Genomic DNA, 137923 nt, shown 5'->3' with positions numbered 1-137923 from the left:
GTAAAGATAAACGTCGATTAGAGGGGGGGAGTGTCAGTTACTCAAACAAGGGACGCCAAATTCTAACTGACGCTATGGTCTTCTCGAATCTAATCGTACCAGCAGACCCATGGTCCGTCTCTTTGTGGGACTACAGGGACGACCCTTTCCACGTAGCCGGAGGGGGGAGGGATGGGGGCTACATCTTGGTGGTAGTGGAAGGGTTTCCCTGTGTTAACTAGTTAATTCTCAGCCACGGGTTACTGGTGGCCAATCAGTAGAGTATCTTACCAAAATCTTTGCCATCTTCACACCAGCGGGCAGCCTAGTATGTGAAAATGCTGCGACATTTAGATCTAGGAAATTCCAGAGATTTTGTTTCGATCGTGGTGTTAGGTATGTTATCACTACTCCTTGCTACCCTCAATTGGCCTTTGCTGAGGACATGAATAGGAATCTGAAGGCCAAGTTGATAATCTTTTATGCTAGGTCCCAAAACCGATGCTCATAATTACGCCATCACTCTGACCTCATTAATCCTGGCCTATCCGATTAAATCATCCTTGAGTAATCTTTGGACCATTGACGAGATGCTCCCTGAGCATCCAAAACCGTCCAACATAACTGGGAGAGAGCCAAACGCAATACAGAGCTCGCACGTAGGAGTCAGACGCGTAGATAGAGACACTTTCCATGTAGCCGGAGGGGTGGTGGCTACATCTTGGTGGTAGTGGAAGGGTTTCCCTGTGTTAACTAGGCGCGAGTTAAAGAGGAGGGGTGGAGACCGCGTATTTGTGAGTAGGTTTAACGTAGGAGCCAAGACTGGAGCAACCCATTCTAATAAACTAGAATAAACTAGTTCACCTTTTTTAGGCCCCTGTAAAATTTTAAGATTTCTGAGTCCAGTTAGTGTCTTGGTCCATAATGAATTGAACGGGAAGATCTCTAGAGTACATATTAGTCATGTTAAGGAGGGTAACTAGCCCTACATTTACCTTCTGCCCTTTGTGTCGAACCCCAGCGGAGCGTATGTGAGTTTCATTGGGGGGGGGGGGGGGAGGGTGTCGAGCCGTGAGGACTGAGCCTTCTACCGAATTCGCCTCTTGTTGAGGACCTTCGCCTGGATAACTTTGGCGGTTCGCCGGTAGCGCCATCGGTGGGGACAAAAGCCACGAAGCAGGAAGGTTTTGGACGGTGAGTGTGCGGTGTGCGGAGCGAGGCGCCCGGGAGTGAGAGAGGTTTGGAGTGCAGGGTATTACACGACAGAACGAATCAGCTCCTGTTAAGGTGCAAGGTGCCGAGCCTGGATTTGACCGTCGGTAATCGCCTGCTCTGCGAAGCGGTTTTCGTGAGTGGGCATGACATTTTAGAAAACACGTCTGTGAACTAGAGGTACTTTGGGCGATTCGACGCTAGTGAAAGCGGCCCGGTCTCTTAACACGCTTTAGGAGTGGAAGGACGGCGGGTTTTAAGTAAATTTCCGTGTATGAACGTATCTCTTGCTCCTCCCCCCCCCCCTCTTGGTGGGGTTTATGCAATCACCACTCATAATTAATAGCAGATGGTTAAAAAGTGATCAGTGATTTTTAACTAACTGCAGCTGCCTCTCCAGGGACTGCTAATTGTTTTATAATTCAGCACCTTGAGAGTGTCCAGAGTGATAGTGGGTTCATAATTAATAGCAGATGTTTAAAAATGAATTGCTTAGTGTCTGATCAGTGAACTCTGGTTAACTGTAGCTGGTTATTCAGTGACTGTTAATTGCTTTTTTCTTAATTCTATATTTTGCTGCGTACTGAATAACATGTTAAAAATCTAATGAGGTAATTTTGGTTGACTGTACCTAATTATTCAGTGACCATTAATTGTTTTTAAAATTCAGTACCTTTGTTGTCTACTTAGTGACAGTGGGTTCATAATCAATGGCTGCTGTTTAAAGGTCATTTAGTTAAAAAAAAACCTGCTCAGTGAATTTTGCTCACTGCACTTAATTGTTTTTGAAATTCTGTACTTTTGGTGTATAATTAATGGCTAATGACTCATGGTTACTGACAGCTGTTTAAAAATCATTTTTCTAATGTCTGCTCAGTCAGTTTTATTATTCATTGTTTTTAAAACTTGTTTAACTTTAATAAAGGCACGTTATGTATTAAACATGATGTACGCTGAAGTAGTTATGTGAGGAGCCCAGTCCTTTTATTAGGGTGAGTCGATTCCAAATCTTCCAGTCCGAATTAGTAATTATCACTTAGGTTTTAAGGCATGCATTTTAGAGTCCATGTTTACTGGACTTTGCAATAGAAAAGGTATTGTGTCAGAGGCATCAGAAATTTTTCGGTTATAGCTTTCGACTCGGTCGTTTCCAGACTGGAGTCTCAAGCCTCAAATTAATACATGCAGCCTTCTCCATCATCGCTAAAAGTTTGTAACTTCATCGCGAAATTAGCCTGTATACTGTAAAAAGTAACCACCTTGTCACAGTTCCTTTGTGGTACTCACGGAACCTTTTCTCAGACACAGGTCTTCATCTGTTAGTCAGATAGGTACCAAATATTATGTACCGACAGAGTATCAACCAAAACGCCGATTACTTTTAGCCATGTGCTGTCGTCTAGGAGAATGTGCGTAAAAGGTATATAAGAAGTAACACATGCCTACAGAATATAAAAAAAGCGTAACTATAACTCTGTCGAGCAGAGCTTCTGTAGGGAAGTCGCTACAATGTTAGTCGCTGTACCAAGGGTTCCACGTTCGAGCCCTCTTCATGCCTGTTTTTTACTGTAGTACATGTGAAAGTGTTATATGAGACAACATGTTCCTGACGTGTAAAAGAGCTGTTCAGAGTTTATAGCAATTTTCTATTGGCAGTCAGTTTTCGGTTGTTTATTTGAAAAGACTAAACCTATATCGTACATTTGTAGTAGCACAGAATAAACATAAATTATTGAAACAGAAGAATAAAAAAACAATTGCATCACACGTGCGGAAATATCAATGACAATAATAATAATAATAATACTTACAATAAAAGTAATAAGCACAATAATAATAGCGTACTAATAATAAATAACATAATAATAGTAATAATAAATGCATAATAATAATTACATAACTTTCAGGAATCAATAGACACACCACCACACACTCAGTGTCGTTTATTCGGAAATAAAAGTGTGACAATAGTGTTTCAGTACAAAGAAGTGTGTGTGAAACATTTGATGAACCTTGTAATTGCGCATGGAAGCTGTAGATTACAATTATTACTTCCAGGTGCGCGTTGCAATTGGTTCTTCATTCTTTTACTCCGATTGTTTATGTTTTTTCCGTTAAACTACGAATGTACTCTACAGGATTCCTACTTTCAACTAAACGAAGCTAAAGCGGAATGCCAATAGGACGTTGCAATAAATTCCGATTAGCTTTTTTTCATGTCACCAACATATTGTCTCATGTATCAGTTTCACGCGTACTATAATACAAAAACTGGCATGACCAGGGCTAGTTCGTACCTACTGGGATACTGCTTCCCGCGCAACGTCGGCATGCTTTCGTGAAACACTACGTATAACCTGTGAGATTGTATTACGGCCATAATTAGCGATGAAAGATCATGCTATATCACAATTATGGTAGTCATGAGATTTGATTCGCATTGATCCTTTTTCTGTAGGTATGACTGTAATAGTATCCCAAAGGTTTATCAGATGTTATTATTGACAGCGTAGATAATACTATCTTAAGTGTGCTCAATTGACATTTCATGATATCCCCTATTCATCTGTGCAATCTAAACTGGTCTTCAATTTAAAAATTTTTCTTTAGTCATCATTTTATCTTGGTGAATGTGAAGTTATTTAAGTAGAGGGTATCAAAGGAGGACTGGTCAGTACGCAGAGATATGATAGGAAAGCTCATGTAACGCTAGAAACACATATGGATATATGCCCTTTGCGAATGGTTTTCGAGCTAGAACACATTTAATATACATTTATATCTTACACAGCCAGCCTCTCTGACGTTTTAGTCTAGCCCAACCTACTTCATTGCCATCCACTGTTTTCTCAGAATGTGTTTCTGCCACCAAATTAGTCCGACGAAAGCGCAGAGGCCTGTGGTGTGTCGTAATAGAAGTAGAGCGAGGGGTCGAAAGTTTACCAGAGAGAAGCATTGGTTATTTGTTTGCACACGCGCTGGCTACAAAGCCACACATCTACACTAATGAAGAATATGGAAATACGGTTTATGTTTACGGTTTCTGCAACAACGGTAGTGCTCCTGCTGCTGTCGAACAATACCGTCGAAGTATTGCGACACTTTAATTCCTGATCGTAGAGTATTTACCAGAGTTTTCAGCATACTGTGCGTAAGTAGTAGTCTTCCAAATTCCCATTTCTCTTCTGAACATTTAGTTCGACAACCCGATCGGGAGTAGCAATATATTGTTCGAACATTCCATGGGTGTACTGCCGGTCCCTAGTGTCCATTGGGCACAATATTACGGCGATCAACATTGTCGCCATCGTCAAAGGCACTGAAAAACTGAGCTCCTGCGGGCGGGCGGCCATCTTAAATCTCCTCCCCCTGTGAGGCGTTCTTTCCGCGGTCCGCACCCGCGCCCGCGCGTCGGCCGTCGTTGAGACGCTGGCGTCGGCGTCTGTGGTGGCGTTGGTATAATTACCTCGTCCGCCCTGGTCGTCCGTTGGTTTTCTTTGCCGAGCGTCTTTTTAATTAGACTCAGTGCTGGTTCCCATGCATTGCTGATATAGCCACAATGTCGGCTGATGAATCCGTCCCTCTTACGAATTTCGATATCCTCTCTAACAATGCTGTCCCAGTATTTAGGTGTCTGTGCCAAGACCCTCGTATGTTGGTAGTCAATTTCGTTATTTTCGGACATACGGCACTCTGTGACCGCCGACTTGTTGGCGCACCTAAGTCGAGTGTGCGTCTGATGTTCTCAGCAATGATCTTCGATGGTGCAAACTGTCTGTCCAATATAAGTCTTCCCACACTGACATGAAATCTGGTATATGCCAGTCTTCCACAAACCGCGATCGTCTTTGACACTTCCCAATAATACTCGTGTTTTATTGGGTGGGCAAAAGACAGTTTCTACTCAGTGTTTCCCCAATATTCGTCCTATTCTCCCCGATAGTGCGCCAGTATACAGTATATAGGCAGCGGCTGTCTCTTCTTCTCTGACTTGTTCAGTCTCCACGCGCTGTACTATGGAGGTGGGCGTAGAGAGCATCTGGTCTGCCATTCCAAGTACACAGTTTTAAGGTGTTCCAGCTCATAGGGCAGACTCCCTGCATCAGAGATGGTGCGTGCCCTGTACACCAGTGGTTTTAGCACCTCATTCCTCTGCGAAGGGTGGTGGCAGCTATCCGCATTCAAATACAAGTCGGTGTGCGTTTTCTTACTTTATACCCCGTGGCCCAGGGTGCCATCCGCTCTTCTTTTGACCAAGACATCCAGGAATGATAATCTTCCTTCTGCTTCAGTCTCCCTAGTGAATTTGATGTGCGGATGTATGGAGTTCAGGTATGTAAAGAAGTCTAGGAGCTTGTCACTTCCATGGGGCCAGATCACGAACGTGTCATCCGCATAACGGAGAAAACAAGTAGGTTTCCATTTGTATGACGCCAAAGCAGAAGGAAGATAACCATTCCTGGACGTCATGGCACTCTGGCCACGGGGTATACAGGGAAAAAAAACCACACAGAGCTGTATTTGCATGCGAATAGCTATCACCACCCTTCGCAGAGGATTGGGGTGCTAAAAACAATGGGACACAGATCGCGCACCATCTCTGATGCAGAGAGTCTGCACTATGAGCTAGAACACTTCAAAACTTTAGAAGGAATGTAATTAACAATACAAGTACTAATCATCGATGCTCGCAAGAAAATCCGCACGCAACATTAGAAATAAATTTCCTAGTTCGTTTTCCGATGAATATTTGGTGCAGTATGGTTGGTAAACTGTTGATAGGTCCAGGCCTTTTAGACGAGCGAATGACAGGACTGAATTATTTGCATTTATTTAGAAAATTCAGTTATTGAATTTTTGAGGAATTTACTTCGGCCACACGGACTGAAATTTACTTCCAACATGACGAAGCCCCTCCACATTTTACCAGATGTCTGAGGTAACATACCAACTGCATCTATCCTAATCACTGGACTGGCCACCAAGATTGCTACACCTTAAGCCATTCAATACTTGCTTACGAGGTTGGACGAAGTCTGAGGGGTAGAACTGAAAGGTGAACACTGAAGATGAACTGTTTGTATGTATGTATGTATGTACGTCTGTGTTATACCGGGGACCTAGAAACGACAGAGAAGCTTCATCCCGCAGTAGCACTCAGTGGTTCACAACCCCACAACAGGCACAGCAGTCCACTCACCCCACCGCTGCTACACACCAAACACAGGGCTACTGGCTGTTCTAAAGTTTTGAAGTGTTCTAGCTCATAGTGCAGACTCTCTGCATCAGAGATGGTGCGCGATCTGTGTCCCATTGTTTTTAGCACTTTTTAATTAGACTCAGTGCTGGTTCCCATGCATTGCTGATATAGCCACAATGTCGGCTGATGAATCCGTCCCTCTTACGAATTTCGATATCCTCTCTAACAATGCTGTCCCAGTATTTAGGTTAGTTCTAGGGGACTGATGACCATAGATGTTAAGTCCCATAGTACTCAGAACCATTTTGAACATAGCTAAACGTCATTTCATAAAGGTATCGTGATACCCCCCCTCACCCCCCTCACCCCCTCCCCATCTGAGGTCATAAGTCCCCTAGAACTTAGAACTACTTAAATCTAACTAACCTAAGGACATCACACACATCCATGCCCGAGGCAGGACTCGAACCTGCGACAGTAGCGGTCACGCGGTTCCAGACTAAAGCGCCTAGAACTGCTCGGCCATACTGGCCGGCCATGATTCTTGACCCAAGTGTTAGCTATGATCAAGTTATGCTCCCTCTTTCATTCCTTACCCCCGCCCCCAATTCCATATTCACCTACTACGTTTCCTTCTCTTCCTTTTCCTACTATCGAATTCCAGTCACCCATGACTGTTAAATTTTCGTCTTCCTTCAGTGTCTGAATAATTTTCTTTATCTCATAATACATTTCATCAATCTCTTCGTCTTCCTTTATCCATAATTAGTAGTATATCATGTGAAAAAATAGCAAGCTGAGTTTTGCGCGAGCGTTGCTTTCTAAAACCATTTTGATTCGTGAACATAAGCTTCTCAGTCTCAAGATGGTTTACTGCATTCCAACGGGGATTTTGTTGAAGGATTCTGCAGCAAAGCGAAGTTATGGGTAATAGGTCTGTAATTTTGTGGCTTCTTTCTTCTACCCTTCTTATATACTGGAGTCAACTGCAGTTTTTTGAGTCACTTCGGATTTTGTGATGTGATGTTATTTAATAAGAACAAATTGCGTACTGTATTGGTGCGGAGTAACTGGCATTAGCAGCAAACATAGGCTGTGGAGTGGAAGTGGCTGATGGTTGTGATGGCATGATGATGAATGTAACAACGGTACTTTTTATTGTATTAATTGAAGACAACCGCTAAACAGTCATTTTAAAAGGGCGCAATTATATAAGCAAAATATTTTCATTTCAAAATCAATAAAATTAATTCTCATAACAGTAAAACAAAAATTTCAGTCAGGGGAATAGCATTATCAATAGTTCATAACTGAAGCTCTTACTTGCATACAAACAGATCATCCGACAATATGAATAATATCAGATCGTAAGAGTATGACAAGCCCGCAACATAGCTAAACAGCCCGCATCTCGTGGTCGTGCGGTAGCGTTCTCGCTTCCCACGCCCGGGTTCCCGGGTTCGATTCCCGGCGGGGTCAGTGATTTTCTCTGCCTCGTGATGGCTGGGTGTTGTGTGATGTCCTTAGGTTAGTTAGGTTTAAGTACTTCTAAGTTCTAGGGGACTGATGACCATAGATGTTAAGTCCCATAGTACTCAGAACCATTTTGAACATAGCTAAACGTCATTTCATAAAGGTATCGTGATACCAAACTCAAAACTTCAGAATTTAAGGACAGTGTTTGTCAGTACAAACACGAACTTAACTTAAGGCCTTCCGACAACTGTAACAATGAGACTGGACACCGTAAGGAAGGCTACTGTGCTAACGATACTGAGTCTGTAATCGCCTTTAGTAGATAGTGAGCAATCAGCTGCACAGTTTGAAAATACAAGAAGAACACAACCGAATCAATCCAACGTGGCAAACCACGAAATCCATCTCACTTATCAAAGACTGCTAATTGTACACTGCAATACTTAGATGCATCCTTGATGAGTGCTCGGGGCCCACAGCACTGTATACAGTCATTTCTGTACCCTCGAGGTGCAGCGAGACTGCATTCAGTCCGTTATTTTTATGTCTGGCGCTACTGTCTCAGTGTGTACAGCTGCCAGCTGCTACTCAGCTCCGAGCGGTCTAAGGCGCCGGCGGAGGTTCGAGTCCTCCCTCGGGCATGGGTGTATGTTCGTCCTTAGGATAATTTAGGTTAAGTAGTGTGTAAGCTTAGGGACTGATGACCTTAGCAGTTAAGTCCCATACGATTTCACACACATTTGAACATTCGCTACTCAGCTCTGAAGGCGCACATCTCTAGACTAGTTTTTGTATGTCCATCCTTTTGGCAGGAGGTCTCTGGGACGACGGCCGTTTAGTATTATGACAAAATAAAACTCCTACAGCCGTCCTTATAATTTTATTTGATTTTGTATCAGCCAGCTTCAATGCGCCATCTTCAGGCTGTTGTTGATGCGGTTCGGGTTGATATGATCCCTATACGTATCACATAAGTTGCCAGCATAACTGGATACGCAGATAATGTGTCAGCATTACAACCAACAACTGCCAACTGAGTTGTTTGTTGGAGTGCTGAGACATTATCTGCGTATCCAGTTATGCAGGCAACTGATGTGATACATATGGCGATCATATCAACCAGTACCGCATCAACAACAGCCTGAAGATGGCGCACTGATGCGTTGAAACTGTTTGCAACAAAATAAAATAAAATCTTAAGGACGGCTGTAGGTGTTTTATTTTGTCACAATTTCTGTACTAGTCTGCACAACTGCTCCCCATCTGACTCCGGATATCAAGGTAACACCGGCCGCTCCATCCTCCAAGAACAGTGGGCGCGCTACGGCCAGTTTACAAGAGCCAGCTGCCAATCATCTCCGAGGGTGCCGCTACTCATCGGCGTACCAACCAACAGTAGAGCACCACCATGATCCTTGCAGTACGGTGCATCTCATTTGCATTGTCACCTGGCAAAAGCAAATCTTCTCCTCAGACGCACGCTCCAAGGCCCGGCGCCTTTGCCGCTAGCCGACAGGCATCCCAGGCACCATACCGTCCATGCATCTGGCGCTTAACATGACGTGTTACGTTGCAAGTCCGGTGCGGCACAAGGAGCCGGCATACCTTCAAGTCCCGGCTAATCCGCTGTCACACACAACACTCCACAATGCTGTCGGGCTCGATTACTCGCCCATTCCCGGTGACTCTCCACTCGGCCACTTTGATGCCCCGCACGCCCTCTGTAGTGCACGCTGACTGCCGAGTGGGGGCAGGGCTTTATCAGTATGAACACCCATCAACATCAAAAACACTAGAGTTCACTATAAAAGAAAGAGTTGCCATACAAGTTGGCACCGTCTTCGTCTTGAATGACTTATGCACATATCTTAGTTGCCTTCACCAAATAGATGTGCTTAAGACACAGAATCCACGCATGCAAAGGAAAGGTGACGGAGTGCAAGAAGGGAGAAATCGTCTCACACATTCCTTCACGACCTCCTTTCTTACAAGTGTTTTGCTAAGAAACGACTGTTTTGCGACTTTTATCTCTCTTCTCCAACAACTTTGAGTTTCCATTCGGTTTACAGTAAATTATATTTACGTCAAACTGTACTACAGTGCCTCTTGTTTGTTGTGTTTCGTATTTTACGCTTCCAATGTCCACTTTGAAAATCACATCACCTGCTAGTAGAAGTGCACTGTTGATTCCAGTCCAAATCGTTGACTCGGCATCCATCAGAAGTTTTTGACCAATGTCATATTACAGCTTCACTGAAGGCCATTATCTGCATGTTGCAAGGTCTGCCAAGGGATGAGAGAGGAGGCAGAGGGGAGAGGGATAGGTCGTTCAGCGCCAGTCTAACTCCATTCCGCCCCCTCCCCCGCCCCACTTTGCTCTCGTCCAGTATCAGTCATTCGAATTCTGGGCTCTACACGGAAAAGACAATTTTTGTTTTGTTTTGCTGTGAGCGCGTGCTGCGTGACTACATCTACATTTATACTCCGCAAGCCACCCGATGGTGTGTTGCGAAGGGCACTTTATGTGCCACTGTCATTATCTCCCTTTCCTGTTCAAGTCGCGTATGGTTCGCGGGAAGAACGACTGCCTGAAAGCCTCCGTGTGCGCTTGAATCTCTCTAATTTTACATTCATGATCTCCTCGGGAGATATAAGTAGGGGGAAGCAATATATTCGATACCTCATTCAGAAACGCACCCTCTCGAAACCTGGACAGCAAGCTACACAGCGATGCACAGCGCCTCTCTTGCAGAGTCTGCAACTTGAGTTTGCTAAACATCTCCGTAACGCTATCACGCTCACGAAATAACGCTGTGACGAAACGCGCCGCTCTTCTTTGGATCTTCTCTATCTCCTCTGTCAACCCGACCAGGTACGGATCCCACACTGATGAGCAATACTCAAGTATAGGTCGAACGAGTGTTTTGTAAGCCCCCTCCTTTGTTGATGGACAACATTTTCTAAGGACTCTCTCAATGAATCTCAACCTGGCACCCGCCTTACCAACAATTAATTTTATATGATCATTCCACTTCAAATCGTTCCGCACGCATACTCCCAGATATTTTACAGAAGTAACTGCTACCAGTGTTTGTTCCGCTAACATATAATCATACAATAAAGGATCCTTCTTTCTATGTATTCGCAATACATTACATTTGTCTATGTTAAGAGTCAGTTGCCACTCCCTGCACCAAGTGCCTATCCGGTGCAGATCTTCCCGCATTCCGCTGCAATTTCTCTGTATATTATAGCATCATCCACGACAATCCGTATGGAACTTCCGACACTATCTACTAGGTCATTATATATATATATATATATATATATATATATATATATATATATATATATATATATATATATATATATATATAGTGAAAAGCAATGGTCCCATAACACTCCCCTGTGGCAGGCCAGAGGTTACTTTAACGTCTGTAGCAGTCTCTCCATTGAAAACAACACGCTGTGTTCTGTTTGCTAAAAACTCGTCACTCCAGCCACACAGCTGGTCTGATATTCCGTAGGCTCGTACTTTGTTTATCAGGTGAAAGTGCGGAACTGTATCGAACGCCTTCCGGGATTCAAGGAAAATAGCATCTACCTGGGAGCCTGTATCTAATATTTTCTGGGTCTCATGAACAAATAAAGCGAGTTGGGTCTCACACGATCGCTGTTTCCGGAATCCATTTTGATTCCTACACAGTAGATTCTGGGTTTCCAGAAATGACATGATATGCGAGCAAAAAACATGTTCTAAAATTCTACAACAGATCGATGTCAGGGATATAGGTCTATAGTTTTGCGCATCTGCTCGACGATCCTTCTTGAAAACTGGGACTACCTGCGCTCTTTTCCAATCATTTGGAACCTTCCGTTCCTCTAGAGACTTGCGGTACACGGCTGTTAGAAGGAGGCAAGTTCTTTTGCGTACTCTGTGTAGAATCGAATTGGTATCCCGTCAGGTCCAGTGTACTTTCCTCTGTTGAGTGATTTCAGTTGCTTTTGTATTCCTTGGACACTTATTTCGATGTCAGTCATATTTTCGTTTGTGCGAGGATTTAGAGAAGGACATGATCTCTTCCACAAATGTGGTGTCGCTCAGCAGTTCTTTGAGGCACCGTTGGCCCATGGTTTTGTGAACACTAAGAGAGGATTGCTTGGCATCGCGATACGGGCATGTGCTGTCTGACTGCTGACCTTCGCGGAGAGAGAAACATTAAAAAAAAAAAACCTATCGCGACAATCGAGATGTATAAATACAAATGAAACTTGTGGGCATTTTAATTACACTGCTTGGAATCACTGTATTTGAATTTTCGGTGCTACAATAAGCTGGTCCGGCCATTACCTGAGAAGAATAAGCGTTGTTATTAGTTAGAACCTACTCCTATTTTCCAATATCCAGATAACCGATATTTATTGCGAATGACGAACACCTCCGGCCCTTCCACAAGCTGGAGGAGGAACAAAGTTATTCTACATTAATAACTGTTGTTGTTGTTGTTGTTGTTGTCATTGTGGTCTTCAGTCCTGAAACTGGTTTGATGCAGCTCTCCAATCTACTCTATTCTGTGCAAGCTTCATCATCTCCCAGTACCTACAGAAGCCTACATCCTTCTGAATCTGCTTAGTGTATTCATCTCTTGGTCTCCCTCTATGATTTTTACCCTCCACGCTGCCCTCCAATACTAAATTGGTGATCCCTCGATGTCTCAGAACACGTCCTACCAACAGATCCCTTCTTCTAGCCAAGTTGTGCCACAAACTTCTCTTCTCCCCAATCCTATTCAATACCTCCTCATTAGTTATGTGATCCACCCATCTAATCTTCAGTATTCTTCTGTAGCACCACATTTCGAAAACTTCTATTCTCTTCTTGTCTAAACTATTTATCGTCCGCGTTTCACTTCCATACATGGCTACACTCCATACAAATACTTTCAGAAACGACTTCCTGACATTTACATCTATACTCGATGTTAACAAATTTTTCTTCTTCAGAAACGCTTTCCTTGCCATTGCCAGTCTACATTTTATATCCTCTCTACTTCTACCATCATCAGTTATTTTGCTCCCCAAATAGCAAAACTCCCTTACTACTTTAAGTGTGTCATTTCCTAATCTAATTCCCTCAGCAACACCCAAATTAATTCGACCACATTCCATTATCCTCGTTTTGCTTTTGTTGATGTTCATCTTATACCCTCCTTTCAAGACACTCCTTTAATAATACTAATGAAGCCATAATTTTTCACCAAATTACGTGTTATAAACGGATATCGACAAATCGCTCCCTCCAGTCGCATGAGAACTTTCAAAGGCTAACCATGTCATCGCAAAAAACGTTCTTTACAGTCAGTTACAAACTTAAACAAGAGTGAATGCAAATGCGTCAGTTTGGGTATGTTACTGGAGAGTGAGTTTCATCCAGTGATTGTATTAAAAAATGCACGATATAGTGACGAAGTAATAATATCCCTAGAGGAGTGATATCGTCTGTGTGCTGTCTCAATACAAACCGCTGTTTAATTCCATGGAACTCCCTCCCCTCAGTGATACGAGGTGACCAGACTGTCACAGTTGATGACTTCCCACAACTGCTTAACTGTTTAACTAAGAGTACACTTGCTTACAGGAGAAAACTTTTAAGAATTTAATGTATTCCAGTCCTGGAATCAAGGTGTTCTAGACTATCGAAAAAGCTGGCAGCCTTACATCTAACGATTTCACAAGAGAATGTGAAGCAAACTGCTAGAGATGGCACACAAAACTCCTTACCTATCACAATAAACCACCGCTCAGCCTTACGAATTCATGTTGCACATTGATGAAATGAGAAGATAAATTAGGTATAGATACACAATTACAATTTTACCTAAGTACCTTCATACATCCTGCTGCATGTAGGAGTTTATAAACAAAGAAACAGAAATATAGCTATAAACGACCCCTGTATGCTAACGTAATAACACAGTCCTCCCCATGACTGAATGAATGAATTAAACCCATCACAAAAGCCTTGTAGTAGCCAGGTGGTCCTGCAATAATATTAGGAACCAGAAGAAGAGAAATGGTTCACTACAACCCAATAATGTGTATTCTTTGATTTGTGGCATAGTGACTGCAGGAAGACTAATGTCGTTCGATCAGTGCTAACAAATCCTGAGGAGATTCGCTTTGAACATGCATATACTCGTATATTTCCAGGAACTCTATTCCAACCCAAATACTGGTTATTACACAAGATTTTGCATAGTATTGATGAAGTAACCTGTAAGACATTTAGCAAGGGTAGTTATATTTCACAATCTAAGAAAGCAATGCGAAACATTGTGTTCATATTCGATGAAGCCGTAATGGAACACAAGGATCGAATAAGCAAATATTTTTGTTTTGGTCGTCATATGTAAGCTGGGGTCGTTTAACTGAGCCATAATTCCAAAGCAGTTGGTGATTGTAATGTGAATCGGCCGGCCGGGGTGGCCGAGCGGTTCTAGGCGCTACAGTCTGGAACCGCGCGACCGCTACGGTCGCAGGTTCTAATCCTGCCTCGGGCATGGATGTGTGTGGTGTCCGTAGGTTAGTTAGGTTTAAGTAGTTCCAAGTTCTAGGGGACTGATGACCTTAGATGTTAAGTCCCATAGTTCTCAGAGCCACTTGAACCATTTTTTTGTAATGTGAATCACATCATCACATTGAAACAGGACAATATGAATTTAAAACTTATTTACCCAGCACTTTTAGGAACCGACACGGCGTTCAATGAATTTGTTAACGTATGTGGGGATTTCTCGAATCATTCAGCTAATGGCTTTCCGGTGATGGATAAAATGAGGAGACAGAGTAACTGTTGATACAGGCGACATTTTCAGGAGATTCTGCCTAAAAGGTAGTGTTCTAATACATAAATATATCAGTATAATGTAGACTGTGTATAAATTCGTACATGAATCATACAATTGTTCTAGAGTTGTCAAGCACATGCATCTGTACTTAGATAGAAAAATCGAGCTGAACATGAAGTTAATGGATTAGAAAGTCTTAACAAGCTAATAACTAGAATAGGTGAGACACAGAGCGATGGAATTAAAGACATCAAGAGAAGATTAAAGGGTGTGCTAAGCCTTATCCACGCAAAAGGAATAGAAGTTTCAACCCATACCGCAAGTAGTTTCAGAGTATATACAGAGTAAATCACTTTAAACTCGCACAGCAAATATTGTGGAAATGGAAAGTGCTGTTGATGTGTAGTTTTCACAGAATGGATTGGCAGTCAGGGCCACGTATTGTTAGCTATTAAAGAAAATGTAATATTACTTATAAAGTGCACTTCTTGCGCAAACAATCACTTTTTAAATGGAATAGTGTTTATTGACGTTAACAAAAGAAAAGTAGGGTAAATCAGAACATCAGTGGTGATCTTTTTTTGTTTTTTGTTTTTTTTTAAGTATTCTAGTGCAAGTCGTTTACGAGATACCGTTTTTTTGAGAAATTTCCACACCAACACTTGTTTGTACCATTCAGCTTGTGTAATTGCTAGATACGATGAAATGTTGCCTTAAAGTGTGCTTGTGTGCTCACTAAGTGCACTACGACTTGCTGGTCAGTGTGTGACAGTCCAGACAAGAGGTCGTGAGTGGACGATAGGATTTACCAACACAGAAAAAGCCGACGTGCTCATGGTGTGTGGAGAGTGTAGGAATAATGCAATTCGTTCTTGTACAGTGTATGTGGCAAGGTATCCCAATAGACGTCAACCATCTCGGCAATTATTTACAAACTTCTTCAACCAGTTACGTGAAAGTGGTAGCGTAGCACCTAAACAACATAACAAAAGGAAACAAGTGACGATAGAAGAGAGGGAAATTAATTTTCTTGCTGCTGCTGCAGTTTATTCGATTATCAACTCCCGCGCAATCGCACAAAGAAGTGGCAAGAGTCTGACAAGTGTTATACTTATTTTCCACCGACATAGGTTCCATCCGTATCACATCTCTGTCCATCAAGAGGTGTATGGAAATGGTTATATTATTATGACAACCGTTAACTTCTGTACATCAGCGTTAAGAAAGGATACTCCAGATGTACAGATGTATCATGTATCCTATATCTTGTTTAGTGATGAAGCCACATTTATCGGTCATGGACAGGTAAACCGCCGAAGCATGCACTATAGATCTGTTTAAATCCTCATTGGCTTCGTCGGGTGGAGCGTCAGTGTCAACAGAGTGTGAACGCCTGGTGTGGGATAGTGAACCATCATAGGCCCGTTTTTCACAGACGCAACACTGAATGCGCGCAAGTGTCGCAGCCTCCTAACAGAACATTTTCCACAGATGCTACAAGACGTTCCACTGAAGACATGGGGAACATATGGTACCAACATGATAGCTGCCCAGCCAATAGTGCACAGAGTACTATAGCATGTCTTCACAAATTTTTTCCAGGTCATTGGATTGGACGCAGAGGACGTCTCCCTTGGCCGTCCTGATCCCCGGGTTAGACGCCTGTAGACTATACCCAATGATGTATTGCCTTTTCAAGCTGCCCTGTGACAGGAATGGCCCCAATGTCTCCACGTATTGCATTAAAGCGCAAAACGACATACTGGGAAACGAGATCGCTGACACTCATGCTAAGGAAGCGGTAACCTCAGGCATACAAGACTTCACGCATATTCCAGAGGAGGTTCTGCTACCTACTTACAGGAAAAGGATTCAAGAATGGGCGGGGCAAAGAACAGCAAGCTTCTTAGATAGCAAAAAGAAAATACTATGCGCAAATGTCATCAGTGCTACCAACCTGATTTTGGAACGATGGCATCACTTGTAGATGGAATTTTGCTGTTACCATAGTGCGACTGAATTTCAACCACTGCATCTTTGAAGAGCTCCTACTCCGTAGAAACATAACATCACCTCCACTTTGTGGCTGCGACGAAGTGGAAGAAACGAATCACATTTTTGGATGCATCTACCAGCTGAACATCACGTCAAAGATGTAAAGGGCTGTTGTGAATAAGAAGTACCAGCTATTATTATTATTTTAATTTATTGGCATTGAACTTAGTCGTCTTCTTGCATCTGAATAAAATGATGTTAAGTCTGAATTACAATCAGTTTTGTACACTATTTTAAACATCCTTTGTTAATGACTAACCAATCTTGTGACACTTAAATTCAGGAAATGACATGGAGAGATTTGAAATAACTGTCGTAAACTAAGTAATTATGTGTAATTTTAGTACGTTGTTTCAATTTTTTTGTATATCATCAATGTTAGCGTTTGTTTTACCAATTTTATTTACTTATTTGTACCACTTGTATGTAATTCGGATTTATTTATGTGGATGGCTGTTTAAAGCGCACTCAAAGATCAAAAGACAAATAAAAAAACACTGCCGAGTGCGACTACCGTGTTTGAGATCGTGGCATACGTGCCTAGTTGATAAGTAGTTTACGCCAATACTTACATTAATAGACCGTTAATTTGCATATCTCGTCAAGAGAGAGCACAGTTCCACACTTCTGGAGATTCTATATACAATATTCTTGACAACTTCAGTATTTTTCACGAACTTCCCGAACGAGACTAATTCTCATTCATGGTGGTGGTGGTGGTGGTGGTGGTGGTGGTAGAAGAAGAAAACGGAGAACTAGAGCACAGAGTCGACGGTTAAGCAGCACAAGGCTCAAGAAATCGAGCAGACAGTTTCTAAGAATACGAGTAAATTAGACACAGGTTTTATAGCCAAACCTATCTGTACGTTACTACCGTCATTAGGAATTTACAGCCAACCATTACGGGAGTACTCAGAATCCTGTTATCTGAAATGTTATCGGAAGACAACAGAATTTAAATGCAATATTCGCTCAGCAATGGAATAGATAGGGTACAAATAATTAATATCTGTTCTCGAATTCGAATATTTTATGCCACTGGACAGAATGTTATTGGTCGAGCTATGGCTCAATGAGTCGTAACAGGATTCCTTGGATTTCACAGTGAAGAATCTTTTTCTAATCTTGGCACACGACAATCAGTTTTGTGACTGCAGCTCAAGGTAGTGCTTTACGTCCGACAGTGGCTCAAGAAAATACGTATCTCAAATTGGAATCACGTGTTACCCTTCCTGGAAATCCTTAAGTCCTGCTTTCAACAAACATCTTCGAAATGCAAACTTTCTCACCACTATGTAGAAGTTCCTACGTCCCTGCACAAAGAACGTCTTGTAAATAAACGGAGCGTTATGTTTGGCTCTTACGGAATTTACCCGCCGATACTGTGACACATGCACATACACAGACATACAGAAAATAGAGCAGACGCTCTGCAAATGTGGAATGTGCATGGCGGAGGCGATTGGATACAATTGAGTACAGTGCTACACTATGCCTCCCAGTCAGTGGATCTGCGCTATGTGCAGGCAGCTGTACTACATTTACAAGAAATTTTAGAACACAGAACGAGAAGTTATGTCGTGATCACATGGGTAGAACTGCCATAAAAAAATCGATAGAAATGTAGACAATATGTATCAATTGAGGGAATATACACGCGAAATGAGGGGAAATTGAGGAAGTACTTGCATGTCTTCTTGTTGGCGCAGAACAATTCTTGTACATGGGAACAAGTATGTGACAGCAAGAGAAATCAGAGAAAACGTTGTCATGGAAGTGAAGGTATCCAAGGAAACACTTCTTTTCTGTTGAGGCAGCATTCTACTGTATGTATTGAGGTAACAGTACTGCATGTGAGTTGACTTCTGTATTTGACGCTTTTCAGGAAGACAGAGAACCGCCTGCCTCTAAATTTACATGCACCTGCTTTAAAGGATGACAGTGGATCGAGTGGCCGGTTACGATGGAGTTGTAACAAGGTATGATTTAATGTCCTCAAGTACTGCGTGAAGAGTTTGACAGAGCACTGGAAGACCTGAGTCGAAACAAGGCCCCCGGAGTAGACAACATTCCATTAGAACTACTGACGGCCTTGGGAGAGCCAGTCATGACAAAACTCTACCAGCTGGTGAGCAAGATGTATGAGACAGGCGAAATACCCTCAGACTTCAAGAAGAATATAATAATTCCAATCCCAAAGAAAGCAGGTGCTGACAAATGTGAAAATTACCGAACTATCAGTTTAATAAGCCAAGGCTGCAAAATACTAACGCGAATTCTTTACAGACGAATGGAAAAACTGGTAGATGCAGACCTCGGGGAGGATCAGTTTGGATTCCGTCGAAATGTTGGAACACGTGAGGCAATACTGACCTTACGACTTATCTTAGAAGAAAGATTAAGAAAAGGCAAACCTACATTTCTAGCATTTGTAGACTTAGAGAAAGCTTTTGACAATGTTGACTGGAATACTCTTTTTCAAATTCTAAAGATGGCAGGGGTAAAATACAGGGAGCGAAAGGCTATTTATAATTTGTACAGAAACCAGATGGCAGTAATAAGAGTCGAGGGGCATGAAAGGGAAGCAGTGGTTGGGAAAGGAGTGAGACAGGGTTGTAGCCTCTCCCCGATGTTATTCAATCTGTATATTGAGCAAGCAGTAAAGGAAACAAAAGAAAAATTTGGAGTAGGTATTAAAATTCATGGAGACGAAGTAAAAACTTTGAGGTTCGCCGATGACATTGTAATTCTGTCAGAGACAGCAAAGGACCTGGAAGAGCAGTTGAACGGAATGGACAGTGTCTTGAAAGGAGGATATAAGATGAACATTAACAAAAGCAAAACGAGGATAATGGAATGTAGTCAAATTAAATCGGCTGATGCTGAGGGAATTAGATTAGGAAATGAGACACTTAAAGTAGTAAAGGAGTTTTGCTATTTAGGAAGTAAAATAACTGATGATGGTCGAAGTAGAGAGGATATAAAATGTAGACTGGCAATGGCAAGGAAAGCATTTCTGAAGAAGAGATATTTGTTAACATCGAATATAGATTTATGTATCAGGAAGTCGTTTCTGAAAGTATTTGTTTGGAGTGTAGCCATGTATGGAAGTGAAACATGGACGATAACTAGTTTGGACAAGAAGAGAATAGAAGCTTTCGAAATGTGGAGCTACAGAAAATAAGGTGGATAGATCACGTAACTAATGAGGAGGTATTGAATAGGATTGGGGAGAAGAGAAGTTTGTGGCACAACTTGACTAGAAGAAGGGATCGGTTGGTAGGACATGTTTTGAGGCATCAAGGGATCACAAATTTAGCATTGGAGGGCAGCGTGGAGGGTAAAAATCGTAGAGGGAGACCGAGAGATGAGTACACTAAGCAGATTCAGAAGGATGTAGGTTGCAGTAGGTACTGGGAGATGAAGCAGCTTGCACAGGATAGAGTAGCATGGAGAGCTGCATCAAACCAGTCTCAGGACTGAAGACAACAACAACAACAACAATGATTTAATGGTAGACTGATGATGCACTCTAGAGAGAGGGGGTGAAGTTTCTGCAGGTCAAAAAATGGTTCAAATTGCTCTGAGCACTATGGAACTTAACTTCTGAGGTCATCAGTCCCCTAGAACTTAGAACTACTTAAACCTAACTAACCTAAGGACATCACACACACCCATATCCGGGGCAGGATTCGAACCTGCGACTGTAGCGGTCACGCGGCTCCAGACTGTAGCGCCTAGAACCACTCAGTCACCACAGCCGGCTGCTGCAGACCTGTTTCTTGATGTTCTGTCAGGATGCATCGGTTGTTGGACATAGCTTGCATTCAACTCATATACAACTGCGTGTTCTATGTGGGTCTTAGAGCAGTGCCTACTATCGATCGTTAACAGTAAACCTCTCGGTCATCAGAGGTGTTTCTCTAAACAAACGAAGATTTATGCAATGTACTCCATCCCCCTGTCGTATATTCGGTGTAAAATTGATACTTCAGTTTCATAACGAAGTTGGCGATAGGTGCATCTGATACACTACAATCCCCATATATACATTTTCTTGACAGATGTACTTACAGAGTTAGTGGTGGCATAACTTGTAATTTCACATGTCGGATACTGCTGCTATGCGTTTTTCTGTTTCTTTGTAGGAGTTATTCTCCGTTACTAACGATCATTTTATATAGCACTGACGTGGGCATCGCATAATTTCTGAAACATGATTGGGTGCGAACAGTGGACGCTATACATCTCTGGAAAGCTATATTGTGCATGTATCACACAGAGCCGTTGTTTTACGGAAGTAGTTTCCTGCGTTTAATGGTTTGTTACCATAGTTTATTGTAGAGAAACCTGCAAGAAGGATGTATGTCTTGTGCTGAAAGTATATTTCTTACACTGGAATATTAACAGGGCTGCATTCCATACGACTGATTGGTCAGAAACTCAAGCAATCTAACATTATAGCCTGATTTAAGTCCAGAACCGTTGTAACTAACCTGTTTCTACGGGTTAAGAGTGGGAATGAAAATGCTCATTGATTGTGAAATTAACGTGAGAAGATTAAGGTCGCCACCGACTCTAACCACACAATTAAACAAAGGTATGGTCGAGTTGGAAAATAAATTAATTTGATCACAGACCAAAAACTCACAAAAATGCATACGTTGTGATATCGCTCATAAGAGATACGACGTAATTAACAGTATTGCCCGTGCACTGTTCACGACAATCAAACATTTAAAATAAAATAGAACATGCATGAACACCGCATAAGATCAGCTCCCAGCAACACACCTGAAAATAAGACTTAATCTAAAGCATTTGTTATAAAATACAAGGGGGAAACTAATCACTGGACCTCTGCGTAAGGAAACTCGTTGGATGTGCAACCGAAAGCTACGAGGTGACTGGCTTAGGTGCAAAAACATAACCTCGGAACACAAGAGAAAATTTTAGATAAAATCATTTATTCCTCAGATAAGGATGTGAGGCATGTACACAATTCATGATAACATTAATTCCTAAAACATTAAGAAAATCATCGATACATACACCGTTATAATCTACACCTAAAATCATTGGTGTGAATCATTCATACAACTGCTGTTGCCTGATAACTGATCGCAATAACTCGTGAACGGTACACGTTTTGCAGGTACACCCGTGTGCCCACATGGTTTGTGAAGACGCAATTTCTATTTGCAACAATATTAAATCACACAATCATGAACAGTTAACGTTCTTTAAAACAAACATGAGACCGGACAGTTAGCGATGACAGTAGCCCAACAAACTCTAATGTTGAACCACGTGGTCGGCTCCCCACGGACGATAGATACATAAAGCAAGGAAAATTTACGAGAAGACAAAGCTATTAATATTTAGAACAATGAAAGCTTATACAGGTACAACTGAAGGCAAACAGACCTTCATACAGAAGCAAGTGCTCACTTTTGTGTGGCGCTCTTCCGGTATCCAAGTCTGCTACAGAAATTTACTGAAAGAAAAATCTGCCAAAGTTTTGCGTTCCTTGCCGCGACAAGGCAAAGCAATCTTTCAGAGCTGAAAAGCGAGACCAAAAGCTAACAGCTCTCCCCTCGCCAAATAACACCACGCCACGCGGTCAGTCTAACTCACCCTTCATCGACTGGAGCACAGCTGTGGACGCTTCCCGTACCGGCGGCAGACTGCCTCCCTTTTTCCTCTCCAGCCTCCTCCCCGCTCCGCGTGGCCCGGAAAACCCAAGGATGCCATTTCCGCCACCAACCTAACGCATGTGGATTTCTCACCAGTAGCGCAAACCTTTTTGCCTACTTGACCACTACGAGAGTTGGCTATTCTGTACAATTGCTGCTGAATCTGTATATCGCAGACTTTCTGCAGCAGACTACGCCACCGTCTAGCAGCGTGACACACAACCACATTCATTCAATCACAGATATACAGCTATGCAAGCGATATTGATATGTGCTTGATATCGAGAAGTATCGCGGAAATCGTATGATGTTCCGGCAAACCAAGCAAAATTACATATGTTCTTGTAATCCCATAGTCTGGAGACGGGGTGTAGAATGCCAAGCAAGCAGGTCGGGAACATAAGCAGTAACGCTTTTGAGCCGATGGGGCCAACTCCGAATTTGTTGAGCAGTTCTGAGAGTGACTTCAGTATGTGTCGGGAGTGGATGACCGCCTGACCTCGCGGGAAATATGTAGTGCAGCGAGGAGTACACCAAGGGTGTATGTGCTTATGCTGTCTTCGCGGTATATGTACGAGTGTCTGGCGGCCGATAGCTATACAAATTATGTAACAGGGGGGCGATTTAGTATGCCGTAGGACACGAATTCTATGTTTACTAATTCGACATTGTATGCGGTGATGTATTGCTGGGTTGAAGAACTGTTTAACACACTAATATGAAGCCCCATGTCCTCAGCGGCAGATCAGTATAATTGAGTAAGAATCCTTCCGTATTTAACGCTCTCTAGGCCACTTTGCAGAGTTTAATTATCAGTGCAATATGGTGATCAGTTCAAAATAGTTTTTGCCGTTGAAAGTCTCGTTCCCACAAAGAAGAAAAGGCGGATAGTGCTTCCACAGCGGCGGCATCAGTAATTCGGCGGGTAAATTCAGTAAGAGCCAAACATAATGCTCCATTTATTCGCAAGATATCCTTTGTGCCAAGATGTAGGAGCCTCTACATAGCGGTGATAACGTTTGCGTTTCGGAGATGTTTGTTGAAAGCACGACTTAGGATTTCTAGGAAGGGTAACACGTGATGGATGGGACGGCACGTTAGGTCCATCAGGAGGAATGCATTCGACGTTATTCCGCGTTATTTTTGTAAACAGGCTCTTGAGCTGTGCTGCGGCTCACGTTGATGCTGTTTGCAGGTTTCCGTCCTCTGTTGCAGGCCAGACCATATCGTTTAGTTGACATGGTTGCGGTTGTTAGTCTTCTTCTCGTGTTGACTGGCACCACATGGTTTCGCAATTGTTGCCTATCCGCTAGTGGCAGCAGCGGCGGTTATCGATATATAGTAACTGTGGCCCTATCTTTGGGGTGACATCGTGGCTCTTCCGGGTGGTGTCAGTGGGCAGTTTGGTTGGGGACCGAGGTCTGCGCAGTGCGCGAACATGCTGCGCCTGTTAGCAGCGCGTACGTACTGCCCGATTTAAGGGCTGTGGTCACGAGGCTGCACGACCTTGCCACAAACCGGATCCTGCAACCTTTGAGCCGAGTGCTTTTGGATTCAAATGGAGAAACCTCCACCATAGTGAGATCTTGCGTTTCTCCAATGATTTGGGTTCGTGTTGCTGCTCGTAGTGTTGCCGGGGCGAAGAGCAGCGAGTGGAGTACTTGGGGAAGGCGGATCTGATTAGCTTTCCTGGACTTCTAATTACTATTTATTGCGTTCAGCTTGTTACTATTTGTTAAGTTCAACGAGCGGTATTTTTCCTGTCTTGTGGCCGCTAACGCCCCCGTTATCTGCCCTGTGGGTTCGTGTATGTAACGGCAGTGTACATTTCCTCGCCTTGCTGCCGCTGTCCACTGAGGCTTTCTTGATCGTAGGTTGGTTGGCGATTCTCCTACTCTGGTGGTAGTGATTCCTTTTTCGTTCTGGGCGCTCTGGGAACAGTATTCTGCAGACGGAGTCCAGACCGCCAGTTCCAGCTATGGCGTATTTTTACATCTTGCATTTGGTTTGTTGGATGTCAGCTATTTTCAGCAAGATTATCATTAGTCATTCGTTAGACTGCCACTAGTCTGAGTTACCATCTTGTGAAGTGAATGCTACTCTTTGTTGCCTATCTCATCGCGCGTGAAAAGATTCTTTGCAGGACCTACTCAGATGTCGATTCCTGGTGCACCATCTGTGACTGACCCTTTTGGTTTATTATTATATTTGCTGTTTTAATATACGTTTCTAAAATTTTATTTAATTGCCATTCTTGGCGTTACAGCAGGTTTAAATGGTTGCGCTACCGAGTTTACCATCATTTTGTCTCACCCATTTGGTGATCAGAATTGTTAATTTTTTTTATAGATGCCGTTCTTGGCGTTAAAGGCTTCAGCGGTGGCTAGTTACTTGCCTTAAAATTCTAACTGGGATCACATTGGCTTGTTTTTAAAACATTAATAGATGTGTCTGTATTTTACGCTCATTTGGTAAATTGTAATGCACTGAAAGACCTATTAATTACAGACTTGTGTATTCTTTCATTAATAACATGTTTTATCTTTATGCCAGTCGTGGTGGCCGAGCGGTTCTCACCGCTCCAGTCCAGAACCGCACGACTGCTACGGTCGCAGGTTCGAATCGTGCCTCGGGCATGTGTGTGATGTCCTTAGGTTACTTAGGTTTAAGTAGCTCTAAGTTCTTGGGGACTGATGACCTCTGATGTTAAGTCCCATAGAGCTCAGACCAATTTTTAATATCTTTATTTATTGCTGAGTCTGGAGTTACCATTTTCAAATAAATGTGTGTAATTGCAAAAGGGAACCAATAGTAAATTATTACAGCCCCATCCACAATCGTAACTGAACCTGCCTTCCTTGCCCACCAAGGTTTCAGTTCTGTTACGACAAGAATTTCCATGCAGACAAGCCAAGACATCACGGAAGCTCCAACAAAAGCGACAATTAACTATTTCGGGGACACTGTATAATTTCCGATAGGTCGACTTGGCTCTTATTTTACATAGCCATGTGATGTCATTATAACATTGAGAACCTTTTAGATGGTGAGTCGCCATGTGGAAATTTTGTGGCAATGTGTCAGCCACATTGTGGAGGTAAACACGCATGCATGGCTAGATGCAGCTCACGTGTCCCGTTAGGGACGCTAGGGAGAAAGCAGTGGATGTTATTCTGGAACATATTTCTATTGCGCAACCTGTGACATCAGTATCCATAGGTATCACACCAGCACACGTACCCATAGGTGTCTCGCCTATGGGACCGGCGTAGGCGCCTTAGAGTTTTGTAGGGGAGGAGTTTGCTGATACATCGCAGCTGACTATAATTCGTAAGCATTTTTTACATGTACTGAGTGTTTGTGCAATGCATTATTTTAGGCTGTTTAAGCGTTGTGAGTGTGTTGGCAGAGCTTTATACGTGCATTATTTCGGTGGTTTACGAGTTGGTTTCGCGTCTGGCGCTTTATTTTGTAAGCGGTCGTGCAATTCATTATTTCCGACGGTTTATGAATTTTTTTCGTGTCTGAACATCAGTGCACTGCATTATTTCAGTGATTCACGAGCAGTTTGCAGGTCTTTAGGCTGTGAATTGCGACCCCAAGCATGTCGTAGGGTGTGTTTTTTATCAGTGTAATAAATAAACTACATGAAATCCGTCCCTAAATAAATTTTTCCAAAATAAAGTACACTACTTCCTCTCTCCAGCAGACCAACACAGGCTGAGCCATTCCCCACCATTTTTCCTCCAGACCACCAAGGGATGAAAGTGAACTCTGGTGGCAGTACTGTGCACTAGGTCAGCTGGATTCTGGACGCCATGGTGAAGGCACTGGACTGAGCTAGTACCTCAAATTGTTTATTTAAACACTGCATGCAAAATAAAGACTTACATCCATCGTATCCAGCACAGGCTGAGTCCTTTTCCTGCCAATTCCTAGGAAGAGGTGGCAGTTGGATGACCTAGGTTAGTGGAGATAGCCCAAGTGACCTATTTCCCCGCCATTTTCTTAGGTTAGTGGAGGTAGCCTTGGTATGTTGCACTGTCCTACTGGAATTTGGACTTCCAGCCATTTTTGGGGGGAGGGGAGGGGGAAGAGGAGTGGATTCGTTAGTGGAGACAGGTCAATTGGGCTACCTTCCCGCCAAAATCTGAACTTCCCACCATGAGGTCATTGTGATGTTGCCATATCTATCGCCGCCATCTTGGATCGGCCATCTATAATAAATTTGGCAACAATGGAGAGTGGTGACGCTCTCTTTGCTCCACTACCACTATTTTTGTCTGGTGATAACTGTTCTTTGTTCTGAGAGAACAAATAACAGCTTGATCACATGAAATATGTAATGGGGCAACAGAAATGGCCCAGAGACCAGAGTTCCAAAGAAACACTTACTACAGCTGATATTAAAGTGACCACCATTCATCTCTCTATATTTTTGGGCCCTATTCAGCAAGTTTTTTCACTTGTTCAAAACAAAGCTATACTGACGCCATTTTCGGACTAAGCGTAGTATGACACTTTTTGCCAGCAGTTTGACACCATTAAACTTCTCTGTAATTAACTGACCACAGCGTTTCCACGTCTTTGTTGTCACGTAACTTTCGGCAACATTGAGAGTACCATCGTCACCTTTGCTCTGCTCCATTCAAACTGACAGCCCATACTGCACACTGAACCTGTGTGGATCATTTGGCGACCGTACAAGTGGTGTGCGTGCTAAGTGATGTATACATACGCGTCCAATCGTATCCACTCGTCTGGGCCACTTATGTTCCCCATCCTGTATTAGTTCACACAGTCCTTTTCCATAGGATTGCTGCATAATTTACAACTGTCATTGCCTATGGAGCCATCACTTGATGCACTAAGCAACGAACTGTTCTCTTGAGCTACAATGTTCATCATTTACATATTAGTTCATCTGAAACTAACTACTCGTTGGGCCTATACAGTAACATTAATTTCTGTAGCTGAGGTGTCTAACTGGGCCTAGCTCTTGCTTGCTCTCCACTATATTGACCTCAGTGTGAGGGTGCCGCCATGCTGTGAGATAGGACATGTCTTCTAGAGTGTCTGCCACTGGTCTTTGCGGATTTCAGCGAGTCTTCGATTATGTCTGTGCTATCGATGCGCATTGCCGACTTCGGTGTGGACGATTGCACACAGATCCTTTCATTCAACTTCACAGTGTATGCTCATTCCATACCAGAAACTAGAAAAATAATTTTCATCTGGAAGGTATTTTGCTTTGATAAAATCATGAAAGAAACAGACCACATTTACTGATGTGCGTTTCGTAAATAGCTTATATGTTATTGTTGGCTTACAAGTATCTTCTTACTTTTCCAAAAAAAAAAGAAATTAACTCAAACCGTAGTAGTACAGTTTAAATATTGCTACAATCTCAGAGTATGTTTCACTGATCTGTTGCCACTAGTGGTCAAGAGAAAATTAGTGTCCCCCTGGTTGTGGAGTCGTGTACTGGTGGTAACGGCAGTTTTAAGCAAGTTTCGGAATTCGGTTGATAAAATTCGTGCGAGTCGAGTCTTTTGGAATGAGACAAATCTGTTTCCTCGGAATACAACATTAGATGAGCAAGTAAAACGTAACCTTTGTTATAAAAAAACGTTTTATTACAAACAATATCCAGTGACATCAATCCTTAGCGAGGGTCAGAGCTCGTCCCTGATGGGCTCGTCTGCGGCGGCCTCGTGCCGGTGGCTCTCCTCCCACTCGTGCTCCTGCAGCGCCCTCTCCCGGCTGGCCCTCTCGCTCTCCTCCTCCCTCAGAGGGGCCAGGATGCTCTCCCAGAACGCCATGCGCTCCGGGTGCAGGCCCCCATCCACTGACCGCCACTTCTTGTCTATCAGCTGGTATGTGAAGTGTCTGCCCTCGGCTCTCGGCCATACTACGCTTTCCAGCGCCTCACTCTTGTCTTTCGTTGGATCCCTGCGAAACACCAAAGTTCATTGTAGCTACATTGTGCAGTTCCTGTCAACAGACTAAATTTTTGAACTCTAATTAATGTTAAGTTGAAGAATGGCATCGGTGGACCATCAAAAGTCGTTAAGAGTATTTCCAGTCAAGTAACTACACTTTAAAGAGAGAAAAAAGCGCACCACGAAGAAATGATCCGAACGGGATGGATGTTGGCAGATGTGATGCATATGTGCAGACAAACAAATTATTACATTTTCAGATGAATTGGATGATTCAGTCGAGAGAAAGAGCTCCACAAGCTGGACAAGTCACCTCTGGTCTTTATGCAAGCAGCTATTCTACTTGTCGATGACTGATAGAATTGTTTGGTGGTGGTATGAGGGCTGTCGTGTCGAATTCTGCCCAACTGGTACGTAATATGTCAAAATCCCGAGCTGGTCGAGGGACCCTGTCCATAACGCTCCAGACGTTCTCAAGCAGGGAGAGATCCGGTGACCTTGCTGACCAAGGTAGGGTGTGGCAAGCATGAAGACAAACAGTAGAAAGCCTCACCGTGTCACCGTGTATGGGCGGGCATTACTGTGCTGAAATTTACGCGCAGGATGGCTTGTCATGAACAACAAAACGTTCCGTAGAGTACCATCGTCGTAACGATGTGATGTAAAGGTGCCGCGAATTGCAACTAAAGGGGTCTTACTATGAAAAGACATGGCAGCACCGACCATCACTCCCGGTTGTAGGGGCCGTATGCCGGACGACAGGTTGGTTTCCCACCGCTGTCCAGGGCGTCTCCAGGCACGTCTTCACTGTTCATAGGGCTCAATTCGAAGCAGAACTCATCACCGAAAACAATTTTACTACAGTCAATGAGACTACAGGCCAATTGCGCCTGACACTGCTGCAAACAGGCTTCTTGGTGTGCAGAGGACAATGGTGGCCGGTGCAAAGGATGCCACCAGCTCAGCCCCATCACTGAGTCATGGTCGTGTTGCACGTAGGATGGGCAATGACTAATCCGGGGCTCTGAGTCTGACGATTGCTTCGTCCTCACGTTGTGTCATCTCTGTAGGTCGAACGTTTCTTTCTTGCGCTGTGTTCCGCCATGGTTGACCCATTTCTGCCAACATCGTCTGACAGTGTCATTCAAATGTCGAGCGATTGGCCGATTATTCTAACCAGCTTCTTTGAGCCCAACTACACGTCCTCTTTGAAATGCTGACATGTGCGTATATTGGTCACGCGCCCGTCTGCGAGGCATAGTTACTGCCAACTGAAACAACGAAATTCTCAAAAGAGGCTGTGCTCTGGTATCGATAATCTTTGCCAGCTGGGTGATGAAACTACGCCATAGTTTACTATTTTGCCTTTTTCGTCGATGCCCTATGAATGTAAGTATGTTACCAATTCGCCCCCGCAGTGAGTCTTTTTTCGTCTTTGAGTGCACTTTCAAATCACGGGTTAAGCCGCCAAGTTTTATGAAGATTCCTTGTGAAATACATAACTGTTTTTCAGTCGCAGCACATTTTTGTCTTATCTTTTACGTTTTACAGCAGTGTAACAGATGTACGTAAGCAACAAGTGAAAAAAAAGATGTATATGGTGTCTAAGAACCTTCCTTTACTTGTAGTTTCAATCAGCGACTACGTTCGCTTGACAAATTAGCTGTCTGAAAAATATTCAGTACAACACCTTTTCTTAATCACAAAGGCTGCAAAATGTTACGATGTAGTAAGCAGACGGTGTGCAAATTACGGAAGGAGGGACAATGCTGATGGCAGAATTAGACTCCCTCTACTGCTAAGCGTAAGGTGACTAACAAAACAAAGAAGAAGTGTTCGCAGGAAGTACGAGGGAAGTTCAAAACTTAAGTTGCACCTTACTAATCTTTTTGAGGGCTGTACAATTCCAATTGACAGATGCACGACACTGTTTCTCAACATAGTCACGAAGGCTCTTGAAACGACAGTCAGAACGTTTTAACAATCTTTCAGTTTCTCGATAATACAAACCCGCTCACTGGTCACGGAGCCAAAACAGAACCGTTGTCTGAACGTCCTCGCCTACTCTAGTGGTTGTGATCGCTCTGGCACATTCTCCCCTACATGTTCTTCCAGCTTGCCGAGAAGGTAGAAATCGCTTGGCGCAAGATGTGGACTACCAGATCGGCACCACATCTTCGCGGTCATGGTCAAATTTTTGGCACCGTTTCAGTACGGTTGGCCGCAACACGACATTCGATTCACATACCGCCAGAAAAACGCGGTGAATGTGTGTAGAATTTCTACGTTTTGTCCAAAAGAATCATACCGCTCAGTGTAGTTCAACTTTGCAGTAAATTTCCAGTTGCCGCGACAACTCATTCGCACGCTGTGATGCACCTGTTATCCGCACCGCATCAGACTCTTCTGGCAGTGCCCCGCTGTTTTTGAGCAATGGTCTCTGCATGGCACTATTTGTGTAGCTTAATTTCTACAGGCCCTGCGTATGGTTTTTGACATCTGTACGCAGCGACGTAAATACTATTTATATTTTACATTATAGCTTCATATGAGTTTACTTGAAGCATCATGTAGTAGTAGTAGTAGTAGTAGTAGTAGAGTGAGTGAGTGAGTGAGGTGTGTGTGTGTCACCATATATGTGCTTGCCTATCTGCTGATAAAGCAGTCTTTCTACCTGCAGCAGTATACACTTTTCATACCCAGCAAACAAACTGTTCGGAACATAACACGGTGAAAAACTGTTTATACAGTTTTTATGCCAACCTGGTAAGTGACTGTATAAGAACAGCTTCAACAACAGAAAAGCTGGCAGATGGGTAGGGTAAAAAAGCACTGCCACTTTATGATCTTCAAATAAACTTATGTGAAAGGTGTGCAGGATAAACTGCATTTAATCTGTTCTTCAACGGTATCACCTCAATAATAATACTATTTTACTATCAGCTGAGGATTGACAGATCGACGACAAGAAAGGTTGGAAGTATGTGCTGTTAGATAGGAATGTCTGCCATGTTGTGGAGATTGTAAGAACAATGAGTTAGGTTACACAGAAGCAGACTTCAAGCAAAGAAACACCAAATTCTTAATTTTTCAGATAAACACTATTAAAACAGCCACATTAAACAATATTTATTTATTGTTACACTTATATAATTTACATAGAAAACTCCTATGTTGGAATGTCATTTACCGATACTGTAGACCGAACATTTCTAAGCGTCTTTTTCTGGCGTTTGCCGAACTTTCTTGGCTCATCCAGAATACATTCCCTCCGATTCTCAGTAACTAAACTCATGGTCCCAAATAGTTCCCATCTTCCTTAAACTTCGTACGAAAAGGTACTTCTGATACTTAACACTCAATTACATGGGATTTATGAATGCAGGAACATAATGACAGTCATTAATTGAAGTAAATAAAGGATGGCATTCTTATGGTAATACTAGAACCAAATGACCACCGTCCTGCTGCTTTAAAGCAGAAATAAACGTATAGTCTTTACCAGCCTTTTGTCCCCGCCTACTCTAGTGGTTGCGATCGCTCTGGCACACGCAAAGTAGAACGCAGGAGACAGACAGACAGACAGACAGACAGACAGACAGACAACTATCTGAAGATGGGATAACGTTCATCCTGTTAAGTATACCACCTCATCAAACATACTCGGATGCCTCCACGTAATGCAGAACAGTCCTCTAGATGTCACGAGAGGCTGACTCGCCAGCGTAAAAGGGGGCAGGAATTCGAGTCTTGCGTTGTCAGCAGAGAAACAAACAACCGAATTGGGCGGTGACGAGAGCTCAGTGACTCTGGATGTCACCTGAGTAACAGATCAGTCAGCGACATTTCAACCCTTCTAAAGATGTCCGATCAGACTGTTGGTGATGTGATTTAAGTAGAAACTCCAAGAAACAACCAGAGCTAAACAGAGACGGCAGACCCCTTTTACTGACGAACAAGGATCGTCGATAATTGCGGAGGACGATTGTGAAAGTCGCATGAAATCAGTTGAAGGCATCACTCGCGAATTTCAGCGTGCTACGAGCAGGCCAGCTAGCGTAACGACTGTGCGGCTGGAGTTAAAAAGGGTGGTGTACAGCGGTCGACCAGCTGCTCATAAGCCACGCATTACCTTACACGATGCTAAGCGACGCTTCAAGTGGTGTAAAGACTACTCCAACGATGAGTGGAAACGAGTGATTTGGAGAGGTGTATCATGCTATACCCTGTGGCAATCCAATCGAAGGGCTAGGATTTGGCGAATACCTGGAGAACATTACTGCCATCATGTGTAGTGCTAACAGTGAAGTAGAAGGAGGCCTAGTGACAGTAAGGTGGTGGTTTCCGTGGTTGAGTTGTAGTCGTCTTATTGCGTTTGAGGAAAGGAATGAAGTCATTTTACAGAAATGTGTACTACTTACAGTAGAGGGAGACCTCAGACGTATCAGTATGACAACGCACCCTATCATGAAGCAGCGTCTGTGAGACAATGTATGAACAACAACATTACTGAACTAGACTGGCCTGCCCTGACCCAAATCCAATGGAACCCCTTTGGGATCAGTTAGAAGACTGACCTTTCTCCGGCCCCCGTGCCCAGTCACTACTTTCTGTGGTCTCGGCTCTTGAGGGTGGAACGCTCTGCCAGTCCTTCACAGACATTCAGACACCCCATTAAATGTGTCTCAGAGTTCCTGTAGTCAAAGACCAAGGGTGAACACACCCCATATTTATCTCATCTAACAGGTGTACAGATACTTTTGACCAGACTATGTATATGATTGATGTGGCCGGTGTCCAACGTTTCTTAATGCAGCACACCAGGACACGCCCATAGCTCACACCTACTGAAACCGCCCAGTATCCATGGTACACCAACTCCACAACATTGCATAAGTAGTCCTCGCTACAAAGATTTAGAAACACGTGAGAGCGGAAATACTCGTGCAGCGCACTCTTCGTGTTGGTAATGATTCCTGGATCAGTTCTAGAGCTGTTTCATTACATGCCACTACTGACTAATACATTCTAATTCAGGATCATCTAGACACTGAAATGTCTTCCTTCGTCTTTCGTTTACGGGTTCCACATAGCTCGGACATGGCTTATGCCCAGTCTTATAGCGAACAGCTGCTTGGATGAAGGGCTGCAGGCGCCTTCAGCTAAGCAGCCAAATTTTGGAGGAAAATACACTATTTTTCCTTTTGCTGCTGTACCCCAGAATTGCTGCCTTCTTTTGTTGACACAGGTTGTTCTCTTCCTAAACCAGTACGCTGCGTCGTCCTGCGAATGAACAACAAAATGTTAACAGGTCCACACGTAAGCCAGACTTTTACGGAAGAAAGAAGCACTGTATTTCACACGGCCAGCGGCTTATTTAGACGAGACGTTGACATACATTCTAAATATGTTCAAACGTAGTAACACTATGAGGAGAATTTTCCGATGTTCCTCCAGCATGAGTGACTAGCATTATCAAAGCTTCACATTTCATTGCTGACGGTGGACTGGAGCCAAGCCCGCGATCGCAGGCAACGGGTAGGTGTCGTGGCCTTATAATGGTAGAATCATGGCTTAACAGTAACATCGTTACTCACCTGACGAAGCAGAAGTGCGGATGTGCAAATTAAGAAACTAATTCATAATTGCAGGAAGAGAGTCCACGCCTGCATGTGCCGTTTTTCGAAATTTTTAAACAGAAATTTCGAGAACGTAGGCTTCCGCGGCCGGTGTCACAGTGATTAAAATTCTTCTGGGTAATATGCCGCGTCATTTCTAAAAAAAAACTAACAACAATAATAAATTAAAACCGACGTTTCGGCCGAATTGCAACGGCCTTCCTCAGGGCACGACTGGTTTTGCATGGGGTAGGTGCTACTATTTATTACAGACTATCGATGTCTGACGTCACGGTTGTAGAATTTTAATTGGCCCTCTAAAATGATTGGCTAGTCATGACGTAAGGGAAGATGGAAGGAAAGGGGCTATTCGTGGATATCCATGTCGTCAACGATTGGTAGCTGACCGCCAATCAGCGTTCCGCTTCTGAAGCGGAACGCTGATTGGCGGTCAGCTACCAATCGTTGACGACATGGATATCCACGAATAGCCCCTTTCCTTCCATCTTCCCTTACGTCATGACTAGCCAATCATTTTAGAGGGCCAATTAAAATTCTACAACCGTGACGTCAGACATCGATAGTCTGTAATAAATAGTAGCACCTACCCCATGCAAAACCAGTCGTGCCCTGAGGAAGGCCGTTGCAATTCGGCCGAAACGTCGGTTTTAATTTATTATTGTTGTTAGTTTTTTTTTTTTTAGAAATGACGCGGCATATTACCCAGAAGAATTTTAATCACGCAGAAATTTCGAGGTTTGAAAGATCAATGTTTAGATTTAGTCACACACATCGCCAAAATTGTGAGGGCTCAAAGACTGTTTTGTAATGCAAGAAGGAAAGCACATGGGACGACACAACCCTGCTGCTAGTTCGGAAATGCAACTGGGCGAAGACATTTCAAAGTTAACTGAAGGAATTTGTATTTTATAACCTGACAATGGGTCTGTTCCTGACGAAATAATCCTGGTGTTCTGTTGTGAAGAAATGGAGGAAATCCTGTGTGCAGTGGGACTGTTATGGACGAGAGATTTCAGTCTCTCGAAACATTTCAAACAAATGTGTACAGTACAGTGACATCGCAAACACGGAAGAAGAGATCAAAACTTTTCTGTTTTATTTGCTTTTCTCCCAGCCAAAAGTCTAATTATATTTGAAAGGTTTTCTGGATAGAAAAGTGAGATATGGCATGTAATAAATTCTTTGAGACGGCTCTGACACGGACAGATTTATTTCTTTTGATTTGCTTCGATGCATGATCTTCAGAAAATTATGGCAATGTCTGAATGATCACTTACCTTAAACAAGGATGAATTCACCAGTCAAAAGGAAATCTAAGGTACCTGTATAGTCACCGGAAACTATTGTGCCATACTTCGAAATGCCTACAATTAAAGCTATGAAAACAGTGTTCGCAGGAACATGCCTTTCCGTTTACAATTTTCATTTCAACCCACATCTGTTGAGGAAAATTAATCTAGAAATACAGGGATAGAGAAGAACAGGGATAGTAAGTCCGAATGTTTTGATGCTTGTTTGCAGCAATGTTACATCTTCCACCAAACAGTGTTGATGAAGCGTAGGTGGTGGTAATGGAAGAAATATCCAGAGGAAGAAAGGCCATGAAATTTGAAGATTGTATGGTCAAGCATTAGATGCAGGAACCTAGTACACTAATTTAAGCCTGAATATTTTAATCAATGATACAGAGCCACAAGTGTTGTCGAAGGGTGGCACAGAAAACTGAATTCTTCAATACACCAAAAACATTCGAACCTATACTCCCTGATAAGCTAAAGCAGCAAGCAGTGAAGATGCATTTAAAAAATCTTTCCATTGGCCTGTCTCTTCAAAGAAAGAAAAATATATGTATTTCTTGACAAAACGTTGAAATATATTGTAACGATATGCAGGGTGTCCATATATTATCTTCACTGATTAAAACTATAATAACTTTAAAACTATACTGGATATTAAGAAGTGGTTTTCAACGTGTGGAAAGGTAACGCAATTTTTTTGTATCTTGTAGGTGACGCAAAATTGTACTTAATTATAGTTAGTGGTGACTTTAATTTATCCTCCATATGTTGGCGAAAATACATGCTTAATTCCGGAAGTAGTGCATAAAACGTCATCCGAAACTGTGCTAAACGCATTCTTTGAAAATTATGTCGAGCAGTTAGTTCACGAGTTCACGCGAACAGTGAACGGTTGCGAAAACAAACTTTACCTCTCAGCAACAAATAATCCTCATCTAATAACGAGCATCAAAACGGATACAGATATTAGTGAACACAGGGTTGTCGTAGCGATATTGAATATTGTAACCCCCAAAGTCTCCAAAAATAAACGAAAAATAAAACCATTCAAAAAAAGCAGATAAAGGTTCACTTAACGCCTTCGTGAGAGACAATCTCCATTCCTTCAAAATTAACTATATAAGTGTACACAAGATATGGCATGAATTCAAAGAAATAGTATCGGCAGCAACTGAGAGATTTGTACCAAATAAATTAACAAACAACGGAGCTGATCCTCCCTGGTACACAAAACGGGCCAGAACACTTTCAGAAATAACGAAGAAACACGCCAGATTTAAAAAGACGCAATAGTTTATCTATATAAACGATTTGGAATACAATCTGTGTAGCCGTTATAGGCTGTTTGCAGATGACGCTGTCGTTTATCGACTAGTAAGGTCATCAGAAGATCATAACAAACTGCAAAACTGTTTAGAAAAGATATCCGATGATACGAAAATTGAAAATGAACACTAAGTAACTAAAAGTGTGGGGTCATCGACATGAGTGCTTAAAGGAATTCGTTGAACTTAGGTTGCACGATAAATCAGTCAAATTTAAAGGCCGTAAATTCAATTAAATATTTAGGAATTACATCTACGAACAAAGTAAATTGGAAGGAACACACACAAAATGTTGTGGATAAGGGCTAACCAAAGCCTGCGTTTCATCGGCAGGACACTTAGAAAAGTAACAGACCTACTAAGGAGACTACGTACACTACGATTGCCCGTCGTCCTACCAGATAGGACTGACGAAGTACATCGAAAAAGTTCAAAGAAGGGCAACACGTTTTGTATTATCGTGAAATAGGGGAAAGAGTCTCTGAATGGTACAGGATTTGGGATGGACATCATTAAAACAAAGGCATTTTTCGTTGCTGAGCAATCTTCTCACGAAATTGCTATCACCAACCAACTTTTTCCTCCGAATGCGGAAATATTTTGTTGACGCCGACCTACACAGGGAGAAACGATCACCATGATAACATAAGAGCTCGTGCGAAAAGATATAGGTGTTCGTTCTTTCCGCACGCTATACGAGATTAAAGTAATAGAGAATTGTAGGTGGTATGAACCCTCTGTCGGACGAATGTGATTTGCAGAGTATCCGTGTAGATGTAGAAACCTGATGAAACGTAGACGCCACAGGACAAAGCTCAGCGTGTGGCCTGGTTCATATGATCACCACACACCACTAGACTTCGTGTGCGTTTTGTTAATGATCTGGTGTACCATGCCAAGGTTACATACAGGACGAAGGCACGCATTCGCATTTGAACATGTGATCGTGGAGATCTTTAATCGTACCTGAGAGAAATCTAATTCCGACTGAACATTATCTGTGCCACTAAGCGGTCACAAATTGATTTTTATGAAACCGAAACAAGATTGAGTTATGGCATGTTGAAAACCATTTTTTATAATCTAGTACAGTTTTAACTTACAAAACATTAAGTGAGAAGTTAATGAATTGTTTTAGGAAGGAAAGTCTACAAAATTAAACATGCCTATGTGGTGGTCTCCAATTTCTTTGGAGACACGAGAGCACATCTGACCCTGCATAAAATGTGAAGGGGTCCTTTACAAAGCGATCGGCGAGGCTCCCTCACTATTACGGCTTCCTTTGACGGTCGGATATCCCATGGTCAAAATATTTTTGGCCGGAAACACCACGCTCTCATGGATCGCAAAGTCCGCCGTCGGAAAGCCCATGACTCCGTTCGCTACAGCACGAGAATCCCGAATCGCTTCACCTTGAGAACTTCCTCTTTTTTGTTGGAGCTACTGTCATGGTTGTGAATTGGTTCACACCACCAGCAACGGAGATGAAGTTTGACAGTACCACGCGTGCTGGTAGAGTAATATGTCAAGAAATGACCGCAAAAGCCTCAACAATATTGTACCATGAGAAGACAGACGCTCATGAAAATGTTCCACTTTACGATTACTGCAGCATGCGCTGTTTTATTTATTTCTGTCTCTCCTCAGTGTAAACACGAGGATGCTGTTACTTGGTCTGGATTTCAACAGGCTTTGTCAGGTGCTGGGATAGAACGTAACGTCCTGTTGACTTCGGCCCATTAGGGACGGTACATTGTCTCTGCTGGAAGCAATTGAGGTTATGAGTTGTTTATATACTAAACGGTACATATCTCGTATCTACAGTACCAACAATGTAATGCATTAGACTCCTGTTTACAAGAAAATCGAGTGTTTATCGTAACAGACTGAATTAATAAGAATGAATAATTTAATGAAATCACCCCCGGTCTCCAACTTTTTTAGACTACACGAGACCATTAAGGAGCCTTTCCCAGCCCTTCAAGGGGTGACTACTGTGTCACTGACAGGTTACTGGCCGTGACGTCACTGGTCCCTAGTTTAATATAATTATCATTGTTAGCCACAGTTTTCGAAAACTTTCCTACTGACAGTTCCATTTCGCGATGGCTGGATCCTCACGCACGCATTTACTATCCACCATATTTCAGTTTATGGGACTATAGCTTTATTATGCAGTACCACAAAACTTATTGGTATGACGATAATTTTAATGAAATATCGATATAATCTGACCATTTTGGAGATTGTGTTATTCTGTGTGTGACTTCTCGATATAGTTTATCATTTCTTGTTCCTAACGGTACTTGCTTGCATGATACGCCACTCGACATGTTTTACGCACATATATGACTATCTGCCAGACTTTCTTTTATAGATTTTCAACACCAGATTATTAAATCCTTTGTAGCTTGAGATTTATCTTCTATGGATCCTCTCACACAAAATAGCTTGAATGCAAATATCGCCTCACGTCTCGACATGTTCGTTTTGGAGACTTTTCATGGTCGTACGGAAAGTCTATTTTCAGGCGTTTGCTTTTAGTATATTTCATAGGCGCTTTAGTTCATAGGATATGTTCTTTGTGTTCCTGACCACCTCTCATTGATGTATCATGTTGCTCATATACAAGTGAAATTTAAATATCTGACATCCCCAAAAAAGACGTTTTGCAGATGAATACAGAGTGGGGCCCAATCATCATGATTAGATTAGATTTACTTTCATTCCAACTGATCCGTAGCGGGGAGGTCCTCCAGCATGTAGAACATGTCAGAACAACAACAATACATAACAAATATTTACAACTCAAACAAATAAGCTAATGTACCATTCCACAGGTGGCAAGTGGAATGATCGTCATTTTTTAATGAACACTATATGAAAGAATCATTTTACAAATACTAATGCACTGAATTTAATTTAAAGTCTTATTTATTTATAAGGCAATAAACGTGTCATACAACTACTACAATACTTATTTACAATGAACACATTACTGCACTGAAATTGTGCATAAGTTATATTGTACTTACACACACACACACACACACACACACACAACAGTTGGTTCTACTGAGAAATTCGTCAATGGAGTAGAAGGAGTTTGTCACAAATAAATCCTTAGGCTTCTCTTAAACTGAATTCCATTGGTTGTTAAGCTTTTTATGGCTTCTGGCAAGTTATTGAAAATGTGTGTTCCCGAATAATGCACACGATTAAGTGACTTTAAATCCTTGTGGAGATTATTCGTATTTCTGGTGCTGATTCCATGAATTAAACTGTTGGTTTGAAAAAGTTATATATTTTTAATGACAAATTTCATTAAAGAATAAATATATTGGGAAGCAGTAGTTAGTATCCCAAGTTCCATGAACAGGCTTCTGCAGGATGTTCTTGAGTTCACACCACACATCATTCCTACTGCACGTTTTTGTGCTCGGAAAACTTTAGCTTGGCTTGATCAATTACCCCAAAAAGTAATCCCATATTATGACATTATGGACTGAAAGTAAACATAGTATGCCAGCTTCTTCATTTTTATATCCCCTATGTCTGACAATTCGCATTGCAAATAGAGATTTGTTAAGGCGCTTCAGCAGCTCTGTGGTGTGATTTTCCCAGTTGAATTTGTTATCAAGCTGTAATCCCAAGAATTTACCACTGTCCACTTCTTTTATCTGCTTATTATATGTTAGGCATGAGATCGAAACGAACCAGAAACTAAAACTGGGACAACGGACAAGGCAAGAGCGACGTCACAGGCGGCATGGCTGTAACAGAACAGTTTCTTTAAATTCCACTGTTCTAGATTCCCGTAATTCCTTGTGTTGCCCACAAAAGTATCACCAATGTTTAAAGAACAGTAATACTGGTTTGAAGAACGTTATTTAAATGAAAAAAAATACCTTTTTGTTCCAAAATCAACAACTTTTTAAATGTCCAGTTCTCTTGTTTAGTGTAGAGTAACGAACTACAAACTTTTCATTGTCATGGCTACTTACAAACGTTCCCCCATATTGATGTACCTTACGTAACACAAGGCTCCTCAGTGTAAGGTAGAAGCCCTTGCTCCAGCACCTATGCGAACGCTAAGAAACATGCAGAATAAAGAATTATTTACGCAACAGACGCTTAATACTTACCCGCCTTTCGCAAAGTTTACTATAATTTCTACCATTTTATCAACGAATTTGTACTCTTCTCTTGTGTAGTTAAGTTTTTTCCCTGCGACAATATTGGGGAATAAGAGGTGGACATCAGCACCCTGTGGTACACCTGCAACAGGAAGGAGGAACCATTGTCAAGCCATTATTGTTTACAAAGGCTATTAACGTTTAATTTCTGTAGTAACTTCAGTGGTGACTTTTTCACTCTGGATATTACCCCCTTCTCCTCCGTATCACGTATTCAGCGTACCTATGCAAGTGGCTCTTATATGTTGTCTAATATCGTCTACTCACATTCCATAGGCTGTCGTCTTGGTCGTTGTTTCTAGGACTTCAGCGAAGAAAATCCGTAATCCACTTACCATCCATTCGTATGGCTACATTCTTTCAAACCCCCATTTCAAACCCCCATTTCAAACCCCCATTTCAAACCCCCATTTCAAACCCCCATTTCAAACCCCCATTTCAAACCCCCATTTCAAACCCCCATTTCAAACCCCCATTTCAAACCCCCATTTCAAACCCCCATTTCAAACCCCCATTTCAAACCCCCATTTCAAACCCCCATTTCAAACCCCCATTTCAAACCCCCATTTCAAACCCCCATTTCAAACCTCCATTTCAAACCTCCATTTCAAACCTCCATTTCAAACCTCCATTTCAAACCTCCATTTCAAACCTCCATTTCATTTTGTTAAGACATAATAATGTCTTCGCCTCTGTTCTGTTCACTGATCCAGTTGTTCATAATCCTTTACGTCTCTGCATTGTCTGCTGAGCAGTCAAACTGCCAAAACTGGCAACATACAGGTAGTAAACAGCCGGTTTCAAACAACTCAACAATATTTTTGGTAGCTGCTTGTTTTGCTAAGAGCACTCCACTTGCTCTTTTACGTCGCTCTATTTATCGTCGTGTACTTGCACTGGTGGTAAATAGTGTACTGCATCAGCACGCACCAGTGACAAGTGCTAGTAGTTCTTTTGGCAGTTAATGAATCTCTGAACTACTACTTGACCACCCAGATAGTAGTATATTTTATGAAATTTCCTTAATTCCTCCTCCAATTCTGACTTTTCCTCTATGATAATGGAGCCTACTGGCAGCTATTAAACTGATGTAAGTGTAGTTATTACATCTTTTATCGTAAACTTTCCGATTTCAGTCTTCTAGCAATCGACATGTTCAGCAACTTAGGAGTCTTGCCACTACTGCTGTAAAAATTATAAATTCCGTCGATTAAGAATCCGATGTCATATCAGATAATGAAGCTCAAATACAAGTAGTCAAAGCAGTTTCCAGGATGTGTTGTCGAATTACAATGGATATTTCTTCTCTTTCCTTGATATTTTGTCCAATCAAGCATTTCTCACACCTCATTTAAATGTGCCATAATATTTCACTTCTCTAACCAACGGAAAGAACTTTCTTAAAACGTCGCAGGTGCTCTGCATATTAACCCGACTGGAATCTGAATACATTTGTATCAGTAACCCTGATTTTATTTTTATGGAGCTCTTTTTTTAGAGTAATTAGCTTCGCTAATTTAACTATGGAGTAACATTATTAGTCCATAGTAAACAAGCTTATTGTTGAGACTATAAATCACTGTAGTTACAAGACGTAACTGCTCATTGAGGTGACAGAAGAGACATCAAAGTGGAAAACCTGCATCATAAAAAGTGAATAATTTTATGTGATACGCAGGTAAGTTACACAAGACAATTGTAATAAAGATTTATGGAGTAAGGTAGGAAAGCCATCACATGAGAACGAAATAAACCTGCGATAAACACTGATCAAAGTGTGAGGAAGAAATTTTCCGTTCTTCACACCTAAAACCATGAGTAGGAACTAGAGGAGGACAGAGAGAGAGAGAGAGAGAGAGAGAGAGAGAGAGAGAGAGAGAGAGAGAGAGAGAGAGAGAGAGAGAGAGAGAGAGAGAGAGAGCGAGAGCGAGCGCAAGAACAAACTTTTTGCAATAACTGTGTCTTGCTGCAGAGACTAAATTACAGTGGTGAAATCGTAAGAAGATCAACTTGGAGGTGCACATTCTAAGGTACGTAGAAGCTTTTAGTTTAGCAGTAGCGTGTAGAATATTGTTGGGAGCAGAAATTTTAAACAGAAGACAACGACATCACAGTTCACTCATTATGAAGGGTTAGGAGGGACGACTGTCGAGTAGAAAGAAATTGAAGTCAAATCAGAACATTTAGAAGATTTTAAATGAAATTCGAACATTTTAATGCACAATCACATATTCATTTATTTCATTGTTTAACTAAGCAGTACTGTTTTACCTCAGTCCAAACTTACCTAACACGATGGGACTTTTGTGGCGTTGCCATGCGTAGTTGTAGACAAACATTGGCATAGAAGTCTGGTTCGTGTGCAATTCCACACTCCTAGTCACGCCATAGTACGTGTAGAAATCGCTCGTCATCTGCAAACGACAATTGTCTCCGTGTGAGTACTGTTCTTGTCAGCACACGCTGCACAGCTCCCCAGCGGCCACAGCAGCAGCTACTCACGTTTATGAGTCTGCCGATGGTCGCCCTGGTGAGGGGCTGGTCCTCCATGTAGTAGTCCCAGATCTGCCGGCCGATGGCGGCAGCCCTCTCCTCGTCGCCCTCGATGGTCAGGCCTAGGTACTTGGGCACGTATTTCCCAGGGTCCTCGTTCAGTTCGTTCATCATATAACGGAACACCAGCATCACTGTAACCAACACACCCTCACTCGCTCTACGGAGACATACCTCATTGAGCACACACTTAATGAACTGCCTACTCTATGATCCACTCTACCTTATGTAAAACTAGTTTTCGATTGCAAGTGTAACACTTTGGGAAGAAAGATCTTAAATGACACGCCACCAATCAGGCATGGAGAATGGGTGGAGAAACAACAAGGTCGTGATAACTTTCAACCAGCCATTCGGGGATTCGCCAGAAACTAGATGAATTATGAAAAACCAACATCTTGCGAGTCCAAACAAGCTTTCAACTCCCCTTCATGCATTAACCTAATGCTATACGGGATGGACACGAATTGTGTATGTTCTCCACGGGTATATTTGATTAACTTACCTTTGCAAGAATGTTCATGTCATTCATTGCAGTGTATTTGACAGTCATCAGGGAACGCAGTCATGCACAGTATGCTAAAAAATGAGTTTTACGAGGGGAGTTCAATAAATAACTCAATTTTTTTTTCAGAAAGCAGGTTTATTTCGGTCAAGATTGTAACGCACCACATTATTCCCTACTCTTGTGGCTACAAAACGCTATTTTTTCAACATAATCTCCGTTTCATGCGACGGCCTTCCGCCATCCTACTGGAAGGGCCAATATGCCGTCATGGTACCACTCTACTGGCCGACGACAGAGCCAACGTCCTGCTACATCAGTAACCTGCTTCCCGCGGAGTGCAACATTCATAGGGCCAAACAGATGGAAGTCGGAAGACAGGTCTGGAATGCAGGGTGGATCAAGAAGAATAGTCCAATGAAGTTCCGTGAGGTCCTCTTTGGTGCGCGTACTTGTGAGGCCTTGAACTATCGTGAAGGAGAAGTTCGTTTGCACTTCGTAAAGAACACGCTGAAGTCGTCTGTTCAATTTCCTGATGGAAGCACAAAGCACTTCAGAGTTGATCGTTCCACCATGAGGGCGGACATCAAATACAATAACCCCTTTCAGAGTCCCAAAAGACCATCACCATTACTTTACCGACTGAGGTCACGATTTTGAACTTTTCCTTTGGAGGACAGGTGGTGTGGCGCCACTCAGTGGATTACCGTTTTGCTTCCGATTCCAACAGATGAACCCATGTTTTATCGCCTGTAACGATGTTCTACAAAAAAATTGTCACGATCAGCCTTATATTCCGCACAGATGGTCCTCCTTTGCTCTTTACGGTCATCTGTTAGGTAACGAGGAACGCAGCGGGCACACAACTTTGAGTATCCCAAGACGATCAATTGTGTTTCTAGGCAGCCTGTAAAATTGAGGAATTCGTTGCGTTCAGTCAAAGACGACCTTGGAACAGGAAACGTGATTTATATCAGTCCCCATGCCAATATGGGAAATCTTCTGCTGGGCGAACGTGCCTAATCATGCAAGTACATTATGTTGAACGCCATCATCATACATGCTTGGAGCTACGTGATAAATTAGCAGTAGCTGAGCTCTACCTGGACACAGGGAAATTCAAGTTTTACGAAAGACTGAAGTTTTATCCATGGCATCATCTTTCTAGGATTGTCTTAAGGGGCCCATATGTATCCATACGGCAGACGATCCTACCAGTGACCCAAATTTTCAACTAACTGCCACCTGTAATCCAGAACTGACTGCCATTAAATTAAAATAGGAGAAAGAAGAACCTCTGATACATCACTCGACACAGCACTTTGAGGGGGGTGCGATGGGAAGTTTCCCTTGTCAGCAGATTTAGTGATAAGAAGGCCCAGTGATCAGCCTGTCAAAGACTGAACACAGATCAAGCTTGAAAACAGAAAAAAGGTACTGTGTACACACAAAAAAATAGGGACAGTACACGATCCAAGATGTGGAAATGCAATACAGAGCAGACGGGAAGTCCCACGGCGTCGTGGTTAAGTCCCACGGCGTCGTGGTTAAGTCCCACGGCGTCGTGGTTAAGTCCCACGGCGTCGTGGTTAAGTCCCACGGCGTCGTGGTTAAGTCCCACGGCGTCGTGGTTAAGTCCCACGGCGTCGTGGTTAAGTCCCACGGCGTCGTGGTTAAGTCCCACGGCGTCGTGGTTAAGTCCCACGGCGTCGTGGTTAAGTCCCACGGCGTCGTGGTTAAGTCCCACGGCGTCGTGGTTAAGTCCCACGGCGTCGTGGATAAGTCCCACGGCGTCGTGGATAAGTCCCACGGCGTCGTGGATAAGTCCCACGGCGTCGTGGATAAGTCCCACGGCGTCGTGGATAAGTCCCACGGCGTCGTGGATAAGTCCCACGGCGTCGTGGATAAGTCCCACGGCGTCGTGGATAAGTCCCACGGCGTCGTGGATAAGTCCCACGGCGTCGTGGATAAGTCCCACGGCGTCGTGGATAAGTCCCACGGCGTCGTGGATAAGTCCCACGGCGTCGTGGATAAGTCCCACGGCGTCGTGGATAAGTCCCACGGCGTCGTGGATAAGTCCCACGGCGTCGTGGATAAGTCCCACGGCGTCGTGGATAAATAGTCACGATGTTGGACTACTAAGCTTGCAAGCCGTGTTCAAAGCTCCCTCGTACTAACAATTTTGGCGGCACAGTAGCCCAACTTGTTCAGTCAGAGGGCTAGTTACCTTCTGTAATAAAAATCTGAGAAAAGGGATCAATGATGAGCTTTAACAAATGACATGTGACGTCCACCCAGACCAAACAACGAACAACACCGAACGAAATGAAAAAGTGGTTATGGCGTTGAACTGCCAAGCGGCCCAGCCCTGACCAAACCTGCATCGTGTCTTTTTTTTTTAGGCTGTTTAATTCCATTTTGTATTTGTATATGTGTCGTGGTGTAACGTCCATTTTCAACAGCGAGGGTTAAGGTAGGGACCTATAGTGAGAGCTGTGCTGCACAACTGCCTTATTAGCAGCCGAAAGCAAGTGGCTTTCCAATGGGAACTGCAAACGTTTGATGACAAGGCGACAAGTCAGCCCAATCTTCCACCGGAAAACACGGCTGGTGCGTCACACACGGCATCAGTGACAGTACGTGTGTGTCATATGGTGGAAATTCTTATCGACACACCTAATTTATACGACTGCTAAGTGAGGGAGATGTGCCTCTTTGCCCGATATAGGTGTTCGTATGGCTGAATGTGATCACACCCAAGGAAATGATAACATCATAGTTTGTCACATCAGCTGCAACAAATCAACGCAACAGCTTCACAATCGCACAGCTTCTCTGTGCTCTGTCAAAAAATAGGTTTTTAACGTTTTTGATTTTGCCTTCCGTTTCGGAAGTCTCGATTCTGGAATTCCTTTGTTGTAACATAGTTCACAGCCGTTTATTTGTTGTTTTAATTGCTGTGAGAGGTCGATTCGGAATCTCTACCACTGGTAGTCACATTAACTTGCGGCGGTAAAGTCTTCTTACCACGTAACTCAAATTCTATAACCAGTTAACAGTATAACAACTGCCAAGACTACGGAAAGAGAACAAACGTTTCAATGACTGGACGAACGTTTATAACATTGTATAGATAAATAGATGGCACGAGGGAATTTTAAACAAGGCCTTGCCCACTTGGTAGTCCAAGAACATGACCACTTACCCAGGACTTCGTTGCTATTGCATTCTACTCTATATTGCACTTTTCTGTTCTTGGACCGTTCACTGTTTCCATTTTGCTTCATTTTTTCGCAGTTCAGTACACGTTCCTGTTTTCATGCTTGAGATGTGTTCAGATTTAGAGGGGCTATCCACTGAGTCATCTTACTACTAAATCTTACGGTTGTTCGATGGGAAGTTTCCCTTGTGAGATTAAATTCAGCTTTTATTCACAGGAGCGTCTTGCAGCATAGTCACTGCTCGTAGGACACGCGTGGAAAGCCTTTCTGTGACTCTCCACCGGGGGCATTTTGAGCTCCCCTCAGCTATTAATAAGGAAATTAGCGACAGCCTTTTACGTATGGATTGCCGACAATCGAGCGCTGCCATTAGTCAGTTGAACGCCACGTAACAGAGCACCCATTTTGGACCCAAGTAGTACGTGAGGGAGTGAATGGAGTAATTGATCTAATTAGCAGTTATCTAAGTATATACGGATGCTCGAAACACTCATTTTATATTAAATTAAGTACTAACGAAACGTGTCAACTTTTCTGTTGAACGCCATGAAACTGCTATTTGAAGACAACGCTAAATAGTAGGTTTTTGCTAATTCCACAATGAATGGGGAAATATGCAAAATATGGATGCATCGAATTGGAAGGAAATATGTATTTCCACCAGAATCTGCCGGATTACGTGAAATAAACATTTATCTCGTTGATTACGTAACAGTGATGCATACAACATTATTTGTAACTTACAGCTTATCATTTCTTCTAATGCAACTTATAAGAGTAGTGTATTCATAATCCGAGCTCGTAAGATCAATCCATTCCATAGGTTTTTACAATTACTGTCTTTTTCCGTTTCCTTGATTCAAATGAAGTTGTGCAAGAGAGTTAATTTCAATTTAGCTTCATTTTAGACCTGATCAATTTGAGTTGAATTGAAATGATAAACCAAGTTTCATGTCTGACGTATCTCACATTCCGATTGAGCTCGAAAAACACTTAATTTCCAACCATATAACTCTTCCCAAACATGTCCTTGAACACAGTTTACCAATTCCAACTGTCCGTTGCGAAACGGTATGATTTTGACAAAAAGAAAATTTTAAACATTGCCTGGAAACTACGAGGAAAAGTAATAAGACCAGGACATTGTGAAAGAATGAATGTTGGTCATCCTTAAGCATTTTTAAATCTTAGTGCTGCGGCAGCGATTAAGGAAACAGTAGAACAAAAGATAATTTACAATTCTGCTGCAACTTAATATTTTATACCCTACGATAGTTTTCCGGTGATTTAAATTAATGACGTCGAACAGAAAATCTGTAAAGTGTAAAGCTGTCAACTACAAACAAGATGATTCTGTGCAGTTACTCACGAGTGTTATTACACTGTTAGAAAATCTGGAAGAGAGATACCTGGACATTTCACAACAATCAGAATTAACTTTCACAGTGGTTTTTCACGGAGGCTATCACGAGATACGCTGGAAAAACTTTACAGCGTGATTCGAGTGGGTAGTTAAGTTGCAGAGTCCCTGTGTATTACGACAGTTACCGGGCTTATTGCTGTGTTGCGGTATTCCCGTGCCACTCGCCATGGCAATTATCGGACAGAAAATGCTCGCACCTCGTCTACTACACAGAACCTTGTCACAAAGCAACAATGACGCAGTCATGCCTTTATGTGCAAATTTAGACACAAGCGACATAGATGAGATTTCACACGGAAAGGAACAGTCTCTGCACTATCTAGCCGAGAGAACTGTAAAACAAGCAGAAATGTGTCTTAAGCAATGCGTACCGTTTATCACTTTGAGCAAGTGTACAGCCCAGCTTTGAACGAGTTCGAACATTTACCCGACTCAAAAATATATTACACGACCCACGACAGCATAGAAGTGCGTCGGAAGCAGCATTTAACATAATTGGCAGAAAAAGTTCTCAGTTTCAGTGGAATTGGAGTAGAATTGTTACTTCAAGTTCTGGAAGTAGCATGTAAAGCAGTCAAAATCCCACCCAATATTCTGATTATTACAGAAATTTGTAGACCTATTTTTGTCAAAACATTGTATGTTTATTGAGAAAAAATAAGTGCTAGACAGAGATGCACGCCTCAGCAAAACGTGACAGTAAAAGTATCGTCAAGAGAAACGCAATAACTTTATTTTAGGCCTAAGTGGCATCGCCAGGCACCCGTGCTCTACTCTTTTTTGGTTAATTATGTTGCTAGTTACGTTAAAGATAAAAGATTTATGATCTGCAAAAGCAAGAAATGCTCAAGACGTTAACTTGTAAACAGAAGTAGGTATATGTTTTTCAGTATGGTATGCAAACATCTCCCTCAAACAAACGGAATGGGCATCATACATAACGCAATTATACCTAGAGCATACATTACTTACAACAAGCGCAACTTCAGTAAAGTTTTACCGTACTATGAATAAAACTAAATGACACGATTTCAGTGACGGAATTGCGAAAATAATCGTTTTATTCGCTCCATATATTCAGTAGAAACGAGGAAACAATTGAAAACTGTAGTCCATTGTTTACTCAGTAGGGTATTACACGCACGTGTAGTCCCGTTCGCCTCTTCAAAAATGAGAATTTAACATTTCTATCCATAGCGCTGCTGTAGCCGCTTAGGTCCAAAATTGCGACCGCCGCAGAGTTGACGGTGCTTGCTTTATTCAGGGCTATACGCTTTCCTCCAACTGCGGCCCTCTTCCTACGCACGTGCATTTCCTGCTCATGGCCCGATAAATTTCAACGCCTCAGCGCTGTTACATCAGTCGCTTCTTGTAGCAGCGACAAAGGCAACTACCACAAGCTAAAGATGAACAGTTGTATCGATAAACTATTGTGGGTTTGCACTGTCATCTGCCGACAAAACCTAAAATTGTGTTTAAACTGTGTCTTCGTTAAATTTCTAAGTCCCGTGACTGTTGTCGAGCTGTTGAAGAAGTGGGATAATGTAGCTGAATTTGGGCGCAGAAACGGATCGGAAAGTAATTTTTCTGTAAGAAAAGCTGATAAAGCGTGTAGCACTGCGAATGTGTTGAACGTCAAAACTCGAACGAAATAGAAACGAAATATCCGATATCCATCTAATGGGATGCTGTATGGAATAATAACATGGACAGACAGTCATCTGAAATATTTACAGCATGGTATAGAAGTGTAAATATAGTCAGCACAAATGAAAGGCTGAATGCAATCAGGATTAGTCAAACAACTGCGGGTCAGAAAGTGATCGTGTACATACAGTAGTAATAAATTTACATGTGCTGGCAATATACGAAACTGGAAAGGGCTCTCACATAAGCTAGCTCTGGTCAGAAGATTTTCTACAGACCATTTTGTACCGACAATGTTCGTTGGGACACAGGCTCGGTACTTTCCCATATTATTTTTTTTTAAAAAAAAGCAATTTATTAGTTAATGGGACAGTGCCTGAGCTACGTTATGTGAGCTGTGTCATTAATGAGCTGGGAGCTGACACTATAATTGAATGCCATATGTATATTAAGAGCGAATTACATAAAAATTATCAAGTGCTCAGACCATAAAAAGTATGGAAATACGCTTCATTGTTTGTTTTTTTTTTTTTTAAGAATGGACACAGGGTAAAAGCAACCATTTAAAAATGCAGATGCTATGTGACAAGTTCCGTGGCGTTTTATTTAAATTCTGTTCCTCAATTTACATCAAAAAGTAGTTCAAGGAACACAACATAGCACATTTCATATGTCCTGCAAATCATTTCATGCTGTGGATACTTTATTGTTTGTTAATTTCAATTAAAAAGATTAATTCCTTAATTAATGTAACAATATGAAAAATAGTTTGATAATGATTGAGTTCGTATCAACTTTTGTGTAACATTGAAGTTCATTGTGTTTTAGTACAATAAAAGACACTGAAGAAGAAAGCGGGTAGAGCACTAGACTCCGTTCTTCGGGGCCCCAGGTTCAATCTCAGGAAATTGTGAGGATTTTTTCCTTGTTCCGGGGCCTCCAGGACGGCCTTCTGCCCACTCAGTTACATCAGTAGCAGGGATCTTTCCCAGCGAGGGATCCACCTCCCTCCTCCTAGTGCCGACGCGGAAGAATGTTGTATTCTGCCCACAATCAGGCTTATAGATTGGTCGCGGGCTTCTTATAGACCTTTCTTTACTGTTAGAAAAATATACAGTTAGAAAAATGTGAACATCTTTCTCCACAGTTTCTGATGTTCGCATTGCAGTAGGCGAAATGCAAATTCTAAAACTTTGGACTAAAGCTGTAAACAGATGTTTCATTGTCGGCCTTGGATGTTTTATTTCTATAAAATGATCGCTTTTGGTTCAATGTAAATCATTCTCAGATCTGGCTGTATGTGTTACAAGAGTAACCCATCCAACCAATTGCAAAATTTACGTGCTACGCAATTTAAAACACTGTCATATTGTCAGGAAAACGAACAGTAGAGTAACAAAGCCTGGAATGCTATTGGTGAAGTAATAAAACTTTTCTAAATCCAGCTTCCGATGTGTATGACAAGGAAAGCTTACAATTAGCGGGCGTTGTTAGTTACGGTAATCACACGTGGACTTCCAACGCAAAAAGTGTTCACAGCGGAATTTCTCAGTCGACATTGGAGAGACGGAAGGTTGGAATTATAGGTGCAAAAGGAAAACGAGCAAATGGATCAGGGAATACATCAAAGAGAAAGACATGATTATGACTAAGTGCAGAGGCCTTGGGTGGAACATTGAACTAGACAAATGGATCGTAGATGGACCAACGAACTGCTATAATGGATTCCAAGAAATATAAAAAGAACGAGACAAACTAACGTACAGAGGGTAGTGACATTTGAGTCCATGCACGAAACACCATGGATGAGTACAAGAAAGTTCTTAACACATGAGAAATTCTATATATTGTCTTTACGCAACAGAGGATATTAAATGGCTGATAATTTATGTCGTTACTACCGTAGTAACAAACTTTTCTTGTTACATCATTTCCATTTCCGTAGCTCAAGCGTTAAAAACGTAACCCTTATATAGTACGATATTTTGTTGACTGTGTGTGTTTAGACCCCTTTTCTCAGGAACAGAAGACATATCCAGTTGAAATTTGTGCCACTAACGTCTACAGTCCCCTTACGGTGTGAAAAATTTGAACTTTTAAGTCTATAAAATCGAAAGATACAGAGAGATGTGTGATATTTTGATACTCGCAAACTCACTCATCAAAGCCTGTAGATGAGCTACCTACACACATGTTGAGACTGGTGGTCTAGCAAAGTGTGAGCCTGGAAACACAGATTGAGAGATCGAATCTCGGTCGGACCACAGATTTTTCAATATTTGTTTTAACCTAGCGTTCACCTCTCAACGATGTGAGGAGTAGCCGGATGAACCCGTGGTTCGGATTCCACGTTAAACTGTTAAGTCCCCTTTCCTAGACTGCGTAGCTAGGGATGAGTTAGGGATACAAATCGCTGAAATGACGTGCGACCGAAAGATTTCCATCCGGTCATTGAGCCACACGAAATCTCTATACATTACTAAGTTTGTACAGAGAGTGCTACTCTCACTTGTCTTTTTTGTATGTCGCATCTCTGCAGCACAAACTCTATCCCAAAACATCTCACCTAAAAATCAATTTGTCTCATATCCCTTCAATTGCAGTAGCAAATTTAACAGCAACAATATTAGTAGGAAACCTACCACTGTAACTTAAATGCAAAACAACTCATATATTACGTAAGACTGGAGAGGTACAAGTAAATGCGGAATAGAAAATATTCGTCCTAACATACGGTGGGAGCGCTGGCCACCGGCAAAGCTGAGCTGGGCTGCGGTATGCCGACCTTGGTCTCCACGTGTTCGGGATGACACAATCACCTCATGTCGTTTAGCTGCCCGTAGCATTAGCCAACGTGTTTGTGACAGAGTGTTAAACTGTAAGAACCACACAGCTCACTCGTTTCGTCTCTGCAGGCGGCTGGTCTTTTGCTATCTTGCACCTAGCAGTTATATTCACGTCTCTGTCTACCTTACGAAGCGTGCTTCACGTACCACTATCACTCCGCCCCCTTGTTTCCTGTTCTCTTCGCGAATAGTGCGCGAGAAGAACGACTACCGACAAACCTCTGCATGAGCTCTACCCAAAGGATATTCCTCAGCTTCTTTAACTTTGCTGTCCCTCGAAGACTAGTTTCTTATCTCTAAAAAGATAATTACGTCAACGACAATTTCCTTTATTTGCTTTCGTTGTCAGATTATGGCTATGCTTTTACGATTTTCAGATTTCCAAACACACTATCGACTCACCTAAATGTGCTTGACATACGTTCAGTTTAAATACTTCTCTCGGAAGGCTACGTCGAATGGCTTAACTCTCTTTTTCCAGTAATGGTTTTACAGCTTCATTGTCAGCGGCGTACGCATATACTGGTATCTGAAATGTCTGGGGAGAAACACATTTTCATCCATTTCTCCGCACTTAGAAATGTGATAGCGCTCCAACACACCGCTTCTCGACATTCTTTTTCTTCCTTCCCTTTTTAAGTTGCCTTCAGTTTTGTAAGTAGTTTGTCCATTCATTGTACGTGTCCGCACTTGAAGTTTCTGCTTTCAGTTACTCTGCTTTCAGTTACTCTGCTTTCAGTTACTCTGCTTTCAGTTACTCTGCTTTCAGTTACTCTGCTTTCAGTTACTCTGCTTTCAGTTACTCTGCTTTCAGTTACTCTGCTTTCAGTTACTCTGCTTTCAGTTACTCTGCTTTCAGTTACTCTGCTTTCAGTTACTCTGCTTTCAGTTACTCTGCTTTCAGTTACTCTGCTTTCAGTTACTCTGCTTTCAGTTACTCTGCTTTCAGTTACTCTGCTTTCAGTTACTCTGCTTTCAGTTACTCTGCTTTCAGTTACTCTGCTTTCAGTTACTCTGCTTTCAGTTACTCTGCTTTCAGTTACTCTGCTTTCAGTTACTCTGCTTTCAGTTACTCTGCTTTCAGTTACTCTGCTTTCAGTTACTCTGCTTTCAGTTACTCTGCTTTCAGTTACTCTGCTTTCAGTTACTCTGCTTTCAGTTACTCTGCTTTCAGTTACTCTGCTTTCAGTTACTCTGCTTTCAGTTACTCTGCTTTCAGTTACTCTGCTTTCAGTTACTCTGCTTTCAGTTACTCTGCTTTCAGTTACTCTGCTTTCAGTTACTCTGCTTTCAGTTACTCTGCTTTCAGTTACTCTGCTTTCAGTTACTCTGCTTTCAGTTACTCTGCTTTCAGTTACTCTGCTTTCAGTTACTCTGCTTTCAGTTACTCTGCTTTCAGTTACTCTGCTTTCAGTTACTCTGCTTTCAGTTACTCTGCTTTCAGTTACTCTGCTTTCAGTTACTCTGCTTTCAGTTACTCTGCTTTCAGTTACTCTGCTTTCAGTTACTCTGCTTTCAGTTACTCTGCTTTCAGTTACTCTGCTTTCAGTTACTCTGCTTTCAGTTACTCTGCTTTCAGTTACTCTGCTTTCAGTTACTCTGCTTTCAGTTACTCTGCTTTCAGTTACTCTGCTTTCAGTTACTCTGCTTTCAGTTACTCTGCTTTCAGTTACTCTGCTTTCAGTTACTCTGCTTTCAGTTACTCTGCTTTCAGTTACTCTGCTTTCAGTTACTCTGCTTTCAGTTACTCTGCTTTCAGTTACTCTGCTTTCAGTTACTCTGCTTTCAGTTACTCTGCTTTCAGTTACTCTGCTTTCAGTTACTCTGCTTTCAGTTACTCTGCTTTCAGTTACTCTGCTTTCAGTTACTCTGCTTTCAGTTACTCTGCTTTCAGTTACTCTGCTTTCAGTTACTCTGCTTTCAGTTACTCTGCTTTCAGTTACTCTGCTTTCAGTTACTCTGCTTTCAGTTACTCTGCTTTCAGTTACTCTGCTTTCAGTTACTCTGCTTTCAGTTACTCTGCTTTCAGTTACTCTGCTTTCAGTTACTCTGCTTTCAGTTACTCTGCTTTCAGTTACTCTGCTTTCAGTTACTCTGCTTTCAGTTACTCTGCTTTCAGTTACTCTGCTTTCAGTTACTCTGCTTTCAGTTACTCTGCTTTCAGTTACTCTGCTTTCAGTTACTCTGCTTTCAGTTACTCTGCTTTCAGTTACTCTGCTTTCAGTTACTCTGCTTTCAGTTACTCTGCTTTCAGTTACTCTGCTTTCAGTTACTCTGCTTTCAGTTACTCTGCTTTCAGTTACTCTGCTTTCAGTTACTCTGCTTTCAGTTACTCTGCTTTCAGTTGGCTCTACCTTTAGTCCTTGTCGCACTGTTTCGTTTTTTATGTCGTTTGTTCCTGAGTAGTCTTTATTCACAGAACTTTCATTTATGTACTTTGTGTTTTACCTAATACTGATATTGCAGATACCCCGCATTCATGCCCATGAAGTGCTACAAAAGCCATAGCTTTTATCAAATTTTACTCTTGTTTCTAGTCTGGTCTTATTTTTAAACACACACATTTACAGATGTAACCAGTTTCATGAGTGGATCATTGTTACTGTATAAGCCAATTTGACACTCCATGTAACTGAAAGATGACATTTCTTGTAAAATCAACTTATCCACAATGATTTCGGATTTGACCGAATTTTTGTGCCAGAAAATCATCTCTTTAATCTTTGTTTCAGAAATCTCAGCTTTGTTTTGTTTCCAAAGGTAATTCAGATGGTTCAGGGCACGTTGGGAGTCGCCTTTTCCTTGCAAAATCTAGACAATCTACATGAATTAAAACATAAACGTGGTGTCACAATATTTTAATATGTTATCGTATGTCATTTATATTAATTTTGCACCATCGTCAGATACTCCTGCATTTATTGCAATGTCTTTCCTCTCTTTCACCTATGTTTTTTCTTTATAATTTTTATTCTTTGTCTTATGCCCTTTACTAATTTTCTGAGATATTCAGAGATTCTCGTTATGGCCCAAATTTATTTTCTGTTCATCCAACTTATACTATTTTATTGTAAAATTTTTATCAAATGAAAAATATCTGGCACTACTTTAATGAATCAAGTTCATTAAATAATTTTTCACGGGACAAACTACCAAATATGGCAAGTAATCTTCATAAAGCCGTATTTGAAACGATTTGTTTTCTCTGTTAGAGACCCTCCCGGATAGCCGTGCGTGTTAAACAACTGCTTCCGGGTTGGTGAGGTGCGCCGCCCCTAGTTGGAATCCGCCTGACGGATTCACGACGAGAGCCGGTGTGCCGGTCAGGGGTTTTCTCACATCCTACTAGGTGAATACCGATTGGTACCTCACTCACCTGCAAGCACAAAGTTGGGGTACACTCATACCATCCCGGGGGAGGGAATAAGATGTTGAACACAGCAAGGTAATTTGGCTCCCCTTAAATTATCCATGTTGTTGTTGTTGTTGTTTTCAGTCCTGAGACTGGTTTGATGCACCTCTCCATGCTACTCTATGCTGTGCAAGCTGCTTCATCTCCCAGTACCTACTGCAACCTACATCCTTCTGAATCTGCTTAGTGTATTCATCTCTTGGTCTCCCTCTACGATTTTCACCCTCCACGCTGCCCTCCAATACTAAATTGGTGATCCCTTGATGCCTCAGAACATGTCCTACCAAACGATCCCTTCTTCTGGTCAAGTTGTGCCACAAACTTCTCTTCTCCCCAATCCTGTTCAGTACCTCCTCATTAGTTATGTGATCTATCCATCTAATCTTCAGCATTCTTCTGTAGCACCACATTTCGAAAGCTTCTATTCTCTTCTTGTCCAAACTAGTTATCGTCCATGTTTCACTTCCATACATGGCTACACTCCATACAAATACTTTTAGAAATGGCTTCCTGACACTTAAATCTATACTCGATGTTAACAAATTTCTCTTCAGAAACGCTTTCCTTGCCATTGCCAGTCTACATTTTATATCCTCTCTACTTTGACCATCGTCAGTTATTTTACTTCCTAAATAGCAAAACTCCTTTACTACTTTAAGTGTCTCACTTCCTAATCTAATTCCCTCAGCATCACCCGACTTCATTCGACTACATTCCATTATCCTCGTTTTGCTTTTGTTGATGGTCATCTTATATCCTCCCTTCAAGACACTGTCCATTCCATTCAGCTGCTCTTCCAAGTCCTTTGCTGTCTCTGACAGAATTACGATGTCATCGGCGAACCTCAAAGTTTTTATTTCTTCTCCATGAATTTTAATACCTACTCCGAATTTTTCTTTTGTTTCCTTCACTGCTTGCTCAATATACAGATTGAATAACATTGGGGATAGACTACAGCCCTGTCTCACTCCCTTGCCAACCACTGCTTCCCTTTCATGTCCCTCGACTCTTATAACTGTGATCTGGTTTCTGTACAAATTGTAAATAGCCTTTCGCTCCCTGTATTTTACCCCTGACACCTTCAGAATTTGAAAGAGAGTATTCCAGTCAAAATTGTCAAAAGCTTTCTCCAGGCCTACAAATGCTAGAAACGTAGGTTTGCCTTTTCTTAATCTTTCTTCTAAGATAAGTCGTAACGTCAGTATTGCCTCACGGGTTACAACATTTTTACGGAATCCAAACTGATCCTCCCCGAGGTCCGCATCTACCAGTTTTTCCATTCGTCTGTAAAGAATTCGCGTTAGCATTTTGCAGCTGTGACTTATTAAACTGATAGTTCGGTAATTTTCACATCTGTCAGCACCTGCTTTCTTTGGGGTTGGAATTATTATATTCTTCTTGAGGTCTGAGGGTATTTCCACTGTCTCATACATCTTGCTCACCAGCTGGTAGAGTTTTGTCATGACTGGCTCTCTCAAGGCCGTCAGTAGTTCTAATGAATGTTCTCTACTCCCGGGGCCTTGTTTCGACTCAGTGCGTGAAGAGTTTGACAGAGCACTGAAAGACCTATCATATCTCCCATTTCATCATCTACATCCTCTTCCATTTCCATAATATTGTCCTCAAGTACACCGCCCTTGTATAAACCCTCTATATACTCCTTCCACCTTTCTGCCTTCCCTTCCTTGCTTAGAACTGGGTTGCCATCTGAGCTCTTGATATTGATACAAGTGGTTCTCTTCTCTCCAAAGGTCTTATTTGCCTGTAGGCAGTATATATCTTACCCCTAGTGAGATAAGCTTCCACATCCTTACATTTGTCCTCTAGCCATCCCTGCTTAGCCATTTTGCACTTCCTGTCGATCTCATTTTTGAGACGTTTGTATTCCTTTTTGCCTGCTTCATTTACTGCATTTAACCATACGAAATCCGTTTATAACAATTCTGACTGCGATGATGTGGGAAAAAGGGACAAGAAAAAAAGTAGTGTGTTCTCGGTTCGCATTGGTTCATATTTCGTTACATAAATCCGTTGGATTTCATTTTGTTGTTCATGCGTGTAAATCTTCAGTGTTTCTACGTCACAAATTTCGTCCTGCTCAATGTTCTGGATCGCACTGCATATGAGGAGGATTAATGCGGGTGTGCGCCTTGGTATCTGCATTATCCAACCACATAGGAAAAGTATTCACAAGGAAACTGTGTGACCAACGGGCCATCGATTTTTCTCGTCTTTCGCGTGATGCGCTTCTCAAGCGAGAAACCGAGGCTACGAGCCTGTTTAAGAGTATGCGAGACCACAAGCTGTCAATATGCAGCCTTAACGCAGCTGGCCGAAGCGGCACACTAGAATTCTGTCCGTAATGCGTTTCCGTCTCGTCATAAAAGCATAAAAGAACTATGTTCCAGATTTTAGAAGAGAAGACACAGTGAACTGATTAAACGTCATGCAGTTTGAAGTTAAGAAGTTATTCAAGACCAAAACCTGTAACCACTTCCAAAGGAACTTGGCATCGAAATTCAGAAGAACACACGCACTGCAATATCGGATTTATCCGCCGACACCGGGCAAGCAACTTTCAAATGAAGTGTCTCACCAGTACCGGAATATACATAATGAATGTAGGAGTACAGGTTTTAGATGCATGGTCGACGACATGTGAAGTCTGCGTCTGGCCGTGGGTCGTGCGCAGATAGCCAAATGGTAATGAGACCGCTTGTGATTAGCGGGAAACCCGGGTTCGAGACCCGGTGGGCACAAATTTTCATTGTTGTTACTCCATTCTACAGCTGATGGTTGTCCATAGAGACCAGCACAGTTTCTAAATAGTGCTTGAGATCAACATTCAAATGAAGTTAGGTACTGGAAAAAATATTAAACTGTTCATAAAATAAATCCGCCATCACACTGAAGAATCAAACTTTTACACCTGCCTAACATCGAGTAGGGTCCCCGCGAGCATGTAGAACTGCTGAAACACGACGTGACACGGACTCTACCAATGTCTGACGTAGTGCTGAAGGGAACTGACACCATTAATCCTTCAGGCATGTCCATAAATCCGTAGAAGTACGAGGGGGTGGAGAGAGATCTGAGCAGCACGTTGGAAGGCATCCCTGATAAGTTCAATAATGTTCATGTCTCGGGAGCTTGATGGCCAGCGGAAGTGATTCAACTCAGAAGAATATCCCTAGAGCCACTCTGTGGCAGTTCTGGACATGTGGGGCGTCCATTGTCGTGCCGGAACTGCCTAAGTCCATCGGAATGCACAATGGACATGAAGGGATACAGCTAATCAGACAGGATGCTTACTTACAAGTCACCTGTCACAGTCGTATCTAGACTTATCAGGGGTCCCACATCACTCCAACTTCACACGCCCCACACCATTACAGAGCCTCCACAGGCTTTAACAGTCCTATGCTGACTTTCAGGGTCCATGGATTCGTGAGGTTGTATCCACAATCGCACACGTCCAACCACTCGATACAATTTTAAACGATACTCATCCGACCAGGTAACTTGTTTCTAGTCAACAGTCCAATGTCGGTGTTGACGCGCCCAGGCGATGCATAAAGTTTTGTGTCGTGCAATCAAGGGTACGCGAGTGGACCTTCGGATCGGAACAATCAGATCGATGATGTTTCGTTGAATGGTTCGCATGCTGACACTTGTTGATGGCCCACCACTGAAATCACCAATATGCGGAAGGGTTGCACTTGTGTCACATTGAACGGATCTCTTCAGTAGTCGTTGGTCCCGTTCTTGCAGGATCTTTTTCCGGCAGCAGCGATGTCTGAGATTAGATGTTTTACCGGATTCCTAATATTCACGGTACACTCGTGAAATAGTCATTAGGGAAAATCCCCTCTTCATCGCTACATCGAAGATGCTGAGGTTCATCGCTAGTGCGCCCATTAACACTATGTTCAAACTCACTTGACAACCTGCCGTTGTAGCAGCAGTAACCGAGTTAACAACTGCGCCGAACACTTTTCTACTTATATAGGCTTTGTCGAACGCACCGCCGAATTCTGACAGATGACATATATCTGTATTTGAATACCCATGCCTATACCAGTTTCTTTGGCGCTTCAGTGTGCATACCAAATTGACGTGTACAGGTCTTAGAATCATATTTGACGACATACGAAAGTTTTGGTCTGGTTTATGTAATCTTACACTGATAGCCAAATGATAACGTGACCCCTCGTGATAATCAGGAAATCCGGGTTCGACCCCCGGTCAGGCACAAATTTTCATTGTTGTCATTCCATTCTACAGCTGATGGTTATGCACGAGTACGACAAAAAAAAATGTAGTGGTGATGTGTCCATTTGCTACGTAAAAGTGGAGAATACGATGTTCTGGCAAACATTTGATTAATTTAAAATACATAAAAGACGCTGTACATCAATAAAGCAGATGCAGATACTTAGCTTTCAAGGACAATAGCTATTAGTGCAATTTTATCATATGAGATACGGCTTGTTGAAATCGCATAAAGCGATTCAGGGCATCACTGTGTAAATGTTTATTCGCTGTGAAATATTAACTTCTGTAGTTTTGAACATATTGAAATATTATTATGTCACTGGATGTTGTTGATTTATTTAAGGTCGCCGATACATTTAGATTTGTATTACTACTTGACATTGTCGAATCTCACAGATCTGTAACTTAGCCATCTTTAAGAAGGTCTGACACTCCATTTATTGGAGCATTGTCTGTCCTGAGCAACCGAACATCATCAAAATTCCCCGTACTGTTCTCTCCCTGCCATGTTCTGTCCTTTACTCGACTCTGCACCTGGGCTCACCAGCAACGATTGCTGCGCCTGGGCCCTCGAGCTGTCCGCCAGTGCTCAGCAGTACATAACCATCTTATCTCATACCAGTACTGGGCGGCCAATTCATTCGCCAAAATATGCTTAATGTTACACGTTGTTCCTGTAGGATTTTCAAGCCTTCGATTCATTAAAAAAAAAAAAAAAAGCCTTGAAGGGTCAATGATTCCTGTCGGACGAGGAGGTGCAGCAGACATTCACGTACTTCTTCATGCAGCAGGGCAAGTGCTTTATCCAACGGGCACCTTCAAACTGGAGCGTCGGTGGGATGATTAATTCTCACGGCGATTTTGCCTGATTGGTATACCTATTCTAGACTGTACAGCCTTCGAACGCCAAATTTTTGATACCCCCGATACTTGCAGCCAGCATGTCGCGGGTATTTCGACAATGTAGATTGCTTCAGTACACACACTGGTACGACGAGTACCTAGCATTCTGGACCGACGTTTTGACAGCGCTTTCTCTCTAGGAAATGTGCAGTCCTGGCGGTTTGACTGTGATTTGAGACAAACACTGCATAGAAGTTACGTGCACTTCGAATACAGATCGTCTGTATGAGACCAGTTCGGTTTGTCAGCAGAGAGCAGAGCGTTTACTCACTGAGTGATTGCCCCAGTCCCTCGTGGCTGGTGCTCCCGATGAGCCACGGCACCTGGTAGCCGTACTGGCCGATCATCCTTATCATCTGCTCCACAGGCAGCGTGACGAACGTGCGGTTGCGCGGCATGTACGGCTCCGTCACTGGCACGAACGGCATCGTGAGGTCCGTGCTCCAGTCCTGCGGAATACACACCGGGGTATCACCACAAAAGAGTACCTACCTTCAGCCACACGCGAGTAAAATATTTCTTCTGCTGGTAATCCATCTTACTGTAATAAATTTTGTGCTAAGTGTTCTACGTTTACATCTATATCGTCGTCTTGTTTAGCTGTACTTCAGAACTCACCGTGTTGTGTGCGCCTGAGGGGAAGTGGGGGACGTATGGTGTGCACCCACCCTCCCTCCCTATTCCATTTTCGAACCGTACGTGGTAAGAATGATCGACTTTTCTCGTTATAAACCTGATTTTTTTTTAATTATACACTTGCTGTTTGGACAAGAAGAGAATAGAAGCTTTCGAAATGTGGTGCTACAGAAGAATGTTGAAGATTAGGTGAGTAGATCACGCAACTAATGAGGAGGTATTGAATAGGATTGGGGAGAAGAGAAGTTTGTGGCACAACTTGACTAGAAGAAGGGATCTGTTGGTAGGACATGTCCTGAGGCATCAAGGGATCACAAATTTAGCAGTGGAGGGTAAAAATCTTAGAGGGAGACCAAGAGATGAATACACTAAGCAGATTCAGAAGGATGTAGGTTGCAGTAGGTACTGGGAGATGAAGAAGCTTGCACAGGATAGAGTAGCATGGAGAGCTGCATCAAACCAGTCTCAGGACTGAAGACAACAACAACATGGTTAATTTAAGGGGAGTCAAATTATCTTGCTGTGTTCAACATCTTATTCCCTCCCCAGGGATGGTATGAGTGTACCCCAACTTTGTGCTTGCAGGTGAGTGAGGTACCAATCGGTATTCACCTAGTAGGATGTGAGAAAACCCCAAAAAACCACATCCGCTCTGACCGGCACACCGGCTCTCGTCGTGAATCCGCCAGGCGGATTCCAACTAGGGGCCGGCGCACCTCACCAACCCGGAAGCAGTTGTTTAACACGCACGGCTATCCGGGAGGGTCTCTAATAGAGAAAACTAATCATTTCAAATATGGCTTTATGAAGATTACTTGCCATATTTGGTAGTTTGTCCCGTGAAAAAAATGTTTGAAGAACTTGATTCATTAAAGTAGTGCCAGATATTTTTCATTTGATAAAAATTTTACAATGAAGTAGTGTAAGTTGGATGAACAGAAAATAAATTTGGGCCATAACGAGAATCTCTGAATATCTCAGAAAATTAGTAAAGGGCATAAGACAAAGAATAATTATAAAAAACATAGGTGAAAGAGAGCACTGGACTGAAGACAACAACAACACTTGCGGTAATCAGGCGACATTCAAGTTTGCGATAGTAAAAACTTTCTCCACCCATACAGGCATGAGAGTTCGGTCATCGGATATCAGTGTCTTAATTTTCTCAGTTTGTCATTTTTCGTAAATTTCAAATACATCAGTATAGATTTAATTTTGAAGAAATATTTGTATAAGCAACGACTATTCAAGTGATCCTTTAACATCCAGATCAGCTCTTACTATTTTTCTAATCAATATAAATCTGGAATTCCTCAAGTACTTATTTCTTTATAAAATTACTTTATTTCTATCAATTCAGATTACTTTAACGAGTATTCTAAAGACTTGCAAAGCATCGTTTTATGTCAGCTCACGTAAATTTTTATATTTTACTATCTCTGTATGTTGCTTACATCTTTGAATTGCATTGAGTGGAGTGGTTCGGCAGTAACTATTGCAATACAAGGCGGTGCGAATGCAAAATGAAAATACGGAGTAGTGGAAGTACAGATGTTTTGTGACCAATATCATGAAGAAGTTAATAAATAAGAGCAATACTGAAAACAGATTATACTGATTCAATTTACCTTCCATATTACGGAGAAAAGGCGTGTTTAAATACGGGGATATGCATAACACATCATCCGAAATTTTGCTAATCGCATTCTTCGAAAATTACTTCGAACAATTACTTCAAGTGCCCTCTCGAATAGTGAACGGTTGTGATAACGCACTTTAACCCTTAGCAACAAGTAATCGTGAGCTAATAACGACCATCAAAACGGATACAGGAATTAGTGGACACAGGATTTCCGTAGTGAAATTTAAAATTGTAATCCCCAAATTCTCTGGAAAGAGACGAACTATATATCCATTCAAAAAATCATAAAAATCCACTTGACGCCGCCCTTCGACAATCTCCACTCCTTCCAAATAAACTATGTAAGGATGGACTAGATGTGGCTCAATTCAGAGTTGTAGAGACAGCAGTTGATTTACACCGAATAAATTAACAACCATCAGAGCTGATCCCCTTGACACTCAAAACAGGTAAGAATACTGTTGCAGTACCAACGAAAAAAGCATGCCGAATTTAAACGAACTCAAAATCCGCAGAAGTGAGGATCTTTTACAGAAGCTCGAAATTTAGCACGGACTTCAATGCGAGATGCTTATAACAGTTTCCGCAACGAAACTGTCGCGAAACGTGGCAGAAAATCCGAAGAGGTTCTGATCGTATGTAAAGTATGCTAGCGGCAGGACACAACCAGTGCCTTCTCTGTGCGATAGCAATGGGACACTGCTGCTAAAGCCAAGCTACTGAACGCAGCCTTCCGAAATTCTTTCACGAAACAAAAAGGAAATACTGCATAATTCGATCAGGAACAGCTGCCATCATGAGTAACTTAGAAGTAGACATCCTCGGAGTAGTGAAGCAACTTACATCAATAAAAGAAATTATTGCGTTCCAAACTTTGTAACAGTTAGGTACCTTTCGTAGTACACTGATACAATAGCTCCATATTTAACTGTCATATACAACCGCTCGCTCGACGGAAGACTCGTGCCCAAGGACTGCAAAGTTGCGCAGGTCACAATACTCAAAGAAGTCAGTGGGAGTAACCCACCAAATTAAACGCCCACATCATTAACGTCTATATGCAGCACGATTTTGGAACATATAGTGTATTTGAACATTATGAATTATCTCTAACGGAACGCTCTATTGACTCACAGTCAACACGTATTTATGAAACCTCGTTCTTGTGAAACAACTAGCTCTCTAGTGCTATCGACAAGGGATTTCAAATCCATTCCGCATTTCTAGATTTCCGTAAAGTTTTTGACATTACACACCACAAGCGGCTTCTAATCAAGTCGCGGTCTTATGGAATATCCTCTCAGTTATGCTAAGGATTCGTAATTTTCTGTCAGAGGTCGCAGTTCATAGTAATTGACAGAAAATCGTGAAGTAAGACGAAAGTGATATCTGGCTTTCCCCGTGATGGTCTTATAGGCCCTCTGGTGTTCCTTATCTATATAAACGATTTAGGAGACAATCTGAGCATTCTTCTTAGGTTGTTTGCAGAGGATTATGTCGTTTATAGTCTAGTAGAGTCATCAGAAGATCGAAACTATGTAGATATCAGTATGGGGCGAAAATTGGCAATCAACCCTAAATAAAGCGCAGTGTCAGGTCATCCACACGTGTGCTAAAAGGAATCCATTAAACTTCAATTACACAGTAAATCAATTAAATCTTAACTCCGTAATTTCAAGTAAATGCTTATGAATTACAATTACGGACAACTTAATTGGAATGAACAAGCAGAAAATGTTGTGGGGAAGGCGAACCAGAGACTTTTTTCTTGGAAGAACTTGAATGGAACAGATGTACTAAAGGCCGGCCGCTGTGACCGAGCGTTTCTAGGCGCTTCAGTCCGGAACCGCGCTGCTTCTACGGTCGCAGGTTCCAATCCTGCCTCGCGCATGGCTGTATGTGATGCCCTTGGGTTAGTTAGGTTTAAGTCTAGGGGACTGATGACCCCAGATGTTAAGTCTCGTAGTGCTTCGGGCCATTTGATCTACTAAAGAGACTGCCTACACCATGCTGTCTGTCCTCTTTCGGAGTACTGCTTCGCGATATGGGATGTTTATCAGGTAGGACTAACGGAGTGCATCGAGAAAGTTCAAAGAAGAGCAGTAAGTTTTGTATTATCGAGGAATAGGGAGGAGAATGCCACGGACATAATGCAGGATTTGTGGTGGATATCAATAGAACAAAGGCGTTTCTCGTTGTTGCGGAACCTTCTCGTGAAATTTCAATCATCAACTGTTTCCTCCAAGTGCGAAAATATTTTGTTGACGCCGACCTGCAAAGGGAGAAAAGATCTTCACAATAAAGTAAGGGAAATCAGAACCGCACGGAAAAATATAGGCGTTCGTTTTTTCCGCGCGCTGCTCGAGAGTGGAACGATAGAGAATTACACTGATGAGCCAGAACATTATGACCACCTTGTTAACAGCTTGTTTTTCGTTTCTGGAAGGAAATACATCAGTGATTCTGAGTATCAGTGATTCGCAGTTTGTTGGTAGATTTGTGGAGGTATGCAGCTTAGAAGTGGTGATGTAATTCGCGTAAATAACGGCCCACTGATATGCGTACACGGTGATGGCGCCACATAACAACGAAGTTGGCTTCCGTAGGATTTAGGTCAGGCAAATCTGGTCGCCGAGACAAATAGAGTTCATTATAATGCTCCTTAAACCACTGTGGCACGTCTCTGGGTCCGAGACACAGACAGTTATAATGATGGACGACATCGCCGTCTGGGAAAACATCAATCAAGAGGGAATGCAGATGGTTCGCAGGTCTCGGCGCGTCTTCAATTACTAATATAGGTCCCATGCAAGCGCGGTAGAATGTCTCCCCTAGCATAATACTGCTCCCACCAGCCTGAGTCCGTGGCGCGCTGCACGTTTCGAGCCGTCGTTCACCTCGATGACGACGTCTGTGGAGACCACCATCGACCTAGCGTAGAGCAGGAATGTTTCCGTTGATGGATGGTCGAATCCCGTTGTTCCTGTGCTCACTGCAATCCTAACTGACGAAGGTGTGTCAACATGTCAACACGTAGGGGTGGTCTGCTGCGGATCTCCATGTTTAACAATGTCCAACGAACTGTGTGGTCCGAAACACTTGTGCGTGCACCAACATTGTGCTCTTTCGACAGAGATGTAGCAGATCACAATCTATCCTACTTTACAGAGCAGACAAGCCTCCGAATCCACATACTGCAAAGAGCCGTGGACGTCTAACCATTTAGCGCTTAGTGGTAGTTTCCCTGTCCTATTGTTTGCAGTTTGTGCTCACGACAATAGCACGTGAACATCCGAACAGCTTCGCCATGTTCGATAAGCTCGTTCACAGACTGCTTGATAAGAATCTGCCCTTTGTTACAGTCGCTTATAGCAGTGGATTACCCCATTTTTGCAGCCTCCATCTTTGCTAGTGTGATCCCCTTCCGTGACTGCTCCTCTTACATTTGTTACAGAGTCTCGTGTCCGCCACCAGGCGGAATCCAGCATCGCGGTGGGCAGTGGTCGTAATGTTTTGGCTGATCTGTGTGTTGTGAAGTGCTTCGATCAACTCTCTGGCAGAAACTTAAGTGTGATGTGGAGTATCCGTGCAGATTTAGATGTGGATTCTTGAAGAATATGACAGCCATTAAATCCACATGTAGCATACAAGAAATAAGAAGGCACGATTGTAATGAAATGGCAATGAACTTTTATCGAGAGCATTGACCCGAAAGGTAAGAACGAACTGTGCTGCGGTTTCTATTCTTAAATATTATTTGAACCCTTGCTGCACAGCCGTAGGTTGTAGTAAACTGCCATTACAATTTAAATGCGTTAAATGGAAAAGAGAAATAAACACGGGGCAATGATGCAATTAAAATACAACTGATTAAATATGCATTCCCACAATGAAAAACAGATTTCTCAACTACATAACATATTGGACAAGTAAAATTCCCTGGAAATTATCTAGACTAATTGCTGTTTACAGGAAAGAAGACAGAAAAAAATTGTGAAAACTGTAAGACCATCTCTGCTAAATAAGAGGTACAAAAAGTTCTAGTATAGTAGCACAGATACTACCAACAATTCTTGAAAATATTCTGTTAGAAGCCATGGGATACATTTAACAAGAGTGTTATTCCTCTGCACATAACGCAGGTTGTAGAAGGCATGTAGCGATAATCGGAAATCATTTCAGGAAATGGAAAATCTATGACCAGAACAATTTGAGATTATACAAGGACATGGTTTGTCTCTGATTCTTTTTTTATATATTTGTTATCATTACGAGCCAATTGAGAAGTAAATAAGTTTGTTTACTTATGACATCAGCGAAAGGAATTACTGTGTGTCACTCTTTGCTGGTCATCAAACTGTGGTCGCTAGCAGCGAGAACACACTCCAAGTAGCTATTCATATTTTATCCGTAACAGCTAAGTTATATAAGATCTACAAATGCAACAAATCTTACTGCTTTCAGCGGCCAGGAGTGAATTTCCAGAAAAACGGTAATAAATTATCAAATTAGAAAGAATAAACGCGATCAACCTCTTAAGAAATACTCTCTCATTCATCACAAATTGACATACAAAGGAACGTATGAAAATTTAATTACATTAACGGAACAACCTGTAGTTCTCAGAACTAAATTGGAAGAGGTAATTAAGATCTTCAATACAATGTCAGACCAACCATGGCATGTCGAAGTTAGTCGTGAACTGTAACAAAAAGAAATGAACAAAGAATACAGGTGTAGCAACGGGGCTCTCACTAACCGATGGGATGAGGAATTCTGAGATCAGAGGAGAAGCTTCAACGAGCTCTGGTAATTTCTGATCATTTTCTTGTCAGCCTTGCTGAAGCAGAAAATAATTTCTGATCTTTCTCAGCTTTTTGTGTAACTGCATTTATCCAATCTCTGCTTTCATTAAATTTGAAAGTTCTAGTGTACTTTTATCCCGAAGATGTAATACGTTCCCCTTACTCAAATTTTCTGAGAATATGTTCGTGTAATATGAAAGATGTCACAATACCAAAATCATTGTATACCCGGTATACAGAAGATCTTTAGGAAGAATGAGGAGAAGGTGGTAAGATCAATAAATTCAACCAAGAGGGCCTGCAACAGGCAAATGTCTAACACATGCAAAAAGAAAAAGAATGAATTTACACTGCTCAACAAAAGTTTGAAATACTATCGTAAAATTTAGTCTACGACACTAGATGCGTCATTGATCTACGTATTTCATGCATTATTCAATTAGAGCCCACATACTGGACGGTGTTTATTGCTAGTATGCTTTGTGGCAGTTTCCCAGTCATGTAAACGTACCGCTGTGGCAGCGGCACATCATGAGCAGTCCAGTGCCATCAATAGCTTCATTCAATTTGTGTTCAGCACTTAACTAACATATCAGGTAGAGGCATACAACAGAGTCAGGGTAGTGGTTTTATTTTCAGTAGGTCATACACAGAAATATGTTGCTGATTGGTTACATGTCGCTCAAAGTGGAGTGTCTAAGGTGTGGAGAAAGTACAAAGAGACGGGAAATGTGAACGGTAGACCTCGCAGTGATCGTCCTAGTATGGCAACACCAATGCTAGATCGTTTCCTCCAACCTGGTCTCTTGCAGAATGGAGTAATGTCATGTTTGCTGACGAGACCAGGATTGGTTTACGACCAGACACTGGACACGTTGTGGTTTGGAGAAGCGCTAGATGACACCAGAAACGCCGGTAAGTTCAGGAAGCACATCCATTTGCAAGTGGAAGTATAATGTTCTGGGCGGCAATAATGCTGGACCCCTTAGTTCCCACCTACGGCAATTTGATAGGTCTCAAATACCTCCAAGATGTCCTACAAAAGATTGTGAGGCCCTACAGACGAAGTCAGTGACAACATACTAGTCGATGACAACGCATGACATCACCGTACTCTAGCAGTGTCTCAGTATTTTCAAAGATGCAACGTCAACCGAATGCATTGGCGAGCACAGTCACTAGGTATTAACACAACTGAGCATGCATTGGACCTGTTGAAGGTTGCCATTGCACTGCGTCCAAATCCATCTGACAATCTTCAGGACCTCACTGAAGCTGCCATTGAGGAGTGGGACCTCATAACCCAAGATAAACTTTATGATCTCATCCAGAGCATGCCTGGCAGAGTGGAAGAACTCGTCCGTGTGCAGAGAGGACACACTCGCTACTAAAGACTGATGTCATCGTCATTGTCGTAGTCGTAGTAAACGCTATGATATTCCAAACTTTTGTAGAGGTGTGTAATAGTGGAGAACAGTTAGCACAAGCGTTCCTAATATCTACTCTCAGAATAGTGAGAAAAAGACAGTACCACAGCATAGTATCCTTATAGTGGCTACCATTTGAAACTTCCCAGCGTTTCTGCGACGCGCTCTCATTGACGAAACAATCTGGTAACGAAGCGCAAAGGTCTTCTTTGAATCTTTTCTATCTTTACGGTTAATCGAGCTTGGCAAGGCCCACAAACCGACACACTGTACTCAAGAGCTGGTCTGACTGGTTTTGTTTGCTGCCTCCATCGCTATGTAACATTTCCTCAAGTTTCATCCAATGAGTAGCAATATGTCAGTTTACTTCATCCCGGCTAGGCTTACGTGGCCATGAAATCGAAAATAGACGCTGACATTTACTCCTAGATACTTAACGGTTTTGTCACTTCAGCGACGGAATGCTGGCTTTTTTAATCAAACGATTCTGCTTATTTTCGTCTATTTAGGGGCACGGCGTTATCTTTATGATGAGAGCCGGATGACATCTTTATGCCAAGCACAGATCATATTAAGTTTCCATTGATTTTCTATCGGTGTGTATACAAGAACATAGCCTAACAGGTGTAGAAGGGTTAGAAATGTTGTCTACCTAGTCTTCAATACCCATGGTGAACGGTTCGGGTCCTTTAAAACTTCGCTGGAGGCACATGGAACATTACTTTCGCTTCTGATTGTCTCCTCAGGAAGAGAGAGGAACTGTATTTTGTTAGGTCTGAGTGGAATACAGTCGCGTTCGTATTACAGTATTACATAAGCACTTTTTTTTTTACTAGGCGACTTATCGGAGGGTTGCTGTAAGCCGATAAATGCGATATAAACCGGGAATCCGCCGTCTACTGGCTCCAGATGAATGGAAAAATGTAAATGTTAAACGATCGGTGTTTATTCCCACAGAAGTTGATTCGTCCCCAAAAACATTATATACCAGCACGAGCTCTAATTATACGGCAAATCTGTTGAGGTGACAAGACATTGGATAATTATTATGCAAGAACACAGATTCCCTCTCACTACGGACAATGCAGTGGCTGACGGCCTTCACTTCATGACCGAGAGCAGCAGTCTTTGCATAGAGTTCTCCGTGCTAACATACAAGCAACACTGCATGAAATAACTGTAGGAATCGATTTGGGCCGTACGACTAACGTGTCCGTTAGGGCAGTGCGGCGAAATCTGGCGTTAATTGGCAGTGGCACCAGACCGAAGCGAGTGCCTTTGCTAAGAGCACATCGCCTCCAGCGCCTCTCCTGGGCTCGTGACCGTATCGGTTGGTCCCTAGAGCGGGAAACTGTGATCTGATCAGATGAGTACCAACAGCAGTTGGTATGAGCCGATGGTAGTGTTAGAGTGTGGCTCAGGCCCCAAGAAACCATGGACCCAAGTTGTCGACAAGGCACTGTGCAAGCTAATGCCGGCTCCATAATGGTGTAGGCTGTGTACACATGGAATGGACTGGGTCCTCTGGTCCAAATGAACAGTTCATTGACTGGAAATGGCTGTGTTCGGGTACTTTGAGACCATTAGCATCCATTCATGAATCTCATGTTTCCAAACATCGATTGAATTATTTCTATGAATGACAATGCGCCCATGTCAGTGGGTCACAGCTGTTCGCGGCTGGTTTGAGCAACATTCTGGACGATTCGAGCGAATGATTTTGCAACTCAAGTCGCCTGATATTAATCCCATTGAACATTTATGGGAGGTAATCGAAGGCTTATTTTGCGCACAAAATCCTGCACCGACACCACTTTCGCAATTGTGGACTGCTGTAGAGGCAGCATGGCTCAATATTTCTGCAGATAACTTCTAGTGACTTGTTGAGTCCAAGACATGTCGAGTTGCTGCACTGCGCCGGGAAAAATGTAGTCTCTCACAATTTTAGGAGGTAACCCCTGACTTGGCACTGCAGTATACGTTGATAAGACAGGTCCGTAGGTCCTGGAATGTCCTATCGAAAACTGTAGAGAAAATCGCATTCACACCTGTTCCGATCATCTGACAGGTTATGTTGTTAACATAGATATACGATAAACTTACCAATGAAGAAGCCAATCGTTCCTCATGTTTCATACAGAATGTATGCGACATCCCATCAGGCTCAGTCGCATTTTCAAGCTTCAGTTACATACCTCTATCCTTTATACCAATCACTGTAGGCTTAGTACGCTCAGGTAATTTCTGATTATTTTCTTGTCAGCCTTGCTGAAGCAGAAAGTAATTTCTGATCTTTCACATGTTTTTGTGTAACTGTATTTATCCAATCTCAGCTTTCATTAAATTTGAAAGTTCTAGTGTACTTTTATCCCGAAGATGTAATACGTTCCCCTTACACAAATTTTCTGAGAATATGTACGTGTAATATAAAAAACATCTGTCTCTGCCTTCGAGTCTATAGCTGGAATTTAAATGCCCCCTCCCTCCCCCCCTCCCCCCCCCCTCGGAAACAATATGTGATGATCTTTTAATGTACAAGCAAGATTTTCCAAGCTTCTTTGGAAGCGTTTCATCATTTCGATACTTCACATGAGCGAGTGACCAACAGCTGTTTATTGTTTCCCGACCTACCTTTGATTCTCATTTCCACCCATTACAATTCATATTCCATATTTAATTATTAGTTTCGTTTTTCATTGTAATAAATATACCATACGAATTAAAAGCCACTGCATCTTGTAACGGCTCCCTTCTGCGCGTTTCATGTTGCTACATTAATTTCGGTCTAATGATTAATATAAGCGAAACCAGTATTAGAAATAAACTGCGATGTAGCCTTACTGTTTTTTTTTTATATCTAAACCATCTGTAATATAGTTGCATTAGCATCTGTTGCTAGTTTCGGTGAGCCTTCTGTCTGAAATATTACGAGAGAGTCGCCATCGTTAGCATATGAGACTAATTATGAAACTTATCCTGAACTGTGCTGTGTTGACTAATATTAGGTTTATAATTTCTCTCTCTGAGCTGAAAGATGTGTATTTCAGTCTGTTATAACTTTAGTCATAGTCATTACTAGGCTGTGGTGTATAATTAGTCATTACTACAACTATTCAGCGTTTTAGCGCGGCTAGTCGACTTTGTTAAAAACTTTTGACCAATACTGATGGCGAAATATCTATCGGTATTTGAATCGCAAGGTAGTAATTCCACACAGTTTTGTCACGTGTATTCTTGCAGAGGCGTAAAGTTGTCACCCATCGCGGTCGACAGAGATTTTTAGACTTATGAAAGGAGTTTCTGTAGGATGGAGGTGCAGTACCCCTGTTTACAGCGAACGTCTGATGGAACGCCAAGCAGAAAACCGTATCATTAACGGACAGTGGAGGTCCCTCAGGCGATTACTGTTCCACATGTAAACACGTAACTGCAGGTCCCGTGCCAGCCCACCCACAGATACGGACAAATTCATAAGTGAAACATGCTCCATCAACGTCCACGTATAACCTCAGTAGCGGGATTTTAGCCGTTCCCAATCTATGGATATATTGCTGTTAGAATCTATGGCTTCAAATCAACCTCAGAACTCAATAAGCAACGCATGGCGTGGGCACTAATTGTATAAAATACGACTCTACAAACCATCATTCCTGCTACATAGTTTTAGTTCATACTACATCGCTTAACAATTCCTAAAGAATAATACATTCAGACGTTTTTAGCTATTGAGAGGGTAAAAGACGTCATGTGGTTCCATAGAACGCGCTTACCTTAATATACGATACTGCAGAATTATCACACAGTAGATGAGCAAAGGGCAACAGAAGAAGTCGCACCGAGCGTGCAGTGACCAGCGTTTACAGAACACGTTGATCTAGGTAGATAATTACGCACACAGTGAACAGTGAAGCACGGTTCGTATCTGTCATGGTGAGCCTCTGCTAGGCTGTTGGAGTCGGGCATGTTCCCCTAGTCCTTTTACATTGCGTTAGGTCTTTAACTGCACGATGTGTCTATTCTCTGCACATACGACCGTGTTGTGAAAAAATGCAGTGGCTTTTCTTGCACTGATCATGTTATCCAGTCATGCGTTCACGTTAATGTGACAATGTAACTCAGGTAACAAGACTTTTTTTTAAAACAGTAACTAGTTCCATCGTCCCCTCGCTCCAGCTCATGACCACAATCGCATTTCACGGTCAGAGAGTCGTCTGATTAAGTACTCGAGTACGTCTGACGACAATCGAGACGTTCCTTTTTGAGATAAATACTTGTGGGACCAAATAAACTGGTGTGGAGTGTGACATCTTCATCTCTCACAACATACGTAGTACAACTAACGAACATAGCCAAGCGCCTGTAATGTTTAGTCATAACATGCCAAGCATGTGTTCTTGCGGAACTTTACGACATTTGATGGTGTAATGGCTGGTAAATAAATGGCCTTCAAATAAATACATCTCTACAACACCATTGGCAAAATGTAAACAGCCCTTTCACAATCCTGAAATACTTGAACTATTGGACCCAAAATTGTGATTTAGTTAATGATCTGGTCAAACTAATGAAAGTCCGCCTGTTAAAGTGGTCTGAGAAAGGACACTAATATTCATACTAAAATTATGTCACTGACAGACATAAAATACTGAGCATTTTTGTCGCCTGTATCAACATCTACATACATCCTCACACAAATTCCTCAGCCACTGAACAGGGTACTGAAGGGCGCATTCATAAGGATGATTGACATCAGTCAACGAACATAACAGGATTTTAAATTCCGTATACCGTTCTCTTTACACGATCGGTTGCGTGTACTACAGTATGAAGCTACGTTTCGATTTGTTTTGATACCTATTACTGGACGTGTCAGATCAGTTGATGAATGTTTCTTTCCCTTTGCACATGCAGTACGTGTTGTATGTATTCTAATTCCAGTGTTGATTGTTAGTGGTGAGAGATGGAAACTTCAAAATTATCTTAATTTCCCGTTACAATCGTAATAATGTTTTCTGGTGACGGGATTCAACATTTTAACGTCAACACCTGGACCTAGTATGGCCATTTAAGACGGTCGGTACCATTTCTACTGATCATAGTAATTACGGCCACCGCCAGACGATGTAAATGTTGTACTTAATAAAATGCCACTGTTTCCAGCACTGCCTTCTCACGACAGACTGCTACGATGCAGAGAGAAGCGTGTGTGTGACATTTGCCAATTCAAACATACAAAACTTACTACCCACATTTCTCTCATTACATACGTACAGCGTGTTTGGCATGTCATCTCCGAGCATTTTAGTCGCACCAACTAATTCCATTAGCCCTGTTGTAGGAGATTCGAGTGATCAACAAACGCCCCGTGTATCAGTTACTTTTGTCCATTGTTCACTGCACTAAATTTCGTAACCATTGCAGTTGAGAAGTCTGTAATTCTCTCTTGTCCAAACATTACCATGGTCCACCGCCACTGATGAATAAGAGGCGAAATCTTGTGACATTCCAATGCTCATTTTGTGCCGTAAGTAATTATTTACTCTTATGAAGATATTGTTTACGTAGTCAACGTCTCAAATCTAAGCACTGACATACATTGTACGTCGTCTGACAAAAGAGCTTGTAAGACTTCAGAGTCAATCGTTTTGGCTGCTATAACTCTGTGCACCGTTTGGGTCGATCGAGTCACGGGCAGTTCCCCATCAAACTAGATACAGAAATGAATCTGTCGCACTGCGGATTGTACGATATGAATTGAGTCGCCCACGTAAATGAGTTCCAGGTGTTGGTTCAGAGTAATTAATAAGACTGTTTATCAAACTACAAAACTTAAAGATTTAGCCCATTTTTACCACAACTCATTGCAGTTATGCTTTTAAGCAAATGCAAAACGTAATAACTACATATCAGCATTAGTATTAAAATTCAAAGTGAAAGGAAGCTGCCAAGTCCGAACAGTGAAAATGTAACAGTGAAAAACTTAAATCAGAGCTAGTTTGAACGGGCGAAGTCCACAAAGAGTAAGTGGGATGGAAGAAAGTGTCGTCTAGGTAGATCATTTTCGGGTAAGCATTAACACACGTGAGTGTGCAGCCATTGGCCTGATCATACCAGGAAAACATACGAAGTGCACATGCAAATGATATTCTGTTCATTCATGGATGAGGCCGCAAATCCCTGACCAGGTGTCCAATCATAGGATCTAATCAAATTTAGGAGCAACGGACCAAAGAAAAATGCTTCATTGTTTTCCTTCCTGGCTAACCTGTGTTTGCAAGGTAATCTCACCATAGTTGATGTGATGGAGAGTCTAGTTCTGCATGTAACGGGACTTGCTACCAGCCACTAGCCATCAGCCATCGCGTGATTGTCTAATCCTCAGAAATTCAGGTCTGCTTTCTGCCACATCTGCAATTTCAGGACGTTTGGTTTTCCACTTTGCCAAAGCATGAGTGCGCGCCTCCACATCTCCATCTCGAGTGCCCGAAGAATTCCGCCTTTCCTCTTTGCTCTGCAAAAGACCCACACAAAAGAATACTCCAATGAGTAGGCTCCGCATTACATTGCCCAACGTTAATTTTTTTTTTTTTTTTTTTTTTTTGAACCAGCAGTTCAACATCCCACCTACCAGTTGTTTTACAAGTTATCGAATAAGCTGCCTTGCCACACATATAATTTCGAGAAAACCAAGCTCCAACCGCTTACTTTTCAGACATCCTTTTACATAATCCAATGTGCTGCATTATTGTCTCTGAACTCTCTAGAATATGCGTCCTAAACTCGGACTAACAGTTTTTTTTTCTTTTTTTCTAAATTACCCAATGACCTACCTCTCCACCTTGTGAGAGAAATCCGTATTCCACATGGAGTGGTATATGGCTCACTTCCTCCCCCATAAACAGACAAGAAAACATTAACAGCTGCCAAGACTCCGCTGAGAAAGTAAATATCTCCTGAGCAGCCTGGAACCTTCCACTTATCTAGAAAAAGCAACATTCCACCAAAGTATTATTTGTGCAGAGAACCGGTAGCTAAACGGTAAGCGTGACGGATTGTCAATCTTCTGGGCCCGGGTTCGATTCCCGGCTCGGTCGGGGAATTTTCTTCGCCCAGGGGTTGGGTGTTGTGCTGTTATCCTATCATCCTCATCGACTGCAGGTCGCCGAAGTGGCGTCAAATTGAAAGACCGGCATCTGGCGAACGGTCTGCCCGACGGGGGGCCCTAGTCATACGAATAAATAAAAAGTGTAAAAATTTATTCTGCAGTGGACGAATGTATGACGTTCATTATACTGGCCCCTTTTAGCCAGAGTTGCGGTGGTCTCTCGGTGTGTGGCATCTTGGCCGCTCGCACCCTGCCAGCGTTGAGCTGGGCAATACAGAACTCGTAAACGTCTACCTTAAGCAGCCGATTCACTGCCCCCCCATCCCCAACCACACCACTGAGCAGGTAGCCGACCATCTGTGTGTGGAAACATTGAGACTGCGGTGCCAGACGCTACCTGCCTGCACTGATGCAAGGAATAACAGATGAGGCAAAGGTCCGCCAGCAAATCGACGCACCCAGACTCGAGCACTACGAAATCGTCCACACAAAGGCAAACCACTCTATAGCGGTGATCGGCCTACTCGTCAGCCTGCCTTCACAGTCAGTTCCCAGTTCACTACCCCTGCTCCAAGTTGCCTTGTCTTTGGAAGACAATTTTTCTCTCTAAGGAGCTCCAGGCACTTGCCACCAGGGCTGCTGCTCCTTCCTACAATGAAGCCCATCCAACGTTCCTACACTACAACAAATACCAAACACAGAATTTGCAATTTACTACACACAACACACACACACACACACACACACACACACACACACACACACACACACACACACACACACACACACACACACACACACAGAGAGAGAGAGAGAGAGGAGAGAGAGAGAGAGAGAGAGAGAGAGAGAGAGAGAGAGAGAGAGAGAGAGAGAGAGAGAGAGAGAGAGAGAGAGAGAGAGAGAGAGAGAGAGAGAGAGAGAGAGAGAGAGAGAGAGAGGGGCGGGGGGGGGGGGGGGGGGGGAGGGAGGGAGGAAGGGGAATTAACATGTATCTGCAATATCTGGTATCACCCATATATTAGCATCAAATATTTGTTAACCATCAGAAAAAATTCCATCAGTTGCAATGATATACCAGGTGTAGAAGTACGAAACTGGAATTTGGTTGCAAATAATTACACGTCTGTTTGAAACTGAAACAATATTTTATTCAAACTAGCCTCCATTGATATTTATACATTTCTCTCACTCTTCAGCTGGTTATGAATGCCACGCCAAAAGGAACAGTTGTTGGATGTTGAAGGGAACCAGTGAGCGAGCCATTTTCGCATTTTCGGACATTTTCATACGAATTTCAGCGAAAGCGCGTCTCATTGGTGCAAATGGACGATCATCGGAAGGAGACAAGTCTGGAGATAAAGTAGCATGCCTTAGTATTTTCCAACTGAACGCCTCGATCGTCTCCCTGGCCCGCTTTGCTGCGTGTGATGGGGCGTTATCTTGGAGCAATACGACTGTGTTGCCTTCTTTCATATTCCTGTCGGTTTTCACGTAATGCTTGATTGAAATTCATCATTTGCTCCTGGTAGCGATCAGTGTTAACGGTTTCTCCAAGTTTCAGCAGCTCATAGTAGATGACACCCTTCTGATCCCACCAAACACAGAGCATTGACTTCTTTCCAAAGCGATTTGGTCTTGCAGTGGATGTCGATGGATTGCCTGGATTCACCCATGATTTATGGCTCTTAGGATTCTAGAAATATAACTTTTTCATCACCTGTCACTATTCGATGGAGAAACGACTTTCTTTTCTATCTGACGAGAAGCACTTCGATTTGCTTTCTGTCTTTCTTTCAGTTCATGCGGAACTTATTTTACCACTTTCTGTACGTTCCGCATAGCTTTCAACCGAAGAGAAACGCTTTCTGCGTCACATTCAAGTGTTCCGCGAGTTCCTGTTGAGTTTCAGTGCTATCTTCATCCAGCAAGGTCTTCAATTCGTTGTCTCGAACTTCTTCGGTGGTTTCGCACACTCGTCGTTTCTCACGTCAAAACCACCAAATCTGAATGTTTTGAACCACTCTAAACACTGTTTTCCCTAACTACATGTTTGCCGAAAGCTTCGACAAGCATTCGATGTGATTCTGCAGCAGAACAAATGATTACAGGAAACCGATGCTGTCCGCAAATCTTAGTTCGTAGACACAAAACTCGCCATGTTTGTGAGTTTGAAACAGACACCGATCTATCGAACTTGCGTTACATGTGTTTTGACATTCGTCATCAGCCGTTACAGGTAACAGATGGCGCTGCAGACGCGGTCTCACATGCCCTACACTGACGACTAGCACCATCTATAGGGAAATTCCGGTTTCATACTTCTACACCTGGTGCATCTCAGGCTTTTATACTTCTTGGCCCAATCATTTAGATAAAGTTAAGTCTTGCCGAAGAAAGAACTTTGTATTTGGCTTCAGAACGAAAATTTTCAGAGCAGATATTTTACATTATTGCTGAATGGAAAATTAGCCATGAAATTCAGTATTAGATGGCTCCGAAAACCAATCCTCATTTGCAGGTATCTTTTACCTGGCCAATTTCTCATATGCTGAATGTCTTCAAACCCTTACTAATAATATTTGTTTAAATATTCTTATTATTCAGTTAGAGCTCCATATTTTTAAAACAGTACTTTAATTATTTTCCTTTATTTCAGGAACTTTAATATATATGTGGTGAGTGATACATAACTGATAGCTAATGTAAAATTCAAGACTAAGCTGCCATTGAGTCACAGTTACTGCTGAAGTAAGACGTAATGCTAACGCCGGCTGATGCACGAAGTCACGTGTCCAGTAAAGGAAGGCTACGACATTCATCTGCAAAATTAGCCGAGGAACGTTTTCGAATATATTGTCCCTGGCTATCTACGTATGCACAAATTGTAAAACAAATGTTACAGTTATTTCTTCCTAGAAGTGACAAACTATATACGAGTATTTTACTGGATATCTGGCAGTCCGACGAAAGGAAATTTAACTTCAAAGAAGCCTGCTTATTGGTACTTTGTTGAATGACTGCCACTAGTCAGCAGTAACATTTCTTTAAAATATCTGATAATCTACGAGTATACGTATTAGGTTTGAGTGCCGCAGAAACTTTGAAAGCAACGATTTTCTGACTTCGCACTACACTCACACGTGTTCAAAGAAGCCGTTTTTCAAAATCAGGTACTTCCCAGACAGCGAAATTATTGTTTCTATGTTTCTGTTATTTCTAAGTGGCTTCTGCTACTGTACATTTCTAAACTATATCTCCATCACTACCTCAATCAACGTGAGCAATCATGGAAAGAAGTCTGAATATTGCTTCCAGATTCTTCACTTCCATTCCCGTGGGAACCGACGACACAACCCAACGTCAGTTTTCCTTCCATTCTGGTATGATTGCGAATCGTCAATACTCATATCAATACAGCACTTTAAGGCCAGCTATCCAGTTCCTACGAAATTTGTCCTGCATGTCGCTTAAACGAGTACGCACCAGGATCTTGGGTATCTGGCGCACCAGCTCCTCGGCAGAGGTCTTGAGCAGGCAGTCAAGCAAGAGCTCGCTGTCCTTCAGCTGCTTCTTGCGGCAGCCCACCAGCTCGCCCAGGCGGAAGGCGCGGCGACGGGCCTCCACCGAGGATACCTGCGCCCACGGGCTGAGCGCCGTGCCGGAGATAGATATGGCACCCTGGAACTTGCCTGCAACAGGAGACGACTCTCATAAAATATAAACACACACACACACACACACACACACACACACACACACACACACACACACACACAATTATAATACCTCCTTAACCTGATTAGCCGTTCATTGTGGGCTCCCTACTTTTGAAACGGTAGCCGTCTGAAATCATCGGGCCGACGATTTGTCCCTGAGCGCTGCCTGGCGTACCACTCGCTATCTCCCATCAGTTGTATTAGAGGCGGCTCAAGTTACAAATATAATCACTCCATCCTATGTCTTAACCACCACATGTACTACAATCAACCACACCCGCCCAACTTTCGCTGGGCCGCTGATGTCCCAGAAGTCGAGCCGTGTATTACGTCGAAACTTCAAGTAAATGTATTAGAAAATCCGGGCCACAATCTTTAGACGCACTGATCTGTGTTTCCGTCACACAGAGTAACTCTTGATGGAAAACTAACATGGAATGCGCACCTCTTCATCTTAGAACGTGACGCCCGAAACCCACTAAAAATGGTTCAAATGGCTCTGAGCACTATGGGACTTAACTTCTGAGGTCATCAGTCCCCTAGAACTTAGAACTACTTAAACCTAACTATCCTGAGAACATCACACACATCCATGACCGAGGCAGGATTCGAACCTGCGATCGTAGCGGTCGCGCCTTACCGGACTGTAGCTCCTAGAACCGCTAGACCACCCAGGCCGGCGAAACCCACTAAAACTCCTCCAACTACTAACACGGCACACCTGAGACCTTGTGCCACTGTTGTCAGCCGCAAATTCCTAATCCACCCAATTCTAATTTACGCCAGTAAATCCTAGAACTCCACCTTTCCTAAACGCAAAAAAAAAAAAAAAAAAAAAAAATCCTGAAAATAACGTTGACACAACCTCAACTTCCATATCCGCCTACCTTTGCCAGTTCGCATCCTATCCGATTTACCATACAACCTATCCACTCTTCACCAATCTGAGTCTCCTTATTGCTCCACTATTTCCATATTCCACTCTCCATGCACCTCCATGAGTCATCCATCCTCTACTGCCTGAACTGTAACCACTCCCCACTACCTAACAATGAAACATGCCCCGACATATACCCTGTCTTCCAGTCACAAACAACGTTCCAACTTCATCCTCTCCCTTTCCTCCCTCCTTAATCATCCTCCTCGAAAACTGTTGGTTGCTTCCTTCAGTTCCAAGGGGCCTCATTGTCTTATTTATTCAGTTTTCACCTATTATTATTATTATTATTATTATTATTATTATTATTATTATTATTATTATTATTATTTCTTATCTCAGACGTTATGTCTGGTCAAAAGTAGAAAGTGACGCGGACCTTGATCAAGCGTGACTTCCTCTTCACTGTATGATATGTTATATTGCATTTAGGAACTTTCTGGTAATTGAACATGTATCAATAATTACGGATTTCTGTAGTTGTATATATAAGTTTGGATGTATCTGTATTGCATTGATGTACTGGTGGATATTGTGTGGTATGACTCCTGTAGTTGATAGTATAATTGGTATAATGTCAACTTTATCCTGATGCAAATATCCTCGACTTCGTCAGCCAGTTGGATGTATTTTTAAATTTTTTCTCCTGTTTTCTTTTGTATATTTGTTGTATTGGGTATGGATATTTCGATTCGTTGTGTTAATTTCTTCTTTTTATTGGTGAGTATGATATAAGGTTTGTTATGTGGTGGTGTTTTATCTGTTTAATGGTTCTGTTCCAGTATAATTTGTATTCATCATTCTCCAGTACATTTTGTGGTGCATACTTGTATGTGGGAACGTGTTTTGTAAGTTTTTGTTGTAAGGCAAGCTGTTGATGTATTATTTTTGCTACAGTGTCATGTCTTCTGGGGTATTCTGTATTTGCTAGTATTGTACATCCGCTAGTGATGTGATCTACTGTTTCTATTTGTTGTTTGCAAAGTCTGCATTTATCTGTTGTGGTATTGGGATCTTTAATAATATGCTTGCTGTAATATCTGGTATTTATTGTTTGATGCTGTATTGTAATCATGAATCCTTCCGTCTCACTGTATATATTGCCTTTTCTTAGTCATGTGTTGGATGCGTCTTGATCGATGTGTGGCTGGGTTAGATGATACGGGTGCTTGCCATGTAGTGTTTTCTTTTTCCAATTTACTTTCTTCGTATCTGTTGCTGTTATGTTATCTAAAGGGTTGTAGAAGTGGTTATGAAATTGCAGTGGTGTAGCCGATGTATTTATATGAGTGATTGCTTTGTGTATTTTGCTAGTTCCTGCTCGTTCTAGAAAGAATTTTCTTAAATTGTCTACCTGTTCATAATGTAGATTTTTTATGTCGATAAATCCCCTTCCTCCTTCCTTTCTGCTTAATGTGAATCTTTCTGTTGCTGAATGTATGTGATATATTCTATATTTGTGGCATTGTGATCGTGTAAGTGTATTGAGTGCTTCTAGGTCTGTGTTACTCCATTTCACTACTCCAAATGAGTAGGTCAATATTGGTATAGCATAAGTATTTATAGCTTTTGTTTTGTTTCTTGCTGTCAATTCTGTTTTCAGTATTTTTGTTAGTCTTTGTCTATATTTTTCTTTTAGTTCTTCTTTAATATATGTATTATATATTCCTATTTTTTGTCTGTATCCTAGATATTTATAGGCATCTGTTTTTCCATCGCTTCTATGCAGTCGCTGTGTTTATCTAATATGGAATCTTCTAGTTTAGTGTGTTTTCCCTTGACTATGCTACTTTTCTTACATTTGTCTGTTCCAAAAGCCATATTTATATCATTGCTGAATACTTCTGTTATCTTTAGTAATTGGTTGAATTGTTGATTTGTTGCTGCCAGTAGTTTTAGATCATCCATGTGTAGCAAATGTGTGATTTTGTGTGGGTATGTTCCGGTAATATTGTATCCATAATTTGTATTATTTAGCATGTTGGATAGTGGGTTCAGAGCAAGGCAGAACCAGAAAGGATTTAATGAGTCTCCTTGGTATATTCCACGCTTAATCTGTATTGGCTGTAATGTGATATTATTTGAATTTGTTTGGATATTAAGTGTGGTTTTCCAATTTTTCATTACTATGTTTAGGAACTGTATCAATTTAGGATCTACTTTGTACATTTCCATTATTTGTAGTAACCATGAGTGGGGTACACTATCAAAAGCTTTTCGGTAATCAATGTATGCGTAGTGTAGCGACCTTTGTTTAGTTTTAGCTTGATATATCACCTCTGCATCTATTATCAGTTGCTCTTTACATCCTCGTGCTCCTTTGCAACAGCCTTTTTGTCGTTCATTTATAATTTTGTTCTGTGTTGTATGTGTCATTAATTTCTATGTAATGACTGAAGTTAATATTTTTTATATTGTTGGTAGGCATGTTACGGGGCGGTATTTAGCTTGGTTTGCCGTGTCTGCTTCATCTTTAGGTTTCATATAAGTTATCCCATGTGTAAGTGTATCAGGGAATGTGTATGGGTCTGCAATGTAACTATTAAATAATTTAGTTAGATGTGAGCGTGTTGAGGTGAACTACTTTAGCCAGAAATTTGCTATTTTATCTTTTCCAGGGGCTTTCCAATTGTGAGTAGAATTAATTGCTTTGGTGACTTCATGTTGCAAAATTATCACTTCAGGCATTTGTGGCATCATCTTGTATACGTCTGCTTCTGCTTCTACCCACCGTGCATGCCTGTTATGTTGTACCGGGTTTGACCATATGTTGCTCCAGAAGTGTTCCATGTCTTATGTTTGGTGGATTGTCTATTTTAATGTGTGTGTTATCTATTGACTGGTAAAATTTCTTTTGGTTTGTGTTGAATGTTTGGTTTTGTTTCCTTCTATTTTCACTTTTTTTGTATTTCTAAGTCGTTTGGCCAATGCTTTTAATTTCTGCTTCTTTTCATCTAATTGCTCTATCGCTTCTTGTTGTGAGATTTTACCTAACCTTTTTCGTTTTTTCTGACATTTCATGTCTTATAAATTGTGTTAGCTGCCCAATGCCTTTTCTCAGTTTTTCTATTCTGATCTGTATCCTGTGTTACCATGCTGGTTTTGTGGGTTTCTTCTGTGTGTTGGTTGGTTCTGATCTCTGCCTAGTGTGTATATTTAGTGTAGTGAGTGCTCCTATATAAGCCAGTAGTTGTAACTTCCATAGTTGTGTTTTCATTTATTTTGTTGTGTATGATTGTGTTGATAGTTTTTATTGTTGTTTCAACTTGTGGGTTATTTGGCAGTCTATGCAAGAATGGTGTAATGTCTTTATTTGTGTCTTTGTATTCTATATATGTCAGCTGAAATTTTTCTTCTATATCTAACATGTGTGTCACTTCGTGTTCTATTTGTACTTGTTCTAGTGGCAGTCTTAAGATTTCGTTTTCCTCTGATTGTTTAATTGATGTGTGTTGTTCTTTGTTTGTTTGCTCTGGAATGTGAGAGTCCGTTACTGTATTTTTTTCTTCTTCAGACTGTACATTATTTTGTTCCAGTATTTGTTGTACTTGTTGTTTGATGTTTTCTAATTCTGACTGGGGGTATCCTGTTATTTTTGATTATTACACGGATCTGATCAGCTAGTCGTCGTTCTGTTAAAAATTTTAATTCTGGGTATCTGGTAATAAATGTTGTGCATCTTGTGATCTGTATCCAGTTGTGTTGGTTCCTAGGTTTGTTGCTTGGTAATAACAGAACATGAGGTGTCGATTAACTTCATCTGACCATCTCATCCTCTGTCTGTTTTCCTTCTAGGGTGGTTGCAGGAAGCATATCCTGCAAAACACCTCTATTTGGATTTAAATCATTTTCCAGTTGGCTAGCAGTGTCGTTACCGTTGTGGGCGGGCATAGGGTTAAAGCGTCGTCCCAGACCATGACGGCGCTTGTCCGAGGCTTTAGTTGTGTCCTGAACCAACCATTCACACTAAAAGGGGGGTTAGCCCTATTAGTGCTTTGTTCTTTTTGTCGCCTTTTACGACTGGTAGAACATACCGGAGGCCTATTCTTTTCCCGGGCCTCCACGGGGATATTATTATTATTATTATTATTATTATTATTATTATTATTATTATTATTATTATTATTATTATTATTATTATTATTATATTTTGCACCACTAGAATCATTACCAAAGCGGCATCGACATCACTGATTTCATTTTAAATATTGTGTAAAGTATTCCAAAGAAGGTGATAAAGTTTTTTCACCGACGCATATTTATAAAAACGTTTATGTTTTCCTACCTTTTACATGTATTGAAACTAGTCAAATCCGCGTGCAGCCCAGCTCCTCGTGGAGAATTTAAATAACTTTTAAAAAGTTTAGTAATCAAAGAGTACTGTGTACAGTAGCACTGTCCAAGCCATTTAGATGACTATTATGCTGTTGTTGAAAGACAATTAACCAACTACCGGTCAACCGCAGTCAATCCGCGTGCAGCCCAGCTCCTCGTGGAGAATTTAAATAACTTTTAAAAAGTTTAGTAATCAAAGAGTACTGTGTACAGTAGCACTGTCCAAGCCATTTAGATGACTATTATGCTGTTGTTGAAAGACAATTAACCAACTACCGGTCAACCGCAGGCGCGCCACAACCTATGACCACTCCACAAAAATGGTGGTTACTGTTGAGCTCCGTAGACGTTTGATGTGAAGCAAACGTGTATAGTGTGGTAAGGAAGGTCGCCCCTTCTCTCTGCAGTAGTTCTGTTTGCAGTCCCTCTCCCCATCAGCTCTCCAAAAAAAGTGTAGGCTCAGAATATTTCTTGTGACCCCCATATATGCTTGGGACATTACTGGCTTAGAACTATAACCCATTCTGCAGGAAGTCAAGCAGAACGGTGGAAGGTAATTAATTTTACTTCTGGTGTTGGCTGAGCAGGCAGATCTGCTCTGAATCTGTACTGGTGGAATGGATTGGTTTCCATGTACCCTGATTTCGCATGGATAGCGCTAAATACTAGGTGGCTATAATTACTGTGTAGTTATTCATGGAGGTCCATTGTGGGCTATAATTAGTGTACGGCAGCGAAACTTGGTGGCTACGTTAATGCGTTAATGCAGAACCGATTTACGTTGGGAAAAAAGTTGTTCCAATCTTGGCTACCAGGTGCAGATTTGGCGCTGTACGTCTGTGAAGCATGTATTCAAAAATTATGTAAGCAGTAGTTAATAATAAAAACATTAAGCCTTTCTCACTTGTGACCTTTTGCCCACATCCTGTTGCTAACCCATTACACATGGAAATATTTCTATACATCTCTTTCCCATTCTCAGAGCCAGATTTTCACCTGGTGGCCAAATTGGAGCTATTTTCTTGCTTAAGTTCGTTCCGCATTAACGCATCGAAATATCTACGACGTTTCGCCACCATACGGTAATTATAACCCACACTGGACCTCTTTGAGCAGCTGCACTTTAATTGTAATCACCCGATATCAACGGTAAGACGACTTGTCTGGTGTAGTGATAATACACAGTTTCATCGTGAATGTATGTATAAGTAAAAACCGTATGAAAATTCCTATAGTAGTAGACAAACGCGACGGGGACTAGAGGTGTTTAGAGGTATAGCTTCCGGTAAAGCTTCATTGCTCCGTATAGTCACGGCGGCTGTTTACTTTCTACATCTTCATACATTCCAGCAATTCACCGTATGGTGCATAGCGGATGGTGCCTTGTAGCACCACTAACCATTACCTTTCCTGTCCGCTAGCAAGTTGCGCAAGGGAGCAACGACTGTCTATATGCCTCTGTATGAGCCTTAATTTCTCTCATCTTACCTCTGTGGTCCTTTCACAAAATGAACGTTGGCGGCGGCAGAATCGTTCTGCAGTGAACTTCAGATGCCAGTATCCTAAATTTCCTCCACAGCGTTTCGCGACAAGAACGTATTCCCTCCAGAGATTTTTATCCGTAATACTCGCATGTTGATCGTATCTATCGGTAACGAATCTAGCAGCACCTTCTGAATTACTTCGATGTCTTCCTTCAGTCCGACATGGTGGAGACCGGAATCACACTAACGGTGTTCAAGAATGGGTCGCACTCTTGTTCTGTCCGCGACCTCGTTTGTAGATGAGACACTTCCCTGCAATTTTCTCAATAAATCGAAGTCCACCATCTTCATCATAACCAATGTTATGGGCTCGTTCCATTTCATATCGCTCTGCAGCCTAGCTCCTATGACATTTAATCGACGTGAATGTCTCAAGCAACGCGATACACCACTAATACTGTATTTAAACATTACAGGATTGTTTTTCTATTCATCTGCATGAACTTAATTTTTCCAAATTCAAGGAAAGCTGCCTTTTCTGTAAACGTAATAGAAATTCTGCACAACTCATCCTGTATCGTACAGTCACTGATCGACGATACTTTCGTATATGCTACAGCGTCACTAGCAAACAGTTGGAGATTTCTCCTAACCCATACGTCAGGTCATTTACGCATACAAATAGTAAGAGCGGTCTTATCATACTTCCGTGAGGCAAGCCTGATGAATACTTTTACTCATTTAAATTTTCGAGCCACTGACGTATCAGGGAATCTACGTTTGCTCGTACCTTCGCGAACACTCTGGAATGGAAATCTAGGAGTATGGAATCTGCCTGCCGTCCATCATTGTTTGGATGATATGCTGCTGGAGAAGGGCACGCTGAGTTTCGAGCGAATGAAAGTTTACTGCCTTTCTCACATGCCGCCGCCTCTAAAGCTGACCAGCTCGTTACTCCACTTTTCTGGCTAGTTGACTCAGGCTGAAGGCCACTTAATAAATAAGAAAAGAAAGCTCATAGCTCCTATCATTAGCACAAGATGTAACATTGAAACACCAATTAAATATGGAACAGATAGCAATACAGACCTGAGACACTCATCGTTCCTGTAACACAGGGTCCGGCAAAAAGACATCCCTTATTTTAAAAGGTAGTTACAAACACGAAGAAACAGAGAAAATACTTTCATTTATGATAAAAAAATACTATGCTATTTTACAACACTTGGTTTTAAAAATCATGCCTGGTAAATGGCGACCTCCATTGTTGGCAGACTGGCGAAGCCTTCCCCGGAAGTTCTTCGTGTAATTTCCGGTAGAATGGCATTCACTTCCTGGGTGATACCTCCTTACGCGCTCGCAGGGGAAGGGAGAGAAGTGGTTGGGGGGGGGGGAGTTTACACACGAACTTAAGTGCTCCCATAGAAAAAATTACAGTGTGATAAATTGGGTGCCCTTGAGGGCCAGGCTATGTCCCCCAACGAAGATAGAAGACGTCCATGAACGAAAAATCTATAGAGAACGCCGAGAGGTGTGTACTGTGACTCCGTATTGTTCAAACCCAACTCTTCCCTCTTCATGGTCCCCAAAAAACTTATTTAACTTCGATCTCTATCATGTGACAGTAGCAATTTGAATTAACCGTTACGATATCTTTGAAAAAAATAAATCCTCTGCGCCTGCTGAAAATAGCACATACACGGCTATCGATCGGTACTTTCTCCACATCATTAATCTCATCACAGCTCGCACAGAGGACTCTCCAAATAAGGGAGGCCTTTTTGCTAGACCATTTATAATAAAGAATACTCACGAACCTTCCTCGAGAATCAGTCTACTACTTTTGCCATTTTATTTGCTTAGGACCAAATTGAGGAGCAAACCAATAAGGTCATGGAACGAATCAGTAAATTAACATCAGAAAAGTTTATAATTAATAAAATAAAATTTACAAGAACCTTACGCGGACAAGCTGCTGAGTATATATCGGCGACTACATGGGGAGCTGGCGCCTCGCGCTAAGTGACGTCATTCAGTCCTGCTCGGTGCCCACGAGAAATACGGACCCCGCTACAAACTTGTGACGTCACACTAGTCGGCTTGCTCCCCACACTTTGCGAAACCTCAGCTCCTTGCAGGTTCCACGAAAAATCAATATGTAGTTGGTAAGGTGCCCGTCAAAGGTCTTAACTTTGTCTTGTGCTATCGAGAGCTTGCTTGCATTTAAATGCGCTGTCGAGAACTATTAAACTCGTCTGAAGCAGTCGCTCCCCGCCGGAGACGGGCCTCTTAAGACCTGCAGTGTCAAATGCTGTAAAGTACGCGCTACAGCCTATCTTTCACGTGGGCCTCGGTCCCGCCGAAGCCAATGGTTCCAGATGCTGGACAACGCGCCTTTCAGTACCAAGAAGTTTTATCCAGGTATACCAATACCAAAGATTCAGTCTACGTTCAAAAGTAACTATATACTCCTGGTATTCAAAAATCGACGTTTGGTCGTTTTCTATGCATCTATATACCTTTCATCCAATTGCGATGAAACTTTGCTGAGTTTTGCTCCATGGCCGTGGAGGTTTGTGTAGGGTAAGATCCCTCTACCACCACAGGGGCGGGAGCAAAAGTAAGTGGCATAGAAGCTAACGCACAAATGTCTGGAACAATTTCAATCACATTTTGTATATGCATGACTAGTGGTTTGTATAATCATTTTTATAAAAGTATTGTGGTGGTAATGTATCCCAACCATCGATGAGGACTGGTCGGAAGTGAAGACGTAAAAATATTCAGTGAACACTGATATTGGTATCAAAATCATAGTTTTCGAGGTCGGTGAACCTATTGGTGACGATCACGATAATGATCACCGGTACTGTTGGGAATATGTGCGGCGTTGGGGATGCAAAGAATGACAAATGGCGTCTCTCAGTGGCGCCTGAAGGAATTTGTTGGAAGTAGTGACATGTATCACATATAACCTGTGACAAATTTACTGTGGCAGGAAGACATCCCCACCACTTCCACGGGTGAGCGTTTCGGACATAAAAGCTGAACTTAGAAATGTCTGAAACAGTTTCTATCATACTAGGCATGAACATGATTAATTATTTGTTTGAAAATACTGTGATAGTAAGATACACCTACTACCGATAGGGATAATTGCGACCATGAGAAGGTGTGATACGTAAAAACGTCCAGAACGATCTTTTGGTATTTACTACCTGTAATTAGTTGACTAGGAATACTGATAAAGCGAGACGAGCAATCGATCTCTTATTTTTGTTCAGTCAAGTATATCGTGAGAATGACCATTGTAGCGAGCCAATAATTTTACCAGCGCGTTTCAGGGCCAAAGGCCACACCATACGGCTCGGTACCTCCCGGGAGGGTAGACTGCCGATGGCAACCTTGGAGAGAGCGAAGTGTAGCTCATACCCGTGACACATGGACAGTAGAACCGAGGGAAGAAACAAAGCTATCCCAACACATCCGTTTGCTCTGTTTGATTAAGTAACGAGCTTTAGCGCGAAGGCGTTTAAAGGTAACAAGGTTGGCAACGGATGCGTGCCTCTTGTGTTGCAAAGCTCGACGGCGATCGCGGATGACAATGGCCATACTCCACGACGGGACTTGCCGGCGGCGAAATGGTCCAGTTGAGCGCGTTATAGCAAGGCTAGCAGCGCCAACAGTCGCGTCAGACACGTCACATAGGACGTCATCAATACAGCCCGACAAAGAGGGATAAATAACGACCTGTGCAGTATATAGAGGCCAATCGGGCGTTGGAAAGACCAATGAGGTAACCTGTCCATCGGGGAGCGAGAGAATCAATGGGAAATGGTCACTATCATGAAGGTCGTCGTGTGGCGACCAGTGTAATGAAGGGAGGGGAGAGGGAGAAGAAAGATCAGTGGCAGATAAGGTACCATGACCAGCACTGAAATGAGCAGGGGAGCCATCTTTCAGAAGGCACGAGTCGTGGTCTGCAAGAAACTGGTCTATGAGAAGACCCCGTCTAGATGGAAATGCACTGCCTCACAAGGGATGATCAGCATTAAAATCCCCGAGGAGGAGGAAGGGAAGAGGAAGTTGCTTAAGAGGGGCAGTTAAGGCAGCAGGTGTAAAAGTCCTGTGAGGAGAGAGATAAAGATTGCAAACCGTAACCTCAGAGTACAGGTGGACCCTAACAGCAACCGCTTCCAATGTAGTCTCAATAGGAATCCACGTGCTAGCAACGTCCATACGGGCCAAGGTACAAACGCCACCAGAGTCCCGCAGGGGGCAGCCCCGATTTCGACAGAAAACACGGAACCCACAGAGGGTCGGTGAGTGATCATCAGTAAAATGAGATTCCTGTAGAACCACACAAGCTGCAGAGAAACGAAATAAGGGATTTCAACTTCGGAAAACGACGGTAATATCCATTACAATTCCACTGGATAACCACAGAAAGATGATTCAAATTGGGGTTGAAAAGGCTAAAGCCAGTCATGCCGCCTGGTTACCACCCGTCACCGACAAGGAGGGGACGACATCCATTAACGACAGGTCAGAATCAGTATGCGAAGGTGAGGATGGGACCTCTGGTGACATCAGAGGCTCCTTGTCCCGGGACTTTTGTTTCTTCTTCTTCTTCTCCTCCTCCTCCTCTGTTTGAGATCGAGGAGGGCTGTGCAGCACAAAGTAGCCAGCTGCAGCAAGATCGGGAATAGAAAGATCAGATGTAGAACTGTCTGGTATTTGTAACTCATATATTCAGACTTTGCTACAGTTACTGTACGGAAACAGTAACACGTTTATTTCATAGTTGTAATGATTATTAGTCAGTTCTGTTATAGAATATTCTGATGTTACGGAATCATCTAATTTTAAACATTGGTCTATTAATCCTAGAGCTTAAGCGAATTGATATCTGGTGCATTGCTGCACCTTTGAATTGTGTGATTTTGAGACATATTCAAGTCACGGATTATTTTCAGATGAATAGCAATGTATCCTAGCAGGAATGGTCAGTATTCAAGGATATGACGAACGATCATTCGAAGCAAAAAAGTTCAGTGAGCATGGGTTCTAAATTGCAGATCTTAAGTGCTATGGGCACGTTTACATCTTCGCTACTGTGACACACGCCTCTTGTACTGAAGAAGTGTTGATAGCTCTTAATGTATGCATTTTAGAGCTCATGTTTATTTGACATCTTTACTTCCAGTGATGGTTCAAATGGCTCTGAGCACTATGGGACTTAACATTTGAGGTCATCAGTCCCCTAGACCTAGAACTACTTAAACTTAACTAACCTAAGGGCATCACACACATCCATGCCGAAGGCAGGATTCGAGCCTACGACCGTAGCAGTAGGGTGGTTCCGGACTGAAGCGCCTAGAACCGCTTGGCCACAGCATCCGGCACTTCCAGTGACAATTCCTGTCATATCCCTAAGTAGAATCATCAGCTGTGCAAGAGAATGACAACGAAAGTTTGTGCCGTACCGTGATGAACCTAGACTTGCCGCATTATGCAAGCGGTCGCCTTAACTACTTTGCCTATCCGTGCACCACTCACGAGCACACCCAGACTTCCACATGCCGTTACTGCGTCACAACCTGTTCTCTTACACAGCTTATCTAATTCCCCTACAGAGGACGACATTTTAATTGATAGTCGCTGCGCGGTATCGTCGGATAAATACGGTATTGCAGTTCCTGTGATGTCAAGAAGAAAGATACAGTGTTAATTTGGACTTTCAATTAATGTGTCCACCCGTGCAGGATAATTAAATGTGTGCACTAGTACAGGTTGTGACGCAGGAACGACGACAAACACAGATTTGGGTCTGGACGTGAGTCGTGCAAATATAGCCAAAGGGACTAAGGTGGCCGTGCAAAGAGCAGGAAATCCGGTTTTGAGTCCCGGTCAGGCACAAATTTCCATTGTCATTCCTTTTGGCACAAATTTCCATTGTCATTCCTTTGTGCATTGTTCGTATTGGCAAGTGCAAATACATTTCATGTATTTTCATAACGGCTGTAGCCGCCGTAGTGCCTGTTCCTTCGGACATACAAACTTGTACAAAGGAACATTGCATGGTGGTTCTTAGCACAGGCCCTGCAGTATCGTGTATGTACCTGCATATTGACCATTCCATTCTTTGTGGACACCCTGTATTTGATGCAGATAATTATTCAAACTTTCTGGAAGTATTACAGGTGCGACCGTGTAACTTAGGTGATACTAGTGTAAGCCATTCGTCACCGTAGATGGGCCAATAATGATAACTATGACAAGTAAATTATCAGTTTAAGAATCTGAAACTTCCGCACTCCTCATCACGAGCAAAAAGTTTGCGGTTAAATTTGAAATGAAAATTACTGGAACAACCCTCTTTGTTCACCATAACTGGCACCACCATAGAAATGTGTAACTGAAAAAATTTGGATGAATTCAATATCTGAAGCTGTATGGAGTTGCACTTAGAAGGTGAGGCTAACAGAAACGTTGGGCAAAGAGCTACTACATCTAAAATGTATGCATTTCATCTATGAAACATGTGGCTACCGTCTGAGCACTTTTCATCTTGACGTTTTAATACAACAACACACAAACACACACACAAACAAACACACACACACACACACACAAACAAACACACACACACACACACAAACAAACACACACACACACACACACAAACAAACACACACACACACACACAAACAAACACACACACAAACACACACACACACAAACACACACACACAAACACACACAAACAAACAAACACACACAAACACACAAACAAACACACACACAAACAAACACACACACACACACAAACAAACACACACACAAACACAAACAAACACACACACACACACACAAACAAACACACACAAACAAACAAACACACACAAACAAACAAACACACACAAACAAACAAACACACACAAACAAACAAACACACACAAACAAACAAACACACACAAACAAACAAACACACACAAACAAACAAACACACACAAACAAACAAACACACACAAACAAACAAACACACACAAACAAACAAACACACACAAACAAACAAACACACACAAACAAACAAACACACACAAACAAACAAACACACACAAACAAACAAACACACACAAACAAACAAACACACACAAACAAACAAACAAACAAACAAACACACACAAACAAACAAACACACACACACAAACAAACAAACACACACAAACAAACAAACACACACAAACAAACAAACACACACAAACAAACAAACACACACACAAACACACACACACACAAACAAACACACACACAAACAAACACACACACACACAAACACACACACACAAACACACACACACAAACACACACAAACAAACACACACACACACACACACACACACACACAAACACACACAAACACAAACACACACAAACACAAACACACACAAACACACACAAACACAAACACAAACACACACAAACACACACAAACACACACAAACACACACAAACACACACAAACACACACACAAACACACACACAAACACACACACAAACACACACACAAACACACACACAAACACACACACAAACACACACACAAACACACACACAAACACACACACAAACACAGTGTTACTGAAATGAAATGACCATGCAGCACTGATAGCCTGGAATCTCTACCTTGGGAAGTTCGGCCGCCGAGAGTCAAGGCTTTTCAGCTGATGCCGCATTGAGCAACTGGCGTGTCGATGTCGAAATGACGTTGAGTACAAAACAACAGCCAGTCCCCGAGCGGAGAAAATCTCCGATCCACTGCACTCGGCTAACGGGGTGGACACAGCGTTACTGATAACGGCGCTACGACAGACGCTATAGGTACTGGGCGTTACCGTAGGAGAGCTCTGTGAACATGTGGTAGTGCGCGCTGGCGCCGCCCGCGTGTATCCCCAGCAGCGTGATGCTCTTGGGGTTGCCGCCGAAGAAGCCGATGTTCCGCCTGAGCCAGCGCAGCAGCATCGCCTGGTCCTTGAGTCCGTAGTTCCCGGGCAGCACCGTGTCGCCCGTGGACAGGAAACCTGTTGCAGACACACACACCGTCAGCAGCTGAACCGATGATTTTCATCTGTGTAGAGTATCGAGTTCACCTCGAAAGAAATAGTTATGGAATTAATTTTACGTTCCTTTGCAGCTACGTGACTGCAGCCCTTAGTAACGTTAAGATACCCGCGCCACAGTGACGTAGACCACCGGTAGAATACACAGAAGAAATCTCTGAAAGCATTCAACAGCCAAGAACGCATACATATTTCTTTATGTAAAACGGTTTCGACAGAATTTGCTGTTTTCTTCAGGTCTTAAAATTCTGTTATGAAACATGTTCATTTTACGTTGCAATTCTCGCCAAATTGCCATGTGGATAACAATCTGCATATATGAAAACATAGTAAATAATGTATTGAAAAAGCACCTTGTCCAAATAGCCATGTCCATATACAAGGTGCTCATTGACACTGAAGACGTTTAACTATCTTGCAAACTACAAATCTGATAAAAAAATTACAATTCCATTTTTTGTCTCGGAGGGGGGACATACAACGATACAATACTCGACCTGAACACCCATTCCCATCCAATCCCGTACATTGGTTGCGGCTGGTAACTGAAATCTTCAACGGGAACCCCGTATTTTTTATTGCAGGTTTCGATTCTACGGCAAAATCTACATACGTTTTGTCTGAAGCAGTTTCTTCGTTTCGCCACAGATGGCGCTGTAATCTGAGGAATAGAAATTCGTACACATTCGCAATTCAAGACATCAACGGCCCGTGAATATCCAATGGCACGTGAGACCCCACCTTTACACTGCGAGGGCAGAACAGGCCGGTGTTTCATGACTTCTAATTGGAAACTCCTTTGCAATCTTTTATTCCTCCGAAATACCGAGCAGGGGGCTACTTCACGCGCCACTATGGCCGTGGCTCGAGGCGAACGCTACTCTGCTTTCCCAATTAGATCAAGTGTAACAACGTAGTTCCGCTAACTTCAGTACTTTTAGTGATCCTATCTCAGCAGGACAGAAGCGTATCTGCGGGAATGTCAGCACAGGCGTTTCTCATTCGGGCGACCATGTCTTATCAGGCTGTTGGCACTTGCTGGTGCACCTTATCTTTTAAATATTCCACATACGGAGAAATCCGGAGACCTAGCGGGCCAGTTAATAGGACCACATCTGTCGATCTACCGAACTGTGTAAACACATTCTAACACCTTCTACGCTTCAATTGCGTAACGCGCTTGCAATTGACATGAGGAAACTACATACGTTGTCGTACGTCCACGGCAACATGCTGCAGTAGTACCGATTGTTCCTGATCCAAAAGCGTTAGATATCTGCGTCCACTAAACGTGTTTTCAATAAAATACTGATCAACGGATGACATATTGTCAGAGATTCTGCAACTGTTTTTGGTGGTGGTAAGTTCCTATGGGACCATACTGCTAAAGTCATCGGTCCCTGGGCTTATATACTACTTAATCTAACTTAAACTTACGCTAAGCCGGCCGCGGTGGTCGAGCGGTTCTATGCGCTTCAGTCGGGAAAAGCGCAACTGCTACTGTCGCAGGTTCGAATCCTGCCTCGGGTATGGATGTGTGTGATTCCCTTAGGTTAGTTAGGTTTGATGCCGAAAATAGCGCACTCGTCGTCGTGATGCGGAAACGGAGCGATTTATCTGACACTTAAAGGGCTTCATCATTGTCATTCGGGCCGGTGGAAGCATTTCCGAAACGGCAAAATTTGTAAACTGTATGTGCGTTGCTGTGGTTAAAGTATACTGTGCATGGCAAAATGGCGCTATCGAAAACTGCATCCGAAGCAATTGTGGTGCATCACGGACCATAGACATGTTCTTCCTCGATACCCACATTGTGTGTTTTCTGATGCAATTTACAATGCAGCGTGTCACAGCTCTCAGTGTACTTTCGTGCTTCGAAGAGCACCAGGCCAACAGCCCACCTGGCCACCAAACTCCCCGTATTTAAACCGAATCTTGAATCCACGGGAACACCTCGGTCCGGCTGTTCGCACTACGGATAATCAACCGAAAAACAGAGTGCAACTGGTCTTGGCACTGGAATCGCCATGTCTCCACATCCCTGTCCCTACTTCCTGTAACCTCATTGACTTTCCCTACTCGTCCCGAAGCGGTCCATTTTGCAAAAGCATGGTTATTCAGGCTTTTAACAGAGTCACATTAATGTGACTGGATGGTTGGTTGGTTGGTTGGTTGGTTGGTTGGTTGGTTTGTTTGGGGAAAGAGACCAGACAGCGTGGTCATCGGTCGCATCGGATTAGGGAAGGAAGTCGGCCGTGCCCTTTCAGGGGAACCATCCCGGCATTTGCCTGGAGTGATTTCCCTAAATCACGGAAAATCTAAATCAGGATGGCCGGACGCGGGATTGAACCGTCGTCCTCCCGAATGCGAGTGCAGTGTCTAACCACTGCGCCACCTCGCTCGGTGTGACTTGATGATGTAGTCATTTCTTGACGTTTTATTTTTAAACCTGTTAAGAGCATTGCTTATGATAGAAACTAGTACTCGAGTGTGAATATTTGAAACGGAGACTGTTACAATAAATATTTGTAACAATAAAATCAGTCACCCACAGATCACTTACGAAACTGTTTTCGTAGATGTAACAAATTTCGTGACTATCCTCTACTGCGTACTCTATTTCCTTTTTGATCCGCTATCAAACAAATCATGTTACACTTTTTCACTGCTATCAAAAATAGTTCCCGAACCTCATTAGAGAGAGAGAGAGAGAGAGAGAGAGAGAGAGAGAGAGAGAGAGAGAGAGAGAGAGAGAGAGAGAGAGAGAGAGAGAATGGCAGTGGAACATAATTGACAGTGACAGAACAACTCAAGGGAAAGAGTGAAGGAAACAGCACCAGTGGGAGAGGAACAAAAGAAGTAGCAAGTGAATGATAAGAATTGAATGAGATAGCAGCAGGACGGAAGAGCAAAGGGAAACTGACAATGCGAGGAGATAGTAGTAGTAGGGAAGAACGAAGGAAACTGTGGATACAAGGCAGGGGACACAGACATACAAAGCGATAATGACATCGAGTTGGGATGAATGAGTGAGAATGGACTAGTGTGTATAAGCCAATGGGAACTTGTGGGAGTGCTGCACATTAAAAGGAGTGCAAATATGTTTGCATGCCAAAATGTTTGTGGAAAATTTTAAAGGTGCTGTGGAAGGTAAAATGAAGCAGCTGGTCTGAATCTTTTAAACAGGAGCATTGGCGCCTTTCTTGTGCTCCGATAGGAGAACAGTAAAGGTGGCGTGATGTCTCATTCCACTTGCCCTTGTACTTTAGCAGCATCAGCGGTAGTAGGTATTTTGCGCGCCTTTCTCAGCCAGTCGCGTACTGTAAATTTGTGGAAGTCTCTATCGCGAAGTCTCAGTGCGGTCGCAGCTGTATGGAAGACTATTGTTGCGCCTGTATCCGTTTGCGCTCCGCAATTCAAAGCTGGCGGCAGCGCTGCCGACCGACACTACGATCTTTCACCACTTCTGCCCACGTCCAGAAATGTATGTCGAGTGCAACGTAATGTGTAGCACAGTTAATACATCGTTTCCAGCAACTGACTGATCCAGAACCAGTCTCTCAGATACGCAAGGCGTACCAGAGATCAGTAGCCTGCAGAGTTCAAATGGTTCTGAGCAGTGTCGGACTTAACATATGAGGTCATCAGTCCCCTAGACTTAGCATTAGTTAAACCTAACTAACCTAAGAACAGCACACAGATCCATGCCCGAGGCAGGATTCGAACCTTCGACCGTAAAAACAGGGCGATCCCGGACTGAAGTGCCCAGAAGAGCTCGGCCAATGAGGCCGGCAGCGTGCAGAGTACACATCAAGCCAACAGTATTAATGCAACTACAAGCAGACGACATGTCAGGATAAACGGCTCACCTAGGGGGCCCAGTCGATAGTTGAAGGTGACGAGGACCAGCTCGTGGTCCATCATGTGGTCGGGACAGAAGTTGGTGATGTCTCCGCTGCCGAACTGGAACCCGCCGCCATGGATCACCACGATCACGTCCCTCTTTACTCGCCACGTGTCTGCGCCGTCGTTTTTGTTAACCTGAAAGTAAAGACCAAGCAGAAATTTTATTAGCCACTATGTTCGCGCAATCCTTGTCTCTTCACTTCGACGTTTCATCAGAATAAATACCCTCGCGCTAATAAACATTTCTCGGTGCAGGGTGGATTACCAGACTGATGGGAAAAGTTTATATGTAATTAAAATTATTTTTTTCACTTTTTCGTTCCGATGCAGTAGAAATGTGTTTCGCTCAGGTTTTGGCTGAACATGGGCTAGTGCGCGCCGTATGTCACTGGGTATCACCGCCTACTCGTGCTCAGTCCACGTGAATAATTCGCAGAGAGAACTGCTGACGAGGTGAAACTTCGCCAAGGTGTCGCTGACTAGCCACGCTTAGCAAAGTGTCCTCCAGCAGCCAATCAGAGAGCTGTGAACGATCACGCGGGATAGGGGACACGGCAGTCCAGCGAGAACGCACGGTACCACCGGGACCTCTTGCTAGCCAGTCCTCGACCCAATCACACGTACCTTCCTGTTTCTCCTTATTCGGGCGTCATACTCAGTCTGTGCGCAGCTTTATCCCTGTATATCTTAGGCTAGATTTACTGGTTTAAACTATAAAATAATGATAGTAATTTCATATACGAAGCTCTCGTGTACGCCTTACAGACCTTTCTGGAAATTTGCAGTCTCAAATTTCCGTTGTCATTCTTTGTCACACGTGTTTGACGCATTTCCCACGCATTTGTATACATACTCCACTTTCCGCTCAAAAAAATTTCGACATGTAGTTTCATTTTCACGCACGTACTTAACCGTGCGCCGCACAGAGATAATTTTGATGCTATATTCGGTGGTATATATGTATACGGCCTGCGAGTAGAGTTGATATTAAAGAAGTAATAAAAATTCAAGCTTAAAGCGGCCGTTTTCATGCATGAACAGCAAAAATTTAGTATACAAACTTTTTTCCTTTCGTCATTTTGGAGGGTTGTCAGCGAGAAATGTTTCACAAGGGTTTGATGTTATGTGTAAAATTTGTTGTAAGTCACAGAGTACTCTCATCTGAAATACTGGATTTTTTGCTTATGGTTTTAGGACGCAAAACAGTTATGGTCTTAAGCGCCCATGCTGTGGCTTAGTGAAAGGGTGAAAACGGGAATTAAATTCAGCAGCAATGAGAGCGAAACTCGAGAAAGAGGGAAATTAAAAACGGAAGAAAATCTTAGGTAAGTGCTATTGAAGAGGAGCTTCAAATGACCGATGTCATCTCACTAACACTAAAATTCAAGGACGCGATCAGCTGAGCGTGCGTCATCTCCTAAAAGGGAAGATATATCAGGCGACAGCTGTAAACGGGCGCGTAGCGGATTAAAATAGAGACTCAAGTAAAACGTGTCTCACCGTCCACGGTTGAGAGCAGTGGGGACAAAGCGGGGCAGGATCGCCACCCAAAAGGTGTCGATGGTTAAAAAGAGATTGCCCAGTCCGGAGTCTAGTTACAGTTACCTCCTCCCGACGACGAGGCCGGGAGGAAGAGGTCCAAGCACAGGGAAGAGGTTTTATTTCCCGCAATTTATTATCCCGAAGTGCAGACGAATGTATGTGCCATGAAACAGCAACCTGAAGACATGAAATGCTCTGTACATCGGCAAAGGGAACCATGAAAACAGCAAACCGAGGAACAGGGACAGCAGCCTCTCCCACTATATCGGCTGTCTCGTTCCCGCGTATACCAACATGCCCTGGGATCCAGAGGAATGCCAAAGAGATAACCGCCAAGTGTAGCATGTGGAGGCAGCTCTGAATCCGGTGGACCAGAGAGTAGACGGGATAAAGCGCTTGGAGGTTGAGAAGAGACCTGAGCGAATCCTAGCATATAATATACTGTATCCCCTGATTGCGACGTATGTATTGGACGGCAGTAAAAACCTAACACTGGTCGGGAAGCCGAAATCTAATAGGGGTATCGTCAATAATATAGGCACTCCCGACACCAAAGGTGGTCTTGAAGCCGTCAGTGTAAATAAATGTGGCATCCTCCATTTGTGCACATAGAACAGCAAATGCCCTATCCTTGGGAAGCTGACAAAGGTCACGGAGAAGGCAGATCCGGGGGCGAAGCCAAAGTGGTGTCATACATCCATTTGTCAAGAAAGTCTTAGGAAACTGGAAAGAAAGTAAATGTAGCAGTTGAAGGAAGCGGACTCCCGGTGGTGGTAGAGAGGAAGGGCGACGTCCGCGAATGAAAGGTCAACAGTGCCTAGATGTAGGGAAGGCGTACGACGCCAAAACTTTACACAGACGGTGTTACTGTGAGAAAATCGGAAGCCGGTTTCGATGCTCCATTAGAGGAGCGAACCAGATATTCTTGCAAACGTCGTTCAAGAAGGCTGGTCCGTTGAGAGCTGTAGTAGGCAACGAAATCGTCGACAAGGAGGGAGCTCGAGACATCGGGAAGGAGAGAATCCATGTTTGGATTTATGGCGATGGCAAACAGTCCAACACTTGGAACTTCCTCGCAGATTAAAACTGTGTGCCAGACCGAGGCTCGAACTTGGAACCTTTGCCTTTCGTGGGCAAGTGCTCTACCAACTGAGCTACCCAAGCACGAAGATTCGCAGGGGAGTTTCTCTGAAGTCTAGAAGGAAGGAAACTAGGTACTGGCAGAATTGAAGCTGTGAGGAAGGGACGTGAGTCGTGCTGGGGTAGCTCAGTTGGTAGAGCAATTGCCCGCGAAAGGCAAGTGTTCCGAGTTCGAGACTCAGTCCTGCACACAGCTTTAATCTGCCAGAAAGTTTCATATCAGCGCGCACTCCCCTGCAGATTGAAAATCTCATTCTGAAGTACAACACTTAGCATGGAGCGCTGGGGCACTCCGTTTTCTTGGGAGAAAGTGCGGGATATAGTAACGTTCCCCCCACACCTTAAATGTGCGCTCTGTCAAATTCACGGATGAAAAGGGGGTATCTGACCGCGAAAGTACCAAGAGAACAGTGTGCGGAGGATGCCTGTGCTCCAATAGGTATTGTATGCCCTCTCTGGATCAAAAATTATAGCTACCGTTTAGCGTTTCCTGAGAAAATTGTTCATGGTAAGTAGAGAGGGCAAGAAGATGGTCAACTGCGGAACGATGCTTTCGGAAACTGCAATGGGCAGTTGTTAAAGTGTTTTGGGACTCCACCCACCAGCTTAAATGGCAATTAACCATATGCTCCAAAACCTTACAAACATTACTCGTGATAGAGACTAGGCGATAGCTGGAGGAGAGATGTTTGTCCTTTCCAGGTTTCAGAATAAGAATGACGATAGCTTCCCGCCATCTTCTGGGAAATATTATAGAGTCGAAGGATGTAGCACAGTCTAGAGTATGATAGATGCAGCAACATTTGGACGTTGATGCCATCAGGTCCCGGGGCAGAAGAGCGAGAAAAGGAGAGTGCATGTCTGAGTTCCCACATAGAAAAACCGGCATTATAGCTCTCGCGATTTTGAGAGGAAAAGCAAGAGGTCGTTCTTCTGCTACCCTTTTTTTCGGGAGAAAGGCTAGTGGGTAATTAGAAAAGCTCGAAATCTCAGCAAAGTGTCGACCCAATAAGTTAGAGATTGCAACCGAGTCCACCACGATATCCTGCGCGACAGTTAGCCCAGAGGTCGGGGAAAAACTGGACGTGCCGGCTATCCGTCGGATTCTACTCCAAACAACTGATGGGAGAATGAAGGTATTAAAGGAGCTGGTAAAGAAATCTCAGCTTGCCTTCTTGCTATCGCGTATGACGCGATGGCATCGCGCACTTAACTGCCTGTAGCGGATACAGTTTGTCAACATATGACGATGGCGGAAAACGCGAAGAGCACGTCTCCGCTAGCGTATTGCACCACGACACTCCTCGTTCCACCAAGGAAATGGGTGAGGAGGGGAGGGGGTCAAAGGGGAGGTACAAGGTACTGAACGTTCCGGAGCTGTAAGAATAACTTCCGTAATATGAGTGACCTGATCGTCTATGCTCGGAAACTGACGGTCATCAAATGTTTCTAGAGAGGAGAAAAGTGTCCAATTGGCTTGGGAAAACTTCCAGCGTCTTGGGCGCATAGATGGCAGATGTGGCTGTAATCGAAGGACACATGGAAAATGGTCACTCGACTGTGTATCAGGAAGAGCGAATCATTCAAAGCGCCGAACTAGCCGAACAGTACCGACCGAAAGGTTGACGTGGAGGCAGACAAAAATGTAGGTTCCCCAGTGTTGAGGCGAACAAGACCCGCTTGGTGGAAGAGGTCAATCAATAGAGAGCCTCGCAGACAAGAACACGGAGATCCCCAAAGCGCGTGATCGGCATTTAAGATCCCAACCTGCAGATAAGGGGATAGGAGCTGACCAAGGAGATGTGGGAGATCGGCTCTTGCCATTACCTAACCTGGAATGAATATGGTAGAAAGAGAGAAGGTGAATCCAGAAACCAACTTACATGTTACTCAAAATGACAATGGAATCTTACACTGTGCTGTCTTATATGACCATAGGAGCCAAGCATGCCATTCAAGCAACCAAGAAGGTGGCATACGAGTCATGAGTAACACTTTTAGAATAAACGCTTTAAACGATGTTTTGCTTAATGAATAGGATCTGAGATGTCTTCAAATCTGTGCTTTGTTAGAGTTCTTTTTGTTAAAAAAGAATGCATCGTAACTATGGTTTGCGCCACATCCGCAAGATCTTACCAGTGGAGCGTAGACGTTGACGTACAGGCAGTCCTCATCGCCTTCGTACTTGCGCTCCGGGTAAGACAACTGAGGGCAGCGATTGCCCTCTTGCGTCGCTTGCAGAACGCCCTCCCACGGATCTGGTTTCCGCGGAACCTGTAACAAAAATTGCGGGCAGTAAGTAAGAGGTAAACATTTTTCTATTTGCTGGAGGCCTTCGTGTAATCATTGACAGTTATTTGATCCAAGTAGGCCTTTGCGAATACCTCACTTACAAAGGACCACTGTAGAGAAACACACACAAATTTTACGGCAATTTCAGGAAAACGAAACATGGATAAAACGTCTAATTTTCTAGTGCACTCTGTCTCTCTGGCCTTTAGTTGGAAGAGGCAATGTGCGTGGAAAGCCGAAGGTCTTAAGTTCGGTCATGAGATATTGGAATACCATACTTGCATAATCTTCAGAATACAAATATCCACTAAAAGAGAGGCTCGTTAACGCATCGTCTCACCGTATTCGCAGGTGGCACGTGGTAGGAGCATGTATCTCTGCGATCAATTCCAGACAATTGTAAATAACATTTTCCCTATATTCGACTGTAAGAGATCCTCTCGCAGTCCAAAAACCGAATGGCCATAACATTCTCAACGTCGCTATTGCCTTCCACCCAAGGCCTTCATAGCTGTTTTCGTCCCTGGTGTGAAATGGAGGATTCGCGTTTCGGCTACAACTACAAACTGATTCATAATATTTAACTCATTTTGAAAAAAACGCTTTCGTATTTCCTCCCTGTCAGTATTCGACAAATACAGATCCATCTTGCAAAAATTTCTTCTTCGGAGGTTAACTGTATTGTAATATGCCTATAGAGTCAGCTGTTTCGTGAACGCTGTCATTCTTCAGCACTTTATTTTTCACTATCTAGAAATATTCGTCTCGAGGTACTACACTACTGGCCATTGAAATTGCACGAACATGTCGTGCTACAGACGCGAAATTTAACCGACAGAAAGAAGATGCTGTTATATGCAAATGATTAGCTTGTCAGCTTTTACACAAGGCTGGCGCCGGTGGCGACACCTACAACGTGCTGACATGAGGACAGTATCCAACCGATTTCTCATATACAAACATCAGTTTACCGGCGTTGCCTGGTGAAACGTCGTTGCGATGCTTCGTGTAAGGGGGAGAAATGCGTACCATCACGTTTCCGACTTTGATAAAGGTCGGATTGTAGCCTGTCGCGATTGCACTTTGTCGTATCGCGACATTGCTGCTGGCGTTGGTCGAGATCCAATTACTTATCAGAATATGGAAACGGTGGGATTCAGGAGGGTAATACGGAACGCAGTGCTGTATCCCAGCGGCCTCGAATCACTAGCAATCGAGATGACAGGCATCTTACAGCATGGCTGTAAAGGATCGTGCAGCCACGTCACGATCCCCGAGTCAACAGATGGAGACGTTTGCAAGACAACAACCATATGAATGAACAGTTCGACGACGTTTGCAGCAGCATGGACTATCAGCTCGGGGGCCATGGCTGCCGTTACACTTGACGCTGCATCACAAACAGGAGCGCCTGCGATGGTGTACTCTATGACGATCCTGGGTGCACGAATGGCAAAACGTCATTTTTTTTCGGATGAATCCAGGTTCTGTTTACAGCATCACGATGGTCGCATCGGTGTTTGGCAACATCGCGGTGAACGCACATTGGAAGCGTGTATTCGTCATCGCCATTCTGGTGTATCACCCAGCGTATGGGGAGCCATTGGTTACTCGTCTCGATCGCCTCTTGTTCGCATTGGCGGAACTTTGAACAGTGGACGTTACATTTCAGATGTGTTACTACCCGTGGCTCTACCCTTCATTCGATAATGCAGGATAATGCACGACCGCATGTTGCAGGTCCTGTACGGGCCTTTCTGGATACAGAAAATGTTCGACTGCTTTCCTGACCAGCATATTCTCCGGATCTCTCACCAACTGAAAACTTCTGGTCAATGGTGGCCGAGCAACTAGGTCATCACAATACGCCAGTCACTACTCTTGAAGACCTGTGGTATCGTGTTGGAGCTGCATGGGCAGCTGTACCTGTACACGCCACCCAAGCTCTGACTCAATGTCCATGAGTATCAAGGCCGTTATTACGGCCAGAGGTGGTTGTTCTGGGTACTGGTTTCTCAGGATCTATGCACCCAAATTGCGTGACAATGTAATCACATGTCATTTCTAGTATAATATATTTGTCCAATGAATACCCGTTTACCATCTGTAGCAATGTTAATGGCCAGTAGTGTATTTTGGAACGTTTTTATTAAGGACTACATTCAAGAGGATTACTTACACGTTTGGATTCGACCGGCTGTGTCGAAAATGTTGAAACATCAGGAGCAGACTCTCTAGAAACCTTCAATTTTTGATCAATTTCCATAGGCGACAAGTAACAAATCCTTATTTGTATTCCATTTTAACCATTCGAACGAAACTAGGAATGGCGATCTTACAGTTACCTAAACAGGAGTAGCCGCAGATAATGTTAACATGACGTACCGTTGAATATTTACCAACATACCGAAAACAAATTGGTCTCAACCCAGCCAGCTTCATGCCAAACCGATGAATTTTCATTTTCCCCTCGTATCAGCTGTCTCACACGGCCCAGTCACATTTATGTGACCACTGTATGTTATACGTCAACGTGCAACAACCACGCACAGACAGCAGCTGGTAACATACATCTACATCTACATGACTACTCTGCAATTCACATTTAAGTGCTTGGCAGAGGGTTCATCGAACCACAATCATACTATCTCTCTACTATTCCACTCCCGAACAGCGATCGGGAAAAACGAACACCTAAACCTTTCTGTTCGAGCTCTGATTTCTCTTATTTTATTTTGATGATCATTCCTACCTATGTAGGTTGGGCTCAACAAAATATTTTCGCATTCGGAAGAGAAAGTTGGTGACTGAAATTTCGTAAAAAGGTCTCGCCGCGACGAAAAACGTCTATGCTGTAATGACTTCCATCCCAACTCGTGTATCATATCTGCCACACTCTCTCCCCTATAACGCGATAATACAAAACGAGCTGCCCTTTTTTGCACCCTTTCGATGTCCTCCGTCAATCCCACCTGGTAAGGATCCCACACCGCGCAGCAATATTCTAACAGAGGACGAACGAGTGTAGTGTAAGCTGTCTCTTTAGTGGACTTGTTGCATCTTCTAAGTGTCCTGCCAATGAAACGCAACCTTTGGCTCGCCTTCCCGACAATATTATCTATGTGGTCCTTCCAACTGAAGTTGTTCATAATTTTAACACCCAGGTACTTAGTTGAATTGACAGCCTTGAGAATTGTACTATTTATCGAGTAATCGAATTCCAACGGATTTCTTTTGGAACTCATGTGGATCATCTCACACTTTTCGTTATTTAGCGTCAACTGCCACCTGACACACCATACAGCAATCTTTTCTAAATCGCTTTGCAACTGATACTGGTCTTCGGATGACCTTACTAGACGGTAAATTACAGCATCATCTGCGAACAATCCAAGAGAACTGCTCAGATTGTCACCCAGGTCATTTATATAGATCAGGAACAGCAGAGGTCCCAGGACGCTTCCCTGGGGAACACCTGATATCACTTCAGTTTTACTCGATGATTTGCCGTCTATTACTACGAACTGTGACCTTCCTGACAGGAAATCACGAATCCAGTCGCACAACTGAGACGATACCCCATAGCTCCGCAGCTTGATTAGAAGTCGCTTGTGAGGAACGGTGTCAAAAGCTTTCCGGAAATCTAGAAATACGGAATCAACTTGAGATCCCCTGTCGATAGCGGCCATTACTTCGTGCGAATAAAGAGCTAGCTGCGTTGCACAAGAGCGATGTTTTCTGAAGCCATGCTGATTACGTGTCAATAGATCGTTCCCTTCGAGGTGATTCATAATGTTTGAATACAGTATATGCTCCAAAACCCTACTGCAAACCGACGTCAATGATATAGGTCTGTAGTTAAATGGATTACTCCTACTACCCTTCTTGAACACTCGTGCGACCTGCGCAATTTTCCAATCTGTAGGTACAGATTATCGGTGAGCGAGCGGTTGTATATGAGTGCTAAGTAGGGAGCTATAGTATCAGCATAATCTGAAAGGAACCTAATCGGTATACAATCTGGACCTGAAGACTTGCCCGTATCAAGCGATTTGAGTTGCTTCGCAACCCCTAAGATATCTACTTCTAAGAAACTCATGCTAGCAGATGTTCGTGTTTCAAATTCTGGAATATTCCATTCGTCTTCCCTGCTGAAGGAATTTCGGAAAACTGCGTTCAGTGACTCCGCTTTAGCGGCACAGTCGTCGATAACAGTACCATCGGCACTGCGCAGCGAAGGTATTGACTTCGTCTTGCCGCTTGTGTACTTTACATACGACCAGAATTTCTTCGGATTTTCTACCAAATTTCGAGACAATGTTTCGTTGTGGAACCTATTAAAGGCATCTCGCATCGAAGTACGAGCCAAATTTCGCGCGTCTGTAAATTTTAGCCCATCTTCGGGATTTCGCGTTCTTCTGAATTTCGCATGCTTTTTCCGTTGCCTCTGCAACAGCGTTCGGACCTTTTTTGTGTACCACGGGGGATCCGTTCCATCTCTTACCAATTTATGAGGTATGAATATCTCAATTGCTGTTGCTACTATATCTTTGAATTTGAGCCACATCTCGTCTACATTCGCATAGTCAGTTCGGAAGGAATGGAAATTGTCTTTTAGGAAGGCTTCTAGTGGCACTTTGTCCGCTTTTTTAAATAAAATTATTTTGCGTTTGTTTCTGATGGATTTGGAAGAAATGGTATTGAGCCTAGCTACAATGACCTTTTGATCACTAATCCCTGTATCAGTCATGATGCTCTCTATCAGCTCTGGATAGTTTGTGGCCAAGAGGTCAAGTGTGTTTTTGCAACCATTTACAATTCGCGTGGGTTCGTGGACTAACTGCTCGAAATAATTTTCGGAGAATGCATTTAGGACAATCTCGGAAGACGTTTTCTGCCTACCACCGGTTTTGAACAAGTATTTTTGCCAACATACCGAGGGTAGGTTGAAGTCCCCACCAACTATAACCGTATGAGTGGGGTATTTATTTGTTACGAGACTCAAACTTTCTCTGAACTGTTCCGCAACTGTATCATCGGAGTCTGGGGGTCGGTAGAAGGAGCCAATTATTAACTTAATTCGGCTGTTAAGTATAACCTCCACCCACACCAATTCGCACGGAGTATCTACTTCGACTTCACTACAAGATAAACCACTACTGACAGACACAAACACTCCACAACCAATTCTGCCTAATCTATCTTTCCTGAACACCGTCTGAGACTTCGTAAAAATTTCTGCAGAACTTATTTCAGGCTTTAGCCAGCTTTCTGTACCTATAACGATATCAGCTTCTGTGCTTTCTATTAGCGCTTGAAGCTCAGGGACTTTTCCAGCGCAACTACAACAATTTACAACTATAATTCCGACTGTTCCTTGATCCAAGCACGTCCTGTAATTGCCAAGCACCCTTTGACATTGCAGCCCATCCCGCACTTTCCCGAGGCCTTTTAACCTAAAAAACCGCCCAGTCCACGCCACACAGCCTCCGCTACCCGTGTAGCCGCCAGCTGAGTGTAGTGAACTCCTGACCTATTCAGCGGAACCCGAAACCCCACCACCCTATGGCGCAAGTCAAGGAATCTGCAGCCAATACGGTCGCAAAACCGTCTGAGCCTCTGATTCAGACCCTCCACCCGGCTCTGCACCAAAGGTCCGCAGTCTGTTCTGTCAACGATGCTGCAGATGGTGAGCTCTGCCTTCATCTCGTAAGCAAGACCGGCAGCCTTCACCAAATCAGATAGCCGCTGGAATCCAGAGAGAATTTCCTCAGATCCAAAGCGACACACGTCATTAGTGCCGACATGTGCCACCACCTGCAGCTGGCTGCACCCTGTGCTCTTCATGGCATCCGGAAGGACCCTTTCCACATCAGGAATGACTCCTCCCGGAATGCACACGGAGTGCACACTGGATTTCTTCCCCTCCTTAGCCGCCGTATCCCTAAGGGGCCCCATTACGCGCCTAACATTGGAGCTCCCAACTACCAGTAAGCCCACTCTCTGCGATTGCCCGGAGCTTGAAGGCTGAGAATGATGCTCTGAAACAGGGCAGGCAGCTGCATCTGGCTCAGCCAGAGACAGTGCCTGAAACCGGTTTGTCAGACGCACCGGGGAGGCTTTCTGATCAGCCTCCGGGGACGCCTTTCGCTGCCTGCCACGCCTTGGAACGACCTCCCAATGAACCACAGGCGAGGGCTCAGCCCCACTGCGGGCAGCAACCGGGGCAACCACAGCGGCAGACCCATCTGGGGACAGACTGGACGAGGTTGACATCCCCGTGATGAAAGGTACTCAAAGCGTGTCGGTACAGGCAGGAAACAGTTCAGTAGTCTTTTTGCGGAATCTTTGTGATTTATCTGACGTCAAAAAGAGCGCGGTCATTGGCTTTCGGGCTAAGGATGGAAGCATTTCCGAAATGACAGTTTCTAAGCTGTTCGCGTGGCTAAAGATACCGTGCACGGCAAAATGAGGCTGTCCAGAACCGACTCGGAGACAACCGTGGTGCACCACAGATCATACATGACAATGGTGAGGGACGGATGCGGAGAGGACGGGTACGGGCAAATAGACGTACGTCTGTTGAGAAACTGACCGTCCAGCTGAGCCAAGGGGCTACCAGAGCGTTCTCAACGAACGAATCTCCGCAGCAGGTGCCTCGTTAATGCTAGGCCTGTTGATAAAATTGCAATATCTCTAAATTACCAGAGTATCGATGTATATCACTAATATCTTTACACCGATATATCGATATCAAAATGACAATATCGAGTGCCGATATTTTTATTACTTTTTTTTCACAATCTTCGGTAAATATTTTAAGTTGTTGTTCTGATATTGTAGTAGAACAACTTTATTTTCACTGTGTGAAGGAATCTTACTACTTTTTGAGCTTTCATCACGTCCAATATTTCTATACGACTGTGTGAAGCAGGTATATGTGGCACACCAAAAAAAAGCAGTCGGATTGTACTGGAGGTGGCGGTGTGAATGGAATAAAAATATTTCCGATATGAAGAAACAGCACACAAGTTGCATTAAAAACTAATTTTTAATAACTGATGTGCTATTTCTTTACCTTGTTATTCTTCAAAAAAAATTGCTGTACGCGATAAACAAGATTTTACATGATAAAATTGATCTCTGGTGGGAGGAGACGTATGAGGGGAAATGCTGACGTAATTGGCCCTCGGCGCTACCAACAGAAACCGCAACGTGTAGCTTCATCACGCAATTTTGACGCAACGGCTAGGTTGTTGGCAGAAATGGAAAAAAAAACCAGAGAAGTCGACATGACTGCTCAGACATGTAACGAAACCGAACGATTGACTAATCAGACACCTTTTATTGTGCCACTTACATGCAGTTACCATTGTTAAATGTTCATCTCCAAGCATGAACGTGCATCGTTTTCTTTTCAATTCGTGCTCAGAGGGACAGGCAGGCTGCTAGCTTTTCAATTTACAGAATATCTGATAAACCAATACTTAAACCTACAGATCTAAAACTGCTCATGTATTTACAATGTGCAGCCGATATTTTATAGGCAGGTACCTTGATATATCTGTCTTTTTTCCATATATTGAGAGCCGAGAATAATATACTTCTAAATATACCGGATACCCGATATTTTTAAAAATATCAACAGTCCTCGTTAATGCCCCCATGCTGATTGCTGGAACTTCCACGCCAATACCGCAACTATTTAAACATCCATTGATTGTGATATGTGGCCTTTTCAGATGAATCGCGCTTTATACGCCATTGGACATATGGCCATTGGTGCGTACGGCATGAAACATCTTAAAGCAAGGTTCTTGGCCAGAGGAGGGAGTGTTATGGTCTGGTGAATGTTTTCGGGGCACTACCTCAGTGGTCTCGTCATTCTGGAAGACATAATGGATCAAAGATTATTTATCTACCCTTGGGGGCCATATCCACCCCTACATGTCATTTGTTTTCCTAGGCACGATGGCATCTACCAGCAGGAAAATGCTGTGTGCCACACCGCTCGCCGTGTACGTTAATGGTTCGAACAGCACCAAGATGAGTTTACCATATTTCCGTGGCCACCAAACTCCCCGGATTTAAACCCCTTGAGAATCTGTGGGACCACCTTGCTCGTGCTGTTCGCGCCATGGCTCCTCAACGGAGACACCTAGGGCAGCTGCCCACAACACTGGCTCCATACCCCTGTCTGCACCTTCCAGAACCTCACTGACTTTTCCTGCACGTCTCGCAGCAGTCTGCGCTGCAAAATGTGGTTACTCAGGCTCTTGACTGATGATCATACCAACGTGACTGGACGGTGTTGCTGGAAACTAACCGCTTGTGACTACCTCAAATTCCCAGCACAGCTATAGTATCTAACAAGGGAACCTCCCCATCGCACTCAGATTTGGTTATAAGTTGGCACATTGGATAGGCCTTGAAAAACTGAACACAGATCAATCGAGAAAACAGGAAGTAGTTGTGTGGAACTACTAAAAAATAAGCAAAATATACAAACTGAGTAGTCCATGCACAAGATAGGCAGCATCAAGGTTAGCGCTACCTCAAGAGCGCCGTGGTCCCGTGGTTAGCTTGAGAAGCTGCGGTACGAAAGGTCCTTGCTTCACGTCTTCCCTCAAGCGTCAGTCGGCTCTCAGCCGTGGCAGCGTGCGAACGGCCCCGCGCGCCGGCCCCGTGCTCCGCTGCAGGTTTGTTTACTTCCGCGTCGTAGCTTTAAGGCTTGTGTCCGTCTACCGTGAACATGTCGAGCGCTTACCGCCGTGCGACTCTTAACGTTTCCTTCCCAGCTGTACATGCGCGACATCGTGCACATGAAGTTGAAACGTTCCTACGTGAAGAAGTTCGTTTAGATTCTACCCACGTTCTCGGAAACCATTTTTCGATCACGAGTAGTGTCGTTCATATTAAAATGACAAACACCGAGGTGTGTGAAGATGTTATTCGCCGCAATGCCAATGGACTTAAGTTCAAATACTCTGATGGTCACGTCAGAGCTATAACACTGGAACTCGCAGAGTACGGTCAACGCAAGATTAGGGTGTTTGAACTACATTTTGAAGTGCCGAAGGACGTAGTTGTCTCTGCGTTACAACCATACAGTAACGTCATCGGTTACGTCGAGGAAAAATGGCAAACTTTCACGACCTACCATGTCCTTAACGGTGTGCGTCAGGTCAAAATTGAACTGAAAAAACATATACCATCACACTTGACAATTGGCGGGGTGCGAGCCATTGTCATGTACGACGGCCAACCCCGAACATGTGTGGGTTGTGGAAAAGGACACGTCAGATCCGCTTGCAAGCGACGCCGCCTGATGCAGACGCCGGTCGGCGAGGAAGCGTCCCCAGCGGTGATCACTCATATCCCTGTCACATATGCCAAGGTTGCCCAGGAAGGTAGCACCTCTACACAGGGTCTTCCTGCTCCATTGACGTCGTCTGAACAGGTAAATGCAACCGCTACTGAGATTCCTTCTGAGGTGCCACAGACGCCAGATCCTGACCTGCCGCATCATCGCAGCACTGTGACTGAAAATGCTACTTAGATGGGCGTTGATTCGGGAGTGGTACCTACTTCTGCTTTCCTTAAGACTGGTCCGGAATCAGACGAGAGCCACCCGCAATCAGACTCGGTACGACCTGTTCGAAAACAAGGGTCGACACGAAAGAGAGAGAAACGTAGCTGTACGCCCCCTCATGAATCCATTCTACGGATGGATACCGGGGATGCAGAACCGAATATTGACGACAAACCGCACTATGATGACCAAAAGTCTGATGCGAACGACCCGCCACAGGCGACCACTGGCAACGATCACCCCTCCTTACTGGCGCCGTCGCCCCCACAGCTCGACGTTGAAGAGAGCCTATCCGCTGAGCCGAAAACTACATCTCCTCTCCACATGTATGATGTACACAGCCGGTACCCTACCGCAGTATCAGTCTCCTGGGCAGACGACATGGAGATCAAAGGGACTGGGGTGGACGGTGCTGATGATGGGGCGCCCCCATCGGTTGCGCCCTCGCCCGCAAGCTCTCCACAATAGCAACCTCTCCGGCGGACCGGCAAGATCGACGACCTCTCGCTCCTGAAGAAGCCCCACCAGTGCCTGTGGGACTCCAACACCAGCATCATCGTGTCGCAACGATTAACCTCGCGACCATTCGTGCGCCCCACAAAGTAGCGCTGCTCCGCGATATGATTTATGATGCGGACATTGATATTGCGCTTTTTCAGGAAGTGCATGTCGCCGATTTTTCCCCACCACATGGCTTCACGGCGCATCTTTCTCCCGCTTCGGACACCGGTAGTGGTGTTGCCATCATCTTACGAGAAGGTCTTCCTGCCGAAGATGTCCTATACCTCACCAACGGCAGAGGTATGGCCCTTACTCTCTTTGGTGAACGCATCGTCAACATTTATGCGCCGTCGGGCTCCAGCTACAGTCGTGAACGCAATGCCTTCTTCGCAGATGAAGTTACACCCCTTTTTATGGGACCACACGATGACTGGGTCATGGGTGGAGACTTCAACTGCACCCAGCGACCTCAGGATCAATTGCCGCGTCACTCACCATGCGCAGCTCTGGAAACAGTCGTGACGCGGCTGCAATTTGTCGAGACGTGGAGACATGTTCACGGTGATCGTTTGGGCTTTACGTACTACACTGCGCACTCCTCTAGCCGACTGGATCGCATCTACATCTCGCGATCCCTAATTCAACACACTCGACAGGCTGAAATCTGGCCTACTGCTTTCTCAGATCATGAGGCTTACTTCCGTGACGTTGTTCTCACAAGACAGGCAGTATGGCACGGACGTGGTTTATGGAAACTGAACACGGCACTTCTTAATTCACCTGACTGTCGACTTCTAATAGAAGACACTTGGATCACATGTAATAGACGCCGACCCACGTATCCGTCTACCATACCCTGATGGATCCAGTGTTCAAAACCTGCTCTTCGAAAAACTTTGACCCGGTATGTCAAAGATGCTGTCGCCTGGAGGAAGAGCACTATGGGCTTTTACTACAGGATCCTACGAGAATGCTCCACGATGCCAGCCTCCCCTGAGCGCCATACAAGGATGAACCATGCTAAGGCCCAAATCTCCAATCTCATGCGAAGGCAGTTGGAAGGAACGATAGTACGATCTCGTACTGCTGATCGCATGCCTCATGAACATCCATCTATGTACCATATCATCCAAGAACGCCAACATCGACGCCGAAAATTGATTCCCGTCCTAACAGACCAAGAAGGGCGTCGCTACGTAACCCAATCTGCAATAGGGAATGTGCTTCACGCCCACTACCAGCAGCTCTACGCCGCAATTCCACATTCCCCGGGGTTGATCGAGAAAGTCTAACAGCTCAACTTCGGTGGTATCCCGGGAGATGCGGCGATTAACCTGGTGTCAGAGGTGACTGATGATGAAGTCCGCGATGCGTTCCGGACAGGAACCATCAGTCGCTCCCCAGTCGCTTTTTACCAATTCGCCAAGTGAAAAGTTAGGTGGGTCGACAACATATTCCTGTCATGTGACGCACATGCCGTGTAGTATATATCAGACGTGTTTTCCTGTGGAGTAATCGGTTGACCTATGAACTTGAGATCAAATGTTTTCGGTTCCCATTGGAGAGGCACGTCCTTTCGTCTACTAATTGCACGGTTTTGCGGTGCGGTCGCAAAACACAGACACTAAACTTATTACAGTGAACAGAGACGTCAATGAACGAACGGACAGATCATAAATTTGCGAAAATAAAGAAAGAAAACTTTTCACTCTAGGGAAGACTTGAACCAAGGACCTCTCGTTCTGCAGCTGCTCACGCTAACCACGGGACCACGGCGCCCCTGAGCTCATATTCTCCTTGATGCTGCCTATCTTGCCCCCCTACTCAGTTTTTATATTTTGCTTATTTTTTCATAGTTCTACACAACTTCTTCCTGTTTTCTCGATTGATCTGTGTTCAGTTTTTCAAGGCCTATCCACTGTGCCAACTTATAACTAAATCTGACGGGGGTGCGATGGGGAGGTTCCCTTGTAAGTATGTATGCTGATATGGTCTTAAATTCAACTTTAAATACAAGTAGTATCAGGTACCAGGTAATGTATGTTCTTTGTGTGCCCTTTGTAATCGGAGGTACCAGGTGTACCAAGGTGCTGGATTCCTGTTTTTTTTTGTTTGTGTGTGTGTGTGTGTGTGTGTGTGTGTGTGTGTGTGTGTGTAAAAATTTAATCAAATGATAGTACGAATATAAATCCTGCCGGCAGCTCGAAAAAACTGATCTAACTCACAAACCCACGGAAGCCAGGAGTCGTGAAGAATAAGCTTCCACTAAATATACTGTTCGGAGTATACGTGCCGCAAAAGAATGCTAAGATTAGATGGACAGGTCGGGTAACTGACGAGGTCGTGCTGAATCGAACTGGGGGAAAATTTATGACAACATTACTAAAATGAGAGATCAGTTGATATGACACGTTCTGAGACATCAAGTAGTATTTTAGTAATGAGATAAGGGTGGGAGGAATAAATCTTGGAGGGAGCTTAAGGTTTGACTACAAGAAGGTGGGTCGAAATGGATATAGGATGCAATAGCCAGAGAGAGAGAGAGAGAGAGAGAGAGAGAGAGAGAGAGAGAGAGAGAGAGAGAGAGAGGTTTGCACAGGTAGACCAGCGTGGGTAGCTGAATCAAGTCTTCGGACTGATGACCACAGTGTTGTCGTTTGATGCCATTCGTCATCGATAACCTAGGATGGTACAAAATTCAACTACTCCAAACAGCAACATTTCTTCCAGAAACACTACAAGCCCCAAAGACAGGCCCTTCATCCAGGACACTTGACGTTACACACCATCAATGTGAAAACCAGCAGAAGTGTGCTTAGACTGAAGAAACGAAATCCGAATGAACAAATAACTAATCTGTCGTGTCATTAAAACCACACTTTAGAGTTCAATATTGCGTTTAGTGGTTGGATATCTGTGCAACCGCAAACGCTAAGACAGTTTAGATGAGTTCTTCTTAGGATTTTTCTTGGACATGAAGTGATTCATTTATGGCATTGCTTTGCATATGCGCTGGAAGTTCCTTCTGGTAGAATTCCATATAATAATTTAGGTATCTAATAACCGAGTGTGGTAGTTCACATCATAGTAAAGATTATAGCAAACAAATACTGTATGGTACCCATAGTGAAGGTTCTTGCAAACCGAGATAAAGAAGCAAATGAAAAATTTAGTAACTAAATTCAACTTTGTTTATGGCACTTTTACTACACCGGTGTACATTTCGAAGTAACGACTTCATAATCAAGGCTTTATATCAGGTAAGAAGATTCACGGCAGTGTTGACATCGCAATGAAGGACCATACATGAGTTGTCTGCAGAATGAAACCGTGCATCTACAGTGTGTTGATGCATACATCAGAAATTTATCAAACCAAGATTCACGTTGACGGTAGCTCTAAGCTACTTCGACATCCGTAAGCTTTCCCTATTTGCATGATATATCAACAGGAATTTCATTGTGCTCTCGCTACTTGTTCCGACACTTGCGAAATGTCTAACTTTTCTGTGTCTTTAAAAGAAACTTGTGCAATAAACTTAGCAAAATCTGAGTAACTCCTGCGTACTCCAGTAACTGAATGAACAAAAGAAGGCGTCTGTCAAACATTAACTAGAATTCTTGTGTGGTAAAACGCAGTCTTCGATGGGAACAGTAACTGGCACCGCTGGGTCATACAGGAAAAAGAATCACAAATAGGACATGCCAGCATATCTGAAGATCTGACATTAAATCTAAGTTATTGGGATTAAAAATATTTTTCATAATGAAAATCTATACACTACAGTTTCATAGCCAACACTGACGTTAGACAAACTTCTCTGCACCTTCTAAGATGCTTTTCAACGTCTCTCTGTACGTAAGTCTATTTTTGTTGTTTTCCGACCTTCTCAGAGGTTGCCCTAGATTCGTATCTTCCTGCAGGAGTTTACATGATTAACTTTTAATTCTTAATGTGTATAAATGAAGAAAGTAACATACAAATTCTGAGTATCTTCAAACTTGAATGTTGGCCGTGCAAGTGTTTTCATTTTACCTTTTCCTGACTACTCTATGTAGGTTTGAATTTCCAGTCGAGGAGCAAAAACTTCTTATGCTCTTAAATGGATCCGTGAAACAAAATGCTTTCTATTTGTAATATGACAAAGCCCTTTCTGTTTATACCCAAGTTTTTATATGGGGTCGCTGCTATGTTTACAAAAACTTTGAAACACTAGAAATTTGCGAGACAGAATGAATATCACGACAAGGTTCATATGAAGATTTTGGCGACTTCATGGCAACATGCTACGCTCAAATATTTCAGTGTTTTTTACATGTTATTAGCTAAATAATTTTTATGCTGACTTGAAAATATAACGTAATGCTGTCAAAGATGATTTGTGAGCGTTAGAAAGAGAAGAGAAAAAATTTGTGGGGATTTCCTTTACTTTAGAACTGCATTCAATCGTTTCGGTTGAATAAAATCCTAACGATGGTGCACTTATGCTTTTTATTTTACTGTGAGGTATGCACTATAATACAGATCTCACTTAGTGAAAAAGTATGTATTTGCTCTTATTTCTGAGATACGGCGAGAAGCAGAGTTTTTAACATTGGCGTGTTATGCAGGGAGGATATGTTAAGTTCTATTCAGGTAGACTGCTTAATAAGCATGGTTCAGATGGCTCTGAGCACTGTGGGACTTAACATCTATGGTCATCAGTCCCCTAGAACTTAGAACTACTTAAACCTAACTAACCTAAGGACAGCACACAACACCCAGCCATCACGAAGCAGAGAAAATCCCTGACCCTGCTGGGAATCGAACCCGGGAACCCGGGCGTGGGTCTGTTCCTTACCCGGTGTCGTGTCTAAGTGCAGCATTCCGCAACATGTGCTACAGTTCGCCTTTACTACTATTTTAGATGACTGTGACATAATGTAACTTAAACGAGACAGTAGAAAGTATTAGGATGTTATATGTCTTGAAATTTTATTAATTCTTGAGCGACAACCCTTTACAATACGAATCAGTAAGAACCGACATCAGGTGATGGACACAAGCTATCTGCTTTATTTCTGGATCTATCATAATTATATAGATTTTCTAATTACCTTTATCGCATAATACATTACTTTAAAACTAAGTACTAGTTCAGTTGCTAGACAACCATCTTTACTCCACCCATGATAGAGGTTGTGTGTCTATATACAATGTAAGCTGCAATGAATTGCATGGAAGGATATCTCAGCACGTACTTATGAGTCAACCTTTCGGTACATTGTTTGTTAAACCAACGAAGTTACAGAGTTCAACTCTGAACCAAGCTTATTAAGAAAGCCACCTGACGACAATGTTGGCTTATCCTCTTTAACAAGTGCTAACACGCTTATGATAAAGACATGTACTTTTGTATTTTTAACATTGGCGTGTTACGCAGGGAGGATATGTCAACGTTCTATTCAGGTAGACTGCTTAATAAGCATGGTTCAGAATTGCAGCAAGAGTGTATCGAAAGCTTGGCCCATTAGTGTGCATGTGCCGAAACAATTTCAGGCGATGGCGTTGGAGCCTACAGTGCACGTAGACACAGAACTTACAGCGTAAGTTATCTGCAGATTGTCATGAGACAACCGAAACTAGCAATCAGTTGTAAAGCAATGTCTTACTGCTATGAACACAGAAATAATTCATACAATTTATGAGAAGTTCAGAAACCTAGAAATGGTTTAATTCTTGTACTTTGATGACTTTGAAATAAATGTTTTTTCATTAGATCGTGGCAAACTGCCTTTGGAACATACATTTTTTTTCCTGTAACTGGCAATTACAACTGCTGCGTATCGAGTACAAACTGCTTCCGTCCCTCAAAACAAAGCATTTTTACTTTGCACTGATGATCACTTTATTCGTGTGTCCGAAAAATTTCGTCCAACTTCGATGAATGTCCATATCTATGACTAGACAGAGCAGAAGTTTAACGTACTATAGACACAGCGACTCTTCATTAGTTTTAGTCTGATAAATTAGGTGTTCAAATTATTATTCGAACTCTTTCAGAATTCAGTTTAACCAAACCACAAAGTATTTTGATGCTTCGTCAAGATGAATAATTTTACTAGCGAATGTGGATAAAACACGAGAGCATGGTCAATTACATATCAGCTCACTGGCTACTTAATGCGCCAGTCTACTGCAGGGTCACCACTAACAATAGGAGCCCATTATAGGTCACTCTGTGACGGTCAAAACTTCGCTTAGTGAAGGAAATATGAGAAATAAAGCGACTCCTATTTCGCCGTCGGTGCCACCACGACATCGTTTCTGATAAAATGACAAAGTTTTTAAGCTACATCAGTTCAGGTATGCGGAATTAAAGCAAGCGAGGCGGTAGCGTAGCGGCTAAGAGCAAGTGTTTCGATTTTTTGCGCTCATTGCTCAAATCCAATCTTTTTTCTTTTGTTGCCGCAGAAGTATGTAACATCAATGACAATATTTTCTGCAAATACCGAGACCGCAAGGGGATTACTTATAAAAGAAATAAGCATTTCAATGTTATTAAAATAAATCCTATCAGGACTAATCATATATAACTTTAGCTAATAGGTCTAACTGAAAATGAAAAATATAGAAATTAATATTTCAAGATTTTTGTTATTTTTATTGGATATGGATTTGTTTTGCTTTAGCGCGCATAAAACTGGGGGTCATACGCGCCCAAATCAAAACTATAGAACACGAAGTCAGACAGGAGTTAAAAAACGACTAGACAGATGATAGCCAAAAACAGGCACGTGGAGAAGGGCTAAAGAGAGACCATATACTGAGGAACTGCATACCTCGGGGCTGCCACGTAAGACACATGGAAGGCCCAAGATACTTTCCTATCGAGTATCAGCCGCAGGAATTTCGTAGTTTCAACAAACGGATGGGCAACAGGCCCAAGATGTAAAGATGGTGGGACAAACCAATTTTGGTGCCAGAAATTTATATAGACAGTTTTGTCAGTGGAAAGACTAAAGCCATTGCCGATGCTCCAGGAGTAAAAACTATCTACATCTACATCCATACTCCTCAAGCCACCTGCGGAGGGTACCCGGAGTACCTCTATCGGTTCTCCCTTCTATTCCAGTCTCGTATTGTTCGTGCAAAGGATTGTCGGTATCCTTCTGTGTGGGCTCTAATCTCTCTGATTTTATCCTCATGGTCTCTTCGCAAGATGTACGTAGGAGGGAGCAATATACTGCTTGACTCTTCGGTGAAGGTATGTTCTCAAAACTTTAACAAAAGCCCGTACCGTACTGAGCTTCTGTCCTGCAGAGTCTTCCACTGGAGTTTATCTATCGTCTGCGTAACGCTTTCGCGATTGCTAAATGATCCGGTAACGAAGCTCGCTGCTCTCCATTCTATCTTCACTATCTCTTCTATCAACCCTTTCTGGTACGGATCCCACACTGCTGAGCAGTATTCAAGCAGCGGGCGAACAAGCGTACTGTAACCTACTTCGTTTTCAGATTGCATTTACTTAGGATTCTTCCAATGAATCTCAGTCTGGCATCTGACTTACCGACGATCAACTTTATATGATCATTCCATTTTAAATCACTCCTAATGCCTACTCCCAGATAATTTATGGAATTAACTGCTTCCAGTTGCTGACCTATTTTGTAGCTAAATGATAAGTGATCTATCTTTCTATGTATTCGTAGCACATTACACTTGTCTACATTGAGATTCAATTGCCATTCCCTGCACCATGCGTCAATTCGCTGCAGATCCTCCCGCATTTCAGTACAATTTTCCATTGTTACAACCTCTCGATACACCACATCATCATCTGCAAAAGCCTCATCGATCTTCCGATGTCATCCACCAGGTCATTTATGTATATTGTGAATAGCAAGGGTCCTATGACACTCCCCAGCGGCACACCTGAAATCACTCTTACTTCGGAAGAGTTCTCTCCATTGAGAATGACATGCTGCCTTCTGTTGTCTAGGAACTCCTCTATCACACAATTGGTCTGATAGTTCTTATGCTCTTACTTTGTTCATTAGTCTGTCATCCTCTGTTTCAGTACTATTTTGGTCACAGAGTGTCTGTACATTTTGTTTTGATCCACCAACCGCTTTGACATAAGACCAAAATTTCTTAGTATTTTATGCCAAGTCAGTACATAGAACTTTACTTTCGAATTCATTGAACGCCTCTCGCATAGCCCTCCTCACACTACATTTCGCTTCGCGTAATTTTTGTTTGTCTGCAAGGCTTTGGCTATGTTTATGTTTGCTGTGAAGTTCCCTTTGCTTCCGCAGCAGTTTTGTAACTCGGTTGTTGTACCACGGTGGCTCTTTTCCATCTCTTACGATCTTGCTTGGCACATACTCATCTAACACATTGTACGATGGTTTTGAACTTTGTCCACTGATCCTCAATACTATCTGTACTTGAGACAAAACTTTTGTGTTGAGCCATCAGGTACTCTGCAATCTGCTTTTTGTCACTTTTGCTAAACAGAAAAATCTTCCTACCTCTTAATATTTCTATTTACGGCTGAAATCATCGATGCCGTAACCGCTTTATGATCGCTGATTCCCTGTTCTGCGTTAACTGTTTCGAACGATCAAATTATCACTGAAGACGCCGCTCAGTGAAACAGGTCCGTGGAGAACTGCAATAGATGGCAAACTCGTCAACAAAAAGGGAGCCAGGATATTACAGGGTTATGGCCATAGCAAGGAGGAGAACGCTTAGGATGGAATACTGAGGCACACCGTATTCCTGTATAAAGTTGTCCGACAAGGTAAAACCCACACGCACCTTGAAAACTCCGTCTTTTAAAAATTCCTGGAGGTAACAGGACAGCGCCCACAGAATCCTCACGTGTAGAGAGTACAGGGAATACCAGATCTCCAGCAGATGTGGTAGGCCTTCTCCAAATCGGAAACACGGCCACAGTCTGGGATTCCCGCAGAAAACCATTCATAACATGGGTGGACGAGATGGTCAACTGCAAAACGTCGCGCTCGAAATCCACACTGCGCATTCGTCATCAAATTGCGAGACTAGAGCCACCACACGATACATTTCATCACCTTGCAAACGCAGCTGATGAGGGATGGGGTGGTAGCTAGAAACAAGGTTTTTCTCCTTACCAGGCTTAGGTATGGGTATGACGTTGGCTTCACGCCAATGTCTGAGACGTGTGCCCTCTTCCCAAATGCTTTTGTCGGTGTTCAGCAGAAAGTGCCTGCAGGAGAAAGATGCTGCAACATTTGGAAGTGGACGGGTCTGACGCTGGGGCAGAGGATCGGGATGAACTGAGAGCATGATCTAGCTCCCCCACAGTAAAGGCGACATTGTAGCACTCACGATTCAGAGAAGAGAGGGCATCGCCCGAGCCGCCTCCGACCGTTTCCGATGGAGGAAGGCAGGGTGAAAGTGGAAAGACCTCGAAATGTCGGCAAAATGGCGGCCCAAGGTGGAGATAGCAATAACGTCCACGATGACATCGTCTTCTAGTGTCAGGCTGGAAATTGGGAAATGGATCTTGATCCAAGAGAGCCGTTGGAGGTTAGCCCACAAAACAGAGGAAGGAGTTAAACTGTGTAAATAACTAGTAAATGAAATCCAGTTAGCTGTTTTGCTATCTCGAAGAATGCGATGGCACTTGCATGTATCTGTTTATAATGAATGCAGTTTGCCATCGTAGGATGACTATTAAAAACGCGGAGAGCACGTCTCCATGCGCGAATTGCGTCGCGACATGCCTCAGTCCACCAAGGGACTTTGATACGACATGGTAAAGAGAAAGTGTGAGGAATGGAACTTTCTGAAGCAGTGATAACGTTTGTAAGATATTCCACCTGGTCATCACAACTGGCGAAATGTTTTTCTTCGAAGGTCGCCAGGGAGGAATAAAGCTGCCAGTCAGCCTTAGTAAGCTGCCATGAGGGTGTGCACACAAATGGGCTAGGTGTCAGCAAACGGATAGCACACGGGAAATGGTCGCTCGAGTAGGTGTCACAAACAACAGAGCACTCAAGATGATGTGCAAGCTGGGCAGTGCAGAAGGATAGGTCCAAATCGGAATAGGTGTGAGAGGAATCAGAAAGGAAAGCGGGTGCTCCAGTGTTAAGGTAGAAAATTTGGTTAAGGTCAGCCAAGAGGGCACCTCTCTGACAGGTCCCAGGAAAACCCCAAAGGGGATTATGTGCATTAAAGTCACCGAGTAGGAAGAATGGGGGAGGTAGTTGCCCAAAAAACTGAACGGAGTCCACCCTGGTGACATCGAATGACGAACAGATGTAAATGGTACAGAGGGAAAAATACTGGTGGGGAAGGAAAAGGCGAACTGCAACAGCTTGAAGACGGGTCATCAGGGAGATGGGCTGACTATGAATGGCATCCTGTATGAGCAGCATGACGCCCCCTTGAGATGAAATGCCGATCTCAGGAAGAAGGTCAAAATGAACTGAGAAGAAATATGAAAGCTCTAAGTGGTCATGAGGCTGCAAATTCATTTCCTGAAGGCAGAGTACAAGTGGGCGCTGCAATACTAAAAGCAGCCGTAAATCCTCTTTGTGAGACAGAAGGCCGCAAATGTTCCACTGGAGGAGAGTCATGAGGAAGAGATGTCACCTCAGCGTCGCTACTACAGGGCACAGAAGGCGGAAGCTCTTGTTCCATGGGGCCCACAGAAGCATCGGCTTCCTTGTGCGGTTGGTCTATGGAATCCATCGCTGAAAAACGGTTGGTGGTGTTCAATGATGACATGGAGGCCAGCCAGCCTAAGGTATCACATGTCGACAATGTCTAAGATATGAGAGTCAGCAAAGGAGAAGTCAGTCTGCCGTTGGTGGACTTCTTTGAGCCTTTCCAGTTAGAGGAAGACTCCGATGTTGGTTGGCTGGAGGGACATAGGAAGTCTTCACGGGAGTACGCCTGACCTTTCCGGCCTCCCAGTTGTGTAGCTGGTGGCTTCGCCCATTGAGGCGAGAGTCTGACGGCTTGTTGCACAACTGGACGGGGGCATGGCGATGCTACCTAGACATTGGGCGATTTCAGAACCTCAGAGCTCAATAGGAGGTCTGCAGGGCCATATCCTCCATGGAGCGAGGGGGGGGGGGGGGGGGGGGGGTAACACGAACAGAACTATAGGTGCCAGATGGGAGAACATAGGGTTTGCGACTAGCCGATAACTTGAGAGAGACTGGGTAAGGCACTTTTTTTTTCCTGGATACCTTAGACAGCCGGCTCATCAAGATATATGGGACAATCCCGAGAGGAGGCGGCGGCATGGCCACCAATGCAGTTGATACAACAGGGAAAAGGAGGACAACCGCTCTCGTGTGCATCCCTACCATAGGTTACACGTTTGGCTGGGTGTCAACAATGCATTCTAGTGCGGTTGAAACGGTGACACTGGTAGCACCGCATCAGGTTTGGAATGCACGGCCGGATTGTGATAATTTCCTAGACTGCTTTGAACTCTGATGGAAGCATCATTATCAAATGTGGGAAAAAGTGTGTGGGTGGGCACCAAGGAGGAATCTACCTTTTTCATTACTCTATGGACGGCAATGATACCCTGATCAGAGGGGTAAGATTGGATTTCGGCCTCATACTGTCTAACAGCCTAGTGTAAATCACACCATGGGAAGAATTCAAAGTTCTATGGGCCTCGATACGAACAGGGTAGCCATGGAGAAGCGAGGCAGCAAGCAGTAGTCGTGCCTGAGAATCAGAAGAAGTTTCCAAAAGCAAAGCGCCATTCTGTAAATGAGAACAGGATTTTCAGGGCCGCAATTGCATCAACACCGTTTTGAATAATAAACAGATTTACTGTGGCAAGGACGGACTGTCTTCAGTACGTGAGACCACGAGGAACCGTGGTGCAGCAGGAAGGGTCTTCAAATCATTAGCCTCACTACGTTTACGTTTCGTAGACTGACTGTACAGATGAGTGACTCATTGCGAGAAAATCGTTCATGATTGCCAGCGTGTCTGATGGTGTGTTCCTTCCATCTGGGGGCCCCTTCACAAGAGGGCGCATCCGCCTTAGATGATTGTTCATATTTCCCGAACACCTGCCGGAGGTAGCAATCGGTAGTTTGGGAAAGTTGCAGCTCAGGCAATCACCCCTCCCTGGGCCTGGCTTATACCAGAGGTACATGCGAACCCTGCCTGTCGACCCAGGGCTGGGAATTACTAGTTACTCAGTTACCTGTTTATTTTTTGTATCAAGTAAACAAATGCATTTCCCAGCGTGATATAAAATAATTTAAGCACAATAATTCAGAGAATCATGAGTAAAGTGTGAAAGCACATACTCCAGTCACGTTTTTAGTATGTACCTTTATAAGCAACCTAGTTAACGCTACTAAATACCTCTCGCTCTCGCGATAATTTTGCTAGAAACCAAGCATATCAAAGCATCTGCTCGAAAGCTGGAGTCTGCAGCTTATTACAGATAGGCGTTTATTTTATTAATTACTTCGCTTCTACTTGCATCCGTTTTCTGTTGGTTGGTTGGATTATACGAGGGGAGGAAGTGACCTACCTGCGAGGTCATCAGTCTCTTGTTCCCGGTAAAATAATTACACAAGAGGAAGAAGAAAAGAATGGAGATGTACAGCACAATAGCAGGAGAATGGAAGAACCAGAAGAACGACAGCAGGGCAACCAATACTACTATGGACAACACAGAAAAAGAAAACCATAAAGAGAAGCAAGAAACAGGTCAAAGGGATAAAAACAAGAGCTAATGACCGTGACTGGCCGACCACAAGAATAAAAACGAAAAGCCACCCACTTTGCGACGCATTAAAACATCCATCCTGAAAGCATTAGAACGGAGAACACAAAGGGACAAAGGACATGCACAGAAACTTATATAGGATGATAAAACCCACCGTCACGTATAAAACGTAGAACTAAATTAGCCGAATAGGCGTTGTCAGCTAAAATTAATGGCAACGAGTACGCTAACTGAGGAGTCCATCGCAGGGCAGCCAAGGAAGGACAGCTCACCAAGCTATGGGCCACTGTCAGCTGGGCGCCGCACCGACACTCAGGTGGGTCATCACGGCGCAGGCGGTAGCCGTGTGTCATCCAAGCGTGGCCAATGCAGAGCCGACAGAGAACCACATAGTCCAGGCAAGAGGCCCACGTGGAGGTCTTCCATGCATTCGTAGTCTCCTTAATGGCACACAGTTTATTGTGCATACTGAGGTTATGCCATTCCGTCTCCCAAAGCCGCCAAACCTTGCGGTGTAGTATTGAACGCAGGTCAGTTGCAGAGAAACCGGTCTCAATAAGCGGATTCCGCATAGCCTGTCGGCAAGTTCGTTATCTGGGTTTCCGACGTGACCTGGGGTCCAGACTGAACGACTGGACTGTTCCAGGGCATACATGGACTCCTGGCCAGCAGAGGTGAAAGTTTCCAAGTCGTCCTTGTTTAAAGCGCGTCTGGGCAGGCGTCCATGGGCCTGATGCTGGGGCAGTGACAGGAAGATGGGGAAGTGGTCACTAACACACAGGTCGTCATGTGCTCTCCAGTGAGTATATGGGAGAAGTCCTGGGCGGCAAATTGATAAATCAATGGCTGAGTAACGACCATGAGCCACACTGAAATGTGTGGCAGCCCCAGTATTTAAGAGGCAGAGGTCGAACTGAGACAGTAAAGTTTCGAAATCTCTGTCTCAGCCAGTAAGCACATTAGGCATTAAAATCTCCCAAAAGTAGGAAAGGTTTAGGGAGTTGATCAATCAGTGCACTTAATACATTCAGGGGTACTGCACCATCTGGAAGAAGATATACATTCCATACAGTTATTTCCTGTGTCAGCCTTATTCTGACAGCCACAGCTTTTGGGCTCTTCAGCCACTGGCAGGTGTCATGTTGCCCACTAGCAGAAACCTGGGAAGGGAGTGACCCAAGGGACCCCTTCCAAGCGAGAGGAAGCTGAAGAAGACTTACCTTACACTTCTTCAGTGCTGAAGTGGGGCCTGGTATCCCTGATGGTAGGTTGTGCAGGAACAACTGGGAGGGAAGTGCCCCCCTCCCCAGCATCTAGGGGGCAGGTGTAGTCTTCCGGTTGTGACAGGTGACTGGGGTTGGAGGAGCTGATGGGGCTACAACTGTTGTAGCAGCGGCGTAAAACCATGTCATACGTACAGGATGTAGGCATTCAAATGTTCTGTTAGTCTCAGTGAAGGTCAGTCATCCCAGGGTCTTTTACTCCATGATTTTCCTTTGATTCTGGAGAAGCCTACACTCAGGCGAACAACATGAAGGGGGCTCTCCGCAGTTGACACAGACGGGAGGTGGGGCACAGGGAGTATTGGGATATGATGGGCGTCCTCAATCTCGACATGTGACGCTGGAAGTTCAGCAGGAAGACATACGGCTCAACTTTCAACATTTAAAGCACAACATTGCGGAAGGGATATAGAGCTTTACATCACAGCAGTAGACATCACTCGAGAAGGTCAAGGTGATCACCCTCGAAGGTCAAGATGAAGGCACCGGTGGCAACATGATTATCCCTCATGCCCCAGTGGACACGCCAAACGGAAGGTACAACTCGCTCTCTAAATTGGCGTGCAGTTCATTATCAGCCTGCAAAAGAAGATCCCTGTGGAATATGATTCCCTGGGCCATATTGAAGCTCTTATGGGGCGTGATGGTTGCAGAAACATCCCCAGCTTGTCACAAGTGAGGAAGCCCATGACTGGGTAGAGGATGCTGTTTTGATCAAGACTGACCCAGATCTCATTCTGGACAAGCCCTCCACCTCCCCAAACTTGTCTTCTAAATGCTCAACAAATAGCTGAGGCTTCATCGTCGTGGAAGGTTCCCCATCAGCTCTCAAATATACTGGGGCGAATAAGAGCCACTCGTATTCTTAGCCTGACATTCCTCCCATGGTGTCGTCAGGGAGGGGAACGATTTGGTGTCTTACTTCTGTGCATTGAAGTAAGCCCATGAATGCTTAGAGACTGCTGGTGTTTGACCACCACCAAGAGATGATGTACTACACTTCATTGTGTCATCCGCCCAGATGCCGCCCACTCTGACCAGCGGCCCTCCCTACGGGCGTCGCCCAGCCACAGAAAAGGCTGCCTGGCAGGATGGCCATTGCTGAGAGTCCTGATGCCCCAGGGAGATGGGCATCTACTCCATGACATACGTGGGGAGGTAACAGCGCGGGCTACGGCAGAGCGATCCCTGTGTTGTCAGGGGGCTACAACGAACAGGGTACATGGCGGCCCCACCACAACGGGACTGACTACCCTGCTGGATATCAGGTTCAACCAAGCAAACATGTCCGTTATCGTCAGTGTAGAAAACGATGTTACACACTTGATGGAAAAATACGCACCAGGAGAGTGACCTCGCCCAACAGTTGGAGAATGAGCAGAAGTGCAGATCCACGTCGACAGAAGATGCAATATGTCTCAGCTCATGATAGACACGATGCACCATGTAAAGGCGTCCTTCCCCAACTGGCTCGCTCTTTGGGAAAATTTTGCAAAATGGAGGTCAAACCCTGCGGGGGACCATCACATAAAGGCCGAAACGTGTGAGACTTTTTACTCACCTCTTACTTCAGGCAGGAATACCTCGCGCCTATTCTAACCCCTGGAGCCGCAGGGGGTCCGTTTGCTGTGCAATGAGAACAGGGCATTTCTGTAATAGCTGAATTTAATTCTTCACTGGTCGGTAAATCCATTCGTCGTAGGGTCGACAGAACGGCATACACTTTGATGGAATTACTTTTTATGAACACGTATATATTCCGATTTCGTCAACAACCCGGTCATCAGTATGCTAGGATGGATAGCTCTGTTCATCCCACGAATCAGTGTACAGATACGGTTGCGTTTATTCGTAAGGTCGCAAAACAATAAATTTCTCTCACTACGATCCGTGATGCCTTCTGTTTGATCTGTACTTATAACAAAATCAGTGTTGAATTCAGGAACTGAAGTGGAGATTTGAAGTTGAAACGATTTTGCTGTTCCCAAAAATCCATAAAACGAACGCCTGTCTTTGGTGCTGTTATATTTGATGACATGACGCTGTCGAATTGTGTATTTCCCTTTGAAAGAATCTCTGTTCTCTGTATACATACATGATTTGGCGGACAGGGTGTACAGCAACTGCGATTATGAGCTGATAACTGTGATGAACGGTAAGGTGTCTATGTTGAGTAACTGCAGGAGGATACGAGATGACAAAATTTCTAGTTGGTATGATGAATGCAGCTAGTTCTAAATGTGGGAAATTTTAAGTTAATGCAAAGTAAGAAAAACAAACCTGTAATGTTCGGACAGAGCATTAGTAGTGCACTGCTCGACACGGTTACGACCTTTAAATATCTGGCCGTAACGTTCCAAGGCGATATGAAATGGAACGAGCATGTGAGGGCTGTGGTAGGGAATAGTCGATTGCCGTTTATTGGGAGAATTTTAGGTAAGTGTGGTTCATCTGAAAAGGAGACCGCATTTAGGATGCTAGTGAGACATATTCATCACTATTGCTCGACTATTTGTGATCCATACCACGGCAGACTGAAGGAAGGCATAGAAACAATTCGGAGGTGGACAGCTAAATTTGTTACTGGTGGTTTTGAACAACACACAAGTTACGGAGATGCTTCTGCAACGCAAATGGGAATCCCTATGGAGAATGAGACGTTCTTTTTCTCGGAGCACTATTGAGAAAATTTAGAGAACCGGCTTCTGAAACTGAGTCCCGAACGATTCTAGTGCCACCAACATTCACTTAGCATAAGGACCACTAAGATAAGATACGAGAAATTTGGAACCATACAGAGGCGTATAGACAATCTTTTCCCTCACTATTTTCGAGTGGAACAGGAAAGGAACTAGCTAGTAGTGGTACAGGTTACCCTCCGCCACGCACAGCACGGTACATTAATAGTATCCATGTAGATTTATGGAAACTACGGGAAACATTAATGAAGATAGGCAGACGAGGATTTGGACGCAGCTCAATCATAATTAGTTTCGGGTGTCAGTCTTTCTGGTACGCAGTTTTCCTTCTCACACGTTGATCGCAACGTGTACTACACTTAACTGTCTGAAAAATTCTGAAGCACCAAACTGATAGACCGCGGGCTGCGCCAAACTAGTCGATACACTGATTAATAAAAGAAAAAAGGACGTTTCGCATTTGAACACTTGAGCGTTTATCACACACTGATTCTAAGGTACTGTTGGAGTAAAACTGAACCTGCCGATACTGTCAGTCTCCTTTAATCCATATAATCGTCAAAATAACGGACATTAAGCTCTCATCAAAGTCCATTACGTTTAAATCACGCACGATAACAGGAATTATGGTTGCTGCGACCTCACGTTCGTTAGCTTCGGTAACACACGGTCAAACTCTCAACCTGGTACTCCGTATACGCTACAGATCGACATGTCACCATGTTCCAAAAAGCAATAGAGACAAAGTAAATACTGTCAGTGTTCTGTTTTATTTATGTTTAGCAAAAGCAGCTTATCATTATGTCACGTACTGAACCCCATATCTGGTATCTTTTGGTTCAATCCAGCCTAGACGGGGTGCAGCTTAACCTTCCACTACATGTGTACTTGTGTAGAAGGTTGCCGCAGCTCAGATTGTGGTTGACAATTGATTACAACAATCCTTTCTAGAGTGTTAATTTCACAGGACAGCCAAAGACCCTATGTCAAGGACAGAATACAGACTTAAGCGAACGCGCTGAGAATTTTCCTGTGGCCAAATTTCTTTGACAAAGTTTGTCAAGTATATTTGACGTAGTATGATAGAACTTTTGTGAAATGTTGCTTTTCGTCAAATTTATTCAGCTCTAGAGCGTAGATTTAGATTTTATCTAAGAAAGCAATCGTCATCTGTTTACTGCAAGCAGCTAGCATGCATAAACACTGAGGAACAAATGTTGCTTATATGGAGTGCAGAAGCACATTCAAAATGCAGAGGGGGTCGTATTTCGGAGCTTATTTTGGCGCTATAAATATGGGAAGGCCTTTTATAATCTCAAATGAAATAAAATTTTTCGTTTTTTTAGGCAGGAAGACAAATCCACTTTTTTAAAGCGAATTAGTGCAGACTATTCTAACATTTCTATAAGAAGTCAGAACTGGGAAATATTTAAGGCAAATTCATTGTCGCCACTGATTATTTGTTCACTGCAAATGGAATTGAATTAACAATACGCTACATTGATGACGCAGTAGTAGCAGCTGAAAGTGAACAGAAAGGTAGTTTTGTGCATAATATAACATCTGCTAGCTGTAATGTAAGATATGCACATAAAGAAGAAAGCGTCATAGGTAGGCGTGCTAGAGGACTGTTACTGCCGGGAAACTTGATAGGTACAAAAAAAAATGGCTCTGAGCAGTATGGGACTTCTGAGGTAATCAGTCCCCTAGACTACTTAAACCTAACTAACCTAAGGACATCACACAAATCCATGCCCGAGGCAGGATTCGAACTTGGGACCGTAGCGATCGCGCGGTTCCAGACTGTAGCGCCTAGAACGGCTCGGCCACCCCGACCGGCCTTGATAGGTACGCACAAGACAGTCTCTTGGAAAAATAAAGAGGAACTAATGTGCGAAAATGTAAAATTCCCGCGTAGTTTTGAATGTATTAAAGCGAGTGATATCCGCAAATAAATACGCGAAACTAAGTACTTGACAAGCACGCAGACAGGGTAAAACTGCTTTCGAACTTCAATAAGGTCACGCTGCTATTGTCATCTGTATTCACTGAACTACACTCATAATAATAATAATAATAATAATAATAATAATAATAATAATAATAATAATAATAATGTTAATGATAGCAGGAGGTGAGATTTTAGTTTAATTGCATACTGTATTCGTATTGGAAATATCACTGCCCTTTTATGGACTAACCATAAAACTAACAGCATTAAAAGTAGAATTTCTCAGTTAATATCATGTGCTGCTTCAGTTACTGCAATGAACTATGACGAAATATTTGATGATAATTTAATATCCCTTACAACAATGTCAAAGATATTGGCCAGAAAGAAATCTGGTAACGTAATACTCCCCTCCCCCCTCCCCTGGCCACCTGAACTTTTTTTATGGTGACAGACTGATCTGTAGCGTAACCGAAGGTCTAGGTTACGTTAACAGCTGATAATTTGGGTGAGTGTTGACGTAGCCAACTATGTCAATGCCAAACGTTGTGGCAACAGATTTACCTATTGTGCAGCTTAATGGTTGCCTCGACGTCATATTTAAAACCACTTTGCCTATTTAATGCACTTCTCGTCACAAAAACAAAACAAGGTAAATTAAGGAATCATGCATTGGATGATGGACATGTCCCCCCCCCAAGAGTATTTTGACGTGTATTACGTGCATATATCGTACATAAACTGAAAAGTGCAAGAGGGGCCCACTACGTAACTTTTACACATTTGTGGTGTAACTAGCACTGTTCGCCAAATTATGTGCGGGATAATGACGTGCAAGGCAAGGCTGCCTTACCTGGAAGCGGAGTTTACCGACCGGTGGCCGCGCATACGGTATGCCGAGGTAGGCGTAGAACTGTTTGCCCTTCCGCGACACCATGGTGGTGCCGACGAGTTTGCCCTGCTCTATCTGGACCACCGGGGCATTGGTTGGGCGCGGTTCGTCCTCCGCGAGGCCAGCAGCTGCCCACAGCAGGCACAGTAAACAGGGAACACCGAGGAATCGCATACCGCACGTTGCTGCAGCGTCGTGTCCGTCTTCTGATCCTCAATTCTACTGGAGCACTTTAACGGGTGTATCTTATCTGCGACGATAAGCGCAGCGTATGAAATACCTCCACACCGAGGGACACGTCAGTCAGCTACGCTGTGATGGCCCCTAGCAGGTGAGGTTACTACACCGCTGACGGATGAGTGGCCACATGCGCGTAACTCGCGCCTGCCTGCTTGCTGCTTCGAATACATGGTTCCACACGTAGATGCAGATGGCAGCAGTGCAGTTATGCTCGGCATTTCTTTCCGAATCTCCGGTTCTGTAATTCGTTGGGCGACTTGAAAGGGGGTACACAAAGCACACCGTTCTTAAGGACCCTACACACGCAACACCGACCGACTGACAAATTTGAAATGTGTAGGCGTTTTGACCGACAGATCGACGAACGTTTCGTGTCGGGAGGATAGGAGTACCCGACAGCAGACCTGCCCTGCTCCTCCATCCGATAAATTGTGCCACGTATAGCGCTGTCGTGCCAACCTCCCAACTAAGGTTCTTCTGTCACTGCGCGGGGGGTTAATTGTTGTTCTCTATACACGACAGAGTACAGTGCCGGCGAAACTTTAAGGACAGAGGTTCTGGAGAAATTTAAAGACTGCAGATGTTTGTGGGATACGTCGTGTGAAGATTATAGCAATACAGACGCAAGAAATAAGGCACTTTTTCATTTTTTTAGCAAAACCATGGTACTTTCATGTGGCACATAGAGAAAATAAAAGTCCTTCGTCATTCTGTATTTCTGATATTAGTTTTATTTCCGGTACGTATCAGAAATGAAATCTAAAAACCGATATATCGATATTCAAAGGACTTTAATTCATAAAAAAATACTTCCTTGATTATTGTAAGCGTTAAAAAAGTCCAGCCTGCATCCAAGCCATCCACTATGAAGGCGAATTATGGGATTTATTTTACAAGTCTAGCAGTTGCTGAATACTTCATTCCTTATGTATTTATTTCATGATGAATGCCACAGCCATGTGTACGCTTTCTTCTTTAAATCTGAAATGAGTTTCCGACACTTACAGGTCATATTTTATGCTACATACATAAACAAATTAATCAAGTTTGCATGAACGTCATTTGTTCTATTTATTCTGCTTTATCATGATGTAGTTCTTCAGTCAACTATAAATCGCGATGCAGGCTTAACGAATTATTTTACTTAATAATTGTGGGGGTACAACGGCCCTGAATTTGAGGTACTCTAACATCCGTCAGTCGCTAGAAATCGTAATGTAGCTAACAGCCTCTCTCATAACTGTACTTCTTTTCATTAAGAATGGTTTGATGATGTGTAGTAGCTCTGAAATGCATGATTCGCCCATTCTTAGGTGATTATCAAAATCATCGGGCCACAGCAGCTTAAGTAACAGAACATGTCTGAATTTCTTTCCTTCCATTAGCCACTTCTTTGCCCGCAACTTTATCTCGTTTATTTCCTTTTTTTTCCCTCTAAAATAGCCAAGGCAAACCCTCGTTTTAGTTTCTGTGTAAAAACAAGCGAGGTCACGTAGAGAATAAGCACATGAACTTAAGATAAGCAATTCACAACAACAGGGCGACACTGCAATCAGTGGGTGCACTTGGTCGGGGGCGTCTTCAGCCTGCCACTCAATTGGTCGGTCGGTCGGTCAGTCGATTGGCTTCTGATGAATTGCTGCGTGTGTAAGAGCATTTACAGCCATCTCTAAAAACGAAAATGTCTCCTCGCTCACACTGAACGTCTTCGAACAACCTACACCACCCGAATATTCGACTTCAATAATGTCTTCCAAATATTTCAAATGGCTGAAACACTATGATACTTAACATCTGAGGCCATCAGTCCCATAGACTTAGAACTACTTAAACCTTACTAACCTAAGGACATCACACACATCCAGGATTCAAACCTGCGACCGTAGCAGCAGCGCGGTTCGGTATTGAAGTTCCTAGAACCGTTCGGCCACAGCGACCGGCTCTAATTTCCAATTCCATTATGCTGCCGCGCCTCTACCGACACATTCCATCAACCCTACACCTGCACACAGTCCACATCCTCTCAACGGCATTTCAACTGTCTCCCAATCCCAGAACATGAAATCCGCCCTACATTTACCCATCGACCACAAATCCATCCCACCAATTCCACCTCATCAGCACTCCCTTTCCCTTCTCTCCCCATCTTTCTCTGCCCTTTTTCCTCTCCCCCCTCCTCCCTACCTTTCCCTGCCCCTTTTTTACCCTTCACATTATAACTTTAACGCCATTCCCAGGTACTCTTCCCTTCCTGTTTCCCACCATCCACTCCTCCACCAAAATTACCCGTCAGTCCTCTACCCTTAGGCCCACACCCCCCTACCGTACGAAATGCCTCATTTTTCCCCTCCAACAACAGACGATTTTCCTTGGAGCAGATCCTCCAACTTTCAATGACAGTGCATGGATTCGTTTTTAAGATCAGTGTTTTACATCGTGTTTTAAATGTATTAATGTTTTCGTTTTTCCATTTTGTTATATCTGCTTTAAATTAAAACAAATAAAACTCGTGTTATTCAATATAAAACCTTTCTTTAATTTCACATTTAAATTATCTTGCAAATATCCTCCTTGTAATTCAGTATTTTTATGGCTTAGTGTAATGTTACTTATCCTTGTTGAACAGCGACTTGAAAGGATCGTTGGCAGCCCACAACCCGCCCGTATGGGTCGATTGGGATGAAATTAAAATAAAGGAAAAATGCCCAAAACAAACTTTGGACAGCATGCGGCTTTTCGCGGATGATGCTGTGGTATACAGATAAGTTGCAGCATTAGAAAATTGTAGCGAAATGCAGGAAGATCTGCAGCGGATAGGCATTTGGTGCATGGAGTGGCAATTGACCCTTAACATAGAGAAATGTAATGTATTGCGAATACATAGAAAGAAGGATCCTTTATTGTATGATTATATGATAGCGGAACAAACACTGGTAGCAGTTACTTCTGTTAAATATCTGGGAGTATGCGTGCGGAACGATATGAAGTGGAATGATCATATAAAATTAATTGTTGGTAAGGCGGGTACCAGGTTGAGATTCATTAGGAGAGTCCTTAGAAAATGTAGTCCATCAACAAAGGAGGTGGCTTACAAAACACTCCTTCGACCTATACTTGAGTACTGCTCATCAGTGTGGGATCCGTACCAGATCGGGTTGACGGAGGAAATAGAGAAGATCTAAAGAGGAGCCGCGCGTTTCGTCACAGGGTTATTTGGTAACCGTGATAGCGTTACGGAGATGTTTAGCAAACTGAAGTAGCAGACTCTGCAAGAGAGGCGC

General features: G+C 43.2%; 1 protein-coding gene across 1 annotated transcript; it reads right to left on the bottom strand.

The window, feature by feature from the left end:
• Positions 1-28079: 28079 nt before the first annotated feature.
• On the bottom strand, positions 28080-134880 carry LOC126267720 (venom carboxylesterase-6-like). Its single transcript, XM_049973022.1, has 10 exons — positions 134364-134880; positions 104587-104724; positions 99732-99903; positions 95638-95823; positions 80750-80955; positions 61923-62100; positions 43369-43553; positions 43154-43280; positions 40816-40948; positions 28080-28418 (listed from the first exon to the last, which is right to left on the bottom strand). The coding sequence occupies exons 1-10, from the start codon at positions 134574-134576 to the stop codon at positions 28142-28144; spliced, it is 1815 nt and encodes a 604-aa protein (XP_049828979.1). The 5' UTR covers positions 134577-134880; the 3' UTR covers positions 28080-28141.
• Between the last annotated feature and the right edge of the window lie 3043 nt (positions 134881-137923).

The sequence above is a fragment of the Schistocerca gregaria genome, chromosome 4 (assembly GCF_023897955.1).
Source record: "Schistocerca gregaria isolate iqSchGreg1 chromosome 4, iqSchGreg1.2, whole genome shotgun sequence".
In the NCBI taxonomy this organism is placed as follows: Eukaryota; Metazoa; Arthropoda; class Insecta; order Orthoptera; family Acrididae; genus Schistocerca; species Schistocerca gregaria.
The sequence above is the reverse complement of the archived record's forward strand: the minus strand, read 5'-3'. Positions and strand labels throughout refer to the sequence as shown.

Bases quoted from the DNA above. Each gene is read 5' to 3' on its own strand.
- LOC126267720 (XM_049973022.1), bottom strand. From the start codon at position 134,576: ATGCGATTCCTCGGTGTTCCCTGTTTACTGTGCCTGCTGTGGGCAGCT. The intron at 43,554-61,922 runs GTGAGTAAACGC...TGTTGGTTACAG, and splicing joins GGGACTGGGGCAATCACTCA to TGATGCTGGTGTTCCGTTAT. The intron at 43,281-43,368 runs GTGAGTAGCTGC...TGTCGTTTGCAG, and splicing joins CCATCGGCAGACTCATAAAC to ATGACGAGCGATTTCTACAC.